Source organism: Delphinapterus leucas, chromosome 7, assembly GCF_059928025.1.
Source record: "Delphinapterus leucas isolate spDelLeu-1000000601 "Yukka" chromosome 7, BTC_Dleu_Yukka2, whole genome shotgun sequence".
Lineage (NCBI taxonomy): Eukaryota > Metazoa > Chordata > Mammalia > Artiodactyla > Monodontidae > Delphinapterus > Delphinapterus leucas.
The window spans coordinates 116425390-116569568 of record NC_143135.1 but is presented as its reverse complement, the minus strand read 5'-3'; positions in this window follow the sequence as shown (position 1 = coordinate 116569568).

Below are 144179 nucleotides of genomic sequence, written 5' to 3'. Positions count from 1 at the left end.
CCCCGTCCCCTAACCATAACCCTAACCCTAACCCTAACCCTTACCCGAAGCCTTACCCTCACCCGTCCCCTAATCCTAACCCGTACGTGAACACTAACCCGTACCCTAACACGTACGCTCACCCTAAACCGTTGTCGTACCCTAACCTGTACCCTAAACCGTCCCCGTCCCCGTCCCCTATCCCTAAACCTAACCCTAACCCTAACCCTAACCCTTACCCGAAGCCTTACCCTCACCCGTCCCCTAATCCTAACCCGTACACTAACACTAAACCGTACCCTAACACGTACGCTCACCCTAAACCGTTGTCGTACCCTAACCTGTACCCTAAACCGTCCCCGTCCCCTAACCCTAATCCTAACCCTAACCCTAACCCTAACCCTTACCCGAAGCCTTACACTCACCCGTCCCCTAATCCTAACCCGTACGCTAACACTAACCCATACCCTAACACGTACGCTCACTCTAAACCGTTGTCGTACCCTAACCTGTACCCTAAACCGTCCTCGTCCCCTAACCCTATCCCTAACCCTAACCCTTACCCGAAGTCTTACCCTCACCCGTCCCCTAAACCTAACCCGTACGCTAACACTAACCCGTACACTAACACGTACGCTCACCCTAAACCGTTGTCGTACCCTAACCTGTACCCTAAACCGTCCCCGTCCCCGTCCCTTCACCCTAACCCTAACCCTAACCCTAACCCTTACCCGAAGCCTTACCCTCACCCGTCCCCTAATCCTAACCCGTACGCTAACACTAACCCGTACCCTAACACGTAGGCTCACCCTAAACCGTTGTCGTACACTAACATGTACCCTAAACCGTCCCCGTCCCCTAACCCTAACACTAACCCTAACCCTAACCCTAACCCTTACCCGAAGCCTTACCCTCACCCGTCCCCTAATCCTAACCCGTACGCTAACACTAACCCGTACCCTAACACGTACGCTCACCCTAAACTGTTGTCGTACACTAATCTGTACCCTAAAGCGTTCCCGTCCCCTAACCCTCACCCTAACCCTAACCCTAACCCTAACCCTTACCCGAAGCCATACCCTCACCCGTCCCCTAATCCTAACCCGTACGCTAACACTAACACGTACCCTAACACGTACGTTCACCCTAAACCGTTGTCGTACCCTAACCTGTACCCTAAAGCGTCCTCGTCCCCTAACCCTAACCCTAACCCTAACCCTAACCCTTACCCGAAGCCATACCCTCAACCGTCCCCTAATCCTAACCCGTACGCTAACACTAAAACGTACCCTAACACGTACGCTCACCCTAAACCGTTGTCGTACCCTAACCTGTACCCTAAACCGTCCCCGTACCCTAACCCTAACCCTAACCCTAACCCTAACCCTTACCCGAAGCCTTACCCTCACCCGTCCCCTAATCCTAACCCGTACGCTAACACTAACCCATACCCTAACACGTACGCTCACCATAAACCGTTGTCGTACCCTAACCTGTACCCTAAACTGCCCCCGTCCCCTAACCCTAACCCTAACCCTAACCCTAACCCTAACCCTTACCCGAAGACTTACCCTCACCCGTTCCCTAATCCTAACCCGTACGCTAACACTAACACGTAACCTAACACGTACGCTCACCCTAAATCGTTGTCGTACCCTAACCTGAACCCTAAACCGTCCCCGTCCCCTAACCCTAACCCTAACCCTAACCCTAACCCTTACCTGTAGCCTTACCCTCACCCGTCCCCTATTCCTAACCCGTACGCTAACACTAACCCGTACCCTAAAACGTACGCTCACCCTAAACCGTTGTCGTACCCTAACCTGTACCGTAAACCGTCCCCGTCCCCTAACCCTAACCCTAACCCTAACCCTAACCCTAACCCTTACCCGAAGCCTTACACTCACCCGTCCCCTAATCCTAACCCGTACGCTAACACTAATCCGTACCCTAACAGTTACGCTCACTCTAAACCGTTGTCGTACCCTTACCTGTACCCTAAGCCGTCCCCGTCCCCTAACCCTAACCCTAACCATAACCCTAACCCTAACCCTTACCCGAAGCCTTACCCTCAATCGTCCCCTAATCCTAACCCGTACGCTAACACTAACCCGTACCCTAACACGTACCCTCACACTAAACCGTTGTCGTACACTAACCTGTACCCTAAACCGTCCCCGTGCCCGTCCCCTAACCCTAAACCTAACCCTAACCCTAACCCTTTCCCGAAGCCTTACCCTCACCCGTCCCCTAATCCTAAACCGTACACTAACACTAAACCGTACCCTAACACGTACGCTCACCCTAAACCGTTGTCGTACCCTAACGTGTACCCTAAACCGTCCCCATCCCCTAACCCTAACCCTAACCCTAACCCTAACCCTTACCCGAAGCCTTACCCTCACCCGTCCCCTAATCCTAACCCGTACGCTAACACTAACCCGCACCCTAACACGTACGCTCACCCTAAACCGTTGTCGTACCCTAACCTGTACCCTAAACCGTCCCCGTCCCCTAACCCTATCCCTAACACTAACCCTTACCCGAAATCTTACCCTCACCCATCCCCTAAGCCTAACCCGTACGCTAACACTAACCCCTACCCTAACACGTACGCTCAACCTAAGCCGTTGTCATACCCTAACCTGTACCCTAAACCGTCCCCGTCCCCGTCCCTTAACCCTAACCCTAACCCTAACCCTAACCCTTACCCGAAGCCTTACCCTCACCCGTCCCCTAATCCTAACCCGTACGCTAACACTAACCCATACCCTAACACGTACGCTCACCCTAAACCGTTGTCGTACCCTAACATGTACCCTAAACCGTCCCCATCCCCTAACCCTAACACTAACCCTAACCCTGACCCTAACCCTTACCCGAAGCCTTACCCTCACCCGTCCCCTAATCCTAACCCGTACGCTAACACTAACCCGTACCCTAACACGTACGCTCACCCTAAACCGTTGTCGTACCCTAACCTGTACCTTAAACCATCCCCGTCCCCTAACCCTAACCCTAATCCTAACACTAACCCTAACCCTAACCCTTACCCGAAGCCTTACCCTCACCCGTCCCCTAATCCTAATCCGTACACTAACACTAAACCGTACCCTAACACGTACGCTCACCCTAAACCATTGTCATACCCTAACCTGTACCCTAAACCGTCCCCGTCCCCTAACCCTATCCCTAACCCTAACCCTTACCCGAAGTCTTACCCTCACCCGTCCCCTAATCCTAACCCGTACGCTAACACTAACCCGTACCCTAACACGTACGCTCACCCTAAACCGTTGTCGTACCCTAACCTGTACTCTAAACCGTCCCCGTACCCGTCCCTTAACCCTAACCCTAACCCTAACCCTAACCCTTACCCGAAGCCTTACCCTCACCCGTCCCCTAATCCTAACCCGTACGCTAACACTAACCCGTACCCTAACACGTACGCTCACCCTAAACCGTTGTCGTACCCTAACATGTACCCTAAATCGTCCCCGTCCCCTAACCCTAACACTAACCCTAACCCTAACCCTAACCCTTACCCGAAGCCTTACCCTCACCCGACCCCTAATCCTAACCCGTACGCTAACACTAACCCGTACCCTAACACGTACGCTCACCCTAAACCATTGTCATACCCTAACCTGTACCCTAAACCGTCCCCGTCCCCGTCCCCTAACCCTAAACCTAACCCTAACCCTAACCCTAACCCTTACCCGAAGCCTTACCCTCACCCGTCCCCTAATCCTAACCCGTACACTAACATTAAACCGTACCCTACCACGTACGCTCACCCTAAACCGTTGTCGTACCCTAACATGTACCGTAAACCGTCCCCGTCCCCTAACCCTAACCCTAACCCTAACCCTAACCCTTACCCGAAGTCTTACCCTCACCCGTCCCCTAATCCTAACCCGTACGCTAACACTAACCCGTACCCTAACACGTACGCTCACCCTAAACCTTTGTCGTACCCTAACCTGTACCCTAAACCGTCCCCGTCCCCGTCCCTTAACCCTAACCCTAACCCTAACCCTAACCCTAACAATTACCCGAAGCCTTACCCTCACCCGTCACCTAATCCTAACCCGTAAGATAACACTAATCCGTACCCTAACACCTACGCTCACCCTAAATCGTTGTCGTACCCTAACATGTACCCTAAACCGTCTCAGTCCCCTAACCCTAACCCTAACCCTAACCCTAACCCTTACCCGAAGCCTTACCCTCACCCGTCCCCTAATCCTAACCTGTACGCTAACACTAACACGTACCCTAACACGTACGCTCACCCTAAACCGTTGTCGTACCCTAACCTGTAGCCTAAACCGTCCCCGTCCCCATCGCCTAACCCTAACCCTAAACCTAACCCTAACCCTTACCCGAAGCCTTAACCTCACCCGTCCCCTAATCCTAAACCGTACGCTAACACTAACCCGTACCCAAATCATAAGCTCACCGTAAACCGTTGTCGTACACTAACCTGTACCCTAAACCGTCCCCGCCCCCTAACCCTAACCCTAACCCTTACCCGAAGACTTACCCTCACCCGTCCCCTAATCCTAACACTTACGCTAACACTAACCCGTACCCTAACACGTACGGTCACCCTAAACCGTTGTCGTACCCTAAACTGTACCCTAAACCGTCCCCATCCCCTAACCCTAACCCTAACCCTAACCCTAACCCTAACACTTACCCGAAGCCTTACCCTCACCCGTCCCCTAATCCTAACCCCTACGCTAACACTAACCCGTGCCCTAACACGTACGCTCACACTAAACCGTTGTTGTAACCTAACCTCTATCGTAAACCATCTCCGTCCCTTAACCCTAACCCTAACCCTAACCCTAACCCTTACCCGAATCCTTACCCTCACCCGTCCCCTAATCCTAACCCGTACGCTAACGCTAACCCGTACCCTAACACGTACGCTCACCCTAAACCGTTCTCGTACCCTAAACTGTACCCTAAATCGTCCCCGTCCCCGTCACCTAACCCTAACCCTAACCCTAACCCTTACCCGAAGCCTTACCCTCACCCGTCCCCTAATCCTAACCCGTACGCTAACACTAACCCGTACCCTAACACGTACGCTCACCCTAAACCGTTGTCGTACCCTAACCTGTACCCTAAACCGTCCCCGTCCCCTAACCCTAACCCTAACCCTAACCTTAACCCTTACCCGAAGCCTTATCCTCACCCGTCCCCTAATCCTAACCTGTACGCTAACACTAACCCGTACCCTAACACGTACGCTAACCCTAAACCGTTGTCGTACCCTAACCTGTACCCTAAACTGTCCCCGTCCCCTAACCCTAACCCTAACCCTAACCCTAACCATTACCCGAAGCCTTACCCTCACCCGTTCCCTAATCCTAACCCGTACGCTAACACTAACCCGTACCCGAACACGTACGCTCACCCTAAATCGTTGTCGTACCCTAACCTGTACCCTAAACCGTCCCCGTCCCCTAACCCTAACCCTAACCCTAACCCTAACCCTAAACCTTACCTGTAGCCTTACCCTCACCCGTCCCCTAATCCTAACCCGTACGCAAACACTAACCCGTACCCTAACACGTACGCTCACCCTAAACCGTTGTCGTACCCTAACCTGTACCCTAAACCGTCCCCGTCCCCTAACCCTAAGCCGAACCCTAACCCTAACCCTTACCCGAAGCCTTACACTCACCCGTCCCCTAATCCTAACTCGTATGCTAACACTAATCCGTACCCTAACACTTACGCTCACTCTAAACTGTTGTCGTACCCTAACCTGTACCCTAAGCCGTCCCCGGCCCCTAACCCTAACCTTAACCCTAACCCTAACCCTTACCCTTACCCGAAGCCTTACCGTCACCCGTCCCCTAATCCTAACCCGTACGCTAACACTAACCCGTACCCTAACACGTACCCTCACCCTAAACCGTTGTCGTACCATAACCTGTACCCTAGACCGTCCCCGTGCCCGTCCCCTAACCCTAAACCTAACCCTAACCCTAACCCTTTCCCGAAGCCTTACCCTAACCCGTCCCCTAATCCTAAACCGTACGCTAACACTAACCCGTACCCTAACACGTACGCTCACCCTAAACCGTTGTCGTACCCTAACCTGTATCCTAAACCGTCCCCGTCCCCTAACCCTAACCCTAACCCTAACCCTAACCCTAACCCTTACCCGAAGCCTTACCCTCACCCGTCCCCTAATCCTAAACCGTACGCTAACACTAACCCGTACTCTAACACGTACGCTCACCCTAATCCATTGTCGTACCCTAACCTTTACCCTAAACCATCCCTGTCCCCTAACCCTAACCCTAACCCTAACCCTAACCCTTACCCGAAGCCTTACCCTCACCCGTCCCCTAATCCTAACCCGTACGCTAACACTAACCCGTACCCTAACACGTACGCTCACCCTAAACCGTTGTCGTACCCTAACCTGTACCCTAAACCGTCCCCGTCCCCAAACCCTAACCATAACCCTAACCCTAACCATTATCCGAAGCCTTTCCCTCACTCGTCCCCTAATCCTAACCCGTACGCTAACACTAACCCGTACCCTAACACGTACGCTCACCCTAAACAGTTGTCGTACCCTAAACTGTACGCTAAACCGTCCCCGTCCCCTAACCCTAACCCTAACACTAACCCTAACCCTAATCCTTACCCGAAGCCTTACACTCACCCGTCCCCTAATCCTAACCCGTACGCTAACACTAACCCGTACCCTAACACGTACGCTCACCCTAAACCGTTTTTGTACCGTAACCTGTACCCTAAACCGTCCCCGTCCCCGTCCCCTAACCCTAAACCTAACCCTAACCCTTACCCGAAGCCTTACCCTCACCCGTCCCCTAATCCTAACACGTACGCTAACACTAAACCGTACCCTAACACGTACGCTCACCCTAAACCGTTGTCGTACACTAACCTGTACCCTAAACCGTCCCCGTGCCCGTCCCCTAACCTTAACCCTAACCCTAACCCTAACACTAACCCTTACCCGAAGCCTTACCCTCACCCTTCCCGTAATCCTAACCCGTACGCTAACACTAACCCGTACCCTAACACGTACGCTCACCCTAAACCGTTGCCGTACCCTAACCTGTACCCTAAACCGTCCCCGTCCCGTAACCCTAACCCTAACTCTAACCCTAACACTAACCCTTACCCGAAGCCTTACCTTCACCCGTCCCCTAATCCTTACCCGTACGCTAACACTAAACCGTACCCTAACACTTACGCTCATCCTAAACCGTTGTCGTACCCTAACCTGTACCCTAAACCGTCCCCGTCCCCTAACCCTAACCCTAACCCTAAGCCTAAGCCTAACCCTTACCCGAAGCCTTACCCTAACCCGTCCCCTAATCCTAACTCGTACGCTAACACTAACCCGTACCCTAACACGTACCCTCACCCTAAACCGGTGTCGTACCCTAACCTGTACCCTAAACCGTCCCCGTGCCCGTCCCCTAACCCTAACTCTAACCCTAACCCTAACCCTTTCCCGAAGCCTTACACTCACCCGTCCCCTAATCCTAACCCGTACGCTAACACTAACCCGTACCGTAACACGTACGCTCACCCTAAACATTTGTCGTACCCTAACCTGTACCCTAAACCGTCCCCGTCCCCTAACCCTAACCCTAACCCTAACCCTAACCCTAACCCTTACCCGAAGCCTTACACTCACCCGTCCCCTAATCCTCACCCGTATGCTAACACTCACCCGTACCCTAACACGTACCCTCACCCTAAACCGTTGTCGTACCCTAACCTGTACCCGAAACCGTCCCCGTCCCCGTCCCCTAACCCTAACCCTAACCCTAACCCTTACCCGAAGCCTTACCCCACCCGTCCCCTAATCCTAACCCGTACGCTAACAATAACCCGTACCCTAACACGTACGCTCACCCTAAACCGTTGTCGTACCCTAACATGTACCCTAAACCGTCCCCGTCCCCTAACCCTAACCCTAACCCTAACCTTAACCCTAAACCTGACCCGAAGCCTTACCCTCACCCGTCCCCTATTCCTAACCCGTACGCGAACACTAACCCGTACCCGAACATGTAAGCTCACCCTAAACCGTTGTCGTACCCTAACCTGTACCCTAAACCGTCCCCGTCCCCTAACCCTAACCCTAACCCTAACCGTAAACCTAACCCTTACCAGAAGCCTTACCCTCACCCGTCCCCTAAACCTAACCCGTACGCTAACACTAAACCGTACCCTAACACGTACGCTCACCCTAAACCATTGTCGTACCCTAACCTGTACCCTAAACCGTCCCCGTCCCCTAACCCTAACCCTAACCCTAACCCTAACCCTTACCCGAAGCCTTACCCTCACCCGTCCCCTAATCCTTACCCGTACGCTAACACTAACCCGTACCCTAACACGTACGCTCACCCTAAACCGTTGTCGTACCCTAACCTGTACCCAAACCGTCCCCGTCCCCATCCCCTAACCCTAACCCTAACCCTAACCCTAACCCTTACCCGAAGCCTTAACCTCACCCGTCCCCTAATTCTAAACCGTACGCTAACACTAACCCGTACCCAAAACGTACGCTCACCCTAAACCGTTGTCGTACCCTAACCTGTATCCTAAACCGTCTCCGTCCCTTAAGCCTAACCCTAAGCCTAACTCTAACCCTTACCCGAATCCTTACCCTCACCCGTCCCCTAATCCTAACCCGTACGCTAACAATAACCCATACCCTAACACTAACCCATACCCTAACACGTACGCTCACCCTAAACCGTTGTCGTACCCTAAACTGTACCCTAATTCGTCCCCGTCCCCGTCACCTAACCCTAACCCTAACCCTAACCCTAACCCTAACCCTTACCCGAAGGCTTACCCTCACCCGTCCCCTATTCCTAACCCGTATGCTAACACTAACCCGTACCCTAACACGTACGCTCACCCTAAACCGTTGTCGTACCCTAACATGTACCCTAAACCGTACCCGTCCCCGTCCCCTAACCCTAAACCTTACCCTAACCCTAACCCTAACCCTTACCCGAAGCCTTACCCTCACCCGTCCCCTAATCCTAACCCGTACGCTAACACTAACCCGTACCCTAACAAGTACGCTCACCCTAAACCGTTGTCGTACTCTAACGTGTACCCTAAACCGTCCCCGTCCCCTAACCCTATCGCTAACCCTTACCCTTACCCGAAGTCTTATCCTCACCCGTCCCCTAATCCTAACCCGTACGCTAACACTAACCCGTACCCTAACACGTACGCTCACCCTAAACCGTTGTCATACCCTAACCTGTACCCTAAACCGTCCCCGTCCCCGTCCCTTAACCCTAACCCTAACCCTAACCCTAACCCTTACCCGAAGCCTTACCCTCACCCGTCCCCTATTACTAACCCGTACGCTAACACTAACTCGTACCCTAACACGTACGCTCACCCTAAACCGTTGTCGTACCCTAACCTGTACCCTAAACCGTCCCCGTCCCCTAACCCTAACCCTAACCCTAACCGTAAACCTAACCCTTACCAGAAGCCTTACCCTCACCCGTCCCCTAAACCTAACCCGTACGCTAACACTAAACCGTACCCTAACACGTACGCTCACCCTAAACAATTGTCGTACCATAACATGTACCCTAAACCGTCCCCGTCCCCTAACCCTAACCCTAAACCTAACTCTAACCCAAACCCTAACCCTTACCTGAAGCCTTAACCTCACCCGTCCCCTAATCCTATCCCGTACGCTAACACTAACCCATACCCTAACACGTACGCTCACCCTAAACCGTTGTCGTACCCTAACCTGTACCCTAAACCGTCCCCGTCCCCGTCCCCTAACCCTAACCCTAACCCTAACCCTTACCCTTACCCGAAGCCTTACCCTCACCCGTACCCTAATCCTAACCCATACGCTAACACTAACCCGTACCCTAACACGTACGCTCACCCTAAAACGTTGACGTACACTAACCTGTACCCTAAACCGTCCCCGTCCCCTAAGCCTAACCCTAACCCTAACCCTCACCCTAACCCTTACTCGAAGCCTTACCTTCACCCGTCCCCTAATCCTAACCCGTACGCTAACACTAACCCGTACCCTAACACGTACGCTCACCCTAAACCGTTGTCGTACCCTAACATGTACCCTAAGCCGTCCCCGTCCCCTAACCCTAACACTAACACTAACCCTTACCCGAAGCCTTACCGTCACCCGTCCCCTAATCCTAACCCGTACGCTAACACTAACACGTACCCTAAAACGTACGCTCACCCTAAACCGTTGTCGTAGCCTAACCTGTACCCTAAACTGTCCCCGTCCCCTAACCCTTACCCTAACCCTAACCGTAACCCTTACCCGAAGCCTTACCCTCACCCGTTCCCTAATCCTAACCCGTACGCTAACACTAACCCGTAACCTATCACGTACGCTCACCCTAAATCTATGTAGTACCCTAACCTGTACCCTAAACCGTCCCCGTCCCCTAACCCTAACCCTAACCCTAACCCTAACCCTAACCCTAACCCTTACCTGTAGCCTTACCCTCACCCGTCCCCTAATCCTAACCCGTACGCTAACACTAACCCGTACCCTAACACGTACGCTCACCCTAAACCGTTTTTGTACCGTAACCTGTACCCTAAACCGTCCCCGTCCCCGTCCCCTAACCCTAAACCTAACCCTAACCCTTACCCGAAGCCTTACCCTAACCCGTCCCCTAATCCTAACTCGTACGCTAACACTAACCCGTACCCTAACACGTACCCTCACCCTAAACCGGTGTCGTACCCTAACCTCTACCCTAAACCGTCCCCGTGCCCATCCCCTAACCCTAACCCTAACCCTAACCCTAACCCTTTCCCGAAGCCTTACCCTCACCCGTCCCCTAATCCTAACCCGTACGATAACACTAACCCGTACCCTAACCCGTACGCTCACCCTAAACAGTTGTCGTACTCTAAACTGTACCCTAAACCGTCCCCGTCCCCTAACCCTAACCCTAATCCTAACCCTAACCCTTACCCGAAGCCTTACACTCACCCGTCCCCTAATCCTCACCCGTATGCTAACACTCACCCGTACCCTAACACGTACGCTCACCCTAAACCGTTGTCGTATCCTAACATGTACCCTAAACCGTCCCCGTCCCCTAACCCTAACCCTAACCCTAACCTTAACCCTAACCCTGACCCGAAGCCTTACCCTCACCCGTCCCCTAATCCTAACCCGAACGCTAACACTAACCCGTAACCTAACATGTAAGCTCACCCTAAACCGTTGTCGTACCCTAAACTGTACCCTAAACCGTCCCCGTCCCCTAACCCTAACCCTAACCCTAACCGTAAACCTAACCCTTACCAGAAGCCTTACCCTCACCCGTCCCCTAAACCTAACCCGTACGCTAACACTAAACCGTACCCTAACACGTACGCTCACCCTAAACCATTGTCGTACCCTAACCTGTACCCTAAACCGTCCCCGTCCCCTAACCCTAACCCTAACCCTAACCCTAACCCTTACCCGAAGCCTTACCCTCCCCCGTCCCCTAATCCTTACCCGTACGCTAACACTAACCCGTACCCTAACACGTACGCTCACCCTAAACCGTTGTCGTACCCTAACCTGTACCCTAAACCGTCCCCGTCCCCATCCCCTAACCCTAACCCTAACCCTAACCCTAACCCTTACCCGAAGCCTTAACCTCACTCGTCCCCTAATCCTAAACCGTACGCTAACACTAACCCGTACCCAAAACGTACGCTCACCCTAAACCGTTGTCGTACCCTAACCTGTACCCTAAACCGTCCCCGCCCCCTAACCCTAACCCTAATCCTAACCCTAACCCTTGCCCGAAGCCTTACCCTCACCCGTCCCTTAATCCTAACCCGTACGCTAACACTAACCCGTACCCTAACACGTACGCTCACCCTAAACCGTTGTCGTACCCTAACCTGTACCCTAAACCGTCCCCATCCCCTAACCCTAACCCTAACCCTAACCCTAACCCTAACACTTACCCGAAGCCTTACCCTAACCCGTCCCCTAATCCTAACCCGTACTCTAACACTAACCCGTGCCCTAACACGTACGCTCACCCTAAACCATTGTCGTACCCTAACCTGTATCCTAAACCGTCTCTGTCCCTTAAGCCTAACCCTAAGCCTAACCCTAACCCTTACCCGAATCCTTACCCTCACGCGTCCCCTAATCCTAACCCGTACGCTAACAATAACCCATACCCTAACACTAACACATACCCTAACACGTACGCTCACCCTAAACCGTTGTCGTACCCTAAACTGTACCCTAAATCGTCCCCGTCCCCGTCAACTAACCCTAACCCTAACCCTAACCCTAACCCTAACCCTTACCCGAAGGCTTACCCTCACCCGTCCCCTATTCCTAACCCGTACGCTAACACTAACCCGTACCCTAACACGTACGCTCACCCTAAACCGTTGTCGTACCCTAACATGTACCCTAAACCGTCCCCGTCCCCGTCCCCTAACCCTAAACCTAACCCTAACCCTAACCCTAACCCTTACCCGAAGCCTTACCCTCACCCGTCCCCTAATCCTAACCCGTACGCTAACACTAACCCGTACCCTAACAAGTACGCTCACCCTAAACCGTTGTCGTACTCTAACGTGTACCGTAAACCGTCCCCGTCCCCTAACCCTATCGCTAACCCTAACCCTTACCCGAAGTCTTACCCTCACCCGTCCCCTAATCCTAACCCGTACGCTAACACTAACCCGTACCCTAACACGTACGCTCACCCTAAACCGTTGTCGTACCCTAACCTGTACCCTAAACCGTCCCCGTCCCCGTCCCTTAACCCTAACCCTAACCCTAACCCTAACCCTTACCCGAAGCCTTACCCTCACCCGTCCCCTAACCCTAACCCGTACGCTAACACTAACCCGTACCCTAACACGTACGCTCACCCTAAACTGTTTTCGTACCCTAACATGTACCCTAAACCGTCCCCGTCCCCGTCCCCTAACCCTAACCCTAACCCTAACCCTAAACCTTACCCGAAGCCTTACCCTCACCCGTCCCCTAATCCTAACCCGTACGCTAACACTAACCCGTACCCTAACACGTACGCTAACCCTAAACCGTTGTCGTACCCTAACCTGTACCCTAAACCGTCCCCGTCCCCGTCCCCTAACCCTAACCCTAACCCTAACCCTAACCCTAACCCTTACCCGAAGCCTTACCCTCACCCGTCCCCTATTCCTAACCCGTATGCAAACACTAACCCACACCATAACACGTACGCTCACCCTAAACCGTTGTCGTACCCTAACCTGTACCCTAAAGCGTCCCCGTCCCCGTCCCCTAACCCTAACCTTAAGCCTAACCCTTACTCGAAGCCTTACCCTCACCCGTCCCCTATTCCTAACCCGTAGGCTAACACTAACACGTACCCTAACTCGTACGCTCACCCTAAACCATTGTCGTACCCTAACCTGTACCCTAAACCGTCCCCATCCCCTAACCCTAACCCTAACCCTAACCCTAACCCTAACCCTTACCTGAAGCCTTACCCTCACCCGTCCCCTAATCCTAACCCGTACGCTAACACTAACACGTACCCTAAAACGTACGCTCACCCTAAACCATTGTCGTACCCTAACCTGTACCCTAAACCGTCCCCGTCCCCTAACCCTAACCCTAAACCTAACTCTAACCCAAACCCTAACCCTTACCCGAAGCCTTAACCTCACCCGTCCCCTAATCCTAACCCGTAGGCTAACACTAACCCATACCCTAACACGTACGCTCACCCTAAACCGTTGTCGTACCCTAACCTGTACCCTAAACCGTCCCTGTCCCCTAACCCTAACCCTAACCCTAACCCTAACCCTAATCCTAACCCTTACCCGAAGCCTTACCCTCACCCGTCCCCTAAACCTAACCCGTACGCTAACAGTAAACCGTACCCTAACACGTACGCTCACCCTAAATAATTGTCGTACACTAACATGTACCCTAAACCGTCCCCGTCCCCTAACCCTAACCCTAACCCTAACCCTAACCCTTACCCGAAGCCTTACCCTCACCCGTCCCCTAATCCTAACCCGTACGCTAACAATAACCCGTACCCTAACACGTACGCTCACCCTAAACCGTTGTCGTACCCTAACCTGTACACTAAACCGTCCCCGTCCCCATCCCCTAACCCTAACCCTAACCCTTACCCGAAGCCTTAACCTCACCCGTCCCCTAATCCTAAACCGTACGCTAACACTAACCCGTACCCAAAACGTACGCTCACCCTAAACCGTTGTCGTACCCTAACCTGTACCCTAAACCGTCCCCGCCCCCTAACCCTAACCCTAACCCTAACCCTTACCCGAAGCCTTACCCTCACCCGTCCCCTAATCCTAACCCGTACGCTAACACTAACCTGTACCCTAACACGTACGCTCACCCTAAACCGTTGTCGTACCCTAACCTGTACCCTAAACCGTCCCCATCCCCTAACACTAACCCTAACCCTAACCCTAACCCTAACACTTACCCGAAGCCTTACCCTCACCCGTCCCCTAATCCTAACCCGTACGCTCACACTAACCGATGCCCTAATACGTACGCTCACACTAAACCATTGTCGTACCCTAACCTGTATCCGAAACCGTTTCTGTCCCTCAACCCTAACCCTAAGGCTAACCCTAACCCTTACCCGAATCCTTACCCTCACCCGTCCCCTAATCCTAACCCGTACGCTAACACTACCCCGTACCCTAACACGTACGCTCACCCTAAACCGTTGTCGTACCCTAAACTGTACCCTAAATCGTCCCCGTCCCCGTCTCCTAACCCTAACCGTAACCCTAACCCTAACCCTTACCCGAAACCTTACCCTCACCCGTCCCCTAATCCTAACCCGTACGCTAACACTAACCCGTAACCTAACATGTACGCTCACCCTAAACCGTTGTCGTACACTAACATGTACCCTAAACCGTCCCCGTCCCCTAACCCTAACCCTAACCCTAACCCTAACCCTAAACCTTACCCGAAGCCTTACCCTCACCCGTCCCCTAATCCTAACCCGTACGCTAACACTAACCCGTACCCTAACACGTACGCTCACCCTAAACCGTTGTCGTACCCTAACCTGTACCCTAAACCGTCCCCGTCCCCATCCCCGTCCCCTAACCCTAACCCTAACCCTAACCCTAACCCTTACCCGAAGCCTTACTCTCACCCGTCCCCTAATCCTAACCCGTACGCTAACACTAACCCGTACCCTAACACGTACGCTCACCCTAAACCGTTGTCGTACCCTAAACTGTACCCTAAACCGTCCCCGTCCCCGTCCCCGTCCCCTAACCCTAACCCTAACCCTAACCCTTACCCGAAGCCTTACCCTCACCCGTCCCCTAATCCTAACCCGTACGCTAACACAAACCCGTACCCTAACACGTATGCTCACCCTAAACCGTTGTCGTAACCTAACCTGTACCGTAAAGCGTCCCCGTCCCCTATCCCTAACCCTAACCCTAACCCTAACACTTACCCGAAGCCTTACCCTCACCCGTCCTCTAATCCTAACCCGTACGCTAACACTAACGCATACCCTAACATGTACGCTCACCCTAAACCGTTGTCGTACCCTAACCTGTACCCTAAAGCGTCCCCGTCCCCTAAACCTAACCGTAACCCTAACCCTAACCCTAACCCTTACCCGAAGCCTTACCCTCACCCGTCCCCTAATCCTAACCCGTACGCTAACACTAACCCGTACCCTAACACGTACGCTCACCCTAAACCGTTGACGTACCCTAACCTGTACCCTAAACCGTCCCCGTCCCCTAACCCTAACCCTAACCTTAACCCTAACACTTACCCGAAGCCTTACCCTCACCCGTCCCCTAATCCTAACCCGTACGCTAACACTAACACGTACCCTAACACGTATGCTCACCCTAAACCATTGTCGTACCCTAACCTGTACCCTAAACCGTCCCCGTCCCCTAACCCTAACCCTAACCCGAACCCTTACCCGAAGCCTTACCCTCAAACGTCCCCTAATCCTAACCCGTACGCTAACACTAACCCGTACCCTAACACGTACGCTCACACTAAACAGTGGTCGTACCCTAACCTGTACCCTAAATCATAACTGTCCGCGGCCCCTAACACTAACCCTAACCCTAACCCTAACCCTAAACCTTACCCGAAGTCTTACCCTCTCCCGTCCCCTAATCCTAACCCGTACGCTAACACTAACCCGTACCCTAACACGTACGCTCACCCTAAACCGTTGTCGTACCCTAACCTGTACCCTAAACCGTCCCCGTCCCCTAACCCTAACCCTAAACCTAACTCTAACCCAAACCCTAACCCTTACCCGAAGCCTTAACCTCACCCGTCCCCTAATCCTATCCCGTACGCTAACACTAACCCATACCCTAACACGTACGCTCACCCTAAACCGTTGTCGTACCCTAACCTGTACCCTAAACCGTCCCCGTCCCCTAACCCTAACCCTAACCGTAACCCTAACCCTAACCCTAACCCTTACCCGAAGCCTTACCCTCACCCGTCCCCTAATCCTAACCCGTACGCTAACTCTAACCCATACCCTAACACGTACGCTCACCCTAAACCGTTGTCGTACCCTAACTTGTACCCTAAACCGTCCCCGTCCCCTAACTCTAACCCTAACCCTAACCCTTACCCGAAGCCTTACCCTCACCCGTCACCTAATCCTAAACCGTACGCTAACACTAACCCGTACCCTAACACGTACGCTCACCCTAAACCGTTGTCGTACCCTAACCTGTACCCTAAACCGTCCCCGTCCCCTAACCCTAACCCTAACCTTAACCCTAACCCTTACCCGAAGTCTTACCCTCACCCGTCCCCTAATCCTAACCCGTACGCTAACACTAACACGTACCCGAACACGTATGCTCACCCTAAACCATTGTCGTACCTTAACCTGTACCCTAAACCGTCCCCGTCCCCTAACCCTAACCCTAACCCTAACCCTAACCCTTGCCCGAAGCCTTACCCTCAACCGTCCCCTAATCCTAACCCGTACGAAAACACTAACCCATACCCTAACAAGTACGCTCACTCTATACAGTGGTCGTACCCTAACCTGTACCCTAAATCATAACTGTCCCCGGCCCCTAACCCTAACCCTAACCCTAACCCTAACCCTAACCCTTACCCTTACCCGAAGCCTTACCCTCACCCGTACCCTAATCCTAACCCATACGCTAACACTAACCCGTACCATAACACGTACGCTCACCCTAAACCGTTGTCGTACACTAACCTGTACCCTAAACCGTCCCCGTCCCCTAAGCCTAACCCTAACCCTAACCCTAACCCTAACCCTTACTCGAAGCCTTACCTTCACCCGTCCCCTAATCCTAACCCGTACGCTAACACTAACCCGTACCCTAACACGTACGCTCACCCTAAACTGTTGTCGTACCCTAACCTGTACCCTAAACCGTCCCCGTCCCCTAACCCTAACACTAACCCTAACCCTTACCCGAAGCCTTACCCTCACCCGTCCCCTAAACCTAACCCGTACGCTAACACTAACCCGTACCCTAACACGTACGCTCACCCTAAACCGTTGTCGTAGCCTAACCTGTACCCTAAACTGTCCCCGTCCCCTAACCCTTACCCTAACCCTAACCGTAACCCTTACCCGAAGCCTTACCCTCACCCGTTCCCTAATCCTAACCCGTACGCTAACACTAACCCGTAACCTATCACGTACGCTCACCCTAAATCGTTGTAGTACCCTAACCTGTACCCTAAACCGTCCCCGTCCCCTAACCCTAACCCTAACCCTAACCCTAACCCTAACCCTAACCCTTACCTGTAGCCTTACCCTCACCCGTCCCCTAATCCTAACCCGTACGCTAACACTAACCCGTACCCTAACACGTACGCTCACCCTAAACCGTTGTCGTACCCTAAACTGTACCCTAAACCGTCCCCGTCCCCTAACCCTAACCCTAACCCTAACCCTAACCCTTACCCGAAGCCTTACACTCACCCGTCCCCTAATCCTAACCCGTACGCTAACACTAATCCGTACCCTAACACTTACGCTCACTCTAAACCGTTGTCGTACCCTAACCTGTACCCTAAGCCGTCCCCGTCCCCTAACCCTAACCCTAACCCTAACCCTAACCCTAACCCTTACCCGAGCCTTACCCTCACCCGTCCTCTAATCCTAACCCGTACGCTAATACTAACCCGTACCCTAACACGTACCCTCACCATAAACCGTTGTCGTACCCTAACCTGTACCCTAAACCGTCCCCGTGCCCGTCCCCTAACCCTAAACCTAACCCTAACCCTAACCCTTTCCCGAAGCCTTACCCTCACCCGTCCCCTAATCCTAACCCGTACGCTAACACTAACCCGTAACCTAACACGTACGCTCACCCTAAACCGTTGTCGTACCCTAACCTGTACCCTAAACCGTCCCCGTCCCCTAACCCTAACCCTAACCCTAATCCTAACCGTAACCCTTACCCGAAGCCTTACCCTCACCCGTCCCCTAATCCTCACCCGTACGCTAACACTAACCCGTACCCTAACACGTATGCTCACCCTAAACCATTGTCGTACCCTAACCTGTACCCTAAACCGTTCCCGTCCCCTAACCCTAACCCTAACCCTAACCCTAACCCTAACCCTTACCCGAAGCCTTACCCTCACCCGTCCGCTAATCCTAACCCCTACACTAACACTAACCCGTACCCTAACATGTACGCTCACCCTAAACCGTTGACGTACACTAACCTGTACCCTAAAACGTCCCTGTCCCCTAACCCTACCCCTAACCCTAACCCTAACACTAACCCTTACCCGAAGCCTTACCCTCACCCGTCCCCTAATCCTAACCCGTACGCTAACACTGACCCGTACCCTAACACGTACGCTCACCCTAAACCGTTGTCGTACCGTAACCTGTACCCTAAACCGTCCCCGTCCACTAACCCTAACCCTAACCCTAACCCTAACCCTAACCCTTACCCGAAGCCTTACACTCACCTGTCCCCTAATCCTCACCCGTACGCTAACACTAACCCATACCCTAACACGTACGCTCACCCTAAACCGTTGTCGTACCCTAACCTGTACCCTAAAGCGTCCCCGACCCTAACCCTAACCCTAACCCTAACCCTAACCCTTACCCGAAGCCTTACCCTCACCCGTCCCCTAATCCTAACCTGTACGCTAACACTAACCCGTACCCTAACACATACGCTCACCCTAAATCATTGTCGTACACTAACCTGTACCCTAAACCGTCCCCGTACCCTAACCCTAACCCTAATCCTAACCCTAACCCTAACACTTACCCGAAGCCTTACCCTCACCCGTCCCCTAATCCTAACCCATACGCTGACACTAACCCGTACCCTAACACGTACGCTCACCCTAAACCGTTGTCGTACCCTAACCTGTACCCTAAACCGTCCCCGTCCCCTAACCCTAACCTTAACCCTAACCCTAACCCTTACCCGAAGCCTTACCCTCACCCGGCCCCTTATCCTAACCCGTGCGCTAACACTAACCCGTACCCTAACTCGTACGCTCACCCTAAACCGTTGTCGTACCCTACCCTGTACCCTAAACCGTCCCCGTCCCCTAACCCTAACCCTAACCCTTACCCGAAGCCTTACCCTCACCCGTCCCATGATCCTCACCCGTACGCTAACACTAACCCGTACCCTAACACGTACGCTCACCCTAAAACATTGTCGTACCCTAACCTGTACCCTAAACCGTCCCCGTCCACTAACTCTAACCCTAACCCTAACCCTAACCCTAACGCTTACCCGAAGCCTTACCCTCACCCGTCCCCTAATCCTAACCCATACGCTAACACTAACCCGTACCATAACACGTACGCTCACCCTAAACCTTTGTCGTACACTAACCTGTACCCTAAACCGTCGCCGTCCCCGTCCCCGTCCCCTAACCCTAACCCTAACCCTAACCCTTACCCGAAGCCTTACCCTCACCCGTCCCCTAATCCTAACCCATACGCTAACACTAACCCGTACCCTAACACTTACGCTCACCCTAAACTGTTGTCGTACCCTAACCTCTACCCTAAACCGTCCCTGTCCCCGTCCCGTAACCCTAACCCTAACCCTAACACTAACCCTAACCCTTACCCGAAGCCTTACCCTCACCCGTCCCCTAATCCGAACCCGTACACTAACACTAACCCGAACCCTAACACGTACGCTCACCCTAAACCGTTGTCGTACCCTAACCTGTACCCTAAAGCGTCCCCGTCCCCTAACCCTAACCCTAACCCTAACCCTAACCCTAAACCTTACCCGAAGACTTACCCTCACCCGTCCCCTAATCCTAACACTTACGCTAACACTAACCCGTACCATAACACGTAAGCTCACCCTAAACCGTTGTCGTACACTAACCTGTACCCTAAACCGTCCCCGTCCCCGTCCCCTAACCCTAACCCTAACCCTAAACCTTACCCGAAGCCTTACCCTCACCCGTCCCCTAATCCTAACGCGTACGCCAACACTAACACGTACCATAACACGTACGCTCACCCAAAACCGTTGTCGTACACTAACCTGTACCCTAAACCGTCCCCATCCCCTACCCGTAACCCTAACCCTAACCCTAACCCTTACCCGAAGCCTTACCCTCACCCGTCCCCGAATCCTAAACCGTACGCTAACACTAACCCGTACCCTAACACGTACGCTCACCCTAAACCGTTGTCGTACCCTAACCTGTACCCTAAACCGTCCCCGTTCCCGTCCCCTAACCCTAACCCTAACCCTAACACTAACCCTTACCCGAAGCCTTACCCTCACCCGTCCCCTAATCCTAATCTGTACGCTAACACTAACCCGTACCCTAAAAGGTACGCTCACCCTAAACCGCTGTCATACCCTAACCTGTACCCTAAACCGTCCCCGTCCCCTAACCCTAACCCTAACCCTAACCCTAACCCTTACCCGAAGCCTTACCCTCACCCGTCCCCTAATCCTAACCTGTACGCTAACACTAACCCATACCCTAACACGTACGCTCACCCTAAATCGTTGTCGTACACTAACCTGTACCCTAAACCGTCCCCGTACCCTAACCCTAACCCTAATCCTAACCCTAACCCTAACACTTACCCGAAGCCTTACCCTCACCCGTCCCCTAATCCTAAACCATACGCTGACACTAACCCGTACCCTAACACGTACGCTCACCCTAAACCGTTGTCGTACCCTAACCTGTACCCTAAACCGTCCCCGTCCCCTAACCCTAACCTTAACCCTAACCCTAACCCTTACCCGAAGCCTTACCCTCACCCGTCCCCTTATCCTAACCCGTGCGCTAACACTAACCCGTACCCTAACTCGTACGCTCACCCTAAACCGTTGTCGTACCCTACCCTGTACCCTAAACCGTCCCCGTCCCCTAACCCTAACCCTTACCCGAAGCCTTACCCTCACCCGTCCCATGATCCTCACCCGTACGCTAACACTAACCCGTACCCTAACACGTACGCTCATCCTAAAACATTGTCGTACCCTAACCTGTACCCTAAACCGTCCCCGTCCCCTAACCCTAACCCTAACCCTAACCCTAACCCTAAACCTTACCCGAAGCGTTACGCTCACCCGTCCCCTAATCCTAACCCGTACGCTAACACTAACCCGTACCCTAACACGTACGCTCACCCTAAACCGTTGTCGTACCATAACGTGTACCCTAAACCGTCCCCGTCCCCTAACCATAAACCTAACCCTAGTCCTAACCCTAACCCTTACCCAAAACCTTACCCTCACCCGTCCCCTAATCCTCACCCGTACGCTAACACTAACCCGTACACTAACACGTACGCTCACCCTAAACCGTTGTCGTACCCTAACCTGTACCCTAATCCATCCCCGTCCCCTAACCCTAACCCTAACCCTAACCCTAACCCTAACCCTAACCCTTACCCGAAGCCTTACCCTCACCCGTCACCTAATCCTAAAGCGTACGCTAACACTAATCCGTACCCTAACACGTACGCTCAACCTAAAACGTTGTCGTACCCTAACCTGTACCCTAAACCGTCCCCGTCCCCTAACCCTAACCGTAACCCTAACCCTAACCCTTACCCGAAGCCTTACCCTCACCTGTCCCCTAATCCTAACCCGTACGCTAACACTAACCCGTACCCTAACACGTACGCTCACCCTAAACCGTTGTCGTAAACTAACCTGTACCCTAAACCGACTTCGTCCCCTAACCCTAACCCTAACCCTAACCCTTACCCGAAGCCTTACCCTCACCCGTCCCCTAATCCTAACCCGTACGCTAACACGAAAACATACCCTAACACGTACGCTCACCCTAAACCGTTGTGGTACCCTAACCTGTACCCTAAACCGTCCCCGTCTACTAACTCTAACCCTAATCCTAACCCTAACCCTAACGCTTACCCGAAGCCTTACCCTCACCCGTCCCCTAATCCTAACCCGTACGCTAACACTAACCCGTACCCTAACACGTACGCTCACCCTAAACCGTTGTCGTACACTAACCTGTACCCTAAACCGTCGCCGTCCCCGTCCCCGTCCCCTAACCCTAACCCTAACCCTAACCCTTACCCGAAGCCTTACCCTCACCCGTCCCCTAATCCTAACCCGTACGCTAACACTAACCCGTACCCTAACACGTACGCTCACCCTAAACCGTTGTCGTACACTAACCTGTACCCTAAACCGTCGCCGTCCCCGTCCCCGTCCCCTAACCCTAACCCTAACCCTAACCCTTACCCGAAGCCTTACCCTCACCCGTCCCCTAATCCTAACCCGTACGCTAACACTAACACGTACCCTAACACGTACGCTCACCCTAAACCGTTGTCGTACCCTAACCTGTACCCTAAAGCGTCCCCGTCCCCTAACCCTAACCCTAACCCTAACCCTAACCCTAACCCTTACCCGAAGACTTACCCTCACCCGTCCCCTAATCCTAACCCTTACGCTAACACTAACCCGTACCCTAACACGTAAGCTCAACCTAAACCGTTGTCGTACCCTAACCTGTACCCTAACCCGTCCCCGTCCCCGTCCCCTAACCCTAACACTAACCCTAACCCTTACCCGAAGCCTTACCCTCACCCGTCCCCTAATCCTAACCCGTAATCCAACACTAACCCGTACCCTAACACGTACGCTCACCCTAAACCGTTGTCGTACACTAACCTGTACCCTAAACCGTCCCCATCCCCTAACCGTAACCCTAACCCTAACCCTAACCCTTACCCGAAGCCTTACCCTCAGCCGTCCCCGAATCCTAAACCGTACGCTAACACTAACCCGTACCCTAACACGTACGCTCACCCTAAACCGTTGTCGTACCCTAACCTGTACCCTAAACCGTCCCCGTTCCCGTCCCCTAACCCTAACCCTAACCCTAACACTAACCCTTACCCGAAGCCTTACCCTCACCCGTCCCCTAATCCTAATCCGTACGCTAACACTAACCCGTACCCTAACACGTACGCTCACCCTAAACCGTTGTCATACCCTAACCTGTACCCTAAAACGTCCCCGTCCCCTAACCCTAACCCTAACCCTAACCCTTACCCGAAGCCTTACCCTCACCCGTCCCATAATCCTAACCTGTACGCTAACACTAACCCGTACCCTAACACGTACGCTCACCCTAAATCGTTGTCGTACCCTAACCTGTACCCTAAACCGTCCCCGTACCCTAACCCTAACCCTAATCCTAACCCTAACACTAACACTTATCCGAAGCCTTACCCTCACCCGTCCCCTAATCCTAACCCATACGCTAACACTAACCCGTACCCTAACACGTACGCTCACCCTAAACCGTTGTCGTAACCTAACCTGTACCCTAAACCGTCCCCGTCCCCTAACCCTAACCCTAACCCTAACCCTAAACCTTACCCGAAGCCTTACCCTCACCCGTCCCCTTATCCTAACCCGTGCGCCTACACTAACCAGTACCCTAACTCGTACGCTCACCCTAAACCGTTGTCGTACCCTACCCTGTACCCTAAACCGTCCCCGTCCCCTAACCCTAACCCTAACCCTTACCCGAAGCCTTACCCTCACCCGTCCCCTGATCCTCACCCGTACGCTAACACTAACCCGTACCCTAACACGTACGCTCACCCTAAAACATTGTCGTACCCTAAACTGTACCCTAAACCGTCCCCGTCCCCTAACCCTAACCCTAAACCTAACCCTAACCCTTACCCTTACCCGAAGCCTTACGCTCACCCGTCCCCTAATCCTAACCCGTACGCTAACACTAACCCGTACCCTAACACGCACGCTCACCCTAAACCGTTGTCGTACCCTAACCTGTACCCTAAACCGTCCCCGTCCCCTAACCCTAAACCTAACCCTAGTCCTAACCCTAACCCTTACCCGAAGCCTTACCCTCACCCGTCCCCTAATCCTCACCCGTACGCTAACACTAACCCGTACCCTAACACGTACGCTCACCCTAAACCGTTGTCGTACCCTAACCTGTACCCTAAACCATCCCTGTCCCCTAACCCTAACCCTAACCCTAACCCTAACCCTAACCCTAACCCTTACCCGAAGCCTTACCCTCACCCGTCACCTAATCCTAAACCGTACGCTAACACTAACCCGTACCCTAACACGTACGCTCACCCTAAACCGTTTTCGTACCCTAACCTGTACCCTAAACCGTCCCCGTCCCCTAACCCTAACCGTAACCCTAACCCTAACCCTTACCCGAAGCCTTACCCTCAACCGTCCCCTAATCCTAACCCGTACGTTAACACTAATCCGTACCCTAACACGTACGCTCACCCTAAACCGTTGTCGTACCCTAACCTGTACCCTAAACCGTCACCGTCCCCTAACCCTAACCCTAACCCTAACCCTTACCCGAAGCCTTACCCTCACCCGTCCCCTAATCCTAACCCGTACGCTAACACGAAACCATACCCTAACACGTACGCTCACCCTAAACCGTTGTCGTACCCTACCCTGTACCCTAAACCGTCCCCGTCCACTAACTCTAACCCTAACCCTAACCCTAACCCTAACGCTTGCCCGAAGCCTTACCCTCACCCGTCCCCTAATCCTAACCCGTACGCTAACACTAACCCGTACCCTAACACGTACGCTCACCCTAAACCTTTGTCGTACACTAACCTGTACCCTAAACCGTCGCCGTCCCCGTCCCCGTCCCCTAACCCTAACCCTAACCCTAACCCTTACCGGAAGCCTTACCCTCACCCGTCCCCTAATCCTAACCCGTACGCTAACACTAACCCGTACCCTAACACGTACGCTCACCCTAAACCGTTGTCGTACCCTAACCTGTACCCTAAAGCGTCCCCGTCCCCTAACGCTAACCCTAACCCTAACCCTAACCCTAACCCTTACCCGAAGACTTACCCTCACCCGTCGCCTAATCCTAACCCTTACGCTAACACTAACCCGTACCCTAACACGTACGCTCACCCTAAACCGTTGTCGTACCCTAACCTGTACCCTAAACCGTCCCCGTCCCCGTCCCCTAACCCTAACCCTAACCCTAACACTAACCCTTACCCGAAGCCTTACCCTCACCCGTCCCCTAATCCTAATCCGTACGCTAACACTAACCCATACCCTAACACGTACGCTCACCCTAAACCGTTGTCATACCCTAAACTGTACCCTAAACCGTCCCCGTCCACTAACCCTAACCCTAACCCTAATCCTAACCGTAACCCTTACCCGAAGCCTTACACCCACCCGTCCCCTAATCCTCACCCGTACGCTAACACTAACCCGTACCCTAACACGTACGCTCACCCTAAACCGTCGTCGTACCCTAACCTGTACCCTAAACCGTCCCCGTCCCCGTCCCCTAACCCTAACCCTAACCCTAACCCTAACCCTTACCCGAAGCCTTACACTCACCCGTCCCCTAATCCTCACCCGTACGCTAACACTAACCCGTACCCTAACACGTACGCTCACCCTAAACCGTTGTCGTACCCTAACCTGTACCCTAAACCGTCCCCGTCCCCTAACCCTAACCCTAACCCTAACCCTTACCCGAAGCCTTACCCTCACCCGTCCCCTAATCCTAACCCGTACGCTAACACGAAACCATACCCTAACACGTACGCTCACCCTATACCGTTGTCGTACCCTAACCTGTACCCTAAACCGTCCCCGTCCACTAACTCTAACCCTAACCCTAACCCTAACCCTAACGCTTACCCGAAGCCGTACCCTCACCCGTCCCCTAATCCTAACCCGTACGCTAACACTAACCCTTACCCTAACACGTACGCTCACCCTAAACCGTTGTCGTACACTAACCTGTACCCTAAACCGTCGCCGTCCCCGTCCCCGTCCCCTAACCCTAACCCTAACCCTAACCCTTACCCGAAGCCTTACCCTCACCCGTCCTCTTATACTAACCCGTACGCTAACACTAACCCGTACCCTAACACGTACGCTCACCCTAAACTGTTGTCGTACCCTAACCTCTACCCTAAACCGTCCCTGTCCCCGTCCCGTAACCCTAACCCTAACCCTAACACTAACCCTAACCCTTACCCGAAGCCTTACCCTCACCCGTCCCCTAATCCTAACCCGTACGCTAACACAAACCCGTACCCTAACACGTACGCTCACCCTAAACCGTTGTCGTAGCCTAACCTGTATCCTAAAGCGTCCCCGTACCCTAACGCTAACCCTAACCCTAACCCTAACCCTAACCCTTACCCGAAGACTAAACTCACCCTTCCCCTAATCCTAACCCTTACGCTAACACTAACCCGTACTCTAACACGTAAGCTCACACTAAACCGTTGTCGTACCCTAACCTTTACCCTAAACCGTCCCCGTCCCCGTCCCCTAACCCTAACCCTAACCCTAACCCTTACCCGAAGCCTTACCCTCACCCGTCCCCTAATCCTAACCCGTACGCCAACACTAACCTGTACCCTAACACGTACGCTCACCCTAAACCGTTGTCGTACACTAACCTGTACCCTAGACCGTCCCCATCCCCTAACCGTAACCCTAACCCTAACCCTAACCCTTACCCGAAGCCTTACCCTCACCCGTCCCCGAATCCTAAACCGTACGCTAACACTAACCCGTACCCTAACACGTACGCTCACCCTAAACGGTTGTCGTACCCTAACCTGTACCCTAAACCGTCCCCGTCCCCGTCCCCTAACCCTAACCCTAACCCTAACACTAACCCTTACCCGAAGCCTTACCCTCACCCGTCCCCTAATCCTAATCCGTACGCTAACACTAACCCGTACCCTAACACGTACGCTCACCCTAAACCGTTGTCGTACCCTAACCTGTACCCTAAACCGTCCCCGTCCCCTAACCCTAACCCTAACCCTAACCCTAACCCTAACCCTAACCCTTACCGGAAGCCTTAACCTCACCCGTCCCCTAATCCTAACCCGTATGCTAACACTGACACGTACCCTAACACGTACCCTCACCCTAAACCGTTGTCGTACCCTAACCTGTACCCTAAACTGTCCCCGTCCCCGTCCCCTAACCCTAACCCTAACCCTAACCCTAACCCTTACCCGAAGCCTTACCCCACCCGTCCCCTAATCCTAACCCTTACGCTAACAATAACCCGTACCCTAACACGTACGCTCACCCTAAACCGTTGTCGTACCCTAACATGTACCCTAAACCGTCCCCGTCCCATAACCCTAACCCTAACACTAACCCTAACCCTAACCCTTACCCGAAGCCTTACCCTCACCCGTCCCCTAATCCTAACCCGTACGCGAACACTAACCCGTACCCTAACACGTACGCTCACCCTAAACTGTTGTCGTACCCTAACCTGTACCCTAAACCGTCCCCGTCCCCTAACCCTAACCCTAACCCTAACCGTAAACCTAACCCTTACCAGAAGCCTTACACTCACCCGTCCCCTAAACCTAACCCGTACGCTAACACTAAACCGTACCCTAACACGTACGCTCACCCTAAACAATTGTCGTACACTAACATGTACCCTAAACCGTCCCCGTCCCCTAACCCTAACCCTAACCCTAACCCTAACCCTTACCCGAAGCCTTACCTTCACCCGTCCCCTAATCCTAACCCGTACGCTAACAATAAACCGTACCCTAACACGTACGCTCACCCTAAACCGTTGTCGTACCCTAACCTGTACCCTAAACCGTCCCCGTCCCCATCCCCTAACCCTAACCCTAACCCTTACCCGAAGCCTTAACCTCACCCGTCCCCTAATCCTAAACCGTACGCTAACACTAACCCGTACCCAAAACGTACGCTCACCCTAAACCGTTGTCGTACCCTAACCTGTACTCTAAACCGTCACCGCCCCCTAACCCTAACCCTAACCCTAACCCTTACCCGAAGCCTTACCCTCACCCGTCCCCTAATCCTAACCCGTACGCTAACACTAACCTGTACCCTAACACGTACGCTCACCCTAAACCGTTGTCGTACCCTAACCTGTACCCTAAACCGTCCCCATCCCCTAACACTAACCCTAACCCTAACCCTAACCCTAACACTTACCCGAAGCCTTACCCTCACCCGTCCCCTAATCCTAACCCTTACGCTCACACTAACCGATGCCCTAACACGTACGCTCACACTAAACCATTGTCGTACCCTAACCTGTATCCGAAACCGTTTCCGTCCCTCAACCCTAACCCTAAGGCTAACCCTAACCCTTACCCGAATCCTTACCCTCACCCGTCCCCTAATCCTAACCCGTACGCTAACACTACCCCGTACCCTAACACGTACGCTCACCCTAAACCGTTGTCGTACCCTAAACTGTACCCTAAATCGTCCCCGTCCCCGTCACCTAACCCTAACCGTAACCCTAACCCTAACCCTTACCCGAAGCCTTACCCTCACCCGTCCCCTAATCCTAACCCGTACGCTAACACTAACCCGTAACCTAACATGTACGCTCACCCTAAACCGTTGTCGTACCCTAACATGTACCCTAAACCGTCCCCGTCCCCTAACCCTAACCCTAACCCTAACCCTAACCCTAAACCTTACCCGAAGCCTTACCCTCACCCGTCCCCTAATCCTAACCCGTACGCTAACACTAACCCGTACCCTAACACGTACGCTCACCCTAAACCGTTGTCGTACACTAACCTGTACCCTAAACCGTCGCCGTCCCCGTCCCCGTCCCCTAACCCTAACCCTAACCCTAACCCTTACCCGAAGCCTTACCCTCACCCGTCCCCTAATCCTAACCCGTACGCTAACACTAACCCGTACCCTAACACGTACGCTCACCCTAAACCGTTGTCGTACACTAACCTGTACCCTAAACCGTCGCCGTCCCCGTCCCCGTCCCCTAACCCTAACCCTAACCCTAACCCTTACCCGAAGCCTTACCCTCACCCGTCCCCTAATCCTAACCCGTACGCTAACACTAACACGTACCCTAACACGTACGCTCACCCTAAACCGTTGTCGTACCCTAACCTGTACCCTAAAGCGTCCCCGTCCCCTAACCCTAACCCTAACCCTAACCCTAACCCTAACCCTTACCCGAAGACTTACCCTCACCCGTCCCCTAATCCTAACCCTTACGCTAACACTAACCCGTACCCTAACACGTAAGCTCAACCTAAACCGTTGTCGTACCCTAACCTGTACCCTAACCCGTCCCCGTCCCCGTCCCCTAACCCTAACCCTAACCCTAACCCTTACCCGAAGCCTTACCCTCACCCGTCCCCTAATCCTAACCCGTAATCCAACACTAACCCGTACCCTAACACGTACGCTCACCCTAAACCGTTGTCGTACACTAACCTGTACCCTAAACCGTCCCCATCCCCTAACCGTAACCCTAACCCTAACCCTAACCCTTACCCGAAGCCTTACCCTCAGCCGTCCCCGAATCCTAAACCGTACGCTAACACTAACCCGTACCCTAACACGTACGCTCACCCTAAACCGTTGTCGTACCCTAACCTGTACCCTAAACCGTCCCCGTTCCCGTCCCCTAACCCTAACCCTAACCCTAACACTAACCCTTACCCGAAGCCTTACCCTCACCCGTCCCCTAATCCTAATCCGTACGCTAACACTAACCCGTACCCTAACACGTACGCTCACCCTAAACCGTTGTCATACCCTAACCTGTACCCTAAAACGTCCCCGTCCCCTAACCCTAACCCTAACCCTAACCCTTACCCGAAGCCTTACCCTCACCCGTCCCCTAATCCTAACCTGTACGCTAACACTAACCCGTACCCTAACACGTACGCTCACCCTAAATCGTTGTCGTACCCTAACCTGTACCCTAAACCGTCCCCGTACCCTAACCCTAACCCTAATCCTAACCCTAACACTAACACTTATCCGAAGCCTTACCCTCACCCGTCCCCTAATCCTAACCCATACGCTAACACTAACCCGTACCCTAACACGTACGCTCACCCTAAACCGTTGTCGTAACCTATCCTGTACCCTAAACCGTCCCCGTCCCCTAACCCTAACCCTAACCCTAACCCTAAACCTTACCCGAAGCCTTACCCTCACCCGTCCCCTTATCCTAACCCGTGCGCCTACACTAACCAGTACCCTAACTCGTACGCTCACCCTAAACCGTTGTCGTACCCTACCCTGTACCCTAAACCGTCCCCGTCCCCTAACCCTAACCCTAACCCTTACCCGAAGCCTTACCCTCACCCGTCCCCTGATCCTCACCCGTACGCTAACACTAACCCGTACCCTAACACGTACGCTCACCCTAAAACATTGTCGTACCCTAAACTGTACCCTAAACCGTCCCCGTCCCCTAACCCTAACCCTAAACCTAACCCTAACCCTTACCCTTACCCGAAGCCTTACGCTCACCCGTCCCCTAATCCTAACCCGTACGCTAACACTAACCCGTACCCTAACACGCACGCTCACCCTAAACCGTTGTCGTACCCTAACCTGTACCCTAAACCGTCCCCGTCCCCTAACCCTAAACCTAACCCTAGTCCTAACCCTAACCCTTACCCGAAGCCTTACCCTCACCCGTCCCCTAATCCTCACCCGTACGCTAACACTAACCCGTACCCTAACACGTACGCTCACCCTAAACCGTTGTCGTACCCTAACCTGTACCCTAAACCATCCCTGTCCCCTAACCCTAACCCTAACCCTAACCCTAACCCTAACCCTAACCCTTACCCGAAGCCTTACCCTCACCCGTCACCTAATCCTAAACCGTACGCTAACACTAACCCGTACCCTAACACGTACGCTCACCCTAAACCGTTTTCGTACCCTAACCTGTACCCTAAACCGTCCCCGTCCCCTAACCCTAACCGTAACCCTAACCCTAACCCTTACCCGAAGCCTTACCCTCAACCGTCCCCTAATCCTAACCCGTACGTTAACACTAATCCGTACCCTAACACGTACGCTCACCCTAAACCGTTGTCGTACCCTAACCTGTACCCTAAACCGTCACCATCCCCTAACCCTAACCCTAACCCTAACCCTTACCCGAAGCCTTACCCTCACCCGTCCCCTAATCCTAACCCGTACGCTAACACGAAACCATACCCTAACACGTACGCTCACCCTAAACCGTTGTCGTACCCTACCCTGTACCCTAAACCGTCCCCGTCCACTAACTCTAACCCTAACCCTAACCCTAACCCTAACGCTTACCCGAAGCCTTACCCTCACCCGTCCCCTAATCCTAACCCGTACGCTAACACTAACCCGTACCCTAACACGTACGCTCACCCTAAACCTTTGTCGTACACTAACCTGTACCCTAAACCGTCGCCGTCCCCGTCCCCGTCCCCTAACCCTAACCCTAACCCTAACCCTTACCGGAAGCCTTACCCTCACCCGTCCCCTAATCCTAACCCGTACGCTAACACTAACCCGTACCCTAACACGTACGCTCACCCTAAACCGTTGTCGTACCCTAACCTGTACCCTAAAGCGTCCCCGTCCCCTAACGCTAACCCTAACCCTAACCCTAACCCTAACCCTTACCCGAAGACTTACCCTCACCCGTCGCCTAATCCTAACCCTTACGCTAACACTAACCCGTACCCTAACACGTACGCTCACCCTAAACCGTTGTCGTACCCTAACCTGTACCCTAAACCGTCCCCGTCCCCGTCCCCTAACCCTAACCCTAACCCTAACACTAACCCTTACCCGAAGCCTTACCCTCACCCGTCCCCTAATCCTAATCCGTACGCTAACACTAACCCATACCCTAACACGTACGCTCACCCTAAACCGTTGTCATACCCTAAACTGTACCCTAAACCGTCCCCGTCCACTAACCCTAACCCTAACCCTAATCCTAACCGTAACCCTTACCCGAAGCCTTACACCCACCCGTCCCCTAATCCTCACCCGTACGCTAACACTAACCCGTACCCTAACACGTACGCTCACCCTAAACCGTCGTCGTACCCTAACCTGTACCCTAAACCGTCCCCGTCCCCGTCCCCTAACCCTAACCCTAACCCTAACCCTAACCCTTACCCGAAGCCTTACACTCACCCGTCCCCTAATCCTCACCCGTACGCTAACACTAACCCGTACCCTAACACATACGCTCACCCTAAACCGTTGTTGTACCCTAACCTGTACCCTAAACTGTCCCCGTCCCCTAACCCTAACCCTAACCCTAACCCTTACCCGAAGCCTAACACTCACCCGTCCCCTAATCCTAACCCGTACGCTAACACTAACCCATACCCTAACACGAACGCTCACCCTAAACCGTTGTCGTACCCTAACTTGTACCCTAAACCGTCCCCGTCCCCTAACCCTAACCCTAACCCTAACCCTTACCCGAAGCCTTACCCTCACCCGTCACCTAATCCTAAACCGTACGCTAACACTAACCCGTACCCTAACACGTACGCTCACCCTAAACCGTTGTCGTACCCTAACCTGTACCCTAAACCGTCCCCGTCCCCTAACCCTAACCGTAACCCTAACCCTAACCCTTACCCGAAGCCTTACCCTCACCCGTCCCCTAATCCTAACCCGTACGCTAACACTAACCCGTACCCTAACACGTACGCTCACCCTAAACCGTTGTCGTACCCTAACCTGTACCCTAAACCGTCCCCGTCCCCTAACCCTAACCCTAACCCTAACCCTTACCCGAAGCCTTACCCTCACCCGTCCCCTAATCCTAACCCGTACGCTAACACGAAACCATACCCTAACACGTACGCTCACCCTATACCGTTGTCGTACCCTAACCTGTACCCTAAACCGTCCCCGTCCACTAACTCTAACCCTAACCCTAACCCTAACCCTAACGCTTACCCGAAGCCGTACCCTCACCCGTCCCCTAATCCTAACCCGTACGCTAACACTAACCCTTACCCTAACACGTACGCTCACCCTAAACCGTTGTCGTACACTAACCTGTACCCTAAACCGTCGCCGTCCCCGTCCCCGTCCCCTAACCCTAACCCTAACCCTAACCCTTACCCGAAGCCTTACCCTCACCCGTCCTCTTATACTAACCCGTACGCTAACACTAACCCGTACCCTAACACGTACGCTCACCCTAAACTGTTGTCGTACCCTAACCTCTACCCTAAACCGTCCCTGTCCCCGTCCCGTAACCCTAACCCTAACCCTAACACTAACCCTAACCCTTACCCGAAGCCTTACCCTCACCCGTCCCCTAATCATAACCCGTACGCTAACACAAACCCGTACCCTAACACGTACGCTCACCCTAAACCGTTGTCGTAGCCTAACCTGTATCCTAATGCGTCCCCGTCCCCTAACGCTAACCCTAACCCTAACCCTAACCCTAACCCTTACCCGAAGACTAAACTCACCCTTCCCCTAATCCTAACCCTTACGCTAACACTAACCCGTACTCTAACACGTAAGCTCACACTAAACCGTTGTCGTACCCTAACCTTTACCCTAAACCGTCCCCGTCCCCGTCCCCTAACCCTAACCCTAACCCTAACCCTTACCCGAAGCCTTACCCTCACCCGTCCCCTAATCCTAACCCGTACGCCAACACTAACCTGTACCCTAACACGTACGCTCACCCTAAACCGTTGTCGTACACTAACCTGTACCCTAGACCGTCCCCATCCCCTAACCGTAACCCTAACCCTAACCCTAACCCTTACCCGAAGCCTTACCCTCACCCGTCCCCGAATCCTAAACCGTACGCTAACACTAACCCGTACCCTAACACGTACGCTCACCCTAAACGGTTGTCGTACCCTAACCTGTACCCTAAACCGTCCCCGTCCCCGTCCCCTAACCCTAACCCTAACCCTAACACTAACCCTTACCCGAAGCCTTACCCTCACCCGTCCCCTAATCCTAATCCGTACGCTAACACTAACCCGTACCCTAACACGTACGCTCACCCTAAACCGTTGTCGTACCCTAACCTGTACCCTAAACCGTCCCCGTCCCCTAACCCTAACCCTAACCCTAACCCTAACCCTAACCCTAACCCTTACCGGAAGCCTTAACCTCACCCGTCCCCTAATCCTAACCCGTATGCTAACACTGACACGTACCCTAACACGTACCCTCACCCTAAACCGTTGTCGTACCCTAACCTGTACCCTAAACTGTCCCCGTCCCCGTCCCCTAACCCTAACCCTAACCCTAACCCTAACCCTTACCCGAAGCCTTACCCCACCCGTCCCCTAATCCTAACCCTTACGCTAACAATAACCCGTACCCTAACACGTACGCTCACCCTAAACCGTTGTCGTACCCTAACATGTACCCTAAACCGTCCCCGTCCCATAACCCTAACCCTAACACTAACCCTAACCCTAACCCTTACCCGAAGCCTTACCCTCACCCGTCCCCTAATCCTAACCCGTACGCGAACACTAACCCGTACCCTAACACGTACGCTCACCCTAAACTGTTGTCGTACCCTAACCTGTACCCTAAACCGTCCCCGTCCCCTAACCCTAACCCTAACCCTAACCGTAAACCTAACCCTTACCAGAAGCCTTACCCTCACCCGTCCCCTAAACCTAACCCGTACGCTAACACTAAACCGTACCCTAACACGTACGCTCACCCTAAACAATTGTCGTACACTAACATGTACCCTAAACCGTCCCCGTCCCCTAACCCTAACCCTAACCCTAACCCTAACCCTTACCCGAAGCCTTACCTTCACCCGTCCCCTAATCCTAACCCGTACGCTAACAATAAACCGTACCCTAACACGTACGCTCACCCTAAACCGTTGTCGTACCCTAACCTGTACCCTAAACCGTCCCCGTCCCCATCCCCTAACCCTAACCCTAACCCTTACCCGAAGCCTTAACCTCACCCGTCCCCTAATCCTAAACCGTACGCTAACACTAACCCGTTACCAAAACGTACGCTCACCCTAAACCGTTGTCGTACCCTAACCTGTACTCTAAACCGTCACCGCCCCCTAACCCTAACCCTAACCCTAACCCTTACCCGAAGCCTTACCCTCACCCGTCCCCTAATCCTAACCCGTACGCTAACACTAACCTGTACCCTAACACGTACGCTCACCCTAAACCGTTGTCGTACCCTAACCTGTACCCTAAACCGTCCCCATCCCCTAACACTAACCCTAACCCTAACCCTAACCCTAACACTTACCCGAAGCCTTACCCTCACCCGTCCCCTAATCCTAACCCTTACGCTCACACTAACCGATGCCCTAACACGTACGCTCACACTAAACCATTGTCGTACCCTAACCTGTATCCGAAACCGTTTCCGTCCCTCAACCCTAACCCTAAGGCTAACCCTAACCCTTACCCGAATCCTTACCCTCACCCGTCCCCTAATCCTAACCCGTACGCTAACACTACCCCGTACCCTAACACGTACGCTCACCCTAAACCGTTGTCGTACCCTAAACTGTACCCTAAATCGTCCCCGTCCCCGTCACCTAACCCTAACCGTAACCCTAACCCTAACCCTTACCCGAAGCCTTACCCTCACCCGTCCCCTAATCCTAACCCGTACGCTAACACTAACCCGTAACCTAACATGTACGCTCACCCTAAACCGTTGTCGTACCCTAACATGTACCCTAAACCGTCCCCGTCCCCTAACCCTAACCCTAACCCTAACCCTAACCCTAAACCTTACCCGAAGCCTTACCCTCACCCGTCCCCTAATCCTAACCCGTACGCTAACACTAACCCGTACCCTAACACGTACGCTCACCCTAAACCGTTGTCGTACCCTAACCTGTACCCTAAACCGTCCCCGTCCCCATCCCCGTCCCCTAACCCTAACCCTAACCCTAACCCTAACCCTTACCCGAAGCCTTACTCTCACCCGTCCCCTAATCCTAACCCATACGCTAACACTAACCCGTACCCTAACACGTACGCTCACCCTAAACCGTTGTCGTACCCGAAACTGTACCCTAAACCTTCCCCGTCCCCGTCCCCTAACCCTAACCCTAACCCTAACCCTAACCCTTACCCGAAGCCTTACCCTCACCCGTCCCCTAATAGTAACCCGTACGCTAACACAAACCCGTACCCTAACACGTATGCTCACCCTAAACCGTTGTCGTAACCTAACCTGTACCGTAAAGCGTCCCCGTCCCCTAACCCTAACCCTAACCCTAACCCTAACACTTACCCGAAGCCTTACCCTCACCCGTCCTCTAATCCTAACCCGTACGCTAACACTAACCCATACCCTAACATGTACGCTCACCCTAAACCGTTGTCGTACCCTAACATGTACCCTAAACCGTCCCTGTCCCCGTCCCCTAACCCTAACCCTAACCCGAACCCTAACCCTTACACGAAGCCTTACCCTCACCCGTCCCCTAATCCTAACCCGTACGCTAACACTAACCCGTACCCTAACACGTACGCTCACCCTAAACCGTTGTCGTACCCTAACCTGTACCCTAAAGCGTCCCCGTCCCCTAACCCTAACCGTAACCCTAACCCTAACCCTAACCCTTACCCGAAGCCTTACCCTCACCCGTCCCCTAATCCTAACACGTACGCTAACACTAACCCGTACCCTAACACGTACGCTCACCCTAAACCGTTGACGTACCCTAACCTGTACCCTAAACCATCCCCGTCCCCTAACCCTAACCCTAACCTTAACCCTAACTCTTACCCGAAGCCTTACCCTCACCCGTCCCCTAATCCTAACCCGTACGCTAACACTAACACGTACCCTAACACGTATGCTCACCCTAAACCATTGTCGTACCCTAACCTGTACCCTAAACCGTCCCCGTCCCCTAAACCTAACCCTAACCCGAACCCTTACCCGAAGCCTTACCCTCAAACGTCCCCTAATCCTAACCCGTACGCTAACACTAACCCGTACCCTAACACGTACGCTCACCCTAAACAGTGGTCGTACCCTAACCTGTACCCTAAATCATAACTGTCCGCGGCCCCTAACACTAACCCTAACCCTAACCCTAACCCTAAACCTTACCCGAAGTCTTACCCTCACCCGTCCCCTAATCCTAACCCGTACGCTAACACTAACCCGTACCCTAACACGTACGCTCACCCTAAACCGTTGTCGTACCCTAACCTGTACCCTAAACCGTCCCCATCCCCTAACCCTAACCCTAAACCTAACTCTAACCCAAACCCTAACCCTTACCCGAAGCCTTAACCTCACCCGTCCCCTAATCCTATCCCGTACGCTAACACTAACCCATACCCTAACACGTACGCTCACCCTAAACCGTTGTCGTACCCTAACCTGAACCCTAAACCGTCCCCGTCCCCTAACCCTAACCCTAACCGTAACCCTAACCCTAACCCTAACCCTTACCCGAAGCCTTACCCTCACCCGTCCCCTAATCCTAACCCGTACGCTAACACTAACCCGTACCCTAACACGTACGCTCACCCTAAACCGTTGTCGTAAACTAACCTGTACCCTAAACCGACTTCGTCCCCTAACCCTAACCCTAACCCTAACCCTTACCCGAAGCCTTACCCTCACCCGTCCCCTAATCCTAACCCGTACGCTAACACGAAAACATACCCTAACACGTACGCTCACCCTAAACCGTTGTGGTACCCTAACCTGTACCCTAAACCGTCCCCGTCTACTAACTCTAACCCTAATCCTAACCCTAACCCTAACGCTTACCCGAAGCCTTACCCTCACCCGTCCCCTAATCCTAACCCGTACGCTAACACTAACCCGTACCCTAACACGTACGCTCACCCTAAACCGTTGTCGTACACTAACCTGTACCCTAAACCGTCGCCGTCCCCGTCCCCGTCCCCTAACCCTAACCCTAACCCTAACCCTTACCCGAAGCCTTACCCTCACCCGTCCCCTAATCCTAACCCGTACGCTAACACTAACCCGTACCCTAACACGTACGCTCACCCTAAACCGTTGTCGTACACTAACCTGTACCCTAAACCGTCGCCGTCCCCGTCCCCGTCCCCTAACCCTAACCCTAACCCTAACCCTTACCCGAAGCCTTACCCTCACCCGTCCCCTAATCCTAACCCGTACGCTAACACTAACCCGTACCCTAACACGTACGCTCACCCTAAACCGTTGTCGTACCCTAACCTGTACCCTAAAGCGTCCCCGTCCCCTAACCCTAACCCTAACCCTAACCCTAACCCTAACCCTTACCCGAAGACTTACCCTCACCCGTCCCCTAATCCTAACCCTTACGCTAACACTAACCCGTACCCTAACACGTAAGCTCAACCTAAACCGTTGTCGTACCCTAACCTGTACCCTAACCCGTCCCCGTCCCCGTCCCCTAACCCTAACCCTAACCCTAACCCTTACCCGAAGCCTTACCCTCACCCGTCCCCTAATCCTAACCCGTAATCCAACACTAACCCGTACCCTAACACGTACGCTCACCCTAAACCGTTGTCGTACACTAACCTGTTCCCTAAACCGTCCCCATCCCCTAACCGTAACCCTAACCCTAACCCTAACCCTTACCCGAAGCCTTACCCTCAGCCGTCCCCGAATCCTAAACCGTACGCTAACACTAACCCGTACCCTAACACGTACGCTCACCCTAAACCGTTGTCGTACCCTAACCTGTACCCTAAACCGTCCCCGTTCCCGTCCCCTAACCCTAACCCTAACCCTAACACTAACCCTTACCCGAAGCCTTACCCTCACCCGTCCCCTAATCCTAATCCGTACGCTAACACTAACCCGTACCCTAACACGTACGCTCACCCTAAACCGTTGTCATACCCTAACCTGTACCCTAAAACGTCCCCGTCCCCTAACCCTAACCCTAACCCTAACCCTTACCCGAAGCCTTACCCTCACCCGTCCCCTAATCCTAACCTGTACGCTAACACTAACCCGTTCCCTAACACGTACGCTCACCCTAAATCGTTGTCGTACCCTAACCTGTACCCTAAACCGTCCCCGTACCCTAACCCTAACCCTAATCCTAACCCTAACACTAACACTTATCCGAAGCCTTACCCTCACCCGTCCCTAATCCTAACCCATACGCTAACACTAACCCGTACCCTAACACGTACGCTCACCCTAAACCGTTGTCGTAACCTAACCTGTACCCTAAACCGTCCCCGTCCCCTAACCCTAACCCTAACCCTAACCCTAAACCTTACCCGAAGCCTTACCCTCACCCGTCCCCTTATCCTAACCCGTGCGCCTACACTAACCAGTACCCTAACTCGTACGCTCACCCTAAACCGTTGTCGTACCCTACCCTGTACCCTAAACCGTCCCCGTCCCCTAACCCTAACCCTAACCCTTACCCGAAGCCTTACCCTCACCCGTCCCCTGATCCTCACCCGTACGCTAACACTAACCCGTACCCTAACACGTACGCTCACCCTAAAACATTGTCGTACCCTAAACTGTACCCTAAACCGTCCCCGTCCCCTAACCCTAACCCTAAACCTAACCCTAACCCTTACCCTTACCCGAAGCCTTACGCTCACCCGTCCCCTAATCCTAACCCGTACGCTAACACTAACCCGTACCCTAACACGCACGCTCACCCTAAACCGTTGTCGTACCCTAACCTGTACCCTAAACCGTCCCCGTCCCCTAACCCTAAACCTAACCCTAGTCCTAACCCTAACCCTTACCCGAAGCCTTACCCTCACCCGTCCCCTAATCCTCACCCGTACGCTAACACTAACCCGTACCCTAACACGTACGCTCACCCTAAACCGTTGTCGTACCCTAACCTGTACCCTAAACCATCCCTGTCCCCTAACCCTAACCCTAACCCTAACCCTAACCCTAACCCTAACCCTTACCCGAAGCCTTACCCTCACCCGTCACCTAATCCTAAACCGTACGCTAACACTAACCCGTACCCTAACACGTACGCTCACCCTAAACCGTTTTCGTACCCTAACCTGTACCCTAAACCGTCCCCGTCCCCTAACCCTAACCGTAACCCTAACCCTAACCCTTACCCGAAGCCTTACCCTCAACCGTCCCCTAATCCTAACCCGTACGTTAACACTAATCCGTACCCTAACACGTACGCTCACCCTAAACCGTTGTCGTACCCTAACCTGTACCCTAAACCGTCACCGTCCCCTAACCCTAACCCTAACCCTAACCCTTACCCGAAGCCTTACCCTCACCCGTCCCCTAATCCTAACCCGTACGCTAACACGAAACCATACCCTAACACGTACGCTTACCCTAAACCGTTGTCGTACCCTACCATGTACCCTAAACCGTCCCCGTCCACTAACTCTAACCCTAACCCTAACCCTAACCCTAACGCTTACCCGAAGCCTTACCCTCACCCGTCCCCTAATCCTAACCCGTACGCTAACACTAACCCGTACCCTAACACGTACGCTCACCCTAAACCTTTGTCGTACACTAACCTGTACCCTAAACCGTCGCCGTCCCCGTCCCCGTCCCCTAACCCTAACCCTAACCCTAACCCTTACCGGAAGCCTTACCCTCACCCGTCCCCTAATCCTAACCCGTACGCTAACACTAACCCGTACCCTAACACGTACGCTCACCCTAAACCGTTGTCGTACCCTAACCTGTACCCTAAAGCGTCCCCGTCCCCTAACGCTAACCCTAACCCTAACCCTAACCCTAACCCTTACCCGAAGACTTACCCTCACCCGTCGCCTAATCCTAACCCTTACGCTAACACTAACCCGTACCCTAACACGTACGCTCACCCTAAACCGTTGTCGTACCCTAACCTGTACCCTAAACCGTCCCCGTCCCCGTCCCCTAACCCTAACCCTAACCCTAACACTAACCCTTACCCGAAGCCTTACCCTCACCCGTCCCCTAATCCTAATCCGTACGCTAACACTAACCCATACCCTAACACGTACGCTCACCCTAAACCGTTGTCATACCCTAACCTGTACCCTAAACCGTCCCCGTCCACTAACCCTAACCCTAACCCTAATCCTAACCGTAACCCTTACCCGAAGCCTTACACCCACCCGTCCCCTAATCCTCACCCGTACGCTAACACTAACCCGTACCCTAACACGTACGCTCACCCTAAACCGTCGTCGTACCCTAACCTGTACCCTAAACCGTCCCCGTCCCCGTCCCCTAACCCTAACCCTAACCCTAACCCTAACCCTTACCCGAAGCCTTACACTCACCCGTCCCCTAATCCTCACCCGTACGCTAACACTAACCCGTACCCTAACACATACGCTCACCCTAAACCGTTGTTGTACCCTAACCTGTACCCTAAACTGTCCCCGTCCCCTAACCCTAACCCTAACCCTAACCCTTACCCGAAGCCTAACACTCACCCGTCCCCTAATCCTAACCCGTACGCTAACACTAACCCATACCCTAACACGAACGCTCACCCTAAACCGTTGTCGTACCCTAACTTGTACCCTAAACCGTCCCCGTCCCCTAACCCTAACCCTAACCCTAACCCTTACCCGAAGCCTTACCCTCACCCGTCACCTAATCCTAAACCGTACGCTAACACTAACCCGTACCCTAACACGTACGCTCACCCTAAACCGTTGTCGTACCCTAACCTGTACCCTAAACCGTCCCCGTCCCCTAACCCTAACCGTAACCCTAACCCTAACCCTTACCCGAAGCCTTACCCTCACCCGTCCCCTAATCCTAACCCGTACGCTAACACTAACCCGTACCCTAACACGTACGCTCACCCTAAACCGTTGTCGTACCCTAACCTGTACCCTAAACCGTCCCCGTCCCCTAACCCTAACCCTAACACTAACCCTTACCCGAAGCCTTACCCTCACCCGTCCCCTAATCCTAACCCGTACGCTAACACGAAACCATACCCTAACACGTACGCTCACCCTATACCGTTGTCGTACCCTAACCTGTACCCTAAACCGTCCCCGTCCACTAACTCTAACCCTAACCCTAACCCTAACCCTAACGCTTACCCGAAGCCGTACCCTCACCCGTCCCCTAATCCTAACCCGTACGCTAACACTAACCCTTACCCTAACACGTACGCTCACCCTAAACCGTTGTCGTACACTAACCTGTACCCTAAACCGTCGCCGTCCCCGTCCCCGTCCCCTAACCCTAACCCTAACCCTAACCCTTACCCGAAGCCTTACCCTCACCCGTCCTCTTATACTAACCCGTACGCTAACTCTAACCCGTACCCTAACACGTACGCTCACCCTAAACTGTTGTCGTACCCTAACCTCTACCCTAAACCGTCCCTGTCCCCGTCCCGTAACCCTAACCCTAACCCTAACACTAACCCTAACCCTTACCCGAAGCCTTACCCTCACCCGTCCCCTAATCCTAACCCGTACGCTAACACAAACCCGTACCCTAACACGTACGCTCACCCTAAACCGTTGTCGTAGCCTAACCTGTATCCTAAAGCGTCCCCGTCCCCTAACGCTAACCCTAACCCTAACCCTAACCCTAACCCTTACCCGAAGACTAAACTCACCCTTCCCCTAATCCTAACCCTTACGCTAACACTAACCCGTACTCTAACACGTAAGCTCACACTAAACCGTTGTCGTACCCTAAACTGTACCCTAAACCGTCCCCGTCCCCTAACCCTAACCCTAACCCTAACCCTAACCCTTACCCGAAGCCTTACACTCACCCGTCCCCTAATCCTAACCCGTACGCTAACACTAATCCGTACCCTAACACTTACGCTCACTCTAAACCGTTGTCGTACCCTAACCTGTACCCTAAGCCGTCCCCGTCCCCTAACCCTAACCCTAACCCTAACCCTAACCCTAACCCTTACCCGAGCCTTACCCTCACCCGTCCTCTAATCCTAACCCGTACGCTAATACTAACCCGTACCCTAACACGTACCCTCACCATAAACCGTTGTCGTATCCTAACCTGTACCCTAAACCGTCCCCGTGCCCGTCCCCTAACCCTAAACCTAACCCTAACACTAACCCTTTCCCGAAGCCTTACCCTCACCCGTCCCCTAATCCTAACCCGTACGCTAACACTAACCCGTAACCTAACACGTACGCTCACCCTAAACCGTTGTCGTACCCTAACCTGTACCCTAAACCGTCCCCGTCCCCTAACCCTAACCCTAACCCTAATCCTAACCGTAACCCTTACCCGAAGCCTTACCCTCACCCGTCCCCTAATCCTCACCCGTACGCTAACACTAACCCGTACCCTAACACATATGCTCACCCTAAACCATTGTCGTACCCTAACCTGTACCCTAAACCGTTCCCGTCCCCTAACCCTAACCCTAACCCTAACCCTAACCCTAACCCTTACCCGAAGCCTTACCCTCACCCGTCCGCTAATCCTAACCCCTACACTAACACTAACCCGTACCCTAACATGTACGCTCACCCTAAACCGTTGACGTACACTAACCTGTACCCTAAACCGTCCCTGTCCCCTAACCCTACACCTAACCCTAACCCTAACACTAACCCTTACCCGAAGCCTTACCCTCACCCGTCCCCTAATCCTAACCCGTACGCTAACACTAACCCGTACCCTAACACGTACGCTCACCATAAACCGTTGTCGTACACTAACCTGTACCCTAAACCGTCCCCGTCCCCGTCCCCTAACCCTAACCCTAACCCTAACCCTTACCCGAAGCCTTACCATCACCCGTCCCCTAATCCTATCCCGTACGCTAACACTAATCCGTACCCTAACACCTACGCTCACCCGAAATCGTTGTCGTACCCTAACATGTACCCTAAACCGTCCCATCCCCTAACCCTAACCCTAACACTTACCCGAAGCCTTACCCTCACCCGTCTCCTAATCCTAACCCGTACGCTAACACTAACCCGTACCCTAACACGTACGCTCACCCTAAACCGTTGTCGTACGCTACACTGTACCCTACACCGTCTCCGTCCCCTAACCCTAACCCTAACCCTAACCCTAATCCTAACCCTTACCTGAAGCCTTACCCTCACCAGTCCTCTAATCCTAACCCGTACGCTAACAGTAACACATACCATAACACGTACGCTCACCCTAAACCGTTGTCGTACCCTAACCTGTACCCTAAACCGTCCCCGTCCCCTAACCCTAACCCTAACCCTAACCCTAACCCTAACCCTTACCGGAAGCCTTAACCTCACCCGTCCCCTAATCCTAACCCATACGCTAACACTGACCCGTACCCTAACACGTACGCTCACCCTAAACCATTGTCGTACCCTAACCTGTACCCTAAACCGTCCCCGTCCACTAACCCTAACCCTAACCCTAACACTAACCCTAACCCTTACCCGAAGCCTTACCCTCACCCGTCCCCTAATCCTAACCCGTACGCTAACACTAACCCATACCCTAACACGTACGCTCACCCTAAACCGTTGTCGTACCCTAACCTGTACCCTAAACCGTCCCCGTCCCCTAACCCTAACCCTAACCCTAACCCTTACCCGAAGCCTTACCCTCACCCGTCCCCTAATCCTAACCCGTACGCTAACACTAACCCATACCCTAACACGTACGCTCACCCTAAACCGTTGTCGTACCCTAACCTGTACCCTAAACCGTCCCCGTCCCCTAACCCTAACCCTAACCCTAACCCTTACCCGAAGCCTTACCCTCACCCGTCCCCTAATCCTAACCCGTACGCTAACACTAACCCGTACCCTAACACGTACGCTCACCCTAAACCGTTGTCGTACCCTAACCTGTACCCTAAACCGTCCCCGTCCCCTAACCCTAACCCTAACCCTAACCCTAACCCTTACCCGAAGCCTTACCCTCACCCGTCCCCTAATCCTAACCCGTACGCTAACACTAACCCGTACCCTAACACGTACGCTCACCCTAAACCGTTGTCGTACCCTAACCTGTACCCTAAACCGTCCCCGTCCCCTAACCCTAACCCTAACCCTAACCCTTACCCGAAGCCTTACCCTCACCCGTCCCCTAATCCTAACCCGTACGCTAACACTAACCCGTACCCTAACACGTACGCTCACCCTAAACCATTGTCGTACCCTAACCTGTACCCTAAACCGTCCCCGTCCCCTAACCCTAACCCTAACCCTAACCCTAACCCTAACCCTTACCCGAAGCCTTACCCTCACCCGTCCCCTAATCCTAACCCATACGCTAACACTAACCCGTACCCTAACACGTACGCTCACCCTAAACCGTTGTCGTACCCTAACCTGTACCCTAAACCGTCGCCGTCCCCGTCCCCGTCCCCTAACCCTAACCCTAACCCTAACCCTTACCCGAAGCCTTACCCTCACCCGTCCCCTAATCCTAACCCGTACGCTAACACTAACCCGTACCCTAACACGTACGCTCACCCTAAACCGTTGTCGTACCCTAAACTGTACCCTAAACCGTCCCCGTCCCCGTCCCCTAACCCTAACCCTAACCCTAACACTAACCCTAACCCTTACCCGAAGCCTTACCCTCACCCGTCCCCTAATCCTAATCCGTACGCTAACACTAACCCGTACCCTAACACGTACGCTCACCCTAAACCGTTGTCATACCCTAACCTGTACCCTAAACCGTCCCCGTCCCCTAACCCTAAACCTAACCCTAACCCTAACCCTTACCCGAAGCCTTACCCTCACCCGTCCCCTAATCTTAACCTGTACGCTAACACTAACCCGTACCCTAACACGTATGCTCACCCTAAATCGTTGTCGTACCCTAACCTGTACCCTAAACCGTCCCCGTACCCTAACCCTAACCCTAATCCTAACCCTAACCCTAACACTTACCCGAAGCCTTACCCTCACCCGTCCCCTAATCCTAACCCATACGCTAACTCTAACCCGTACCCTAACACGTACGCTCACCCTAAACCGTTGTCGTACCCTAACCTGTACCCTAAACCGTCCCCGTCCCTTAACCCTAACCCTAACCCTAACCCTAACCCTTACCCGAAGCCTTACCCTCACCCGTCCCATTATCCTAACCCGTGCGCTAACACTAACCCGTACCCTAACTCGTACGCTCACCCTAAACCGTTGTCGTACCCTACCCTGTACCCTAAACCGTCCCCGTCCCCTAACCCTAACCCTTACCCGAAGCCTTACCCTCACCCGTCCCATGATCCTCACCCGTACGCTAACACTAACCCGTACCCTAACACGTACGCTCACCATAAAACATTGTCGTACCCTAACCTGTACCCTAAACCGTCCCCGTCCCCTAACCCTAACCCTAACCCTAACCCTAACCCTAACCCTTACCCGAAGCCTTACGCTCACACGTCCCCTAATCCTAACCCGTACGCTAACACTAACCCGTACCCTAACACGTACGCTCACCCTAAACCGTTGTCGTACCCTAACCTGTACCCTAAAACGTCCCCGTCCCCTAAACCTAAACCTAACCCTAGTCCTAATCCTAACCCTTACCCGAAGCCTTACCCTCACCCGTCCCCTAATCCTCACCCGTAGGCTAACACTAACCCGTACACTAACACGTACGCTCACCCTAAACCGTTGTCGTACCCTAACCTGTACCCTAAACCATCCCCGTCCCCTAACCCTAACCCTAACCCTAACCCTAACCCTAACCCTAACCCTTACCCGAAGCCTTACCCTCACCCGTCACCTAATCCTAAACCGTACGCTAACACTAACCCGTACCCTAACACTTACGCTCACCCTAAACCGTTGTCGTACCCTAACCTGTACCTTAAACCATCCCCGTCCCCTAACCCTAACCGTAACCCTAACCCTAACCCTTACCCGAAGCCTTACCCTCACCCGTCCCCTAATCCTAACCCGTACGCTAACACTAACCCGTACCCTAACACGTACGCTCACCCTAAACCGTTGTCGTACCCTAACCTGTACCCTAAACCGTCCCCGTCCCCTAACCCTAACCCTAACCCTAACCCTTACCCGAAGCCTTACCCTCACCCGTCCCCTAATCCTAACCCGTACGCTAACACGAAACCATACCCTAACACGTACGCTCACCCTAAACCGTTGTCGTACCCTAACCTGTACCCTAAACCGTCCCCGTCTACTAACTCTAACCCTAACCCTAACCCTAACCCTAACGCTAACCCGAAGCCTTACCCTCACCCGTCCCCTAATCCTAACCTGTACGCTAACACTAACCCGTACCCTAACACGTACGCTCACCCTAAACCGTTGTCGTACACTAACCTGTACCCTAAACCGTCGCCGTCCCCGTCCCCGTCCCCAAACCCTAACCCTAACCCTAACCCTTACCCGAAGCCTTACCCTCACCCGTCCCCTAATCCTAACCCGTACGCTAACACTAACCCGTACCCTAACACGTACGCTCACCCTAAACTGTTGTCGTACCCTAACCTCTACCCTAAACCGTCCCTGTCCCCGTCCCGTAACCCTAACCCTAACCCTAACACTAACCCTAACCCTTACCCGAAGCCTTACCCTCACCCGTCCCCTAATCCTAACCTGTACGCTAACACTAACCCGTACCCTAACCCGTACGCTCACCCTAAACCGTTGTCGTACCCTAACCTGTACCCTAAAGCGTCCCCGTCCCCTAACGCTAACCCTAACCCTAACCCTAACCCTAACCCTTACCCGAAGACTTACCCTCACCCGTCCCCTAATCCTAACCCTTACGCTAACACTAACCCGTACCCTAATATGTAAGCTCACACTAAACCGTTGTCGTACCCTAACCTGTACCCTAAACCGTCCCCGTCCCCGTCCCCTAACCCTAACCCTAACCCTAACCCTTACCCGAAGCCTTACCCTCACCCGTCCCCTAATCCTAACACGTACGCCAACACTAACCTGTACCCTAACACGTACGCTCACCCTAAACCGTTGTCGTACACTAACCTGTACCCTAGACCGTCCCCATCCCCTAACCGTAACCCTAACCCTAACCCTAACCCTTACCCGAAGCCTTACCCTCACCCGTCCCCGAATCCTAAACCGTACGCTAACACTAACCCGTACCCTAACACGTACGCTCACGCAAAACCGTCGTCGTACCCTAACCTGTACCCTAAACCTTCCCCGTCCCCGTCCCCTAACCCTAACCCTAACCCTAACACTAACCCTTACCCGAAGCCTTACCCTCACCCGTCCCCTAATCCTAATCCGTACGCTAACACTAACCCGTACCCTAACACGTACGCTCACCCTAAACCGTTGTCGTACCCTAACCTGTACCCTAAACCGTCCCCGTCCCCTAACCCTAACCCTAACCCTAACCCTAAACCTAACCCTTACCGGAAGCCTTAACCTCACCCGTCCCCTAATCCTAACCCGTACGCTAACACTGACCCGTACCCTAACACGTACGCTCACCCTAAACCGTTGTCGTACCGTAACCTGTACCCTAAACCGTCCCCGTCCCCTAACCCTAACCCTAACCCTAACCCTAACCCTAAACCTTACCCGAAGCCTTACACTCACCCGTCCCCTAATCCTCACCCGTACGCTAACACTAACCCGTACCCTAACACGTACGCTCACCCTAAACCGTTGTCGTACCCTAACCTGTACCCTAAACTGTCCCCGTCCCCTAACCCTAACCCTAACCCTTACCCGAAGCCTAACACTCACCCGTCCCCTAATCCTAACCCGTACGCTAACACTAACCCATACCCTAACACGAACGCTCACCCTAAACCGTTGTCGTACCCTAACTTGTACCCTAAACCGTCCCCGTCCCGTAACCCTAACCCTAACCCTAACCCTTACCCGAAGCCTTACCCTCACCCGTCACCTAATCCTAAACCGTACGCTAACACTAACCCGTACCCTAACACGTACGCTCACCCTAAACCGTTGTCGTACCCTAACCTGTACCCTAAACCGTCCCCGTCCCCTAACCCTAACCGTAACCCTAACCCTAACCCTTACCCGAAGCCTTACCCTCACCCGTCCCCTAATCCTAACCCGTACGCTAACACTAACCCATACCCTAACACGTACGCTCACCCTAAACCGTTGTCGTACCCTAACCTGTACCCTAAACCGTCCCCGTCCCCTAACCCTAACCGTAACCCTAACCCTAACACTAACCCTTACCCGAAGCCTTACCCTCACCCGTCCCCTAATCCTAACCCGTACGCTAACACTAACCCGTACCCTAACACGTACGCTCACCCTAAACCGTTGTCGTACCCTAACCTGTACCCTAAACCGTCCCCGTCCCCTAACCCTAACCCTAACCCTAACCCTTACCCGAAGCCTTACCCTCACCCGTCCCCTAATCCTAACCCGTACGCTAACACGAACCCATACCCTAACACGTACGCTCACCCTAAACCGTTGTCGTACCCTAACCTGTACCCTAAACCGTCCCCGTCCACTAACTCTAACCCTAACCCTAACCCTAACCCTAACGCTTACCCGAAGCCTTACCCTCACCCGTCCCCTAATCCTAACCCGTACGCTAACACTAACCCGTACCATAACACGTACGCTCACCCTAAACCGTTGTCGTACACTAACCTGTACCCTAAACCGTCGCCGTCCCCGTCCCCGTCCCCTAACCCTAACCCTAACCCTAACCCTTACCCGAAGCCTTACCCTCACCCGTCCCCTAATCCTAACCCGTACGCTAACACTAACCCGTACCCTAACACTTACGCTCACCCTAAACTGTTGTCGTACCCTAACCTCTACCCTAAACCGTCCCTGTCCCCGTCCCGTAACCCTAACCCTAACCCTAACACTAACCCTAACCCTTACCCGAAGCCTTACCCTCACCCGTCCCCTAATCCTAACCCGTACGCTAACACTAACCCGTACCCTAACACCTACGCTCACCCTAAACAGTTGTCGTACGCTAACCTGTACCCTAAAGCGTCCCCGTCCCCTAACCCTAACCCTAACCCTAACCGTAACCCTAACCCTTACCCGAAGACTTACCCTAACCCGTCCCCTAATCCTAACCCTTACGCTAACACTAACCCATACCCTAACACGTAAGCTCACCCTAAACCGTTGTCGTACCCTAACCTGTACCCTAAACCGTCCCCGTCCCCGTCCCCTAACCCTAACCCTAACCCTAACCCTTACCCGAAGCCTTACCCTCACCCGTCCCCTAATCCTAAACCGTACGCCAACACTAACCCGTACCCTAACACGTACGCTCACCCTAAACCGTTGTCGTACACTAACCTGTACCCTAAACCGTACCCATCCCCTAACCGTAACCCTAACCCTAACCCTAACCCTTACCCGAAGCCTTACCCTCACCCGTCCCCGAATCCTAAACCGTACGCTAACACTAACCCGTACCCTAACACGTACGCTCACCCTAAACCGTTGTCGTACCCTAACCTGTACCCTAAACCGTCCCCGTTCCCGTCCCCTAACCCTAACCCTAATCCTAACACTAACACTTACCCGAAGCCTTACCCTCACCTGTCCCCTAATCCTAATCCGTACGCTAACACTAACCCGTACCCTAACACGTACGCTCACCCTAAACCGTTGTCATACCCTAACCTGTACCCTAAACCGTCCCTCGTCCCCTAACCCTAACGCTAACCCTAACCCTTACCCGAAGCCTTACCCTCACCCGTCCCCTAATCCTAACCTGTACGCTAACACTAACCCGTACCCTAACACGTACGCTCACCCTAAATCGTTGTCGTACCCTAACCTGTACCCTAAACCGTCCCCGTACCCTAACCCTAACCCTAATCCTAACCCTAACCCTAACACTTACCCGAAGCCTTACCCTCACCCGTCCCCTAATCCTAACCCATACGCTAACACTAACCCGTACCCTAACACGTACGCTCACCCTAAACCGTTGTCGTACCCTAACCTGTACCCTAAACCGTCCCCGTCCCCGTCCCCTAACCCTAACCCTAACCCTAAACCTTACCCTAAGCCTTACCCTCACCCGTCCCCTTATCCTAACCCGTGCGCTAACACTAACCCGTACCCTAACTCGTACGCTCACCCTAAACCGTTGTCGTACCCTACCCTGTACCCTAAACCGTCCCCGTCCCCTAACCCTAACCCTAACACTTACCCGAAGCCTTACCCTCACCCGTCCCCTAATCCTAACCCGTACGCTAACACTAACCCGTACCCTAACACGTACGCTCACCCTAAACCGTTGTCGTACCCTAACCTGTACCCTAAACCGTCCCCGTCCCCTAACCCTAAACCTAACCCTAACCCTAACCCTAACCCTTACCCGAAGCCTTACCCTCACCCGTCCCCTAATCCTAACCCGTACGCTAACACTAACCCGTACCCTAACACGTACGCTCACCCTAAACCGTTGTCGTACCCTAACCTGTACCCTAAACCGTCCCCGTCCCCGTCCCCCGTACCCTAACCCTAACCCTAACCCTAACCCTTACCCGAAGCCTTACCCTCACCCGTCCCCTAATCCTAACCCGTACGCTAACACTAACCCGTACCCTAACACGTACGCTCACCCTAAACCGTTGTCGTACCCTAACCTGTACCCTAAACCGTCCCCGTCCCCGTCCTTAACCCTAACCCTAACCCTAACCTAACCCTAACCCTTACCCGAAGCCTTACCCTCACCCGTCCCCTAATCCTAACCCGTACGCTAACACTAACCCGTACCCTAACACGTACGCTCACCCTAAACCGTTGTCGTACCCTAACCTGTACCCTAAACCGTCCCCGTCCCCTAACCCTAACCCTAACCCTAACCCTTACCCGAAGCCTTACCCTCACCCGTCCCCTAATCCTAACCCGTACGCTAACACGAACCCATACCCTAACACGTACGCTCACCCTAAACCGTTGTCGTACCCTAACCTGTACCCTAAACCGTCCCCGTCCACTAACTCTAACCCTAACCCTAACCCTAACCCTAACGCTTACCCGAAGCCTTACCCTCACCCGTCCCCTAATCCTAACCCGTACGCTAACACTAACCCGTACCATAACACGTACGCTCACCCTAAACCGTTGTCGTACACTAACCTGTACCCTAAACCGTCGCCGTCCCCGTCCCCGTCCCCTAACCCTAACCCTAACCCTAACCCTTACCCGAAGCCTTACCCTCACCCGTCCCCTAATCCTAACCCGTACGCTAACACTAACCCGTACCCTAACACGTACGCTCACCCTAAACCTTTGTCGTACCCTAACCTGTACCCTAAACCGTCCCCGTCCCCTAACCCTAACCCTAACCCTAACCCTAACCCTAACCCTTACCCGAAGCCTTACCCTCACCCGTCCCCTAATCCTAACCCGTACGCTAACACTAACCCGTACCCTAACACGTACGCTCACCCTAAACCGTTGTCGTACCCTAACCTGTACCCTAACCCGTCCCCGTCCCCGTCCCCTAACCCTAACCCTAACCCTAACCCTTACCCGAAGCCTTACCCTCACCCGTCCCCTAATCCTAACCCGTACGCTAACACTTACCCGTACCCTAACACGTACGCTCACCCTAAACCGTTGTCGTACACTAACCTGTACCCTAAACCGTCCCCATCCCCTAACCGTAACCCTAACCCTAACCCTAACCCTTACCCGAAGCCTTACCCTCACCCGTCCCCTAATCCTAAACCGTACGCTAACACTAACCCGTACCCTAACACGTACGCTCACCCTAAACCGTTGTCGTACCCTAACCTGTACCCTAAACCGTCCCCGTTCCCGTCCCCTAACCCTAACCCTAACCCTAACACTAACCCTTACCCGAAGCCTTACCCTCACCCGTCCCCTAATCCTAATCCGTACGCTAACACTAACCCGTACACTAACACGTACGCTCACCCTAAACCGTTGTCATACCCTAACCTGTACCCTAAACCGTCCCCGTCCCCTAACCCTAACCCTAACCCTAACCCTTACCCGAAGCCTTACCCTCACCCGTCCCCTAATCCTAACCTGTACGCTAACACTAACCCGTACCCTAACACGTACGCTCACCCTAAATCGTTGTCGTACCCTAACCTGTACCCTAAACCGTCCCCGTACCCTAACCCTAACCCTAATCCTAACCCTAACACTAACACTTACCCGAAGCCTTACCCTCACCCGTCCCCTAATCCTAACCCATACGCTAACACTAACCCGTACCCTAACACGTACGCTCACCCTAAACCGTTGTCGTACCCTAACCTGTACCCTAAACCGTCCCCGTCCCCTAACCCTAACCCTAACCCTAACCCTAAACCTTACCCGAAGCCTTACCCTCACCCGTCCCCTTATCCTAACCCGTGCGCCTACACTAACCAGTACCCTAACTCGTACGCTCACCCTAAACCGTTGTCGTACCCTACCCTGTACCCTAAACCGTCCCCGTCCCCTAACCCTAAACCTAACCCTTACCCGAAGCCTTACCCTCACCCGTCCCCTGATCCTCACCCGTACGCTAACACTAACCCGTACCCTAACACGTACGCTCACCCTAAAACATTGTCGTACCCTAACCTGTACCCTAAACCGTCCCCGTCCCCTAACCCTAACCCTAACCCTAACCCTAACCCTTACCCGAAGCCTTACGCTCACCCGTCCCCTAATCCTAACCCGTACGCTAACACTAACCCGTACCCTAACACGTACGCTCACCCTAAACCGTTGTCGTACCCTAACCTGTACCCTAAACCGTCCCCGTCCCCTAACCCTAAACCTAACCCTAGTCCTAACCCTAACCCTTACCCGAAGCCTTACCCTCACCCGTCCCCTAATCCTCACCCGTATGCTAACACTAACCCGTACCCTAACACGTACGCTCACCCTAAACCGTTGTCGTACCCTAACCTGTACCCTAAACCATCCCCGTCCCCTAACCCTAACCCTAACCCTAACCCTAACCCTAACCCTAACCCTTATCCGAAGCCTTACCCTCACCCGTCACCTAATCCTAAACCGTACGCTAACACTAACCCGTACCCTAACACGTACGCTCACCCTAAACCGTTGTCGTACCCTAACCTGTACCCTAAACCGTCCCCGTCCCCTAACCCTAACCGTAACCCTAACCCTAACCCTTACCCGAAGCCTTACCCTCACCCGTCCCCTAATCCTAACCCGTACGCTAACACTAATCCGTACCCTAACACGTACGCTCACCCTAAACCGTTGTCGTACCCTAACCTGTACCCTAAACCGTCCCCGTCCACTAATTCTAACCCTAACCCTAACCCTAACCCTAACGCTTACCCGAAGCCTTACCCTCACCCGTCCCCTAATCCTAACCCGTACGCTAACACTAACCCGTACCCTAACACGTACGCTCACCCTAAACCGTTGTCGTACACTAACCTGTACCCTAAACCGTCGCCGTCCCCGTCCCTGTCCCCTAACCCTAACCCTAACCCTAACCCTTACCGGAAGCCTTACCCTCACCCGTCCCCTAATCCTAACCCTTACGCTAACACTAACCCGTACCCTAACACGTACGCTCACCCTAAACCGTTGTCGTACCCTAACCTGTACCCTAAACCGTCCCCGTCCCCGTCCCCTAACCCTAACCCTAACCCTAACACTAACCCTTTCCCGAAGCCTTACCCTCACCCGTCCCCTAATCCTAATCCGTACGCTAACACTAACCCATACCCTAACACGTACGCTCACCCTAAACCGTTGTCATACCCTAACCTGTACCCTAAACCATCCCCGTCCCCTAACCCTAACCCTAACCCTAACCCTTACCCGAAGCCTTACCCTCACCCGTCCCCGAATCCTAAACCGTAGGCTAACACTAACCCGTACCCTAACACGTACGCTCACCCTAAACCGTTGTCGTACCCTAACCTGTACCCTAAACCGTCCCCGTCCCCGTCCCCTAACCCTAACCCTAACCCTAACACTAACCCTTACCCGAAGCCTTACCCTCACCCGTCCCCTAATCCTAATCCGTACGCTAACACTAACCCGTACCCTAACACGTACGCTCACCCTAAACCGTTGTCGTACCCTAACCTGTACCCTAAACCGTCCCCGTCCCCTAACCCTAACCCTAACCCTAACCCTAACCCTAACCCTTACTGGAAGCCTTATCCTCACCCGTCCCCTAATCCTAACCCGTACGCTAACACTGACCCGTACCCTAACACGTACGCTCACCCTAAACCGTTGTCGGACCGTAACCTGTACCCTAAACCGTCCCCGTCCCCTAAACCTAACCCTAACCCTAACCCTAACCCTAACCCTTACCCGAAGCCTTACACTTACCCGTCCCCTAATCCTCACCCGTACGCTAACACTAACCCGTACCCTAACACATACGCTCACCCTAAACCGTTGTCGAACCCTAACCTGTACCCTAAACTGTCCCCGTCCCCTAACCCTAACCCTAACCCTTACCCGAAGCCTAACACTCACCCGTCCCCTAAACCTAACCCGTACGCTAACACTAACCCATACCCTAACACGAACGCTCACCCTAAACCGTTGTCGTACCCTAACTTGTACCCTAAACCGTCCCCGTCCCCTAACCCTAACCCTAACCCTAACCCTTACCCGAAGCCTTACCCTCACCCGTCACCTAATCCTAAACCGTACGCTAACACTAACCCGTACCCTAACACGTACGCTCACCCTAAACCGTTGTCGTACCCTAACCTGTACCCTAAACCGTCCCCGTCCCCTAACCCTAACCGTAACCCTAACCCTAACCCTTACCCGAAGCCTTACCCTCACCCGTCCCCTAATCCTAACCCGTACGCTAACACTAACCCGTACCCTAACACGTACGCTCACCCTAAACCGTTGTCGTACCCTAACCTGTACCCTAAACCGTCCCCGTCCCCTAACCCTAACCGTAACCCTAACCCTAACCCTTACCCGAAGCCTTACCCTCACCCGTCCCCTAATCCTAACCCGTACGCTAACACTAACCCGTACCCTAACACGTACGCTCACCCTAAACCGTTGTCGTACCCTAACCTGTACCCTAAACCGTCCCCGTCCCCTAACCCTAACCCTAACCCTAACCCTTACCCGAAGCCTTACCCTCACCCGTCCCCTAATCCTAACCCGTACGCTAACACGAAACCATACCCTAACACGTACGCTCACCCTATACCGTTGTCGTACCCTAACCTGTACCCTAAACCGTCCCCGTCCACTAACTCTAACCCTAACCCTAACCCTAACCCTAACGCTTACCCGAAGCCTTACCCTCACCCGTCCCCTAATCCTAACCCGTACGCTAACACTAACCCTTACCCTAACACGTACGCTCACCCTAAACCGTTGTCGTACACTAACCTGTACCCTAAACCGTCGCCGTCGCCGTCCCCGTCCCCTAACCCTAACCTTAACCCTAACCCTTACCCGAAGCCTTACCCTCACCCGTCCCCTTATACTAACCCGTACGCTAACACTAACCCGTACCCTAACACGTACGCTCACCCTAAACTGTTGTCGTACCCTAACCTCTACCCTAAACCGTCCCTGTCCCCATCCCGTAACCCTAACCCTAACCCTAAAACTAACCCTAACCCTTACCCGAAGCCTTACCCTCACCCGTCCCCTAATCCTAACCCGTACGCTAACACTAACCCGTACCCTAACACGTACGCTCACCCTAAACCGTTGTCGTAGCCTAACCTGTATCCTAAAGCGTCCCCGTCCCCTAACGCTAACCCTAACCCTAACCCTAACCCTAACCCTTACCCGAAGACTTACCCTCACCCGTCCCCTAATCCTAACCCTTACGCTAACACTAACCCGTACCCTAACACGTAAGCTCACACTAAACCGTTGTCGTACCCTAACCTTTACCCTAAACCGTCCCCGTCCCCGTCCCCTAACCCTAACCCTAACCCTAACCCTTACCCGAAGCCTTACCCTCACCCGTCCCCTAATCCTAACCCGTACGCCAACACTAACCTGTACCCTAACACGTACGCTCACCCTAAACCGTTGTCGTACACTAACCTGTACCCTAGACCGTCCCCATCCCCTAACCGTAACCCTAACCCTAACCCTAACCCTTACCCGAAGCCTTACCCTCACCCGTCCCCGAATCCTAAACCGTACGCTAACACTAACCCGTACCCTAACACGTACGCTCACCCTAAACCGTTGTCGTACCCTAACCTGTACCCTAAACCCTCCCCGTCCCCGTCCCCTAACCCTAACCCTAACCCTAACACTAACCCTTACCCGAAGCCTAACCCTCACCCGTCCCCTAATCCTAATCCGTACGCTAACACTAACCCGTACCCTAACACGTACGCTCACCCTAAACCGTTGTCGTACCCTAACCTGTACCCTAAACCGTCCCCGTCCCCTAACCCTAACCCTAACCCTAACCCTTACCCGAAGCCTTACCCTCACCCGTCCCCTAATCCTAACCCATACGCTAACACTAACCCGTACCCTAACACGTACGCTCACCCTAAACCGTTGTCGTACCCTAACCTGTACCCTAAACCGTCCCCGTCCCCTAACCCTAACCCTAACCCTAAACCTTACCCTAAGCCTCACCCTCACCCGTCCCCTTATCCTAACCCGTGCGCTAACACTAACCCATACCCTAACTCGTACGCTCACCCTAAACCGTTGTCGTACCCTACCCTGTACCCTAAAACGTCCCCGTCCCCTAACCCTAACCCTAACACTTACCCGAAGCCTTACCCTCACCCGTCCCCTGATCCTCACCCGTACGCTAACACTAACCCGTACCCTAACACGTACGCTCACCCTAAAACATTGTCGTACCCTAACCTGTACCCTAAACCGTCCCCGTCCCCGTCCCCTAACCCTAACCGTAACCCTAACCCTAACCCTTACGCGAAGCCTTACCCTCACCCGTCCCCTAATCCTAACCCGTACGCTAACACTAACCCGTACCCTAACACGTACGCTCACCCTAAACCGTTGTCGTACCCTAACCTGTACCCTAAACCGTCCCCGTCCCCTAACCCTAACCCTAACCCTAACCCTTACCCGAAGCCTTACCCTCACCCGTCCCCTAATCCTAACCCGTACGCTAACACGAAACCATACCCTAACACGTACGCTCACCCTAAACCGTTGTCGTACCCTAACCTGTACCCTAAACCGTCCCCGTCCACTAACTCTAACCCTAACCCTAACCCTAACCCTAACGCTTACCCGAAGCCTTACCCTCACCCGTCCCCTAATCCTAACCCGTACGCTAACACTAACCCGTACCCTAACACGTACGCTCACCCTGAACCGTTGTCGTACACTAACCTGTACCCTAAACCGTCGCCGTCCCCGTCCCCGTCCCCTATCCCGAACCCTAACCCTAACCCTTACCCGAAGCCTTACCCTCACCCGTCCCCTAATCCTAACCCGTACGCTAACACTAACCCGTACCCTAACACGTACGCTCACCCTAAACTGTTGTCGTACCCTAACCTCTACCCTAAACCGTCCCGGTCCCCGTCCTGTAACCCTAACCCTAACCCTAACACTAACCCTAACCCTTACCCGAAGCCTTACCCTCACCCGTCCCCTAATCCTAACCCGTACGCTAACACTAACCCATACCCTAACACGTACGCTCACCCTAAACCGTTGTCGTACCCTAACCTGTACCCTAAACCTTCCCCGTCCCCTAACCCTAACCCTAACCCTAACCCTTACCCGAAGCCTTACCCTCACCCGTCCCCTAATCCTAACCCGTACGCTAACACGAACCCATACCCTAACACGTACGCTCACCCTAAACCATTGTCGTACCCTAACCTGTACCCTAAACCGTCCCCGTCCACTAACTCTAACCCTAACCCTAACCCTAACCCTAACGCTTACCCGAAGCCTTACCCTCACCCGTCCCCTAATCCTAACCAGTACGCTAACACTAACCCGTACCATAACACGTACGCTCACCCTAAACCGTTGTCGTACACTAACCTGTACCCTAAACCGTCGCCGTCCCCGTCCCCGTCCCCTAACCCTAACCCTAACCCTAACCCTTACCCGAAGCCTTACCCTCACCCGTCCCCTAATCCTATCCCGTACGCTAACACTAACCCGTACCCTAACACGTACGCTCACCGTAAACCGTTGTCGTACCCTAACCTGTACCCTAAAGCGTCCCCGTCCCCTAACCCTAACCCTAACCCTAACCCTAACCCTAACCCTTACCCGAAGACTTACCCTCACCCGTCCCCTAATCCTAACCCTTACGCTAACACTAACCCGTACCCTAACACGTAAGCTCACCCTAAACCGTTGTTGTACCCTAACCTGTACCCTAACCCGTCCCCGTCCCCGTCCCCTAACCCTAAACCTAACCCTAACCCTTACCCGAAGCCTTACCCTCACCCGTTCCCTAATCCTAACCCGTACGCCAACACCTACCCGTACCCTAACACGTACGCTCACCCTAAACCGTTGTCGTACACTAACCTGTACCCTAAACCGTCCCCATCCCCTAACCGTAACCATAACCCTAACCCTAACACTTACCCGAAGCCTTACCCTCACCCGTCCCCGAATCCTAAACCGTACGCTAACACTAACCCGTACCCTAACACGTACGCTCACCCTAAACCGTTGTCGTACCCTAACCTGTACCCTAAACCGTCCCCGTTCCCGTCCCCTAACCCTAACCCTAACCCTAACACTAACCCTTACCCGAAGCCTTACCCTCACCCGTCCCCTAATCCTAATCCGTACGCTAACACTAACCCGTACCCTAACACGTACGCTCACCCTAAACCGTTGTCATACCCTAACCTGTACCCTAAAACGTCCCCGTCCCCTAACCCTAACCCTAACCCTAACCCTTACCCGAAGCCTTACCCTCACCCGTCCCCTAATCCTAACCTGTACGCTAACACTAACCTGTACCCTAACACGTACGCCTACCCTAAATCGTTGTCGTACCCTAACCTGTACCCTAAACCGTCCCCGTACCCTAACCCTAACCCTAATCCTAACCCTAACACTAACACTTACCCGAAGCCTTACCCTCACCCGTCCCCTAATCCTAACCCATACGCTAACACTAACCCGTACCCTAACACGTACGCTCACCCTAAACCGTTGTCGTACCCTAACCTGTACCCTAAACCGTCCCCGTCCCCTAACCCTAACCCTAACCCTAACCCTAAACCTTACCCGAAGCCTTACCCTCACCCGTCCCCTTATCCTAACCCGTGCGCCTACACTAACCAGTACCCTAACTCGTACGCTCACCCTAAACCGTTGTCGTACCCTACCCTGTACCCTAAACCGTCCCCGTCCCCTAACCCTAAACCTAACCCTTACCCGAAGCCTTACCCTCACCCGTCCCCTGATCCTCACCCGTACGCTAACACTAACCCGTACCCTAACACGTACGCTCACCCTAAAACATTGTCGTACCCTAAACTGTACCCTAAACCGTCCCCGTCCCCTAACCCTAACCCTAACCCTAACCCTAACCCTTACCCGAAGCCTTACGCTCACCCGTCCCCTAATCCTAACCCGTACGCTAACACTAACCCGTACCCTAACACGCACGCTCACCCTAAACCGTTGTCGTACCCTAACCTGTACCCTAAACCGTCCCCGTCCCCTAACCCTAAACCTAACCCTAGTCCTAACCCTAACCCTTACCCGAAGCCTTACCCTCACCCGTCCCCTAATCCTCACCCGTACGCTAACACTAACCCGTACCCTAACACGTACGCTCACCCTAAACCGTTGTCGTACCCTAACCTGTACCCTAAACCATCCCTGTCCCCTAACCCTAACCCTAACCCTAACCCTAACCCTAACCCTAACCCTTACCCGAAGCCTTACCCTCACCCGTCACCTAATCCTAAACCGTACGCTAACACTAACCCGTACCCTAACACGTACGCTCACCCTAAACCGTTGTCGTACCCTAACCTGTACCCTAAACCGTCCCCGTCCCCTAACCCTAACCGTAACCCTAACCCTAACCCTTACCCGAAGCCTTACACTCACCCGTCCCCTAATCCTAACCCGTACGCTAACACTAATCCGTACCCTAACACGTACGCTCACCCTAAACCGTTGTCGTACCCTAACCTGTACCCTAAACCGTCCCCGTCCACTAATTCTAACCCTAACCCTAACCCTAACCCTAACGCTTACCCGAAGCCTTACCCTCACCCGTCCCCTAATCCTAACCCGTACGCTAACACTAACCCGTACCCTAACACGTACGCTCACCCTAAACCGTTGTCGTACACTAACCTGTACCCTAAACCGTCGCCGTCCCCGTCCCTGTCCCCTAACCCTAACCCTAACCCTAACCCTTACCGGAAGCCTTACCCTCACCCGTCGCCTAATCCTAACCCTTACGCTAACACTAACCCGTACCCTAACACGTACGCTCACCCTAAACCGTTGTCGTACCCTAACCTGTACCCTAAACCGTCCCCGTCCCCGTCCCCTAACCCTAACCCTAACCCTAACACTAACCCTTTCCCGAAGCCTTACCCTCACCCGTCCCCTAATCCTAATCCGTACGCTAACACTAACCCATACCCTAACACGTACGCTCACCCTAAACCGTTGTCATACCCTAACCTGTACCCTAAACCATCCCCGTCCCCTAACCCTAACCCTAACCCTAACCCTTACCCGAAGCCTTACCCTCACCTGTCCCCTAATCCTAACCTGTACGCTAACACTAACCCGAACCCTAACACGTACGCTCACCCTAAATCGTTGTCGTACCCTAACCTGTACCCTAAACCGTCCCCGTACCCTAACCCTAATCCTAACCCTAACCCTAACCCTAACACTTCCCTGAAGCCTTACCCTCACCCGTCCCCTAATCCTAACCCATACGCTAACACTAACCCGTACCCTAACACGTACGCTCACCCTAAACCGTTGTCGTACCCTAACCTGTACCCTAAACCGTCCCCATCCCCTAACCCTAACCCTAACCCTAACCCTAACCCTTACCCGAAGCCCTACCCTCACCCGTCCCCTTATCCTAACCCGTGCGCTAACACTAACCCGTACCCTAACTCGTACGCTCACCCTAAACGGTTGTCGTACCCTAACCTGTACCCTAAACCGTCCCCGTCCCCTAACCCTAACCCTAACCCTAACCCTAACCCTTACCCGAAGCCTTACCCTCACACGTCCCCTAATCCTCACCGGTACGCTAACACTAACCCGTACCCTAACACATACGCTCACCCTAAACCGTTGTCGTACCCTAACCTGTACCCTAAACTGTCCCCGTCCCCTAACCCTAACCCTAACCCTAAACCTTACCCGAAGCCTAACACTCACCCGTCCCCTAATCCTAACCCGTACGCTAACACTAACCCATACCCTAACACGAACGCTCACCCTAAACCGTTGTCGTACCCTAACTTGTACCCTAAACCGTCCCCGTCCCCTAACCCTAACCCTAACCCTAAACCTTACCCGAAGCCTTACCCTCACCCGTCACCTAATCCTAAACCGTACGCTAACACTAAACCGTACCCTAACACGTACGCTCGCCCTAAACCGTTGTCGTACCCTAACCTGTACCCTAAACCGCCCCCGTCCCCTAACCCTAACCGTAACCCTAACCCTAACCCTTACCCGAAGCCTTACCCTCACCCGTCCCCTAATCCTAACCCGTACGCTAACACTAACCCGTACCCTAACACGTACGCTCACCCTAAACCGTTGTCGTACCCTAACCTGTACCCTACACCGTCCCCGTCCCCTAACCCTAACCGTAACCCTAACCCTAACCCTTACCCGAAGCCTTACCCTCACCCGTCCCCTAATCCTAACCCGTACGCTAACACTAACCCGTACCCTAACACGTACGCTCACCCTAAACCGTTGTCATACCCTAACCTGTACCCTAAACCGTCCCCATCCCTTAACCCTAACCCTAACCCTAACCCTTACCCGAAGCCTTACCCTCACCCGTCCCCTAATCCTAACCCGTACGCTAACACGAAACCATACCCTAACACGTACGCTCACCCTATACCGATGTCGTACCCTAACCTGTACCCTAAACCGTCCCCGTCCACTAACTCTAACCCTAACCCTAACCCTAACCCTAACGCTTACCCGAAGCCGTACCCTCACCCGTCCCCTAATCCTAACCCGTACGCTAACACTAACCCTTACCCTAACACGTACGCTCACCCTAAACCGTTGTCGTACACTAACCTGTACCCTAAACCGTCGCCGTCCCCGTCCCCGTCCCCTAACCCTAACCCTAACCCTAACCCTTACCCGAAGCCTTACCCTCACCCGTCCCCTTATACTAACCCGTACGCTAACACTAACCCGTACCCTAACACGTACGCTCACCCTAAACTGTTGTCGTACCCTAACCTCTACCCTAAACCGTCCCTGTCCCCGTCCCGTAAACCTAACCCTAACCCTAACACTAACCCTAACCCTTACCCGAAGCCTTACCCTCACCCGTCCCCTAATCCTAACCCGTACGCTAACACAAACCCGTACCCTAACACGTACGCTCACCCTAAACCGTTGTCGTAGCCTAACCTGTATCCTAAAGCGTCCCCGTCCCCTAACGCTAACCCTAACCCTAACCCTAACCCTAACCCTTACCCGAAGACTTACCCTCACCCGTCCCCTAATCCTAACCCTTACGCTAACACTAACCCGTACCCTAACACGTAAGCTCACACTAAACCGTTGTCGTACCCTAACCTTTACCCTAAACCGTCCCCGTCCCCGTCCCCTAACCCTAACCCTAACCCTAACCCTTACCCGAAGCCTTACCCTCACCCGTCCCCTAATCCTAACCCGTACGCCAACACTAACCTGTACCCTAACACGTACGCTCACCCTAAATCGTTTTCGTACACTAACCTGTACCCTAGACCGTCCCCATCCCCTAACCGTAACCCTAACCCTAACCCTAACCCTTACCCGAAGCCTTACCCTCACCCGTCCCCGAATCCTAAACCGTACGCTAACACTAAACCGCACCCTAACACGTACGCTCACCCTAAACCGTTGTCGTACCCTAACCTGTAACCTAAACCGTCCCCGTCCCCGTCCCCTAACCCTAACCCTAACCCTAACACTAACCCTTACCCGAAGCCTTACCCTCACCCGTCCCCTAATCCTAATCCGTACGCTAACACTAACCCGTACCCTAACACGTACGCTCACCCTAAACCGTTGTCGTACCCTAAACTGTACCCTAAACCGTCCCCGTCCCCTAACCCTAACCCTAACCCTAACCCTAACCCTAACCCTAACCCTTACCGGAAGCCTTAACCTCACCCGTCCCCTAATCCTAACCCGTACGCTAACACTGACCCGTACCCTAACACGTACGCTCACCCTAAACCGTTGTCGTACCGTAACCTGTACCCTAAACCGTCCCCGTCCCCTAACCCTAACCCTAACCCTAACCCTAACCCTAACCCTTACCCGAAGCCTTACACTCACCCGTCCCCTAATCCTCACCCGTACGCTAACACTAACCCGTACCCTAACACGTACGCTCACCCTAAACCGTTGTCGTACCCTAACCTGTACCCTAAACCGTCCCCGTCCCCTAACCCTAACCCTAACCCTAACCCTTACCCGAAGCCTTACCCTCACCCGTCCCCTAATCCTAACCTGTACGCTAACACTAACCCGTACCCTAACACGTACGCTCACCCTAAATCGTTGTCGTACCCTAACCTGTACCCTAAACCGTCCCCGTACCCTAACCCTAACCCTAATCCTAACCCTAACCCTAACACTTACCCGAAGCCTTACCCTCACCCGTCCCCTAATCCTAACCCATACGCTAACACTAACCCGTACCCTAACACGGACGCTCACCCTAAACCGTTGTCGTACCCTAACCTGTACCCTAAACCGTCCCCGTCCCCGTCCCCTAACCCTAACCCTAACCCTAACCCTTACCCTAAGCCTTAGCCTCACCCGTCCCCTTATCCTAACCCGTGCGCTAACACTAACCCGTACCCTAACTCGTACGCTCACCCTAAACCGTTGTCGTACCCTACCCTGTACCCTAAACCGTCCCCGTCCCCTAACCCTAACCCTAACACTTACCCGAAGCCTTACCCTCACCCGTCCCCTGATCCTCACCCGTACGCTAACACTAACCCGTACCCTAACAGGTACGCTCACCCTAAAACATTGTCGTACCCTAACCTGTACCCTAAACCGTCCCCGTCCCCGTCCCCTAACCCTAACCGTAACCCTAACCCTAACCCTTACCCGAAGCCTTACCCTCACCCGTCCCCTAATCCTAACCCGTACGCTAACACTAACCCGTACCCTAACACGTACGCTCACCCTAAACCGTTGTCGTACCCTAACCTGTACCCTAAACCGTCCCCGTCCCCTAACCCTAACCCTAACCCTAACCCTTACCCGAAGCCTTACCCTCACCCGTCCCCTAATCCTAACCCGTACGCTAACACGAAACCATACCCTAACACGTACGCTCACCCTAAACCGTTGTCGTACCCTAAGCTGTACCCTAAACCGTCCCCGTCCACTAACCCTAACCCTAACCCTAAACCTAACCGTAACCCTTACCCGAAGCCTTACACCCACCCGTCCCCTAATCCTCACCCGTACGCTAACACTAACCCGTACCCTAACACGTACGCTCACCCTAAACCGTTGTCGTACCCTAACCTGTACCCTAAACCGTCCCCGTCCCCTAACCCTAACCCTAACCCTAACCCTAACCCTAACCCTTACCCGAAGCCTTACACTCACCCGTCCCCTAATCCTCACCCGTACGCTAACACTAACCCGTACCCTAACACATACGCTCACCCTAAACCGTTGTCGTACCCTAACCTGTACCCTAAACTGTCCCTGTCCCCTAACCCTAACCCTAACCCTAACCCTTACCCGAAGCCTAACACTCACCCGTCCCCTAATCCTAACCCGTACGCTAACACTAACCCATACCCTAACACGAACGCTCACCCTAAACCGTTGTCGTACCCTAACTTGTACCCTAAACCGTCCCCGTCCCCTAACCCTAACCCTAACCCTAACCCTTACCCGAAGCCTTACCCTCACCCGTCACCTAATCCTAAACCGTACGCTAACACTAACCCGTACCCTAACACGTACGCTCACCCTAAACCGTTGTCGTACCCTAACCTGTACCCTAAACCGTCCCCGTCCCCTAACCCTAACCGTAACCCTAACCCTAACCCTTACCCGAAGCCTTACCCTCACCCGTCCCCTAATCCTAACCCGTACGCTAACACTAACCCGTACCCTAACACGTACGCTCACCCTAAACCGTTGTCGTACCCTAACCTGTACCCTAAACCGTCCCCGTCCCCTAACCCTAACCGTAACCCTAACCCTTACCCGAAGCCTTACCCTCACCCGTCCCCTAATCCTAACCCGTACGCTAACACTAACCCGTACCCTAACACGTACGCTCACCCTAAACCGTTGTCGTACCCTAACCTGTACCCTAAACCGTCCCCGTCCCCTAACCCTAACCCTAACCCTAACCCTTACCCGAAGCCTTACCCTCACCCGTCCCCTAATCCTAACCCGTACGCTAACACGAAACCATACCCTAACACGTACGCTAACCCTATACCGTTGTCGTACCCTAACCTGTACCCTAAACCGTCCCCGTCCACTAACTCTAACCCTAACCCTAACCCTAACCCTAACGCTTACCCGAAGCCTTACCCTCACCCGTCCCCTAATCCTAACCCGTAAGCTAACACGAACCCATACCCTAACACGTACGCTCACCCTAAACCATTGTCGTACACTAACCTGTACCCTAAACCGTCGCCGTCCCCGTCCCCGTCCCCTAACCCTAACCCTAACCCTAACCCTTACCCGAAGCCTTACCCTCACCCGTCCCCTTATACTAACCCGTACGCTAACACTAACCCGTACCCTAACACGTACGCTCACCCTAAACTGTTGTCGTACCCTAACCTCTACCCTAAACCGTCCCTGTCCCCGTCCCGTAACCCTAACCCTAACCCTAACACTAACCCTAACCCTTACCCGAAGCCTTACCCTCACCCGTCCCCTAATCCTAACCCGTACGCTAACACTAACCCGTACCCTAACACGTACGCTCACCCTAAACCGTTGTCGTAGCCTAACCTGTATCCTAAAGCGTCCCCGTCCCCTAACGCTAACCCTAACCCTAACCCTAACCCTAACCCTTACCCGAAGACTTACCCTCATCCGTCCCCTAATCCTAACCCTTACGCTAACACTAACCCGTACCCTAACACGTAAGCTCACACTAAACCGTTGTCGTACCCTAACCTTTACCCTAAACCGTCCCCTCCCCGTCCCCTAACCCTAACCCTAAACCTAACCCTTACCCAAAGCCTTACGCTCACCCGTCCCCTAATCCTAACCCGTACGCCAACACTAACCTGTACCCTAACACGTACGCTCACCCTAAACCGTTGTCGTACACTAACCTGTACCCTAGACCGTCCCCATCACCTAACCGTAACCCTAACCCTAACCCTAACCCTTACCCGAAGCCTTACCCTCACCCGTCCCCGAATCCTAAACCGTACGCTAACACTAACACGTACCCTAACACGTACGCTCACCCTAAACCGTTGTCGTACCCTAACCTGTACCCTAAACCGTCCCCGTCCCCGTCCCCTAACCCTAACCCTAACCCTAACACTAACCCTTACCCGAAGCCTTACCCTCACCCGTCCCCTAATCCTAATCCGTACGCTAACACTAACCCGTACCCTAACACGTACGCTCACCCTAAACCGTTGTCGTACCCTAACCTGTACCCTAAACCGTCCCCGTCCCCTAACCCTAACCCTAACCATAACCTTAACCCTAACCCTAACCCTTACCGGAAGCCTTAACCTCACCCGTCCCCTAATCCTAACCCGTACGCTAACACTGACCCGTACCCTAACACGTACGCTCACCCTAAACCGTTGTCGTACCGTAACCTGTACCCTAAACCGTCCCCGTCCCCTAACCCTAACCCTAACCCTAACCCTAACCCTAACCCTTACCCGAAGCCTTACACTCACCCGTCCCCTAATCCTCACCCGTACGCTAACACTAACCCGTACCCTAACACGTACGCTCACACTAAACCGTTGTCGTACCCTAACCTGTACCCTAAACCGTCCCCGTCCCCTAACCCTAACCCTAACCCTAACCCTTACCCGAAGCCTTACCCTCACCCGTTCCCTAATCCTAATCCGTACGCTAAAACGAAACCATACCCTAACACGTACGCTCACCCTAAACCGTTGTCGTACCCTAAGCTGTACCCTAAACCGTCCCCGTCCACTAACTCTAACCCTAACCCTAACCCTAACCCTAACGCTTACCCGAAGCCTTACCCTCACCCGTCCCCTAATCCTAACCCGTACGCTAACACTAACCCGTACCCTAACACGTACGCTCACCCTGAACCGTTGTCGTACACTAACCTGTACCCTAAACCGTCGCCGTCCCCGTCCCCGTCCCCTAACCCTAACCCTAACCCTAACCCTTACCCGAAGCCTTACCCTCACCCGTCCCCTAATCCTAACCCGTACGCTAACACTAACCCGTACCCTAACACGTACGCTCACCCTAAACTGTTGTCGTACCCTAACCTCTACCCTAAACCGTCCCTGTCCCCGTCCCGTAACCCTAACCCTAACCCTAACAGTAACCCTAACCCTTACCCGAAGCCTTACCCTCACCCGTCCCCTAATCCTAACCCGTACGCTAACACTAACCCGTACCCTAACACGTACGCTCACCCTAAACCGTTGTCGTAACCTAACCTGTTCCCTAAACCGTCCCCGTCCCCTAACCCTAACCCTAACCCTAACCCTTACCCGAAGCCTTACTCTCACCCGTCCCCTAATCCTAACCCGTACGCTAACACGAACCCATACCCTAACACGTACGCTCACCCTAAACCGTTGTCGTACCCTAACCTGTACCCTAAACCGTCCCCGTCCACTAACTCTAACCCTAACCCTAACCCTAACCCTAACGGTTACCCGAAGCCTTACCCTCACCCGTCCCCTAATCCTAACCAGTACGCTAACACTAACCCGTACCATAACACGTACGCTCACCCTAAACCGTTGTCGTACACTAACCTGTACCCTAAACCGTCGCCGTCCCCGTCCCCTAACCCTAACCCTAACCCTAACCTTTACCCGAAGCCTTACCCTCACCCGTCCCCTAATCCTAACCCGTACGCTAACACTAACCCGTACCCTAACACGTAAGCTTACCCTAAACCGTTGTCGTACCCTAACCTGTACCCTAAACCGTCCCCGTCCCCGTCCCCTAACCCTAACCCTAACCCTAACCCTTACCCGAAGCCTTACCCTCACCCGTCCCCTAATTCTAACCCGTTCGCCAACACTAACCCGTACCCTAACACGTACGCTCACCCTAAACCGTTGTCGTACACTAACCTGTACCCTAAACCGTCCCCATCCCCTAACCGTAACCCTAACCCTAACCCTAACCCTTACCCGAAGCCTTACCCTCAGCCGTCCCCGAAACCTAAACCGTACGCTAACACTAACCCGTACCCTAACACGTACGCTCACCCTAAACCGTTGTCGTACCCTAACCTGTACCCTAAACCGTCCCCGTTCCCGTCCCCTAACCCTAACCCTAACCCTAACACTAACCCTTACCCGAAGCCTTACCCTCACCCGTCCCCTAATCCTAATCCGTACGCTAACACTAACCCGTATCCTAACACGTACGCTCACCCTAAACCGTTGTCATACCCTAACCTGTACCCTAAACCGTCCCCGTCCCCTAACCCTAACCCTAACCCTAACCCTAACCCTTACCCGAAGCCTTACCCTCACCCGTCCCCTAATCCTAACCTGTACGCTAACACTAACCCGTACCCTAACACGTACGCTCACCCTAAATCGTTGTCGTACCCTAACCTGTACCCTAAACCGTCCCCGTACCCTAACCCTAACCCTAATCCTAACCCTAACCTTAACACTTACCCGAAGCCTTACCCTCACCCGTCCCCTAATCCTAACCCATACGCTAACACTAACCCGTACCCTAACACGTACGCTCACCCTAAACCGTTGTCGTAACCTAACCTGTACCCTAAACCGTCCCCGTCCCCTAACCCTAACCCTAACCCTAACCCTAAACCTTACCCGAAGCCTTACCCTCACCCGTCCCCTTATCCTAACCCGTGCGCCTACACTAACCAGTACCCTAACTCGTACGCTCACCCTAAACCGTTGTCGTTCCCTACCCTGTACCCTAAACCGTCCCCGTCCCATAACCCTAACCCTAACCCTTACCCGAAGCCTTACCCTCACCCGTCCCCTGATCCTCAACCGTACGCTAACACTAACCCGTACCCTAACACGTACGCTCACCCTAAAACATTGTCGTACCCTAAACTGTACCCTAAACCGTCCCCGTCCCCTAACCCTAACCCTAACCCTAACCCTAACCCTTACCCGAAGCCTTACGCTCACCCGTCCCCTAATCCTAACCCGTACGCTAACACTAACCCGTACCCTAACACGCACGCTCACCCTAAACCGTTGTCGTACCCTAACCTGTACCCTAAACCGTCCCTGTCCCCTATCCCTAAACCTAACCCTAGTCCTAACCCTAACCCTTACCCGAAGCCTTACCCTCACCCGTCCCCTAATCCTCACCCGTACGCTAACACTAACCCGTACCCTAACACGTACGCTCACCCTAAACCGTTGTCGTACCCTAACCTGTACCCTAAACCATCCCTGTCCCCTAACCCTAACCCTAACCCTAACCCTAACCCTAACCCTAACCTTTACCCGAAGCCTTACCCTCACCCGTCACCTAATCCTAAACCGTACGCTAACACTAACCCGTACCCTAACACGTACGCTCAACCTAAACCGTTGTCGTACCCTAAGCTGTACCCTAAACCGTCCCCGTCCCCTAACCCTAACCGTAACCCTAACCCTAACCCTTACCCGAAGCCTTACCCTCACCCGTCCCCTAATCCTAACCCGTACGCTAACACTAACCCGTACCCTAACACGTACGCTCACCCTAAACCGTTGTCGTACCCTAACCTGTACCCTAAACCGTCACCGTCCCCTAACCCTAACCCGAACCCTAACCCTTACCCGAAGCCTTACCCTCACCCGTCCCCTAATCCTAACCCGTATGCTAACACGAAACCATACCCTAACACGTACGCTCACCCTAAACCGTTGTCGTACCCTAACCTGTACCCTAAACCGTCCCCGTCCACTAACTCTAACCCTAACCCTAACCCTAACCCTAACGCTTACCCGAAGCCTTACCCTCACCCGTCCCCTAATCCTAACCCGTAGGCTAACACTAAGCCGTACCCTAACACGTACGCTCACCCTAAACCGTTATCGTACACTAACCTGTACCCTAAACCGTCGCCGTCCACGTCCCCGTCCCCTAACCCTAACCCTAACCCTAACTCTTACCGGAAGCCTTACCCTCACCCGTCCCCTAATCCTAAACCGTACGCTAACACTAACCCGTACCCTAACACGTACGCTCACCCTAAACCGTTGTCGTACCCTAACCTGTACCCTAAAGCGTCCCCGTCCCCTAACGCTAACCCTAACCCTAACCATAACCCTAACCCTTACCCGAAGACTTACCCTCACCCGTCGCCTAATTCTAACCCTTACGCTAACACTAACCCGTACCCTAACACGTACGCTCACCCTAAACCGTTGTCGTACCCTAACCTGTACCCTAAACCGTCCCCGTTCCCGTCCCCTAACCCTAACCCTAACCCTAACACTAACCCTTACCCGAAGCCTTACCCTCACCCGTCCCCTAATCCTAATCCGTACGCTAACACTAACCCGTACCCTAACACGTACGCTCACCCTAAACCGTTGTCATACCCTAACCTGTACCCTAAACCGTCCCCGTCCCCTAACCCTAACCCTAACCCTAACCCTTACCCGAAGCCTTACCCTCACCCGTCCCCTAATCCTAACCTGTACGCTAACACTAACCCGAACCCTAACACGTACGCTCACCCTAAATCGTTGTCGTACCCTAAGCTGTACCCTAAACCGTCCCCGTACCCTAACCCTAATCCTAACCCTAACCCTAACCCTAACACTTACCCGAAGCCTTACCCTCACCCGTCCCCTAATCCTAACCCATACGCTAACACTAACCCGTACCCTAACACGTACGCTCACCCTAAACCGTTGTCGTACCCTAACCTGTACCCTAAACCGTCCCCGTCCCCTAACCCTAACCCTAACCCTAACCCTAACACTTACCCGAAGCCCTACCCTCACCCGTCCCCTTATCCTAACCCGTGCGCTAACACTAACCCGTACCCTAACTCGTACGCTCACCCTAAACGGTTGTCGTACCCTAACCTGTACCCTAAACCGTCCCCGTCCCCTAACCCTAACCCTAACCCTAACCCTAACCCTTACCCGAAGCCTTACCCTCACACGTCCCCTAATCCTAACCCGTACGCTAACACTAACCCATACCCTAACACGTACGCTCAGCCTAAACCGTTGTCGTACGCTAACTTGTACCCTAAACCGTCCCCGTCCCCTAACCCTAACCCTAACCCTAACCCTTACCCGAAGCCTTACCCTCACCCGTCCCCTAATCCTAACCCGTACGCTAACACTAACCCGTACCCTAACACGTACCCTCACCCTAAACCGTTGTCGTACCCTAACCTGTACCCTAAACCGTCCCCATGCCCATCCCCTTACCCTATACCTAACCCTAACCCTAACCCTTTCCCGAAGCCTTACCCTCACCCGTCCCCTAATCCTAACCCGTACGCTAACACTAACCCGTACCCTAACACGTACGCTCACCATAAACCGTTGTCGTACCCTAACCTGTACCCTAAACCGTCCCCGTGCACTAACCCTAACCCTAACCCTAATCCTAACCGTAACCCTTACCCGAAGCCTTACACCCACCCGTCCCCTAATCCTCACCCGTACGCTAACACTAACCCGTACCCTAACACGTACGCTCACCCTAAACCGTCGTCGTACCCTAACCTGTACCCTAAACCGTCCCTGTCCCCGTCCCCTAACCCTAACCCTAACCCTAACCATAACCCTTACCCGAAGCCTTACCCTCACCCGTCCCCTAATTCTAAACCGTACGCTAACACTAACCCGTACCCTAACACGTACGCTCACCGTAAACCGTTGTCGTACACTAACCTGTACCCTAAACCGTCCCCGTCCCCTAACCCTAAACCTAACCCTAACCCTAACCCTTACCCGAAGCCTTACCCTCACCCGTCCCCTAATCCTAACCCGTACGCTAACTCTAACCCATACCCTAACACGTACGCTCACCCTAAACAGTTGTCGTACCCTAACTTGTACCCTAAACCGTCCCCGTCCCCTAACTCTAACCCTAACCCTAACCCTTACCCGAAGCCTTACCCTCACCCGTCACCTAATCCTTAACCGTACGCTAACAGTAACCCGTACCCTAACACGTACGCTCACCCTAAACAGTTGTCGTACCCTAACTTGTACCCTAAACCGTCCCCATCCCCTAACTCTAACCCTAACCCTAACCCTTGCCCGAAGCCTTAACCTCAACCGTCGCCTAATCCTAACCCGTACGCTAACACTAACCCATACCCTAACACGTACGCTCACCCTATACAGTGGTCGTACCCTAAACTGTACCCTAAATCATAACTGTCCCGGGCCCCTAACCCTAACCCTAACCCTAACCCTAACACTTACCCGAAGCCTTACCCTCACCCGTACCCTAATCCTAACCCGTTCGCTAACACTAACCCGTACCCTAACACGTACGCTCACCCTAAACGGTTGTCGGACCCTAACCTGTACCCTAAACCGTCCACGTCCCCTAACCTTAACCCTAACCCTAACCCTAACCCTTACCCGAAGCCTTACCCTAACCCTTCCCCTAATCCTAAACCGTACGTTAACACTAACCCGTACCATAACACGTACCCTCACCCTAAACCGTTGTCGTACCCTAACTTGTACACTAAACCGTCCCCGTCCCCTAACCCTAACCCTAACCCTAACCCTAACCCTAACCCTTACCCGAAGCCTTACCCTCACCCGTCCCCTAATCCTAACCCGTACACTAACACTAACCCATACCCTAACACGTACGCTCACCCTAAACCGTTGACGTACCCTAACCTGTACCCTATACCGTCCCCGTCCCCTAACCCTAACCTTAACCCTAACCCTAACCCTAACCCTTACCCGAAGCCTTACACTCACCCGTCCCCTAATCCTAACCCGTACGCTAACACTAACCCGTACCCTAACACGTACGCTCACCCTAAATCGTTGTCGTACCCTAACCTGTACCCTAAACCGTCCCCGTCCCCGTCCCCTAACCCTAACCCTAACCCTAACCCTAACTTTTATCCGAAGCCTTACCCTCAGCCGTCCTCTAATCCTAACCCGTACGCTAACACTAACCCATACCCTAACACGTACGCTCACCCTAAATCTTTGTCGTACCCTAATCTGTACCCTAAACCGTAGCCGTCCCCGTCCCCGGCCCCGTACCCTAACCCTAATCCTAACTCTTACCCGAAGCCTTACCCTCACCCGTCCCCTAATCCTAACCCATACGCTAACACTAACCCATACCCTAACATGTACGCTCAACCTAAACCGTTGTCGTACCCTAACCTGTACCCTAAACCGTCCCTGTCCCCGTCCCCTAACCCTAACCCTAGCCCTAACCCTAACCCTAACCCTTACCCGAAGCCTTACCCTCACCCGTCCGCTAATCCTAACCCGTACGCTAACACTAACCCGTACCCTAACACGTACGCTCACCCTAAACCTATGTCGCAGCCGAAACTGTACCCTAAACCGTCCCCGTCTCCTAACCCTAACCCTAACCCTAAACCTTACCCGAAGCCTTACCCTCACCCGTCCCCTAATCCTAACCCGTACGCTAACACTAACCCGTACCTTAACACGTACGCTCACCCTAAACCTTTGTCGTACCCTAACCTGTACCCTAAACCGTCCGCGTCCCCTAACCCTAACCCTAACCTTAACCCTAACCCTAACCCTTACCCGAAGCCTTACACTCACCCGTCACCTAATCCTCACCCGTACGCTAACACTAACCCGTACCCTAACACGTACGCTCACCCTAAACCGTTGTCGTACTCTAACCTGTACCCTAAACCGTCCCCGTCCCCTAACCCTAACCCTAACCCTTACCCGAAGCCTTACCCTCACCCGTTCCCTAATCCTAACCAGTACGCTAACACTAACCAGTACCCTATCACGTGCACTAACCCTAAACCGTTATCGTACCCTAACTTGTACCCTAAACCGTCCCCGTCCCCTATCCCTAACCCTAAACCTAACCTTTACCCGAAGCCTTACCCTCACCCGTCCCCTAATCCTAACCCGTACGCTAACACTAACCCGTAACCTAAAACGTACGCTCACCCTAAACTGTTGTCGTACCCTAAACTGTACCCTAAACCGTCCCTGACCCCGCCCCGTAACCCTAACCCTAACCCTAACACTAACCCTAACCCTTACCCGAAGCCTTACGCTCACCCGTCCCCTAATCCTAACCCGTACGCTAACACTAACCCGTACCCTAACACGTACGCTCACCCTAAACCGCTGTCGTACCCTAACCTGTACCCTAAACTGTCCCCGTCACCTAACCCTTACCCTAACCCTAACCCTAACCCTAACCCTTACCTGAAGACTTACCCTCACCCGTCCCCTAATCCTAAACCTTACGCTAACACTAACCCATACCCTAACACGTAAGCTTACCCTAAACCGTTTTCGTACCCTAACCTGTACCCTAAACCGTCCCCGTCCCCGTCCCCTAACCCTAACCCTAACCCTAACCCTTACCCGAAGCCTTACCCTCACCCGTCCCCTAATCCTAACCCGTACGCCAACACTAACCCGTACCCTAACACGTACGCTCACCCTAAACCGTTGTCGTACACTAACCTGTACCCTAAACCGTCCCCATCCCCTAACCCTAACCCTAACCCTAACCGTAACCCTTACCCGAAGCCTTACCCTCACCCGTCCCCTAATCCTAATCCGTACGCTAACACTAACCCGTACCCTAACACGTACGCTCACCCTAAACGGTTGTCGTACCCTAACCTGTACCCTAAACCGTCCACGTCCCCTAACCCTAACCCTAACCCTAACCGTAACCCTTACCCGAAACCTTACCCTAACCCGTCCCCTAATCCTAAACCGTACGTTAACACTAACCCGTACCCTAACACGTACCCTCACCCTAAACCGTTGTCGTACCCTAACTTGTACCCTAAACCGTCCCTGTGCCCGTCCCCTAACCCTAACCCTAACCCTAACCCTAACCCTTTCCCGAAGCCTTACCCTCACCCGTCCCCTAATCCTAACCCGTACGCTAACACTAACCCATACCCTAACACGTACGCTCACCCTAAACCGTTGTCGTACCCTAACCTGTACCCTAAACCATCCCCGTCCCCGTCCCCTAACCCTAACCCTAACCCGAACCCTACCCTTACCCGAAGCCTTACACTCACCCCGTCCCCTAATCCTCACCCGTAGGCTAACACTAACCCGTACCCTAACACATACGCTCACCCTAAACCTTTGTCGTACACTAACCTGTACCCTAAACCGTCCCCGTCCCCTAACCCTAACCCTAACCCTAACCCTAACCCTAAACCTTACCCGAAGCCTTACACTCACCCTTCCCCTAATCCTAACCCGTACGCTAACACTAACCCATACCCTAACACGTACGCTCACCCTAAACCGTTGTCGTACCCTAACTTGTACCCTAAACCGTCCCCGTCCCCTAACCCTAACCCTAACCCTAACCCTAACCCTAACCCTTACCCGAAGCCTTACCCTCACCCGTCCCCTAATCCTAACCCTTACACTAACACTAACACGTACCCTAACACGTACGCTCACCCTAAACCGTTGACGTACCCTAAACTGTACCCTAAACCGTCCCCGTCCCCTAACCCTAAACCTAACCGTAACCCTATCCCTAACACTTACCCGAAGCCTTACACTCACCCGTCCCCTAATCCTAACCCGTAAGCTAACACTAACCCATACCCTAACACGTACGCTCACCCTAAACCGTTGTCGTACCCTAACCTGTACCCTAAACCGTCCCCGTCCCCGTCCCCTAACCCTAACCCTAACCCTTACCCGAAGCCTTACACTCACACGTCCCCTAATCCTAACCCGTACGCTAACACTAACACATACCCTAACATGTACGCTCACCCTAAACCGTTGTCGTACCCTAACCTGTACCCTAAACCGTCCCTGTCCCCGTCCCCTAACCCTAACCCTAGCCCTAACCCTAAACGTAACCCTTACCCGAAGCCTTACCCTCACCCGTCCGCTAATCCTAACCCGTACGCTAACACTAACCCGTACCCTAACACGTACGCTCACCCTAAACCATTGTCGCAGCCGAACCTGTACCCTAAACCGTTCCCGTCCCCTAACCCTAACCCTAACCCTAACCCTAACCCTTACCCGAAGGCTTACCCTCACCCGTCCCCTAATCCTAACCCGTACGCTAACACTAACCTGTACCTTAACACGTACGCTCACCCTAAACCTTTGTCGTACCCTAACCTGTACCCTAAACCGTCCGCGTCCCCTAACCCTAACCCTAACCCTATCCCGAAGCCTTACACACACCCGTCACCTAATCCTCACCCGTACGCTAACACTAACCCGTACCCTAACACGTACGCTCACCCTAAACCGTTGTCGTACCCAAACCTGTACCCTAAACCGTCCCCTAACCCTAACCCTAAACCTAACCCTAACCCTAATCCTAACCCTTACCCGAAGCCTTACCCTCACCCGTCCTCTAATCCTAACCCGTACGCTAACACTAACCCGTACCCTAACACGTACGCTCACCCTAAACCGTAGTCGTACCCTAACCTGTACCCTAAACAGTCCCCGTCCCCTAACCCTAACCCAAACCCTAACCCTAACCCTAACCCTTACGCGAAGCCTTACCCTCACCCGTCCCCTAATCCTAACCCGTACGCTAACACTAACGCGTACCCTAACACGTACGCTCAACCTAAACCGTTGTCGTACCCTAACCTGTACCCTAAACCGTCCCCGTCCCCTAACCCTAACCCTAACCCTTACCCGAAGCCTTAACCTCACCAGTTCCCTAATCCTAACCCGTACGCTAACACTAACCAGTACCCTAACACGTACGCTCACCCTAAACCGTTGTCGTACCCTAACTTGTACCCTAAACCGTCCCCGTCCCCTAACCCTAACCCTAACCCTAACACTTACCCGAAGCCTTACCCTCACCCGTCCCCTAATCCTAAACCGTACGCTAACACTAACCCGCACCCTAAAACGTACGCTCACCCTAAACCGTTGTCGTACCCTAACCTGTACCCTAAACAGTCCCCGTCCCCTAACCCTAACCCTAACCCTAACCCTAACCCTAACGCTTACCCGAAGCCTTACCCTCACCCGTCCCCTAATCCTAACCAGTACGCTAACACTAACCCGTACCCTAACACGTACGCTCCCCCTAAACCGTTGTCGTACACTAACCTGTACCCTAAACCGTCGCCGTCCCTGTCCCCGTCCCCTAACCCTAACCCTAACCCTAACCCTTACCCGAAGCCTTACCCTCACCCGTCCCCTAATCCTAACCCGTACGCTAACACTAACCCGTACCCTAACACGTACGCTCATCCTAAACTGTTGTCGTATACTAACCTGTACCCTAAACTGTCCCTGTCCCCGTCCCGTAACCCTAACCCTAACCCTAACACTAACCCTAACCCTTACCCGAAGCCTTACACTCACCCGTCCCCTAATCCTAACCCGTACGCTAACACTAACCCGTACCCTAACACGTACGCTCACCCTAAACCGTTGTCGTACCCTAACCTGTACCCTAAACTGTCCCCGTTCCCTAACCCTAACCCTAACCCTAACCCTAACCCTAACCCTTACCCGAAGACTTACCCTCACCCGTCCCCTAATCCTAACCCTTACGCTAACACTAACCCATACCCTAACACGTAAGCTCACCCTAAACCGTTTTCGTACCCTACCCTGTACCCTAAACCGTCCCCGTCCCCGTCCCCTAACCCTAACCCTAACCCTAACCTTTACCCGAAGTCTTACGCTCACCCGTCCCCTAATCCTAACCCGTACGCCAACACTAACCCGTACCGTAACACGTACGCTCACCCTAAACCGTTGTCGTACACTAACCTGTACCCTAAACCGTCCCCATCCCCTAACCCTAACCCTAACCCTAACCCTAACCCTTACCCGAAGCCTTACCGTCACCCGTCCCCTAATCCTAACCCGTACGCTAACACTAACCCGTACCCTAACACGTACGCTCACCCTAAACCGTTGTCATACCTTAACCTGTACCCTAAACCGTCCCCGTCCCCTAACCCTAACCCTAACACTTACCCGAAGCCTTACCCTCACCCGTCCCCTAATCCTCACCCGTACGCTAACACTAACCCGTACCCTAACACGTACGCTCACCCTAAACCGTTGTCGTACCCTAACCTGTACCCTAAACCGTCCCGGTCCCCTAATCCTAACCCTAACCCTAACCCTAACCCTAACCCTTACCCGAAGCCTTACACTCACCCGTCCCCTAATCCTAACCCGTACGCTAACACTAACCCGTACCCTAACACGTACACTCACCCTAAAAGGTTGTCGTACCCTAACCTGTACCCTAAACCGTCCACGTCCCCTAACCCTAACCCTAACCCTAACCCTTACCCGAAGCTTTACCCTAACCCGTCCCCTAATCCTAACCCGTACGTTAACACTAACCCGTACCCTAACACGTACCCTCACCCTAAACCGTTGTCGTACCCTAACTTGTACCCTAAACCGTCCCTGTGCCCGTCCCCTAACCCTAACCCTAACCCTAACCCTAACCCTTTCCCGAAGCCTTACCCTCACCCGTCCCCTAATCCTAACCCGTACGCTAACACTAACCCATACCCTAACACGTACGCTCACCCTAAACCGTTGTCGTACCCTAACCTGTACCCTAAACCGTCCCCGTCCCCGTCCCCTAACCCTAACCCTAACCCTAACCCTTACCCGAAGCCTTACACTCACCCGTCCCCTCATCCTCACCCGTACGCTAACACTAACCCGTACCCTAACACGTACGCTCACCCTAAACATTTGTCGTACACTAACCTGTACCCTAAACCGTCCCCGTCCCCTAACCCTAACCCTAACCCTAACCCTAACCCTAACCCTAACCCTTACCCGAAGCCTTACCCTCACCAGTCCCCTAATCATAACCCGTACGCTAACACTAACCCATACCCTTACACGTACGCTCACCCTAAAACGTTGTCGTACCCTAACTTGTACCCTAAAACGTCCCCGTCCCCTAACCCTAACCCTAACCCTAACCCTAAACCTAACCCTTACCCGAAGCCTTACCCTCACCCGTCCCCTAATCCTAACCCGTACACTAACACTAACCCGTACCCTAACACATACGCTCACCCTAAACCGCTGACGTACCCTAACCTGTACCCTAACCGTCCCCGTCCCCTAACCCTAAACCTAACTCTAACCCTATCCCTAACCCTTACCCGAAGCCTTACTCTCACCCGTCCCCTAATCCTAACCCGTACGCTAACACTAACCCGTACCCTAACACGTACGCTAACCCTAAACCGTTGTCGTACCCTAACCTGTACCCTAAACCGTCCCCGTCCCCGTCCCCTAACCCTAACCCTATCCCTAACCCTAACCTTTACCCGAAGCCTTACCCTCAGGCGTCCTCTAATCCTAACCCGTACGCTAACACTAACCCGTTCCCTAACACGTATGCTCACCCTAAATCGTTGTCGTACCCTAACCTGTACCCTAAACCGTCCCCGTCCCGGTCCCCGTCCCCTAACCCTAACCCTAACCCTTACCCGAAGCCTTACCCTCACCCGTCCCCTAATCCTAACCCGTACGCTAACACTAACCCATACCCTAACATGTACGCTCACCCTAAACCGTTGTCGTACCCTAACCTGTACCCTAAACCGTCCCTGTCCCCGTCCCCTAACCCTAACCCTAGCCCTAACCCTAATCCTAACACTTACCCGAAGCCTTACCCTCACCCGTCCGCTAATCCTAACCCGTACGCTAACACTAACCCGTACCCTAAAACGTACGCTCACCCTAGACCGTTGTCGCAGCCGAACCTGTACCCTAAACCGTCCCCGTCCCCTAACCCTAACCCTAACCCTAACCCTAACCCTTACCCGAAGCCTTACCCTCACCCGTCCCCTAATCCTAACCCGTACGCTAATACTAACCCGTACCCTAACACGTACGCTCACCCTAAACCTTTGTCGTACCCTAACCTGTACCCTAAACCGTCCGCGTCCCCTAACCCTAACCCTAACCCTAACCCTAACCCTTACCCGAAGCCTTACACTCACCCGTCACCTAATCCTCACCCGTACGCTAACACTAACCCGTACCCTAACACATACGCTCACCCTAAACCGTTGTCGTACACTAACCTGTACCCTAAACCGTCCCCTAACCCTAACCCTAAACCTAACCTAACCCTAACCCTAACCCTTACCCGAAGCCTTACCCTCACCCGTCCCCTAATCCTAACCCGTACGCTAACACTAACCCGTACCCTAACACGTACGCTCACCCTAAACCGTTGTCGTACCCTAACCTGTACCCTAAACCGTGCCCGTCCCCTAACCCTAACCCTAACCCTAACCCTAACCCTTACCCGAAGCCTTACCCTCACCCGTCCCCTAATCCTAACCCGTACGGTAACACTAACCCGTACCCTAACACGTACGCTCACCCTAAACCGTTGTCGTACCCTAACCTGTACCCTAAACCGTCCCTGTCCCCTAACGCTAACCCTAACACTTACCCGAGGCCTTACCCTCACCCGTTCCCTAATCCTAACCCGTACGCTAACACTAACCAGTACCCTAACACGTACGCTCACTCTTAACCGTTGTCGTACCCTAACTTGTACCCTAAACCGTCCCCGTCCCCTAACCCTAACACTAACCCTAACCCTTACCCGAAGCCTTACCCTCACCCGTCCCCTAATCCTAACCCGTACGCTAACACTAACCCGTACCCTAAACGTACGCTCACCCTAAACCGTTGTCGTACCCTAACCTGTACCCTAAACCGTCCACGTCCCCTAACCCTAACCCTAACCCTAACCCTAACCCTAATGCTTACCCGAAGCCTTACCCTCACCCGTCCCCTAATCCTAACCCGTACGCTAACACTAAACCGTACCCTAACACGTACGCTCACCCTAAACCGTTGTCGTACACTAACCTGTACCCTAAACCGTCGCCGTCCCCGTCCCCGTCCCCTAACCCTAACCCTAACCCTAACCCTTACCCGAAGCCTTACCCTCACCCGTCCCCTAATCCTAACACGTACGCTAACACTAACCCGTACCCTAACACGTACGCTCACCCTAAACCGTTGTCATACCCTAACCTGTACCCTAAACCGTCCCCGTCCCCGTCCCCTAACCCTAACCCTAACCCTATCCCTTACCCGAAGCCTTACCCTCACCCGTCCCCTAATCCTAACCCGTACGCTAACACTAACCCGTACCCTAACACGTACGCTCACCCTAAACCGTTGTCGTACCCTAACCTCTACCCTAAACTGTCCCCGTCCCCTAACCCTAACCCTAAACCTTACCCGAAGCCTTACCCTCACCCGCCCCCTAATCCTCACCCGTACGCTAACACTAACCCGTACACTAACACGTACGCACACCCTAAAACGTTGTCATACACTAACCTGTACCCTAAACCGTCCCCGTCCCCTAACCCTAAACCTAACCCTAACCCTAACCCTTACCCGAAACCTTACCCTCACTCGTCCCCTAATCTTAACCCGTACGCTAACACTAACCCGTACCCTAACACGTACGCTCACCCTAAACCGTTGTCGTACCCTAACCTGTACCCTAAACCGTGCCCGTCCCCTAACCCTAAACCTAACCCTAACCCTAACCCTTACCCGAAGCCTTACACTCACCCGTCCCCTAATCCTCACCCGTACGCTAACACTAACCCGTACCCTAACACGTACGCTCACCCTAAACCATTGTCGTACACTAACCTGTACCCTAAACCATCCCCGTACCCGTCCCCGTCCCCTAACCCTAAACCTAAACCTTACCCGAAGCCTTACCCTCACCCGTCCCCTAATCCTAACCCGTAGGCTAACACTAACCCATACCCTAACATGTACGCTCACCCTAAACAGTTGTCGTACCCTAACCTGTACCCTAAACCGTCCCTGTCCCCGTCCCCTAACCCTAACCCTAGCCCTAACCCTAACCCTAGCCCTTACCCGAAGGCTTACCCTCACCCGTCCCCTAATCCTAACCCGTACGCTAACACTAACCCGTACCCTAACACGTACGCTCACCCTAAACCGTTGTCGCATCCTAACCTGTACCCTAAACCGTCCCCGTCCCCGTCCCCTAACCCTAACCCTAACCCTAACCCTAACCCTTATCCGAAGCCTTACCCTCACCCGTCCCCTAATCCTAACTCGTACGCTAACACTAACCCGTACCCTAACACGTACGCTCACCCTAAATCGTTGTCGTACCCTAACCTGTACCCTAAACCGTCCCCGAACACTAACCCTTACCCTAACCCTAACCCTAACCCTAACACTTACCCGAAGCCTTACACTCACCCGTCCCCTAATCCTAACCCGTACGCTAGCACTAACCCGTACCCTAACACGTACGCTCACCCTAAACCGTTGTCATACCCTAACCTCTACCCTAAACAGTCCCCGTCCCCTAACCCTAACCCTAACCCTAACCCTAACCCTTACCCGAAGCCTTACCCTCACCCGTCCCCTAATCCTAACCCGTACGCTAACACTAACCCGTAACCTAACACGTACGCTCACCCTAAACCGTTGTCGTAGCCTAACCTGTACCCTAAACCATCCGCGTCCCCTAACCCTATCCCTAACCCTAACCCTAAACCTTACCCGAAGCCTTACACTCACCCGTCAGCTAATCCTCACCTGTACGCTAACACTAACCCGTACCCTAACACGTACGCTCACACTAAACCGTTGTCGTACCCTAACCTGTACCCTAAACCGTCCCCTAACCCTAACCTTAACCCTAACCCTTACCCGTAGCCTTACGCTTACCCGTCCCCTAATCCTAACCCGTACGCTAACACTAACCCGTACCCTAACACGTACGCTCACCCTAAACCGTTGTCGTACCCTAACCTGTACCCTAAACCGTCCCCGTCCCCTAACCCTAACCCTAACCCTAATCCTAATCCTAACCCTTACCCGAAGCCTTACCCTCACCCGTCCCCTAATCCTAAACCGTACGCTAACACTAACCCGTACCCTAACACGTACGCTCACCCTAAACCGTTGTCGTACCCTAACCTGTACCCTAAACCGTCCCCATCCCCTAACCCTAACCCTAAACCTTACCCGAAGCCTTACCCTCACCCGTTCCCTAATCCTAACCGTACGCTAACACTAACCCGTACCCTAACACGTACGCTCACCCTAAACCGTTGTCTTACCATAACTTGTACCCTAAACCATCCCAATCCCCTAACCCTAACTCTAACCCTAACCCTTACCCGAAGCCGTACCCTCACCCGTCCCCTAATCCTAACCCGTACGCTAACACTAACCCGTACCCTAACACGTACGCTCACCCTAAACCGTTGTCGTACCCTAACCTGTACCCTAAACGGTCCCCGTCCCCTAACCCTAACCCTAAACCTTACCCGAAGCCTTACCCTCACCCGTCCCCTAATCCTCACCCGTACGCTAACACTAACCCGTACCCTAACACGTACGCTCACCCTAAAACGTTGTCGTACACTAACCTGTACCCTAAACCGTCCCCGTCCCCTAACCCTAACCCTAACCCTAACCCTTACCCGAAGCCTTACCCTCACCCGTCCCCTAATCCTAACCCGTACGCTAACACTAACCCGTACCCTAACACGTACGCTCACCCTAAACCTTTGTCGTACCCTAACCTGTACCCTAAACCGTCCCCGTCCCCTAACCCTAAGCCTAACCCTAACCCTAACCCTTACCCGAAGCCTTACACTCACCCGTCCCCTAATCCTAACTCGTACGCTAACACTAATCCGTACCCTAACACTTACGCTCACTCGAAACCGTTGTCGTACCCTAACCTGTACCCTAAGCCGTCCCCGTCCCCTAACCCTAACCCTAACCCTAAACCTAACCCTTACCCTTACCCGAAGCCTTACCCTCACCCGTCCCCTAATCCTAACCCATACGCTAACACTAACCCGTACCCTAACACGTACCCTCACCCTAAACCGTTGTCGTACCATAACCTGTACCCTAAACCGTCCCCGTGCCCGTCCCCTAACCCTAAACCTAACCCTAACCCTAACACTTTCCCGAAGCCTTACCCTCACCCGTCCCCTAATCCTAACCCGTACGCTAACACTAACCTTTACCCTAACACGTACGCTCACCCTAAACCGTTGTCGTACCCTAACCTGTACCCTAAACCGTCCCCGTCCCCTAACCCTAACCCTAACCCTAACCCTAACCCTTACCCGAAGCCTTACCCTCACCCGTCCCCTAATCCTAACCCGTACGCTAACACTAACCCGTACCCTAACACGTACGCTCAACCTAAACCTTTGTCGTACCCTAACCTGTACCCTAAACCGTCCCCGTCCCCTAACCCTAAGCCTAACCCTAACCCTAAACCTTACCCGAAGCCTTACACTCACCCGTCCCCTAATCCTAACTCGTACACTAACACTAATCCGTACCCTAACACTTACGCTCACTCGAAACCGTTGTCGTACCCTAACCTGTACCCTAAGCCGTCCCCGTCCCCTAACCCTAACCCTAACCCTAAACCTAACCCTTACCCTTACCCGAAGCCTTACCCTCACCCGTCCCCTAATCCTAACCCATACGCTAACACTAACCCGTACCCTAACACGTACCCTCACCCTAAACCGTTGTCGTACCATAACCTGTACCCTAAACCGTCCCCGTGCCCGTCCCCTAACCCTAAACCTAACCCTAACCCTAACACTTTCCCGAAGCCTTACCCTCACCCGTCCCCTAATCCTAACCCGTACGCTAACACTAACCTGTACCCTAACACGTACGCTCACCCTAAACCGTTGTCGTACCCTAACCTGTACCCTAAACCGTCCCCGTCCCCTAACCCTAACCCTAACCCTAACCCTAACCCTAACCCTTACCCGAAGCCTTACCCTCACCCGTCCCCTAATCCTAACCCGTACACTAACACTAACCCGTACCCTAAGACGTACGCTCACCCTAAACCGTTGTCGTACCCTAACCTGAACCCTAAACCGTCCCCGTCCCCTAACCCTAACCATAACCCTAAGCCTAACCCTTACCCGAAGCCTTACCCTCACCCGTTCCCTAATCCTAACCCGTACGCTAACACTAACCCGTACCCTAACACGTACGCTCACCCTAAACCGTTGTCGTACCCTAACCTGTACGCTAAACCGTCCCCGTCCCCTAACCCTAACCCTAACCCTAAACCTAACCCTTACCCTTACCCGAAGCCTTACCCTCACCCGTCCCCTAATCCTAACCCATACGCTAACACTAACCCGTACCCTAACACGTACCCTCACCCTAAACCGTTGTCGTACCATAACCTGTACCCTAAACCGTCCCCGTGCCCGTCCCCTAACCCTAAACCTAACCCTAACCCTAACACTTTCCCGAAGCCTTACCCTCACCCGTCCCCTAATCCTAACCCGTACGCTAACACTAACCCGTACCCTAACACGTACGCTCACCCTAAACCGTTGTCGTACCCTAACCTGTACCCTAAACCGTCCCCGTCCCCTAACCCTAACCCTAACCCTAACCCTTATCCGAAGCCTTACCCTCACCCGTCCCCTAATCCTAACTCGTACGCTAACACTAACCCGTACCCTAACACGTACGCTTACCCTAAATCGTTGTCGTACCGTAACCTGTACCCTAAACCGTCCCCGAACACTAACCCTTACCCTAACCCTAACCCTAACCCTAACCCTTACCCGAAGCCTTACCCTCACCCCTCCCCTAATCCTAACCCGTACGCTAACACTAACCCGTACCCTAACACGTACGCTCACCCTAAACCGTTGTCGTACCCTAACCTGTACCCTAAACCGTCCCCGTCCCCTAACCCTAACCCTAACCCTAAACCTTACCCGAAGCCTTACCCTCACCCGTCCCCTAATCCTAACCCGTACGCTAACACTAACCCGTAACCTAACACGTACGCTCACCCTAAACCGTTGTCGTAGCCTAACCTGTACCCTAAACCATCCGCGTCCCCTAACCCAAACCCTAACCCTAACCCTTACCCGAAGCCTTACACTCACCCGTCACCTAATCCTCACCTGTACGCTAACACTAACCCGTACCCTAACACGTACGCTCACACTAAACCGTTGTCGTACCCTAACCTGTACCCTAAACCGTCCCCTAACCCTAACCCTAACCCTAACCCTAACCCTAAGCCTAACCCTTACCCGTAGCCTTACACTAACCCGTCCCCTAATCCTAACCCGTACGCTAACACTAACGCGTACCCTAACACGTACGCTCACCCTAAACCGTTGTCATACCCTAACCTGTCCCCTAAACTCTCCCCGTCCCCTAACCCTAACCCTAACCCTAACCCTAACCCTAACCCTTACCCGAAGCCTTACCCTCACCCGTCCCCTAATCCTAACCCGTACGCTAACACTAACCCGTACCCTAACACGTACGCTCACCCTAAACCGTTGTCGTACCCTAAACTGTACCCTAAACCGTCCCCGTCCCCTAACCCTAACCCTAACCCTTACCCGAAGCCTTACCCTCAACCGTTCCCTAATCCTAACCGTACGCTAACACTAACCCGTACCCTAACACGTACGCTCACCCTAAACCGTTGTCGTACCATAACTTGTACCCTAAACCATCCCCGTCCCCTAACCCTAACTCTAACCCTAACCCTTACCCGAAGCCGTACCCTCACCCGTCCCCTAATCCTAACCCGTATGCTAACACTAACCCGTACCCTAACACGTACGCTCACCCTAAACCGTTGTCATACCCTAACCTGTACCCTAAACCGTCCCCGTCCCCGTCCCCTAAACCTAACCCTAACCCTATCCCTTACCCGAAGCCTTACCCTCACCCGTCACCTAATCCTAACCCGTACGCTAACACTAACCCGTACCCTAACACGTACGCTCACCCTAAACCGTTGTCGTACCCTAACCTGTACCCTAAACGGTCCCCGTCCCTTAACCCTAACCCTAAACCTTACCCGAAGCCTTACCCTCACCCGTCCCCTAATCCTCACTCGTACGCTAACACTAACCCGTACCCTAACACGTACGCTCACGCTAAAACGTTGTCGTACACTAACCTGTACCCTAAACCGTCCCCGTCCCCTAACCCTAACCCTAACCCTAACCCTAACCCTTACCCGAAGCCTTACCCTCACCCGTCCCCTAATCCTAACCCGTACGCTAACACTAACCCGTACCCTAACACGTACGCTCACCCTAAACCGTTGTCGTACCCTAACCTGTACCCTAAAGCGTCCCCGTCCCCGTCCCCTAACCCTAACCCTAACCCTAACCCTAACCCTTACCCGAAGCCATACCCTCAACCGTCCCCTAATCCTAACCCGTACGCTAACACTAACACGTTCCGTAACACGTACGCTCACCCTAAACCGTTGTCGTACCCTAACCTGTACCCTAAAGCGTCCCCGTTCCCTAACCCTAACCCTAACCCTAACCCTAAACCTTACCCGAAGCCATACCCTCAACCGTCCCCTAATCCTAACCCGTACGCTAACACTAAAACGTACCCTAACACGTACGCTCACCCTAAACCATTGTCATACCCTATCCTGTACCCTAAACCGTCCCCGTCCCCTAACCCTAACCCTAACCCTAACCCTAACCCTTACCCGAAGCCTTACCCTAACCCGTCCCCTAATCCTAACCCGTACGCTAACACTAACCCATACCCTAACACGTACGCTCACCCTAAACCACTGTCGTACCCTAACCTGTACCCTAAACTGCCCCGTCCCCTAACCCTAACCCTAACCCTAACCCTAACCCTAACCCTAACACTTACCCGAATCCTTACCCTCACCCGTCCCCTAATCCTAACCCGTACGCTAACACTAACCCGTACTCTAACACGTACGCTCACCCTAAACCGTTGTCGTACCCTAACCTTTACCCTAAACCGTCCCCGTCCCCTAACCCTAACCCTAAACCTAACCCTAACCCTAACACTTTCCCGAAGCCTTACCCTCACCCGTCCCCTAATCCTAACCCGTACGCTAACACTAACCCGTACCCTAACACGTACGCTCACCCTAAACCGTTGTCGTACCCTAACCTGTACCCTAAACCGTCCCCGTCCCCTAACCCTAACCCTAACCCTAACCCTAACCCTAACCCTTATCCGAAGCCTTACCCTCACCCGTCCCCTAATCCTAACTCGTACGCTAACACTAACCCGTACCCTAACACGTACTCTTACCCTAAATCGTTGTCGTACCGTAACCTGTACCCTAAACCGTCCCCGAACACTAACCCTTACCCTAACCCTAACCCTAACCCTAACCCTTACCCGAAGCCTTACCCTCACCCGTCCCCTAATCCTAACCCGTACGCTAACACTAATCCGTACCCTAACACGTACGCTCACCCTAAACCGTTGTCGTACCCTAACCTGTACCCTAAACCGTCCCCGTCCCCTAACCCTAACCCTAACCCTAACGCTAACCCTTACCCGAAGCCTTACCCTCACCCGTCCCCTAATCCTAACCCGTACGCTAACACTAACCCGTAACCTAACACGTACGCTCACCCTAAACCGTTGTCGTAGCCTAACCTGTACCCTAAACCATCCGCGTCCCCTAACCCAAACCCTAACCCTAACCCTTACCCGAAGCCTTACACTCACCCGTCACCTAATCCTCACCTGTACGCTAACACTAACCCGTACCCTAACACGTACGCTCACACTAAACCGTTGTCGTACCCTAACCTGTACCCTAAACCGTCCCCTAACCCTAACCCTAACCCTAACCCTAACCCTAAGCCTAACCCTTACCCGTAGCCTTACCCTAACCCGTCCCCTAATCCTAACCCGTACGCTAACACTAACGCGTACCCTAACACGTACGCTCACCCTAAACCGTTGACGTACCCTAACCTGTCCCCTAAACCGTCCCCGTCCCCTAACCCTAACCCTAACCCTAACCCTAACCCTAACCCTTACCCGAAGCCTTACCCTCACCCGTCCCCTAATCCTAACCCGTACGCTAACACTAACCCGTACCCTAACACGTACGCTCACCCTAAACCGTTGTCGTACCCTAACCTGTACCCTAAACCGTCCCCGTCCCCTAACCCTAACCCTAACCCTTACCCGAAGCCTTACCCTCACCCGTTCCCTAATCCTAACCGTACGCTAACACTAACCCGTACCCTAACACGTACGCTCACCCTAAACCGTTGTCGTACCATAACTTGTACCCTAAACCATCCCCGTCCCCTAACCCTAACTCTAACCCTAACCCTTACCCGAAGCCGTACCCTCACCCGTCCCCTAATCCTAACCCGTATGCTAACACTAACCCGTACCCTAACACGTACGCTCACCCTAAACCGTTGTCATACCCTAAACTGTACCCTAAACCGTCCCCGTCCCCGTCCCCTAAACCTAACCCTAACCCTATCCCTTACCCGAAGCCTTACCCTCACCCGTCCCCTAATCCTAACCCGTACGCTAACACTAACCCGTACCCTAACACGTACGCTCACCCTAAACCGTTGTCGTACCCTAACCTGTACCCTAAACGGTCCCCGTCCCTTAACCCTAACCCTAAACCTTACCCGAAGCCTTACCCTCACCCGTCCCCTAATCCTCACCCGTACGCTAACACTAACCCGTACCCTAACACGTACGCTCACCCTAAAACGTTGTCGTACACTAACCTGTACCCTAAACCGTCCCCGTCCCCTAACCCTAACCCTAACCCTAACCCTAACCCTTACCCGAAGCCTTACCCTCACCCGTCCCCTAATCCTAACCCGTACGCTAACACTAACCCGTACCCTAACACGTACGCTCACCCTAAACCGTTGTCGTACCCTAACCTGTACCCTAAAGCGTCCCCGTCCCCTAACCCTAACCCTAACCCTAACCCTAACCCTAACCCTTACCCGAAGCCATACCCTCAACCGTCCCCTAATCCTAACCCGTACGCTAACACTAACACGTTCCCTAACACGTACGCTCACCCTAAACCGTTGTCGTACCCTAACCTGTACCCTAAACCGTCCCCGTCCCCTAACCCTAACCCTAACCCTAACCCTAACCCTTACCCGAAGCCTTACCCTCACCCGTCTCCTAAACCTAACCCGTACGCTAACACTAACCCGTACCCTAACACGTACGCTCACCCTAAACCGTTGTCGTACCCTAACCTGTACCCTAAAGCGTCCCCGTTCCCTAACCTTAACCCTAACCCTAACCCTAAACCTTACCCGAAGCCATACCCTCAACCGTCCCCTAATCCTAACCCGTACGCTAACACTAAAACGTACCCTAACATGTACGCTCACCCTAAACCGTTGTCATACCCTATCCTGTACCCTAAACCGTCCCCGTCCCCTAACCCTAACCCTAACCCTAACCCTAACCCTTACCCGAAGCCTTACCCTCACCCGTCCCCTAATCCTAACCCGTACGCTAACACTAACCCATACCCTAACACGTACGCTCACCCTAAACCACTGTCGTACCCTAACCTGTACCCTAAACTGCCCCGTCCCCTAACCCTAACCCTAACCCTAACCCTAACCCTTACCTGTAGCCTTACCCTCACCCGTCCCCTATTCCTAACCCGTACGCTAACACTAACCCGTACCCTAACACGTACGCTCACCCTAAACCGTTGTCGTACCCTAACCTGTACCCTAAACCGTCCCCGTCCCCTAACCCTAACCCTAAACCTAACCCTTACCCGAAGCCTTACACTCACCCGTCCCCTAATCCTCACCTGTACGCTAACACTAATCCGTTCCCTAACACTTACGCTCACTCTAAACCGTTGTCGTAACCTAACCTGTACCCTAAGCCGTCCCCGTCCCCTAACCCTAACCCTAAGACTAACCCTAACCCTAACACTTACCCGAAGCCTTACCCTCACCCGTCCCCTAATCCTAACCCGTACGCTAACACTAACCCGTACCCTAACACGTACGCTCATCCTAAACCGTTGTCGTACCCTAACCTGTACCCTAAACCGTCCCCGTCCCCGTCCCCGTCCCCTAACCCTAACCCTAACCCTTACCCGAAGCCGTATCCTCACCCGTCCCCTAATCCTAACCCGTACGCCAGCACTAACCCGTAACCTAACACGTACGCTCACCCTAAACCGTTGTCGTACACTAACCTGTACCCTAAACCGTCCCCGTCCCCTAACCCTAGCCCTAACCCTAACCCTAACCCTTACCCGAAGCCTTACACTCACCCGTCCCCTAATCCTAAACCGTACGCTAACACTAACCCGTACCCTAACACGTACGCTCACCCTAAACCGTTGTCGTACCCTAACCTGTATCCTAAACCGTCCCCGTCCCCTAACCCTAACCCTAACCCTAACCCTAACCCTAACCCTAACACTTACCCGAATCCTTACCCTCACCCGTCCCCTAATCCTAACCCGTACGCTAACACTAACCCGTACTCTAACACGTACGCTCACCCTAAACCGTTGTCGTACCCTAACCTTTACCCTAAACCATCCCCGTCCCCTAACCCTAACCATAACCCTAACCCTAACCCTTACCCGAAGCCTTACACTCACCCGTCCCCTAATCCTAACCCGTACGCTAACACTAACCCGTACCCTAACACGTACGCTCACCCTAAACCGTTGTCGTACCCTAACCTGTACCCTAAACCGTCCCCGTCCCCTAACCCTAACCATAACCCTAACCCTAAACATTATCCGAAGCCTTACCCTCACCCGTCCCCTAATCCTAACCCGTACGCTAACACTAACCCGTACCCTAACACGTACGCTCAACCTAAACCACTGTCGTACCCTAAACTGTACGCTAAACCGTCCCCGTCCCCTAACCCTAACCCTAACACTAACCCTAACCCTAATCCTTACCCGAAGCCTTACACTCACCCGTCCCCTAATCCTAACCCGTACGCTAACACTAACCCGTACCCTAAGACGTACGCTCACCCTAAACCGTTTTTGTACCCTAACCTGTACCCTATACCGTCCCCGTCCCCGTCCCCTAACCCTAAACCTAACCCTAACCCTTACCCGAAGCCTTACCCTCAACCGTCCCCTAATCCTAAACCGTACGCTAACACTAACCCGTACCCTAACACGTACGCTCACCCTAAACCGTTGTCGTACCCTAACCTGTATCCTAATCCGTCCCCGTCCCCTAACCCTAACTCTAACCCTAACCCTAACCCTAACCCTTACCTGAAGCCTTAACCTCACCCGTCCCCTAATCCTAACCCGTACGCTAACACTAATCCATACCCTAAAACCTACGCTCACCCTAAATCGTTGTCGTACCCTAACATGTACCATAAACCATCCCCGTCTCCTAACCCTAACCCTAACCCTAACACTTACCCGAAGCCTTACCCTCACCCGTCCCCTAATCCTAACCCGTACGCTAACACTAACCCGTACCCTAACACGTACGCTCACCCTAAACCGTTGTCGTACCCTAACCTGTACCCTAAACCGTCCCCGTCCCCGTCCCCTAACCCTAACCCTCACCCTAACCCTTACCCGAAGCCGTATCCTCACCCGTCCATAATCCTAACCCGTACGCCAAAACTAACCCGTAACCTAACACGTACGCTCACCCTAAACCGTTGTCGTACCCTAACCTTTACCCTAAACCATCCCCGTCCCCTAACCCTAACCCTAACCCTAACCCTAACCCTAACCCTTACCCGAAGCCTTACCCTCACCCGTCCCCTAATCCTAACCCGTACGCTAAAACTAACCCGTACCCTAACACGTACGCTCACTCTAAACCGTTGTCGTACCCTAACCTGAACCCTAAACCGTCCCCGTCCCCTAACCCTAACCATAACCCTAACCCTAACCCTTACCCGAAGCCTTACCCTCACCCGTCCCCTAATCCTAACCCGTACGCTAACACTAACCCGTACCCTAACACGTACGCTCACCCTAAACCGTTGTCGTACCCTAACCTGTACGCTAAACCGTCCCCGTCCCCTAACCCTAACCCTAACCCTAAACCTAACCCTTACCCTTACCCGAAGCCTTACCCTCACCCGTCCCCTAATCCTAACCCATACGCTAACACTAACCCGTACCCTAACACGTACCCTCACCCTAAACCGTTGTCGTACCATAACCTGTACCCTAAACCGTCCCCGTGCCCGTCCCCTAACCCTAAACCTAACCCTAACCCTAACACTTTCCCGAAGCCTTACCCTCACCCGTCCCCTAATCCTAACCCGTACGCTAACACTAACCCGTACCCTAACACGTACGCTCACCCTAAACCGTTGTCGTACCCTAACCTGTACCCTAAACCGTCCCCGTCCCCTAACCCTAACCCTAACCCTAACCCTAACCCTAACCCTTATCCGAAGCCTTACCCTCACCCGTCCCCTAATCCTAACTCGTACGCTAACACTAACCCGTACCCTAACACGTACTCTTACCCTAAATCGTTGTCGTACCGTAACCTGTACCCTAAACCGTCCCCGAACACTAACCCTTACCCTAACCCTAACAATAACCCTAACCCTTACCCGAAGCCTTACCCTCACCCGTCCCCTAATCCTAACCCGTACGCTAACACTAATCCGTACCCTAACACGTACGCTCACCCTAAACCGTTGTCGTACCCTAACCTGTACCCTAAACCGTCCCCGTCCCCTAACCCTAACCCTAACCCTAACCCTAACCCTTACCCGAAGCCTTACCCTCACCCGTCCCCTAATCCTAACCCGTACGCTAACACTAACCCGTAACCTAACACGTACGCTCACCCTAAACCGTTGTCGTAGCCTAACCTGTACCCTAAACTATCCGCGTCCCCTAACCCAAACCCTAACCCTAACCCTTACCCGAAGCCTTACACTCACCCGTCACCTAATCCTCACCTGTACGCTAACACTAACCCGTACCCTAACACGTACGCTCACACTAAACCGTTGTCGTACCCTAACCTGTACCCTAAACCGTCCCCTAACCCTAACCCTAACCCTAACCCTAACCCTAAGCCTAACCCTTACCCGTAGCCTTACCCTAACCCGTCCCCTAATCCTAACCCGTACGCTAACACTAACGCGTACCCTAACACGTACGCTCACCCTAAACCGTTGTCGTACGCTAACCTGTCCCCTAAACCGTCCCCGTCCCCTAACCCTAACCCTAACCCTAACCCTAACCCTAACCCTTACCCGAAGCCTTACCCTCACCCGTCCCTTAATCCTAACCCTTACGCTAACACTAACCCGTACTCTAACACGTACGCTCACCCTAAACCGTTGTCGTACCCTAACCTGTACCCTAAACCGTCCCCGTCCCCTAACCCTAACCCTAACCCTTACCCGAAGCCTTACCCTCACCCGTTCCCTAATCCTAACCGTACGCTAACACTAACCCGTACCCTAACACGTACGCTCACCCTAAACCGTTGTCGTACCATAACTTGTACCCTAAACCATCCCCGTCCCCTAACCCTAACTCTAACCCTAACCCTTACCCGAAGCCGTACCCTCACCCGTCCCCTAATCCTAACCCGTATGCTAACACTAACCCGTACCCTAACACGTACGCTCACCCTAAACCGTTGTCATACCCTAACCTGTACCCTAAACCGTCCCCGTCCCCGTCCCCTAAACCTAACCCTAACCCTATCCCTTACCCGAAGCCTTACCCTCACCCGTCCCCTAATCCTAACCCGTACGCTAACACTAACTCGTACCCTAACACGTACGCTCACCCTAAACCGTTGTCGTACCCTAACCTGTACCCTAAACGGTCCCCGTCCCTTAACCCTAACCCTAAACCTTACCCGAAGCCTTACCCTCACCCGTCCCCTAATCCTCACCCGTACGCTAACACTAACCCGTACCCTAACACGTACGCTCACCCTAAAACGTTGTCGTACACTAACCTGTACCCTAAACCGTCCCCGTCCCCTAACCCTAACCCTAACCCTAACCCTAACCCTTACCCGAAGCCTTACCCTCACCCGTCCCCTAATCCTAACCCGTACGCTAACACTAACCCGTACCCTAACACGTACGCTCACCCTAAACCGTTGTCGTACCCTAACCTGTACCCTAAAGCGTCCCCGTCCCCTAACCCTAACCCTAACCCTAACCCTTACCCGAAGCCATACCCTCAACCGTCCCCTAATCCTAACCCGTACGCTAACACTAACACGTTCCCTAACACGTACGCTCACCCTAAACCGTTGTCGTACCCTAACCTGTACCCTAAACCGTCCCCGTCCCCTAACCCTAACCCTAACCCTAACCCTAACCCTTACCCGAAGCCTTACCCTCACCCGTCTCCTAATCCTAACCCGTACGCTAACACTAACCCGTACCCTAACACGTACGCTCACCCTAAACCGTTGTCGTACCCTAACCTGTACCCTAAAGCGTCCCCGTTCCCTAACCCTAACCCTAACCCTAACCCTAAACCTTACCCGAAGCCATACCCTCAACCGTCCCCTAATCCTAACCCGTACGCTAACACTAAAACGTACCCTAACACGTACGCTCACCCTAAACCGTTGTCATACCCTATCCTGTACCCTAAACCGTCCCCGTCCCCTAACCCTAACCCTAACCCTAACCCTTACCTGAAGCCTTACCCTCACCCGTCCCCTAATCCTAACCCGTACGCTAACACTAACCCATACCCTAACACGTACGCTCACCCTAAACCACTGTCGTACCCTAACCTGTACCCTAAACTGCCCCGTCCCCTAACCCTAACCCTAACCCTAACCCTAACCCTTACCCGAAGACTTACCCTCACCCGTTCCCTAATCCTAACCCGTACGCTAACACTAACCCGTAACCTAACACGTACGCTCACCCTAAATCGTTGTCGTACCCTAACCTGTACCCTAAACCGTCCCCGTCCCCTAACCCTAACCCTAACCCTAACCCTAACCCTTACCTGTAGCCTTACCCTCACCCGTCCCCTATTCCTAACCCGTACGCTAACACTAACCCGTACCCTAACACGTACGCTCACCCTAAACCGTTGTCGTACCCTAACCTGTACCCTAAACCGTCCCCGTCCCCGTCCCCTAACCCTAAACCTAACCCTTACCCGAAGCCTTACACTCACCCGTCCCCTAATCCTCACCTGTACGCTAACACTAATCCGTTCCCTAACACTTACGCTCACTCTAAACCGTTGTCGTAACCTAACCTGTACCCTAAGCCGTCCCCGTCCCCTAACCCTAACCCTAACCCTAACCCTAACCCTAACACTTACCCGAAGCCTTACCCTCACCCGTCCCCTAATCCTAACCCGTACGCTAACACTAACCCGTACCCTAACACGTACGCTCATCCTAAACCGTTGTCGTACCCTAACCTGTACCCTAAACCGTCCCCGTCCCCGTCCCCGTCCCCTAACCCTAACCCTAACCCTTACCCGAAGCCGTATCCTCACCCGTCCCCTAATCCTAACACGTACGCCAGCACTAACCCGTAACCTAACACGTACGCTCACCCTAAACCGTTGTCGTACACTAACCTGTACCCTAAACCGTCCCCGTCCCCTAACCCTAGCCCTAACCCTAACCCTAACCCTTACCCGAAGCCTTACACTCACCCGTCCCCTAATCCTAAACCGTACGCTAACACTAACCCGTACCCTAACACGTACGCTCACCCTAAACCGTTGTCGTACCCTAACCTGTATCCTAAACCGTCCCCGTCCCCTAACCCTAACCCTAACCCTAACCCTAACCCTAACCCTAACACTTACCCGAATCCTTACCCTCACCCGTCCCCTAATCCTAACCCGTACGCTAACACTAACCCGTACTCTAACACGTACGCTCACCCTAAACCGTTGTCGTACCCTAACCTGTACCCTAAACCGTCCCCGTCCCCTAACCCTAACCATAACCCTAACCCTAAACATTATCCGAAGCCTTACCCTCACCCGTCCCCTAATCCTAACCCGTACGCTAACACTAACCCGTACCCTAACACGTACGCTCAACCTAAACCACTGTCGTACCCTAACCTGTACGCTAAACCGTCCCCGTCCCCTAACCCTAACCCTAACACTAACCCTAACCCTAATCCTTACCCGAAGCCTTACACTCACCCGTCCCCTAATCCTAACCCGTACGCTAACACTAACCCGTACCCTAAGACGTACGCTCACCCTAAACCGTTTTTGTACGCTAACCTGTACCCTATACCGTCCCCGTCCCCGTCCCCTAACCCTAAACCTAACCCTAACCCTTACCCGAAGCCTTACCCTCACCCGTCCCCTAATCCTAACACGTACGCTAACACTAACCCGTACCCTAACACGTACGCTCACCCTAAACCGTTGCCGTACCCTAACCTGTACCCTAAACCGTCCCCGTCCCGTAACCCTAACCCTAACTCTAACCCTAACACTAACCCTTACCCGAAGCCTTACCCTCACCCGTCCCCTAATCCTTACCCGTACGCTAACACTAAACCGTACCCTAACACTTACGCTCATCCTAAACCGTTGTCGTACCCTAACCTGTACCCTAAACCGTCCCCGTCCCCTAACCCTAACCCTAACCCTAAGCCTAAGCCTAAACCTTACCCGAAGCCTTTCCCTCACCCGTCCCCTAATCCTAACCCGTACGCTAACACTAACCCGTAACCTAACACGTACGCTCACCCTAAACCGTTGTCATACCCTAACCTGTACCCTAAACCGTCCCCGTCCCCTAACCCTAACCCTAACCCTAACCCTAACCCTTACCCGAAGCCTTACCCTAACCCGTCCCCTAATCCTAACTCGTACGCTAACACTAACCCGTACCCTAACACATACGCTCACCCTAAACCGTTGTCGTACCCTAACCTGTACCCTAAACCGTCCCCGTCCCCATCCCCTAACCCTAACCCTAACCCGAACCCTAACCCTTACCCGAAGCCTTAACCTCACCCGTCCCCTAATCGTAAACCGTACGCTAACACTAACACGTACCCAAAACGTACGCTCACCCTAAACAGTTGTCGTACCCTAACCTGTACCCGAAACCGTCCCCGCCCCCTAACCCTAACCCTAACCCTAACCCTAACCCTTAACCGAAGCCTTACCCTCACCCGTCCCCTACTCCTAACCCGTACGCTAACACTAACCCGTACCCTAACACGTACGCTCACCCTAAACCGTTGTCCTACCCTAACCTGTACCCTAAACCGTCCCCATCCCCTAACCCTAACCCTAACCCTAACCCTAACCCTAACCCTTACCCGAAGCCTTACCCTAACCCGTCCCATAATCCTAACCCGTACGCTAACACTAACCCATACCCTAACACGTACGCTCACCCTAAACCACTGTCGTACCCTAACCTGTACCCTAAACTGCCCCGTCCCCTAACCCTAACCCTAACCCTAACCCTAACCCTAACCCTAACACTTACCCGAATCCTTACCCTCACCCGTCCCCTAATCCTAACCCGTACGCTAACACTAACCCGTACTCTAACACGTACGCTCACCCTAAACCGTTGTCGTACCCTAACCTTTACCCTAAACCGTCCCCGTCCCCTAACCCTAACCCTAAACCTAACCCTAACCCTAACACTTTCCCGAAGCCTTACCCTCACCCGTCCCCTAATCCTAACCCGTACGCTAACACTAACCCGTACCCTAACACGTACGCTCACCCTAAACCGTTGTCGTACCCTAACCTGTACCCTAAACCGTCCCCGTCCCCTAACCCTAACCCTAACCCTAACCCTAACCCTAACCCTTATCCGAAGCCTTACCCTCACCCGTCCCCTAATCCTAACTCGTACGCTAACACTAACCCGTACCCTAACACGTACTCTTACCCTAAATCGTTGTCGTACCGTAACCTGTACCCTAAACCGTCCCCGAACACTAACCCTTACCCTAACCCTAACCCTAACCCTAACCCTTACCCGAAGCCTTACCCTCACCCGTCCCCTAATCCTAACCCGTACGCTAACACTAATCCGTACCCTAACACGTACGCTCACCCTAAACCGTTGTCGTACCCTAACCTGTACCCTAAACCGTCCCCGTCCCCTAACCCTAACCCTAACCCTAACGCTAACCCTTACCCGAAGCCTTACCCTCACCCGTCCCCTAATCCTAACCCGTACGCTAACACTAACCCGTAACCTAACACGTACGCTCACCCTAAACCGTTGTCGTAGCCTAACCTGTACCCTAAACCATCCGCGTCCCCTAACCCAAACCCTAACCCTAACCCTTACCCGAAGCCTTACACTCACCCGTCACCTAATCCTCACCTGTACGCTAACACTAACCCGTACCCTAACACGTACGCTCACACTAAACCGTTGTCGTACCCTAACCTGTACCCTAAACCGTCCCCTAACCCTAACCCTAACCCTAACCCTAACCCTAAGCCTAACCCTTACCCGTAGCCTTACCCTAACCCGTCCCCTAATCCTAACCCGTACGCTAACACTAACGCGTACCCTAACACGTACGCTCACCCTAAACCGTTGACGTACCCTAACCTGTCCCCTAAACCGTCCCCGTCCCCTAACCCTAACCCTAACCCTAACCCTAACCCTAACCCTTACCCGAAGCCTTACCCTCACCCGTCCCCTAATCCTAACCCGTACGCTAACACTAACCCGTACCCTAACACGTACGCTCACCCTAAACCGTTGTCGTACCCTAACCTGTACCCTAAACCGTCCCCGTCCCCTAACCCTAACCCTAACCCTTACCCGAGGCCTTACCCTCACCCGTTCCCTAATCCTAACCGTACGCTAACACTAACCCGTACCCTAACACGTACGCTCACCCTAAACCGTTGTCGTACCATAACTTGTACCCTAAACCATCCCCGTCCCCTAACCCTAACTCTAACCCTAACCCTTACCCGAAGCCGTACCCTCACCCGTCCCCTAATCCTAACCCGTATGCTAACACTAACCCGTACCCTAACACGTACGCTCACCCTAAACCGTTGTCATACCCTAAACTGTACCCTAAACCGTCCCCGTCCCCGTCCCCTAAACCTAACCCTAACCCTATCCCTTACCCGAAGCCTTACCCTCACCCGTCCCCTAATCCTAACCCGTACGCTAACACTAACCCGTACCCTAACACGTACGCTCACCCTAAACCGTTGTCGTACCCTAACCTGTACCCTAAACGGTCCCCGTCCCTTAACCCTAACCCTAAACCTTACCCGAAGCCTTACCCTCACCCGTCCCCTAATCCTCACCCGTACGCTAACACTAACCCGTACCCTAACACGTACGCTCACCCTAAAACGTTGTCGTACACTAACCTGTACCCTAAACCGTCCCCGTCCCCTAACCCTAACCCTAACCCTAACCCTAACCCTTACCCGAAGCCTTACCCTCACCCGTCCCCTAATCCTAACCCGTACGCTAACACTAACCCGTACCCTAACACGTACGCTCACCCTAAACCGTTGTCGTACCCTAACCTGTACCCTAAAGCGTCCCCGTCCCCTAACCCTAACCCTAACCCTAACCCTAACCCTAACCCTTACCCGAAGCCATACCCTCAACCGTCCCCTAATCCTAACCCGTACGCTAACACTAACACGTTCCCTAACACGTACGCTCACCCTAAACCGTTGTCGTACCCTAACCTGTACCCTAAACCGTCCCCGTCCCCTAACCCTAACCCTAACCCTAACCCTAACCCTTACCCGAAGCCTTACCCTCACCCGTCTCCTAAACCTAACCCGTACGCTAACACTAACCCGTACCCTAACACGTACGCTCACCCTAAACCGTTGTCGTACCCTAACCTGTACCCTAAAGCGTCCCCGTTCCCTAACCTTAACCCTAACCCTAACCCTAAACCTTACCCGAAGCCATACCCTCAACCGTCCCCTAATCCTAACCCGTACGCTAACACTAAAACGTACCCTAACATGTACGCTCACCCTAAACCGTTGTCATACCCTATCCTGTACCCTAAACCGTCCCCGTCCCCTAACCCTAACCCTAACCCTAACCCTAACCCTTACCCGAAGCCTTACCCTCACCCGTCCCCTAATCCTAACCCGTACGCTAACACTAACCCATACCCTAACACGTACGCTCACCCTAAACCACTGTCGTACCCTAACCTGTACCCTAAACTGCCCCGTCCCCTAACCCTAACCCTAACCCTAACCCTAACCCTTACCTGTAGCCTTACCCTCACCCGTCCCCTATTCCTAACCCGTACGCTAACACTAAACCGTACCCTAACACGTACGCTCACCCTAAACCGTTGTCGTACCCTAACCTGTACCCTAAACCGTCCCCGTCCCCTAACCCTAACCCTAAACCTAACCCTTACCCGAAGCCTTACACTCACCCGTCCCCTAATCCTCACCTGTACGCTAACACTAATCCGTTCCCTAACACTTACGCTCACTCTAAACCGTTGTCGTAACCTAACCTGTACCCTAAGCCGTCCCCGTCCCCTAACCCTAACCCTAAGACTAACCCTAACCCTAACACTTAATCGAAGCCTTACCCTCACCCGTCCCCTAATCCTAACCCGTACGCTAACACTAACCCGTACCCTAACACGTACGCTCATCCTAAACCGTTGTCGTACCCTAACCTGTACCCTAAACCGTCCCCGTCCCCGTCCCCGTCCCCTAACCCTAACCCTAACCCTTACACGAAGCCGTATCCTCACCCGTCCCCTAATCCTAACCCGTACGCCAGCACTAACCCGTAACCTAACACGTACGCTCACCCTAAACCGTTGTCGTACACTAACCTGTACCCTAAACCGTCCCCGTCCCCTAACCCTAGCCCTAACCCTAACCCTAACCCTTACCCGAAGCCTTACACTCACCCGTCCCCTAATCCTAAACCGTACGCTAACACTAACCCGTACCCTAACACGTACGCTCACCCTAAACCGTTGTCGTACCCTAACCTGTATCCTAAACCGTCCCCGTCCCCTAACCCTAACCCTAACCCTAACCCTAACCCTAACCCTAACACTTACCCGAATCCTTACCCTCACCCGTCCCCTAATCCTAACCCGTACGCTAACACTAACCCGTACTCTAACACGTACGCTCACCCTAAACCGTTGTCGTACCCTAACCTTTACCCTAAACCATCCCCGTCCCCTAACCCTAACCATAACCCTAACCCTAACCCTTACCCGAAGCCTTACACTCACCCGTCCCCTAATCCTAACCCGTACGCTAACACTAACCCGTACCCTAACACGTACGCTCACCCTAAACCGTTGTCGTACCCTAACCTGTACCCTAAACCGTCCCCGTCCCCTAACCCTAACCATAACCCTAACCCTAAACATTATCCGAAGCCTTACCCTCACCCGTCCCCTAATCCTAACCCGTACGCTAACACTAACCCGTACCCTAACACGTACGCTCAACCTAAACCACTGTCGTACCCTAAACTGTACGCTAAACCGTCCCCGTCCCCTAACCCTAACCCTAACACTAACCCTAACCCTAATCCTTACCCGAAGCCTTACACTCACCCGTCCCCTAATCCTAACCCGTACGCTAACACTAACCCGTACCCTAAGACGTACGCTCACCCTAAACCGTTTTTGTACCCTAACCTGTACCCTATACCGTCCCCGTCCCCGTCCCCTAACCCTAAACCTAACCCTAACCCTTACCCGAAGCCTTACCCTCAACCGTCCCCTAATCCTAAACCGTACGCTAACACTAACCCGTACCCTAACACGTACGCTCACCCTAAACCGTTGTCGTACCCTAACCTGTATCCTAATCCGTCCCCGTCCCCTAACCCTAACTCTAACCCTAACCCTAACCCTAACCCTTACCTGAAGCCTTAACCTCACCCGTCCCCTAATCCTAACCCGTACGCTAACACTAATCCATACCCTAAAACCTACGCTCACCCTAAATCGTTGTCGTACCCTAACATGTACCATAAACCATCCCCGTCTCCTAACCCTAACCCTAAACCTAACACTTACCCGAAGCCTTACCCTCACCCGTCCCCTAATCCTAACCCGTACGCTAACACTAACCCGTACCCTAACACGTACGCTCACCCTAAACCGTTGTCGTACCCTAACCTGTACCCTAAACCGTCCCCGTCCCCGTCCCCTAACCCTAACCCTCACCCTAACCCTTACCCGAAGCCGTATCCTCACCCGTCCATAATCCTAACCCGTACGCCAAAACTAACCCGTAACCTAACACGTACGCTCACCCTAAACCGTTGTCGTACCCTAACCTTTACCCTAAACCATCCCCGTCCCCTAACCCTAACCCTAACCCTAACCCTAACCCTAACCCTTACCCGAAGCCTTACCCTCACCCGTCCCCTAATCCTAACCCGTACGCTAAAACTAACCCGTACCCTAACACGTACGCTCACTCTAAACCGTTGTCGTACCCTAACCTGAACCCTAAACCGTCCCCGTCCCCTAACCCTAACCATAACCCTAACCCTAACCCTTACCCGAAGCCTTACCCTCACCCGTCCCCTAATCCTAACCCGTACGCTAACACTAACCCGTACCCTAACACGTACGCTCACCCTAAACCGTTGTCGTACCCTAACCTGTACGCTAAACCGTCCCCGTCCCCTAACCCTAACCCTAACCCTAAACCTAACCCTTACCCTTACCCGAAGCCTTACCCTCACCCGTCCCCTAATCCTAACCCATACGCTAACACTAACCCGTACCCTAACACGTACCCTCACCCTAAACCGTTGTCGTACCATAACCTGTACCCTAAACCGTCCCCGTGCCCGTCCCCTAACCCTAAACCTAACCCTAACCCTAACACTTTCCCGAAGCCTTACCCTCACCCGTCCCCTAATCCTAACCCGTACGCTAACACTAACCCGTACCCTAACACGTACGCTCACCCTAAACCGTTGTCGTACCCTAACCTGTACCCTAAACCGTCCCCGTCCCCTAACCCTAACCCTAACCCTAACCCTAACCCTAACCCTTATCCGAAGCCTTACCCTCACCCGTCCCCTAATCCTAACTCGTACGCTAACACTAACCCGTACCCTAACACGTACTCTTACCCTAAATCGTTGTCGTACCGTAACCTGTACCCTAAACCGTCCCCGAACACTAACCCTTACCCTAACCCTAACAATAACCCTAACCCTTACCCGAAGCCTTACCCTCACCCGTCCCCTAATCCTAACCCGTACGCTAACACTAATCCGTACCCTAACACGTACGCTCACCCTAAACCGTTGTCGTACCCTAACCTGTACCCTAAACCGTCCCCGTCCCCTAACCCTAACCCTAACCCTAACCCTAACCCTTACCCGAAGCCTTACCCTCACCCGTCCCCTAATCCTAACCCGTACGCTAACACTAACCCGTAACCTAACACGTACGCTCACCCTAAACCGTTGTCGTAGCCTAACCTGTACCCTAAACTATCCGCGTCCCCTAACCCAAACCCTAACCCTAACCCTTACCCGAAGCCTTACACTCACCCGTCACCTAATCCTCACCTGTACGCTAACACTAACCCGTACCCTAACACGTACGCTCACACTAAACCGTTGTCGTACCCTAACCTGTACCCTAAACCGTCCCCTAACCCTAACCCTAACCCTAACCCTAACCCTAAGCCTAACCCTTACCCGTAGCCTTACCCTAACCCGTCCCCTAATCCTAACCCGTACGCTAACACTAACGCGTACCCTAACACGTACGCTCACCCTAAACCGTTGTCGTACGCTAACCTGTCCCCTAAACCGTCCCCGTCCCCTAACCCTAACCCTAACCCTAACCCTAACCCTAACCCTTACCCGAAGCCTTACCCTCACCCGTCCCTTAATCCTAACCCTTACGCTAACACTAACCCGTACTCTAACACGTACGCTCACCCTAAACCGTTGTCGTACCCTAACCTGTACCCTAAACCGTCCCCGTCCCCTAACCCTAACCCTAACCCTTACCCGAAGCCTTACCCTCACCCGTTCCCTAATCCTAACCGTACGCTAACACTAACCCGTACCCTAACACGTACGCTCACCCTAAACCGTTGTCGTACCATAACTTGTACCCTAAACCATCCCCGTCCCCTAACCCTAACTCTAACCCTAACCCTTACCCGAAGCCGTACCCTCACCCGTCCCCTAATCCTAACCCGTATGCTAACACTAACCCGTACCCTAACACGTACGCTCACCCTAAACCGTTGTCATACCCTAACCTGTACCCTAAACCGTCCCCGTCCCCGTCCCCTAAACCTAACCCTAACCCTATCCCTTACCCGAAGCCTTACCCTCACCCGTCCCCTAATCCTAACCCGTACGCTAACACTAACTCGTACCCTAACACGTACGCTCACCCTAAACCGTTGTCGTACCCTAACCTGTACCCTAAACGGTCCCCGTCCCTTAACCCTAACCCTAAACCTTACCCGAAGCCTTACCCTCACCCGTCCCCTAATCCTCACCCGTACGCTAACACTAACCCGTACCCTAACACGTACGCTCACCCTAAAACGTTGTCGTACACTAACCTGTACCCTAAACCGTCCCCGTCCCCTAACCCTAACCCTAACCCTAACCCTAACCCTTACCCGAAGCCTTACCCTCACCCGTCCCCTAATCCTAACCCGTACGCTAACACTAACCCGTACCCTAACACGTACGCTCACCCTAAACCGTTGTCGTACCCTAACCTGTACCCTAAAGCGTCCCCGTCCCCTAACCCTAACCCTAACCCTAACCCTTACCCGAAGCCATACCCTCAACCGTCCCCTAATCCTAACCCGTACGCTAACACTAACACGTTCCCTAACACGTACGCTCACCCTAAACCGTTGTCGTACCCTAACCTGTACCCTAAACCGTCCCCGTCCCCTAACCCTAACCCTAACCCTAACCCTAACCCTTACCCGAAGCCTTACCCTCACCCGTCTCCTAATCCTAACCCGTACGCTAACACTAACCCGTACCCTAACACGTACGCTCACCCTAAACCGTTGTCGTACCCTAACCTGTACCCTAAAGCGTCCCCGTTCCCTAACCCTAACCCTAACCCTAACCCTAAACCTTACCCGAAGCCATACCCTCAACCGTCCCCTAATCCTAACCCGTACGCTAACACTAAAACGTACCCTAACACGTACGCTCACCCTAAACCGTTGTCATACCCTATCCTGTACCCTAAACCGTCCCCGTCCCCTAACCCTAACCCTAACCCTAACCCTTACCCGAAGCCTTACCCTCACCCGTCCCCTAATCCTAACCCGTAGGCTAACACTAACACATACCCTAACACGTACGCTCACCCTAAACCACTGTCGTACCCTAACCTGTACCCTAAACTGCCTCCGTCCCCTAACCCTAACCCTAACCCTAAACCTAACCCTTACCCGAAGACTTACCCTCACCCGTTCCCTAATCCTGACCCGTACGCTAACACTAACCCATAACCTAACACGTACGCTCACCCTAAATCGTTGTCGTACCCTAACCTGTACCCTAAACCGTCCCCGTCCCCTAACCCTAACCCTAACCCTAACCCTAACCCTTACCTGTAGCCTTACCCTCACCCGTCCCCTATTCCTAACCCGTACGCTAACACTAACCCGTACCCTAACACGTACGCTCACCCTAAACCGTTGTCGTACCCTAACCTGTACCCTAAACCGTCCCCGTCCCCGTCCCCTAACCCTAAACCTAACCCTTACCCGAAGCCTTACACTCACCCGTCCCCTAATCCTCACCTGTACGCTAACACTAATCCGTTCCCTAACACTTACGCTCACTCTAAACCGTTGTCGTAACCTAACCTGTACCCTAAGCCGTCCCCGTCCCCTAACCCTAACCCTAACCCTAACCCTAACCCTAACACTTACCCGAAGCCTTACCCTCACCCGTCCCCTAATCCTAACCCGTACGCTAACACTAACCCGTACCCTAACACGTACGCTCATCCTAAACCGTTGTCGTACCCTAACCTGTACCCTAAACCGTCCCCGTCCCCGTCCCCGTCCCCTAACCCTAACCCTAACCCTTACCCGAAGCCGTATCCTCACCCGTCCCCTAATCCTAACACGTACGCCAGCACTAACCCGTAACCTAACACGTACGCTCACCCTAAACCGTTGTCGTACACTAACCTGTACCCTAAACCGTCCCCGTCCCCTAACCCTAGCCCTAACCCTAACCCTAACCCTTACCCGAAGCCTTACACTCACCCGTCCCCTAATCCTAAACCGTACGCTAACACTAACCCGTACCCTAACACGTACGCTCACCCTAAACCGTTGTCGTACCCTAACCTGTATCCTAAACCGTCCCCGTCCCCTAACCCTAACCCTAACCCTAACCCTAACCCTAACCCTAACACTTACCCGAATCCTTACCCTCACCCGTCCCCTAATCCTAACCCGTACGCTAACACTAACCCGTACTCTAACACGTACGCTCACCCTAAACCGTTGTCGTACCCTAACCTGTACCCTAAACCGTCCCCGTCCCCTAACCCTAACCATAACCCTAACCCTAAACATTATCCGAAGCCTTACCCTCACCCGTCCCCTAATCCTAACCCGTACGCTAACACTAACCCGTACCCTAACACGTACGCTCAACCTAAACCACTGTCGTACCCTAACCTGTACGCTAAACCGTCCCCGTCCCCTAACCCTAACCCTAACACTAACCCTAACCCTAATCCTTACCCGAAGCCTTACACTCACCCGTCCCCTAATCCTAACCCGTACGCTAACACTAACCCGTACCCTAAGACGTACGCTCACCCTAAACCGTTTTTGTACGCTAACCTGTACCCTATACCGTCCCCGTCCCCGTCCCCTAACCCTAAACCTAACCCTAACCCTTACCCGAAGCCTTACCCTCACACGTCCCCTAATCCTAACACGTACGCTAACACTAACCCGTACCCTAACACGTACGCTCACCCTAAACCGTTGCCGTACCCTAACCTGTACCCTAAACCGTCCCCGTCCCGTAACCCTAACCCTAACTCTAACCCTAACACTAACCCTTACCCGAAGCCTTACCCTCACCCGTCCCCTAATCCTTACCCGTACGCTAACACTAAACCGTACCCTAACACTTACGCTCATCCTAAACCGTTGTCGTACCCTAACCTGTACCCTAAACCGTCCCCGTCCCCTAACCCTAACCCTAACCCTAAGCCTAAGCCTAAACCTTACCAGAAGCCTTTCCCTCACCCGTCCCCTAATCCTAACCCATACGCTAACACTAACCCGTAACCTAACACGTACGCTCACCCTAAACCGTTGTCATACCCTAACCTGTACCCTAAACCGTCCCCGTCCCCTAACCCTAACCCTAACCCTAACCCTAACCCTTACCCGAAGCCTTACCCTAACCCGTCCCCTAATCCTAACTCGTACGCTAACACTAACCCGTACCCTAACACATACGCTCACCCTAAACCGTTGTCGTACCCTAACCTGTACCCTAAACCGTCCCCGTCCCCATCCCCTAACCCTAACCCTAACCCGAACCCTAACCCTTACCCGAAGCCTTAACCTCACCCGTCCCCTAATCGTAAACCGTACGCTAACACTAACACGTACCCAAAACGTACGCTCACCCTAAACAGTTGTCGTACCCTAACCTGTACCCGAAACCGTCCCCGCCCCCTAACCCTAACCCTAACCCTAACCCTAACCCTTAACCGAAGCCTTACCCTCACCCGTCCCCTACTCCTAACCCGTACGCTAACACTAACCCGTACCCTAACACGTACGCTCACCCTAAACCGTTGTCCTACCCTAACCTGTACCCTAAACCGTCCCCATCCCCTAACCCTAACCCTAACCCTAACCCTAACACTTACCCGAAGCCTTACCCTCACCCGTCCCCTAATCCTAACCCGTACTCTAACACTAACCCTTGCCCTAACACGTACGCTCACACTAAACCATTGTCGTACCCTAACTTGTATCCTAAACCGTCTCCGTCCCTTAACCCTAACCCTAAGCCTAACCCTAACCCTTACCCGAATCCTTACCCTCACCCGTCCCCTAATCCTAAGCCGTACGCTAACACTAACCCGTACCCTAACACGTACGCTCACCCTAAACCGTTGTCGTACCCTAAACTGTACCCTAAATCGTCCCCATCCCCGTCACCTAAACCTAACCCTAACCCTAACCCTAACCCTAACCCTTACCCGAAGCCTTACCCTCACCCGTCCCCTATTCCTAACCCGTACGCTAACACTAACCCGTACCCTAACACGTACGCTCACCCTAAACCGTCGTCGTACCCTAACATGTACCCTAAACCGTCCCCGTCCCCGTCCCCTAACCCTTAACCTAACCCTAACCCTAACCCTAACCCTTACCCGAAGCCTTACCCTCACCCGTCCCCTAATCCTAACCCGTACGCTAACACTAACCCGTACCCTAACAAGTACGCTCACCCTAAACCGTTGTCGTACTCTAACGTGTACCCTAAACCGTCCCCGTCCCCTAACCCTATCGCTAACCCTAACCCTTACCCGAAGTCTTACCCTCACCCGTCCCCTAATCCTAACCCGTACGCTAACACTAACCCGTACCCTAACACGTACGCTCACCCTAAACCGTTGTCGTACCCTAACCTATACCCTAAACCGTCCCCGTCCCCGTCCTTTAACCCTATCCCTAACCCTAACCCTAACCCTTACCCGAAGCCTTACCCTCACCCGTCCCCTAATCCTAACCCGTACGCTAACACTAACCCGTACCCTAACACGTACGCGCACCCTAAACCGTTGCCGTACCCTAACATGTACCCTAAACCGTCCCCGTCCCCTAACCCTAACCCTAACCCTAACCCTAACCCTAAACCTTACCCGAAGCCTTACCCTCACCCGTCCCCTAATCCTAACCCTTACGCTAACACTAACCCGTACCCTAACACGTACGCTAACCCTAAACCGTTGTCGTACCCTAACCTGTACCCTAAACCGTCCCCGTCCCCATCCCCTAACCCTAACCCTAACCCTAACCCTAACCCTAACCCTTACCCGAAGCCTTACCCTCACCCGTCCCCTATTCCTAACCCGTACGCAAACACTAACCCACACCATAACACGTACGCTCATGCTAAACCGTTGTCGTACCCTAACCTGTACCCTAAAGCGTCCCCGTCCCCGTCCCCTAACCCTAACCTTAACCCTAACCCTTACTTGAAGCCTTACCCTCACCCGTCCCCTATTCCTAACCCGTACGCTAACACTAACACGTACCCTAACACGTACGCTCACCCTAAACCATTGTCGTACCCTAACCTGTACCCTAAACCGTCCCCATCCCCTAACCCTAACCCTAAACCAACCCTAACCCTAACCCTTACCTGAAGCCTTACCCTCACCTGTCCCCTAATCCTAACCCGTACGCTAACACTAACACGTAACCTAACACGTACGCTCACCCTAAACCATTGTCGTACCCTTACCTGTACCCTAAACCGTCCCCGTCCCCTAAACCTAACCCTAAACCTAACTCTAAACCAAACCCTAACCCTTACCCGAAGCCTTAACCTCACCCGTCCCCTAATCCTAACCCGTACGCTAACACTAACCCATACCCTAACACGTACGCTCACCCTAAACCGTTGTCGTACACTAACCTGTACCCTAAACCGTCGCCGTCCCCTAACCCTAACCCTAACCATAACCCTAACCCTTACCCGAAGCCTTACACTCACCCGTAACCTAATCCTAACCCGTACGCTAACACTAACCCGTACCCTAACATGTACGCTCACCCTAAACCCTTGTCGTACACTAACCTGTACCCTAAACCGTCCCCGTGCCCGTCCCCTAACCCTAACCCTAACCCTAACCCTAACCCTTACCCGAAGCCTTACCCTCACCCTTCCCGTAATCCTAACCCGTACGCTAACACTAACCCGTACCCTAACACTACGCTCACCGTAAACCGTTGTCGTACCCTAACATGTACGCTAAACCGTCCGCGTCCCCTAACCCTAACCCTAACACTAACCCTAACCCTAATCCTTACCCGAAGCCTTACACTCACCCGTCCCCTAATCCTAACCCGTACGCTAACACTAACCCGTACCCTAACACGTACACTCACCCTAAACCGTTTTTGTACCCTAACCTGTACCCTAAACCGTCCCCGTCCCTGTCCCCTAACCCTAAACCTAACCCTAACCCTTACCCGAAGCCTTACCCTCACCCGTCCCCTAATCCTAACCCGTACGCTAACACTAACCCGAACCATAACACGTACGCTCACCCTAAACCGTTGTCATACACTAACCTGTACACTAAACCGTCCCCGTGCCCGTCCCCTAACCCTAACCCTAACCCTAACACTAACCCTTACCCGAAGCCTTACCCTCACCCTTCCCGTAATCCTAACCCGTACGCTAACACTAACCCGTACCCTAACACGTACGCTCACCCTAAACCATTGTCGTACACTAACCAGTACCCTAAACCGTCCCCGTCCCGTAACCCTAACCCTAACCCTAACCCTAACACTAACCCTTACCCGAAGCATTACCCTCACCCGTCCCGTAATCCTAACCCGTACGCTAACACTAAACCGTACCCTAACACTTACGCTCATCCTAGACCGTTTTCGTACCCTAACCTGTACCCTAAACCGTCCCCGTCCCCTAAACTTAACCCTAACCCTAAGCCTAAGCCTAACCCTTACCCGAAGCCTTACCCTCACCCGTCCCCTAATCCTAACCCGTACGCTAACACTAACCCGTACCCTAACACGTACGCTCACCCTAAACCGTTGTCGTACCCTAACCTGTACCCTAAACCGTCCCCGTCCCCTAACCCTAAACCTAACCCTAACCCTAACCCTAACCCTTACCCGAAGCCTTACCCTCACCCGTCCCCTAATCCTAACCCGTACGCTAACACTAACCCGTACCCTAACACGTACGCTCACCCTAAACCGTTGTCGTACCCTAACCTGTACCCTAAACCGTCCCCGTTCCCTAACCCTATCCCTAACCCTAACCCTTACCCGAAGTCTTACCCTCACCCGTCCCCTAATCCTAATCCGTACGCTAACACTAACCCGTACCCTAACACGTACGCTCACCCTAAACCGTTGTCGTACCCTAACCTGTACCCTAAACGGTCCCCGTCCCTTAACCCTAACCCTAAACCTTACCCGAAGCCTTACCCTCACCCGTCCCCTAAACCTCACCCGTACGCTAACACTAACCCGTACCCTAACACGTACGCTCACCCTAAAACGATGTCGTACACTAACCTGTACCCTAAACCGTCCCCGTCCCCTAACCCTAACCCTAACCCTAACCCTAACCCTTACCCGAAGCCTTACCCTCACCCGTCCCCTAATCCTAATCCGTACGCTAACACTAACCCGTACCCTAACACGTACGCTCACCCTAAACCGTTGTCGTACCCTAACCTGTACCCTAAAGCGTCCCCATCCCCTAACCCTAACCCTAACCCTAACCCTAACCCTTACCCGAAGCCATACCCTCAACCGTCCCCTAATCCTAACCCGTACGCTAACACTAACACGTTCCCTAACACGTACGCTCACCCTAAACCGTTGTCGTACCCTAACCTGTACCCTAAACCGTCCCCGTCCCCTAACCCTAACCCTAACCCTAACCCTAACCCTTACCCGAAGCCTTACCCTCACCCGTCTCCTAAACCTAACCCGTACGCTAACACTAACCCGTACCCTAACACGTACGCTCACCCTAAACCGTTGTCGTACCCTAACCTGTACCCTAAAGCGTCCCCGTTCCCTAACCCTAACCCTAACCCTAACCCTAACCCTAACCCTTACCCGAAGCCATACCCTCAACCGTCCCCTAATCCTAACCCGTACGCTAACACTAAAACGTACCCTAACACGTACGCTCACCCTAAACCGTTGTCATACCCTAACCTGTACCCTAAACCGTCCCCGTCCCCTAACCCTAACCCTAACCCTAACCCTTACCCGAAGCCTTACCCTCACCCGTCCCCTAATCCTAACCCGTACGCTAACACTAACACATACCCTAACACGTACGCTCACCCTAAACCACTGTCGTACCCTAACCTGTACCCTAAACTGCCCCCGTCCCCTAACCCTAAACCTAACCCTAAACCTAACCGTTACCCGAAGACTTACCCTCACCCGTTCCCTAAACCTAACCCGTACGCTAACACTAACCCGTAAGCTAACACGTACGCTCACCCTAAATCGTTGTCGTATCCTAACCTGTACCCTAAACCGTCCCCGTCCCCTAACCCTAACCCTAATCCTAACCCTAACCCTAACCCTTACCTGTAGCCTTACCCTCACCCGTCCCCTATTCCTAACCCGTACGCTAACACTAACCCGTACCCTAACACGTACGCTCACCCTAAACCGTTGTCGTACCCTAACCTGTACCCTAAACCGTCCCCGTCCCCTAACCCTAACCCTAACCCTAACCCTAAACCTAACCCTTACCCGAAGCCTTACACTCACCCGTCCCCTAATCCTCACCTGTACGCTAACACTAATCCGTTCCCTAACACTTACGCTCACTCTAAACCGTTGTCGTAACCTAACCTGTACCCTAAGCCGTCCCCATCCCCTAACCCTAACCCTAACCCTAACCCTAACACTTACCCGAAGCCTTACCCTCACCCGTCCCCTAATCCTAACCCGTACGCTAACACTAACCCGTACCCTAACACGTACGCTCATCCTAAACCGTTGTCGTACCCTAACCTGTACCCTAAACCGTCCCCGTCCCCGTCCCCGTCCCCTAACCCTAACCCTAACCCTTACCCGAAGCCGTATCCTCACCCGTCCCCTAATCCTAACCCGTACGCCAGCACTAACCCGTAACCTAACACGTACGCTCACCCTAAACCGTTGTCGTACACTAACCTGTACCCTAAACCGTCCCCGTCCCCTAACCCTAACCCTAACCCTAACCCTAACCCTTACCCGAAGCCTTACACTCACCCGTCCCCTAATCCTAAACCGTACGCTAACACTAACCCGTACCCTAAAACGTACGCTCACCCTAAACCGTTGTCGTACCCTAACCTGTATCCTAAACCGTCCCCGTCCCCTAACCCTAACCCTAACCCTAACCCTAACCCTTACACTTACCCGAATCCTTACCCTCACCCGTCCCCTAATCCTAACCCGTACGCTAACACTAACCCGTACTGTAACACGTACGCTCACCCTAAACCGTTGTCGTACCCTAACCTTTACCCTAAACCATCCCCGTCCCCTAACCCTAACCATAACCCTAACCCTAACCCTTACCCGAAGCCTTACCCTCACCCGTCCCCTAATCCTAACCCGTACGCTAACACTAACCCGTACCCTAACACGTACGCTCACCCTAAACCGTTGTCGTACCCTAACCTGTACCCTAAACCGTCCCCGTCCCCTAACCCTAACCATAACCCTAACCCTAAACATTATCCGAAGCCTTACCCTCACCCGTCCCCTAATCCTAACCCGTACGCTAACACTAACCCGTACCCTAACACGTACGCTCAACCTAAACCACTGTCGTACCCTAACCTGTACGCTAAACCGTCCCCGTCCCCTAACCCTAACCCTGACCCTAACCCTAACCCTTACCCGAAGCCTTACCCTAACCCGTCCCCTAATCCTAACCCGTACGCTAACACTAACCCGTAACCTAACACGTACGCTCACCCTAAACCGTTGTCGTACCCTAACCTGTACCCTAAACCGTCACCGTCCCCATCCCCTAACCCTAACCCTAACCCTAACCCTAACCCTTACCCGAAGCCTTAACCTCACCCGTCCCCTAATCCTACACCGTACGCTAACGCTAACACGTACCCAAAATGTACGCTCACCCTAAACCGTTGTCGTACCCTAACCTGTACCCGAAACCGTCCCCGCCCCCTAACCCTAACCCTAACCCTAACCCTTAACCGAAGCCTTACCCTCACCCGTCCCCTAATCCTAACCCGTACGCTAACACTAACCCGTACCCTAACACGTACGCTCACCCTAAACCGTTGTCCTACCCTAAACCGTCCCCATCCCCTAACCCTAACCCTAACCCTAACCCTAACCCTAACACTTACCAGAAGCCTTACCCTCACCCGTCCCCTAATCCTAACCCGTACTCTAACACTAACCCATGCCCTAACACGTACGCTCACACTAAACCATTGTCGTACCCTAACTTGTATCCTAAACCGTCTCCGTCCCTTAACCCTAACCCTAAGCCTAACCCTAAGCCTTACCCGAATCCTTGCCCTCACCCGTCCCCTAATCCTAACCCGTACGCTAACACTAACCCGTACCCTAACACGTACGCTCACCCTAAACCGTTGTCGTACCCTAAACTGTACCCTAAATCGTCCCCATCCCCGTCACCTAAACCTAACCCTAACCCTAACCCTAACCCTAACCCTTACCCGAAGCCTTACCCTCACCCGTCCCCTATTCCTAACCCGTACGCTAACACTAACCCGTACCCTAACACGTACGCTCACCCTAAACCGTTGTCGTACCCTAACATGTACCCTAAACCGTCGCCGTCCCCGTCCCTTAACCCTTAACCTAACCCTAACCCTAACCCTAACCCTTACCCGAAGCCTTACTCTCACCCGACCCTAATCCTAACCCGTACGCTAACACTAACCCGTACCCTAACAAGTACGCTCACTCTAAACCGTTGTCGTACTCTAACGTGTACCCTAAACCGTCCCCGTCCCCAAACCCTATCGCTAACCCTAACCCTTACCCGAAGTCTTACCCTCACCCGTCCCCTAATCCTAACCCGTACGCTAACACTAACCCGTACCCTAACACGTACGCTCACCCTAAACCGTTGCCGTACCCTAACATGTACCCTAAACCGTCCCCGTCCCCTAACCCTAACCCTAACCCTAACCCTCACCCTAAACCTTACCCGAAGCCTTACCCTCACCCGTCCCCTAATCCTAACCCTTACGCTAACACTAACCCGTACCCTAACACGTACGCTAACCCTAAACCGTTGTCGTACCCTAACCTGTACCCTAAACAGTCCACGTCCCCATCCCCTAACCCTAACCCTAACCCTAACCCTAACCCTAACCCTTACCCGAAGCCTTACCCTCACCCGTCCCCTATTCCTAACCCGTACGCAAACACTAACCCACACCATAAAACGTACGCTCACCCTAAACCGTTGTCGTACCCTAACCTGTACCCTAAAGCGGCCCTGTCCCCGTCCCCTAACCCTAACCTTAACCCTAACCCTTACTTGAAGCCTTACCCTCACCCGTCCCCTATTCCTAACCCGTACGCTAACACTAACACGTACCCTAACACGTACGCTCACCCTAAACCATTGTCGTACCCTAACCTGTACCCTAAACCGTCCCCATCCCCTAACCCTAACCCTAACCCTAACCCTAACCCTTACCTGAAGCCTTACCCGCACCCGTCCCCTAATCCTAACCCGTACGCTAACACTAACACGTAACCTAACACGTACGCTCACCCTAAACCATTGTTGTACCCTAACCTGTACCCTAAACCGTCCCCGTCCCCTAACCCTAACCCTAAACCTAACTCTAAACCAAACCCTAACCCTTACCCGAAGCCTTAACCTCACCCGTCCCCTAATCCTAACCCGTACGCTAACACTAACCCATACCCTAACACGTACGGTCACCCTAAACCATTGTCGTACACTAACCTGTACCCTAAACCGTCCCCGTCCCCTAACCCTAACCCTAACCCTAACCCTAACCCTAACCCTTACCCGAAGCCTTACCCTCACCCGTAACCTAATCCTAACCCGTACGCTAACACTAACCCGTACCCTAACACGTACGCTCACCCTAAACCGTTGTCGTACACTAACCTGTACCCTAAACTGTCCCCGTCCCCTAAGCCTAACCCTAAACCTAACCCTCACCCTAACCCTTACCCGAAGCCTTACCCTCACCCGTCCCCTAATCCTAACCCGTACGCTAACACTAACCCGTACCCTAACACGTACGCTCACCCTAAACCGTTGTCGTACCCTAACCTGTACCCTAAACCGTCCCCGTCCCCTAACCCTAACCCTAACCCTAACCCTAACCCTTACCCGAAGCCTTACCCTCAACCGTCCCCTAATCCTAACCCGTACGCTAACACTAACCCGTACCCTAACACGTACGCTCACCCTAAACCGTTGTCGTACCCTAACCTGTATCCTAAACCGTCCCCGTCCCCTAACCCTAACTCTAACCCTAACCCTAACCCTTACCTGAAGCCTTAACCTCACCCGTCCCCTAATCCTAACCCGTACGCTAACACTAATCCATACCCTAAAACCTACGCTCACCCTAAATCGTTGTCGTACCCTAACATGTACCATAAACCATCCCCGTCTCCTAACCCTAACCCTAACCGTACACTTACCCGAAGCCTTACCCTCACCCGTCCCCTAATCCTAACCCGTACGCTAACACTAACCCGTACCCTAACACGTACGCTCACCCTAAACCGTTGTCGTACCCTAACCTGTACCCTAAACCGTCCCCGTCCCTGTCCCCTAACCCTAACCCTAACCCTAACCCTTAACCGAAGCCGTATCCTCACCCGTCCTTATTCCTAACCCGTACGCCAAAACTAACCCGTAACCTAACACGTACGCTCACCCTAAACCGTTGTCGTACCCTAACCTTTACCCTAAACCATCCCCGTCCCCTAACCCTAACCCTAACCCTAACCCTTACCCGAAGCCTTACCCTCACCCGTCCCCTAATCCTAACCAGTACGCTAACACTAAGCCGTACCCTAACACGTACGCTCACCCTAAACCGTTGTCGTACACTAACCTGTACCCTAAACCGTCCCCGTCCCCGTCCCCTAACCCTAACCCTAACCCTAACCCTAACCCTTACCCGAAGCCTTACCCTCACCCGTCCCCTAATCCTAACCCGTACACTAACACTAACCCGTACCCTAAGACGTACGCTCACCCTAAACCGTTGACGTACCCTAACCTGTACCCTAAACCGTCCCTGTCCCCTAACCCTAACCCTAACCCTAACCCTAACCCTTACCCAAAGCCTTACACTCAACCGTCCCCTAATCCTAACCCGTACGCTAACACTAACCCGTACCCTAACACGTACGCTCACCCTAAACCGTTGTCGTACCCTAACCTGTATCCTAAACCGTCCCCGTCCCCTAACCCTAACTCTAACCCTAACCCTAACCCTAACCCTTAACCGAAGCCGTATCCTCACCCGTCCCTAGTCCTAACCCGTACGCCAAAACTAACCCGTAACCTAACACGTACGCTCACCCTAAACCGTTGTCGTACCCTAACCTTTACCCTAAACCATCCCCGTCCCCTAACCCTAACCCTAACCCTAACCCTAACCCTAACCCTTACCCGAAGCCTTACCCTCACCCGTCCCCTAATCCTAACCCGTACGCTAACACTAACCCGTACCCTAACACGTACGCTCACCCTAAACCTTTGTCGTACCCTAACCTGTACCCTAAACCGTCCCCGTCCCCTAACCCTAACCATAACCCTAACCCTAACCACTACCCGAAGCCTTACCCTCACCCGTCCCCTAATCCTAACCCGTACGCTAACACTAACCCGTACCCTAACACGTACGCTCACCCTAAACCGTTGTCCTACCCTAAACTGTACGCTAAACCGTCCCCGTCCCCTAAACCTAACCCTAACACTAGCCCTAACCGTAATCCTTACCCGAAGCCTTACACTCACCCGTCCCCTAATCCTAACCCGTACGCTAACACTAACCCGTACCCTAACACGTACACTCAACCTAAACCGTTTTTGTACCCTAACCTGTACCTAAACCGTCCCCGTCACCGTCCCCTAACCCTAAACCTAACCCTAACCCTTACCCGAAGCCTTACCCTCACCCGTCCCCTAATCCTAACCCGTACGCTAACACTAACCTGTACCTTAACACGTACGCTCACCCTAAACCGTTGTCGTACACTAACCTGTACCCTAAACCGTCCCCGTGCCCGTCCCCTAACCCTAACCCTAACCCTAACCCTAACCCTTACCCGAAGCCTTACCCTCACCCTTCCCGTAATCCTAACCCGTACGCTAACACTAACCCGTACCCTAACACTACGCTCACCCTAAACCGTTGTCGTACCCTAACCTGTACCCTAAACCGTCCCCGTCCCCTAACCCTAACCATAACCCTAACCCTAACCATTACCCGAAGCCTTACCCTCACCCGTCCCCTAATCCTAACCCGTACGCTTACACTAACCCGTACCCTAACACGTACGCTCACCCTAAACCGTTGTCGTACCCTAACCTGTACGCTAAACCTTCCACGTCCCCTAACCCTAACCCTAACACTAACCCTAACCCTAATCCTTACCCGAAGCCTTACACTCACGCGTCCCCTAATCCTAACCCGTACGCTAACACTAACCCGTACCCTAACACGTACACTCACCCTAAACCGTTTTTGTACCCTAACCTGTACCCTAAACCGTCCCCGTCCCTGTCCCCTAACCCTAAACCTAACCCTAACCCTTACCCGAAACCTTACCCTCACCCGTCCCCTAATCCTAACCCGTACGCTAACACTAACCCGTACCATAACACGTACGCTCACCCTAAACCGTTGTCGTACACTAACCTGTACCCTAAACCGTCCCCATCCCCTAAGCCTAACCCTAACCCTAACCCTAACCCTAACACTTACCCGAAGCCTTACCCTCACCCGTCCCCTAATCCTAACCCGTACTCTAACACTAACCCATGCCCTAACACGTACGCTCACACTAAAACATTGTCGTACCCTAACTTGTATCCTAAACCGTCTCCGTCCCTTAACCCTAACCCTAAGCCTAACCCTAACCCTTACCCGAATCCTTACCCTCACCCGTCCCCTAATCCTAACCCGTACGCTAACACTAACCGGTACCCTAACACGTACGCTCACCCTAAACCGTTGTCGTACCCTAAACTGTACCCTAAATCGTCCCCGTACCCGTCAGCTAACCCTAACCCTAACCATAACCATAACCATAACCCTTACCCGAAGCCTTACCCTCACCCGTCCCCTATTCCTAACCCGTACGCTAACACTAACCCGTACCCTAACACGTACGCTCACCCTAAACCGTTGTCGTACCCTAACCTGTACCCTAAACCGTCCCCGTCCCCGTCCCCGTCCCCTAACCCTAACCCTAACCCTTACCCGAAGCCGTATCCTCACCCGTCCCCTAATCCTAACCCGTACGCCAGCACTAACCCGTAACCTAACATGTACGCTCACCCTAAACCGTTGTCGTACACTAACCTGTACCCTAAACCGTCCCCGTCCCCTAACCCTAACCCTAACCCTAACCCTTACCCGAAGCCTTACACTCACACGTCCCCTAATCCTCACCTGTACGCTAACACTAATCCGTACCCTAACACTTACGCTCACTCTAAACCGTTGTCGTACCCTAACCTGTACCCTAAACCGTCCCCGTCCCCTAAACCTAACCCTAACCCTAACCCTAACCCTTACCCGAAGCCTTACCCTCACCCGTCCCCTAATCCTAACCCGTACGCTAACACTAACCCGTAACCTAACACGTACGCTCACCCTAAATCGTTGTCGTACCCTAACCTGTACCCTAATCCGTCCCCGTCCCCTAACCCTAACCCTAACCCTAACCCTAACCGTAACCCTTACCTGTAGCCTTACCCTCACCCGTCCCCTATTCCTAACCCGTACGCTAACACTAACCCGTACCCTAACACGTACGCTCACCCTAAACCGTTGTCGTACCCTAACCTGTACCCTAAACCGTCCCCGTCCCCTAACCCTAACCCTAACCCTAACCCTAACCCTAACACTTACCCGAAGCCTTACACTCACCCGTCCCCTAATCCTCACCTGTACGCTAACACTAATCCGTACCCTAACACTTACGCTCACTCTAAACCGTTGTCGTACCCTAACCTGTACCCTAAGCCGTCCCCGTCCCCTAACCCTAACCCTAACCCTAACACTAACCCTAACACTTACCCGAAGCCTTACCCTCACCCGTCCCCTAATCCTAACCCGTACGTTAACACTAACCCGTACCCTAACACGTACGCTCACCCTAAACCGTTGTCGTACCCTAACCTGTACCCTAAACCGTCCCCGTCCACGTCCCCGTCCCCTAACCCTAAACCTAACCCTTACCCGAAGCCTTACCCTCACCCGTCCCCTAATCCTAACCCGTACGCTAACACTAACCCGTGCCCTAACACGTACGCTCACCCTAAACCGTTTTTGTACCCTAAGCTGTACCCTATACCGTCCCCGTCCCCGTCCCCTAACCCTAAACCTAACCCTAACCCTTACCCGAAGCCTTACCCTCACCCGTCCCCTAATCCTAACACGTACGCTAACACTAACCCGTACACTAACACGTACGCTCACCCTAAACCGTTGTCGTACACTAACCTGTACCCTAAACCGTCCCCGTGCCCGTCCCCTAACCCTAACCCTAACCCTAACATTAACCCTTACCCGAAGCCTTACCCTCACCCTTCCCGTAATCCTAACCCGTACGCTAACACTAACCCGTACCCTAACACGTACGCTCACCCTAAACAGTTGTCGTACCCTAACCTGTACTTTAAACCGTCCCCGTCCCCTAACCCTAACCCTAACCCTAACCCTAACCCTTACCCGAAGCCTTACACTCACCCGTCCCCTAATCCTCACCCGTATGCTAACACTAACCCGTACCCTAACACGTACCCTCACCCTAAACCGTTGTCGTACCCTAACCTGTACCCGAAACCGTCCCCGTCCCCGTCCCCTAACCCTAACCCTAACCCTAACCCTTACCCGAAGCCTTACCCCACCCGTCCCCTAATCCAACCCGTACGCTAACAATAACCCATACCCTAACACGTACGCTCACCCTAAACCGTTGTCGTACCCTAACATGTACCCTAAACCGTCCCCGTCCCCTAACCCTAACCCTAACCCTAACCTTAACCCTAACCCTGACCCGAAGCCTTACCCTCACCCGTCCCCTAATCCTAACCCGTACGCGAACACTAACCCGTACCTTAACACGTAAGCTCACCCTAAACCATTGTCGTACCCTAACCTGTACCCTAAACCGTCCCCGTCCCCTAACCCTAACCCTAACCCTAACCCTAACCCTTACCCGAAGCCTTACCCTCACCCGTCCCCTAATCCTAACCCGTACGCTAACACTAACCCATACCCTAACACGTACGCTCACCCTAAACCGTTGTCGTACCCTAACCTGTACCCTAAACCGTCCCCGTCCCCATCCCCTAACCCTAACCCTAACCCTAACCCTAACCCTTACCCGAAGCCTTAACCTCACCCGTCCCCTAATCCTAACCCGTACGCTAACACTAAGCAGTACCCTAACACGTACGCTCACCCTAAACCGTTGTCGTACCCTAACCTGTACCCTAAACCGTCCCCATCCCCTAAGCCTAACCCTAACCCTAACCCTAACCCTAACACTTACCCGAAGCCTTACCCTCACCCGTCCCCTAATCCTAACCCGTACTCTAACACTAACCCATGCCCTAACACGTACGCTCACACTAAAACATTGTCGTACCCTAACTTGTATCCTAAACCGTCTCCGTCCCTTAACCCTAACCCTAAGCCTAACCCTAACCCTTACCCGAATCCTTACCCTCACCCGTCCCCTAATCCTAACCCGTACGCTAACACTAACCGGTACCCTAACACGTACGCTCACCCTAAACCGTTGTCGTACCCTAAACTGTACCCTAAATCGTCCCCGTACCCGTCAGCTAACCCTAACCCTAACCCTAACCATAACCATAACCCTTACCCGAAGCCTTACCCTCACCCGTCCCCTATTCCTAACCCGTACGCTAACACTAACCCGTACCCTAACACGTACGCTCACCCTAAACCGTTGTCGTACCCTAACATGTACCCTAAACCGTCCCCGTCCCCGTCCCCTAACCCTAAACCTAACCCTAAACCTAACCCTAACCCTTACCCGAAGCCTTACCCTCACACGTCCCCTAATCCTAACCCGTACGCTAACACTAACCCATACCCTAACAAGTACGCTCACCCTAAACCGTTGTCGTACTCTAACGTGTACCCTAAACCGTCCCCGTCCCCTAACCCTATCGCTAACCCTAACCCTTACCCGAAGTCTTACCCTCACCCGTCCCCTAATCCTAACCCGTACGCTAACACTAACCCGTACCCTAACACGTACGCTCACCCTAAACCGTTGTCGTACCCTAACCTGTACCCTAAACCGTCCCCGTCCCCGTCCTTTAACCCTAACCCTAACCCTAACCCTTACCCTTACCCGAAGCCTTACCCTCACCCGTCACCTAATCCTAACCCGAACGCTAACACTAACCCGTACCCTAACACGTACGCTCACCCTAAACCGTTGTCGTACCCTAACATGTACCCTAAACCGTCCCCGTCCCCTAACCCTAACCCTAACCCTAACCCTAACCCTAAACCTTACCCGTAGCCTTACCCTCACCCGTCCCCTAATCCTAACCCTTACGCTAACACTAACCCGTACCCTAACACGTACGCTAACCCTAAACCGTTGTCGTACCCTAACCTGTACCCTAAACCGTCCCCCTCCCCGTCCCCGTCCCCTAACCCTAACCCTAACCCTAACCCTAACCCTTACCCGAAGCCTTACCCTCACCCGTCCCCTATTCCTAACCCGTACGCAAACACTAACCCACACCATAACACGTACGCTCACCCTAAACCGTTGTCGTACCCTAACCTGTACCCTAAAGCGTCCCCGTCCCCGTCCCCTAACCCTAACCTTAACCCTAACCCTTACTTGAAGCCTTACCCTTACCCGTCCCCTATTCCTAACCCGTACGCTAACACTAACACGTACCCTAACACGTACGCTCACCCTAAACCATTGTCGTACCCTAACCTGTACCCTAAACCGTCCCCATCCTCTAACCCTAACCCTAACCCTAACCCTAACCCTAACCCTTACCCGAAGCCTTACCCTCACCCGTCCCCTAATCCTAACCCGTACGCTAACACTAACACGTAACCTAACACGAACGATCACCCTAAACCATTGTCGTACCCTAACCTGTACCTTAAACCGTCCCCGTCCCCTAACCCTAACCCTAAACCTAACTGTAACCCAAACCCTAACCCTTACCCGAAGCCTTAACCTCACCCGTCCCCTAATCCTAACCCGTACGCTAACACTAACCCATACCCTAACACGTACGCTCACCCTAAACCGTTGTCGTACCCTAACCTGTACCCTAAACCGTCCCCGTCCCCTAACCCTAACCCTAACCCTAACCCTAACCCTTACCCGAAGCCTTACCCTCACCCGTAACCTAATCCTAACCCGTACGCTAACACTAACCGTACCCTAACACGTACGCTCACCCTAAACCGTTGTCGTACACTAACCTGTACCCTAAACTGTCCCCGTCCCCTAAGCCTAACCCTAACCCTAACCCTAACCCTAACCCTTACCCGAAGCCTTACCGTCACCCGTCCCCTAATCCTAACCCGTACGCTAACACTAACCTGTACCCTAACACGTACGCTCACCCTAAACCGTTGTCGTACCCTAACCTGTACCCTAAACCGTCCCCGTCCCCGTCCCCTAACCCTAACCCTAACCCTAACCCTAACCCTTACCTGTAGCCTTACCCTCACCCGTCCCCTAATCCTAACCCGTACGCTAACACTAACCCGTACCCTAACACGTACGCTCACCCTAAACCGTTGTCGTACCCTAACCTGTACCCTAAACCATCCCCGTCCCCTAACCCTAAGCCTAACCCTAACCCTAACCCTTACCCGAAGCCTTACACTCACCCGTCCCCTAATCCTAACTCGTAAGCTAACACTAATCCGTACCCTAACACTTACGCTCACTCGAAACCGTTGTCGTACCCTAACCTGTACCCTAAGCCGTCCCCGTCCCCTAACCCTAACCCTAACCCTAAACCTAACCCTTACCCTTACCCGAAGCCTTACCCTCACCCGTCCCCTAATCCTAACCCATACGCTAACACTAACCCGTACCCTAACACGTACCCTCACCCTAAACCGTTGTCGTACCATAACCTGTACCCTAAACCGTCCCCGTGCCCGTCACCTAACCCTAAACCTAACCCTAACCCTAACACTTTCCCGAAGCCTTACCCTCACTCGTCCCCTAATCCTAACCCGTACGCTAACACTAAGCCGTACCCTAACACGTACGCTCACCCTAAACCGTTGTCGTACACTAACCTGTACCCTAAACCGTCCCCGTCCCCGTCCCCTAACCCTAACCCTAACCCTAACCCTAACCCTTACCCGAAGCCTTACCCTCACCCGTCCCCTAATCCTAACCCGTACACTAACACTAACCCGTACCCTAAGACGTACGCTCACCCTAAACCGTTGACGTACCCTAACCTGTACCCTAAACCGTCCCTGTCCCCTAACCCTAACCCTAACCCTAACCCTAACCCTTACCCAAAGCCTTACACTCAACCGTCCCCTAATCCTAACCCGTACGCTAACACTAACCCGTACCCTAACACGTACGCTCACCCTAAACCGTTGTCGTACCCTAACCTGTATCCTAAACCGTCCCCGTCCCCTAACCCTAACTCTAACCCTAACCCTAACCCTAACCCTTAACCGAAGCCGTATCCTCACCCGTCCCTAGTCCTAACCCGTACGCCAAAACTAACCCGTAACCTAACACGTACGCTCACCCTAAACCGTTGTCGTACCCTAACCTTTACCCTAAACCATCCCCGTCCCCTAACCCTAACCCTAACCCTAACCCTAACCCTAACCCTTACCCGAAGCCTTACCCTCACCCGTCCCCTAATCCTAACCCGTACGCTAACACTAACCCGTACCCTAACACGTACGCTCACCCTAAACCTTTGTCGTACCCTAACCTGTACCCTAAACCGTCCCCGTCCCCTAACCCTAACCATAACCCTAACCCTAACCACTACCCGAAGCCTTACCCTCACCCGTCCCCTAATCCTAACCCGTACGCTAACACTAACCCGTACCCTAACACGTACGCTCACCCTAAACCGTTGTCCTACCCTAACCTGTACGCTAAACCGTCCCCGTCCCCTAAACCTAACCCTAACACTAGCCCTAACCGTAATCCTTACCCGAAGCCTTACACTCACCCGTCCCCTAATCCTAACCCGTACGCTAACACTAACCCGTACCCTAACACGTACACTCAACCTAAACCGTTTTTGTACCCTAACCTGTACCTAAACCGTCCCCGTCACCGTCCCCTAACCCTAAACCTAACCCTAACCCTTACCCGAAGCCTTACCCTCACCCGTCCCCTAATCCTAACCCGTACGCTAACACTAACCTGTACCTTAACACGTACGCTCACCCTAAACCGTTGTCGTACACTAACCTGTACCCTAAACCGTCCCCGTGCCCGTCCCCTAACCCTAACCCTAACCCTAACCCTAACCCTTACCCGAAGCCTTACCCTCACCCTTCCCGTAATCCTAACCCGTACGCTAACACTAACCCGTACCCTAACACTACGCTCACCCTAAACCGTTGTCGTACCCTAACCTGTACCCTAAACCGTCCCCGTCCCCTAACCCTAACCATAACCCTAACCCTAACCATTACCCGAAGCCTTACCCTCACCCGTCCCCTAATCCTAACCCGTACGCTTACACTAACCCGTACCCTAACACGTACGCTCACCCTAAACCGTTGTCGTACCCTAACCTGTACGCTAAACCTTCCGCGTCCCCTAACCCTAACCCTAACACTAACCCTAACCCTAATCCTTACCCGAAGCCTTACACTCACGCGTCCCCTAATCCTAACCCGTACGCTAACACTAACCCGTACCCTAACACGTACACTCACCCTAAACCGTTTTTGTACCCTAACCTGTACCCTAAACCGTCCCCGTCCCTGTCCCCTAACCCTAAACCTAACCCTAACCCTTACCCGAAGCCTTACCCTCACCCGTCCCCTAATCCTAACCCGTACGCTAACACTAACCCGTACCATAACACGTACGCTCACCCTAAACCGTTGTCGTACACTAACCTGTACCCTAAACCGTCCCCATCCCCTAAGCCTAACCCTAACCCTAACCCTAACCCTAACACTTACCCGAAGCCTTACCCTCACCCGTCCCCTAATCCTAACCCGTACTCTAACACTAACCCATGCCCTAACACGTACGCTCACACTAAAACATTGTCGTACCCTAACTTGTATCCTAAACCGTCTCCGTCCCTTAACCCTAACCCTAAGCCTAACCCTAACCCTTACCCGAATCCTTACCCTCACCCGTCCCCTAATCCTAACCCGTACGCTAACACTAACCGGTACCCTAACACGTACGCTCACCCTAAACCGTTGTCGTACCCTAAACTGTACCCTAAATCGTCCCCGTACCCGTCAGCTAACCCTAACCCTAACCATAACCATAACCATAACCCTTACCCGAAGCCTTACCCTCACCCGTCCCCTATTCCTAACCCGTACGCTAACACTAACCCGTACCCTAACACGTACGCTCACCCTAAACCGTTGTCGTACCCTAACATGTACCCTAAACCGTCCCCGTCCCCGTCCCCTAACCCTAAACCTAACCCTAAACCTAACCCTAACCCTTACCCGAAGCCTTGCCCTCACACGTCCCCTAATCCTAACCCGTACGCTAACACTAAACCGTACCCTAACAAGTACGCTCACCCTAAACCGTTGTCGTACTCTAACGTGTACCCTAAACCGTCCCTGTCCCCTAACCCTATCACTAACCCTAACCCTTACCCGAAGTCTTACCCTCACCCGTCCCCTAATCCTAACCCGTACGCTAACACTAACCCGTACCCTAACACGTACGCTCACCCTAAACCGTTGTCGTACCCTAACCTGTACCCTAAACCGTCCCCGTCCCCGTCCTTTAACCCTAACCCTAACCCTAACCCTTACCCTTACCCGAAGCCTTACCCTCACCCGTCACCTAATCCTAACCCGAACGCTAACACTAACCCGTACCCTAACACGTACGCTCACCCTAAACCGTTGTCGTACCCTAACATGTACCCTAAACCGTCCCCGTCCCCTAACCCTAACCCTAACCCTAACCCTAACCCTAAACCTTACCCGTAGCCTTACCCTCACCCGTCCCCTAATCCTAACCCTTACGCTAACACTAACCCGTACCCTAACACGTACGCTAACCCTAAACCGTTGTCGTACCCTAACCTGTACCCTAAACCGTCCCCCTCCCCGTCCCCGTCCCCTAACCCTAACCCTAACCCTAACCCTAACCCTTACCCGAAGCCTTACCCTCACCCGTCCCCTATTCCTAACCCGTACGCAAACACTAACCCACACCATAACACGTACGCTCACCCTAAACCGTTGTCGTACCCTAACCTGTACCCTAAAGCGTCCCCGTCCCCGTCCCCTAACCCTAACCCTAACCCTAACCCTTACCCGAAGCCTTACCCTCACCCGTCCCCTAATCCTAACGCGTACGCTAACACTAACCCGTACCCTAACACGTACGCTCACCCTAAACCGTTGTCGTACCCTAACTTGTACCCTAAACCGTCCCCGTCCCCGTCCCCATCCCCTAACCCTAACCCTAACCCTAACCCTTACCCGAAGCCTTACCCTCACCCGTCCCCTATTCCTAACCCGTACGCAAACACTAACACACACCCTAACACGTACGCTCAACCTAAACCGTTGTCGTACCCTAACCTGTACCCTAAACCGTCCCCGTCCCCGTCCCCTAACCCTAAACCTAACCCTAACCCTAACCCTTACCCGAAGCCTTACCCTCACCCGACCCCTAATCCTAACCTGTACGCTAACACTAAACCTTACCCTAACACGTACGCTAACCCTAAACCGTTGTCGTACCCTAACCTGTACCCTAAACCGTCCCCGTACCCTAAACCTAACCCTAACCCTAACCCTAACCCTAACACTTACCCGAAGCCTTACCCTCACCCGTCCCCTAATCCTAACCCGTACGCTAACACTAACCCGTACCCTAACAGGTACGCTCACCCTAAACCGTTGTCGTACCCTAAACTGTACCCTAAACCGTCCCCGTCCCCTAACCCTAAACCTAACCCTAACCCTAACCCTAACCCTTACCCGAAGCCTTACCCTCACCCGTCCCCTAATCCTAACCCGTACGCTAACACTAACCCGTACCCTAACACGTACGCTCACCCTAAACCGTTGTCGTACCCTAACCTGTACCCTAAAGCGTCCCCGTCCCCTAACCCTAACCCTAACCCTAACCCTAACCCTAACCCTTACCCGAAGCCATACCCTCAACCGTCCCCTAATCCTAACCCGTACGCTAACACTAAAACGTACCCTAACACGTACGCTCACCCTAAACCGTTGTCATACCCTAACCTGTACCCTAAACCATCCCCGTCCCCTAACCCTAACCCTAACCCTAACCCTAACCCTTACCCGAAGCCTTACCCTCACCCGTCCCCTAATCCTAACCCGTACGCTAACACTAACCCATACCCTAACACGTACGCTCACCCTAAACGATTGTCGTACCCTAACCTGTAACCTAAACTGCCCCCGTCCCCTAACCCTAACCCTAACCCTAACCCTAACCCTAACCCTTACCTGTAGCCTTACCCTCACCCGTCCCCTATTCCTAACCCGTACGCTAACACTAACCCGTACCCTAAAACGTACGCTCACCCTAAACCGTTGTCGTACCCTAACCTGTACCCTAAACCGTCCCCGTCCCCTAACCCTAACCCTAACCCTAACCCTAACCCTAACCCTTACCCGAAGCCTTACACTCACCCGTCCCCTAATCCTCACCTGTACGCTAACACTAATCCGTACCCTAACACTTACGCTCACTCTAAACCGTTGTCGTACCCTAACCTGTACCCTAAGCCGTCCCCGTCCCCTAACCCTAACCCTAACCCTAACCCTAACCCTTACCCGAAGCCTTACCCTCACCCGTCCCCTAATCCTAACCCGTACGCTAACACTAACCCGTAACCTAACACGTACGCTCACCCTAAATCGTTGTCGTACCCTAACCTGTACCCAAAACCGTCCCCGTCCCCTAACCCTAACCCTAACCCTAACCCTAACCCTAACCCTTACCTGTAGCCTTACCCTCACCCGTCCCCTATTCCTAACCCGTACGCTAACACTAACCTGTACCCTAACACGTACGCTCACCCTAAACCGTTGTCGTACCCTAACCTGTACCCTAAACCGTCCCCGTCACCTAACCCTAACCCTAACCCTAACCCTAACCCTAACCCTTACCCGAAGCCTTACACTCACCCGTCCCCTAATCCTCACCTGTACGCTAACACTAATCTGTACCCTAACACTTACGCTCACTCTAAACCGTTGTCGTACCCTAACCTGTACCCTAAGCCGTCCCCATCCCCTAACCCTAACCCTAACCCTAACCCTAACCCTAACACTTACCCGAAGCCTTACCCTCACCCGTCCCGTAATCCTAACCCGTACGCTAACACTAACCCGTACCCTAACACGTACGCTCACCCTAAACCGTTGTCGTACCCTAACCTGTACCCTAAACCGTCCCCGTCCCCGTCCCCGTCCCCTAACCCTAACCCTAACCCTTACCCGAAGCCGTATCCTCACCCGTCCCCTAATCCTAACCCGTACGCCAGCACTAACCCGTAACCTAACATGTACGCTCACCCTAAACCGTTGTCGTACACTAACCTGTACCCTAAACCGTCCCCGTCCCCTAACCCTAACCCTAACCCTAACCCTTACCCGAAGCCTTACACTCACACGTCCCCTAATCCTCACCTGTACGCTAACACTAATCCGTACCCTAACACTTACGCTCACTCTAAACCGTTGTCGTACCCTAACCTGTACCCTAAACCGTCCCCGTCCCCTAAACCTAACCCTAACCCTAACCCTAACCCTTACCCGAAGCCTTACCCTCACCCGTCCCCTAATCCTAACCCGTACGCTAACACTAACCCGTAACCTAACACGTACGCTCACCCTAAATCGTTGTCGTACCCTAACCTGTACCCTAATCCGTCCCCGTCCCCTAACCCTAACCCTAACCCTAACCCTAACCGTAACCCTTACCTGTAGCCTTACCCTCACCCGTCCCCTATTCCTAACCCGTACGCTAACACTAACCCGTACCCTAACACGTACGCTCACCCTAAACCGTTGTCGTACCCTAACCTGTACCCTAAACCGTCCCCGTCCCCTAACCCTAACCCTAACCCTAACCCTAACCCTAACACTTACCCGAAGCCTTACACTCACCCGTCCCCTAATCCTCACCTGTACGCTAACACTAATCCGTACCCTAACACTTACGCTCACTCTAAACCGTTGTCGTAACCTAACCTGTACCCTAAGCCGTCCCCGTCCCCTAACCCTAACCCTAACCCTAACACTAACCCTAACACTTACCCGAAGCCTTACCCTCACCCGTCCCCTAATCCTAACCCGTACGTTAACACTAACCCGTACCCTAACACGTACGCTCACCCTAAACCGTTGTCGTACCCTAACCTGTACCCTAAACCGTCCCCGTCCACGTCCCCGTCCCCTAACCCTAAACCTAACCCTTACCCGAAGCCTTACCCTCACCCGTCCCCTAATCCTAACCCGTACGCTAACACTAACCCGTGCCCTAACACGTACGCTCACCCTAAACCGTTTTTGTACCCTAAGCTGTACCCTATACCGTCCCCGTCCCCGTCCCCTAACCCTAAACCTAACCCTAACCCTTACCCGAAGCCTTACCCTCACCCGTCCCCTAATCCTAACACGTACGCTAACACTAACCCGTACCCTAACACGTACGCTCACCCTAAACCGTTGTCGTACACTAACCTGTACCCTAAACCGTCCCCGTGCCCGTCCCCTAACCCTAACCCTAACCCTAACATTAACCCTTACCCGAAGCCTTACCCTCACCCTTCCCGTAATCCTAACCCGTACGCTAACACTAACCCGTACCCTAACACGTACGCTCACCCTAAACAGTTGTCGTACCCTAACCTGTACCTTAAACCGTCCCCGTCCCCTAACCCTAACCCTAACCCTAACCCTAACCCTTACCCGAAGCCTTACACTCACCCGTCCCCTAATCCTCACCCGTATGCTAACACTAACCCGTACCCTAACACGTACCCTCACCCTAAACCGTTGTCGTACCCTAACCTGTACCCGAAACCGTCCCCGTCCCCGTCCCCTAACCCTAACCCTAACCCTAACCCTTACCCGAAGCCTTACCCCACCCGTCCCCTAATCCAACCCGTACGCTAACAATAACCCATACCCTAACACGTACGCTCACCCTAAACCGTTGTCGTACCCTAACATGTACCCTAAACCGTCCCCGTCCCCTAACCCTAACCCTAACCCTAACCTTAACCCTAACCCTGACCCGAAGCCTTACCCTCACCCGTCCCCTAATCCTAACCCGTACGCGAACACTAACCCGTACCTTAACACGTAAGCTCACCCTAAACCATTGTCGTACCCTAACCTGTACCCTAAACCGTCCCCGTCCCCTAACCCTAACCCTAACCCTAACCCTAACCCTTACCCGAAGCCTTACCCTCACCCGTCCCCTAATCCTAACCCGTACGCTAACACTAACCCGTACCCTAACACGTACGCTCACCCTAAACCGTTGTCGTACCCTAACCTGTACCCTAAACCGTCCCCGTCCCCATCCCCTAACCCTAACCCTAACCCTAACCCTTACCCGAAGCCTTAACCTCACCCGTCCCCTAATCCTAACCCGTACGCTAACACTAAGCAGTACCCTAACACGTACGCTCACCCTAAACCGTTGTCGTACCCTAACCTGTACCCTAAACCGTCCCCATCCCCTAAGCCTAACCCTAACCCTAACCCTAACCCTAACACTTACCCGAAGCCTTACCCTCACCCGTCCCCTAATCCTAACCCGTACTCTAACACTAACCCATGCCCTAACACGTACGCTCACACTAAAACATTGTCGTACCCTAACTTGTATCCTAAACCGTCTCCGTCCCTTAACCCTAACCCTAAGCCTAACCCTAACCCTTACCCGAATCCTTACCCTCACCCGTCCCCTAATCCTAACCCGTACGCTAACACTAACCGGTACCCTAACACGTACGCTCACCCTAAACCGTTGTCGTACCCTAAACTGTACCCTAAATCGTCCCCGTACCCGTCAGCTAACCCTAACCCTAACCCTAACCATAACCATAACCCTTACCCGAAGCCTTACCCTCACCCGTCCCCTATTCCTAACCCGTACGCTAACACTAACCCGTACCCTAACACGTACGCTCACCCTAAACCGTTGTCGTACCCTAACATGTACCCTAAACCGTCCCCGTCCCCGTCCCCTAACCCTAAACCTAACCCTAACCCTTACCCGAAGCCTTACCCTCACACGTCCCCTAATCCTAACCCGTACGCTAACACTAACCCATACCCTAACAAGTACGCTCACCCTAAACCGTTGTCGTACTCTAACGTGTACCCTAAACCGTCCCCGTCCCCTAACCCTATCGCTAACCCTAACCCTTACCCGAAGTCTTACCCTCACCCGTCTCCTAATCCTAACCCGTACGCTAACACTAACCCGTACCCTAACACGTACGCTCACCCTAAACCGTTGTCGTACCCTAACCTGTACCCTAAACCGTCCCCGTCCCCGTCCTTTAACCCTAACCCTAACCCTAACCCTTACCCTTACCCGAAGCCTTACCCTCACCCGTCACCTAATCCTAACCCGAACGCTAACACTAACCCGTACCCTAACACGTACGCTCACCCTAAACCGTTGTCGTACCCTAACATGTACCCTAAACCGTCCCCGTCCCCTAACCCTAACCCTAACCCTAACCCTAACCCTAAACCTTACCCGTAGCCTTACCCTCACCCGTCCCCTAATCCTAACCCTTACGCTAACACTAACCCGTACCCTAACACGTACGCTAACCCTAAACCGTTGTCGTACCCTAACCTGTACCCTAAACCGTCCCCCTCCCCGTCCCCGTCCCCTAACCCTAACCCTAACCCTAACCCTAACCCTTACCCGAAGCCTTACCCTCACCCGTCCCCTATTCCTAACCCGTACGCAAACACTAACCCACACCATAACACGTACGCTCACCCTAAACCGTTGTCGTACCCTAACCTGTACCCTAAAGCGTCCCCGTCCCCGTCCCCTAACCCTAACCTTAACCCTAACCCTTACTTGAAGCCTTACCCTTACCCGTCCCCTATTCCTAACCCGTACGCTAACACTAACACGTACCCTAACACGTACGCTCACCCTAAACCATTGTCGTACCCTAACCTGTACCCTAAACCGTCCCCATCCTCTAACCCTAACCCTAACCCTAACCCTAACCCTAACCCTTACCCGAAGCCTTACCCTCACCCGTCCCCTAATCCTAACCCGTACGCTAACACTAACACGTAACCTAACACGTACGATCACCCTAAACCATTGTCGTACCCTAACCTGTACCTTAAACCGTCCCCGTCCCCTAACCCTAACCCTAAACCTAACTGTAACCCAAACCCTAACCCTTACCCGAAGCCTTAACCTCACCCGTCCCCTAATCCTAACCCGTACGCTAACACTAACCCATACCCTAACACGTACGCTCACCCTAAACCGTTGTCGTACCCTAACCTGTACCCTAAACCGTCCCCGTCCCCTAACCCTAACCCTAACCCTAACCCTAACCCTTACCCGAAGCCTTACCCTCACCCGTAACCTAATCCTAACCCGTACGCTAACACTAACCGTACCCTAACACGTACGCTCACCCTAAACCGTTGTCGTACACTAACCTGTACCCTAAACTGTCCCCGTCCCCTAAGCCTAACCCTAACCCTAACCCTAACCCTAACCCTTACCCGAAGCCTTACCGTTACCCGTCCCCTAATCCTAACCCGTACGCTAACACTAACCTGTACCCTAACACGTACGCTCACCCTAAACCGTTGTCGTACCCTAACCTGTACCCTAAACCGTCCCCGTCCCCGTCCCCTAACCCTAACCCTAACCCTAACCCTAACCCTTACCTGTAGCCTTACCCTCACCCGTCCCCTAATCCTAACCCGTACGCTAACACTAACCCGTACCCTAACACGTACGCTCACCCTAAACCGTTGTCGTACCCTAACCTGTACCCTAAACCATCCCCGTCCCCTAACCCTAAGCCTAACCCTAACCCTAACCCTTACCCGAAGCCTTACACTCACCCGTCCCCTAATCCTAACTCGTACGCTAACACTAATCCGTACCCTAACACTTACGCTCACTCGAAACCGTTGTCGTACCCTAACCTGTACCCTAAGCCGTCCCCGTCCCCTAACCCTAACCCTAACCCTAAACGTAACCCTTACCCTTACCCGAAGCCTTACCCTCACCCGTCCCCTAATCCTAACCCATACGCTAACACTAACCCGTACCCTAACACGTACCCTCACCCTAAACCGTTGTCGTACCATAACCTGTACCCTAAACCGTCCCCGTGCCCGTCACCTAACCCTAAACCTAACCCTAACCCTAACACTTTCCCGAAGCCTTACCCTCACTCGTCCCCTAATCCTAACCCGTACGCTAACACTAAGCCGTACCCTAACACGTACGCTCACCCTAAACCGTTGTCGTACACTAACCTGTACCCTAAACCGTCCCCGTCCCCGTCCCCTAACCCTAACCCTAACCCTAACCCTAACCCTTACCCGAAGCCTTACCCTCACCCGTCCCCTAATCCTAACCCGTACACTAACACTAACCCGTACCCTAAGACGTACGCTCACCCTAAACCGTTGACGTACCCTAACCTGTACCCTAAACCGTCCCTGTCCCCTAACCCTAACCCTAACCCTAACCCTAACCCTTACCCAAAGCCTTACACTCAACCGTCCCCTAATCCTAACCCGTACGCTAACACTAACCCGTACCCTAACACGTACGCTCACCCTAAACCGTTGTCGTACCCTAACCTGTATCCTAAACCGTCCCCGTCCCCTAACCCTAACTCTAACCCTAACCCTAACCCTAACCCTTAACCGAAGCCGTATCCTCACCCGTCCCTAGTCCTAACCCGTACGCCAAAACTAACCCGTAACCTAACACGTACGCTCACCCTAAACCGTTGTCGTACCCTAACCTTTACCCTAAACCATCCCCGTCCCCTAACCCTAACCCTAACCCTAACCCTAACCCTAACCCTTACCCGAAGCCTTACCCTCACCCGTCCCCTAATCCTAACCCGTACGCTAACACTAACCCGTACCCTAACACGTACGCTCACCCTAAACCTTTGTCGTACCCTAACCTGTACCCTAAACCGTCCCCGTCCCCTAACCCTAACCATAACCCTAACCCTAACCACTACCCGAAGCCTTACCCTCACCCGTCCCCTAATCCTAACCCGTACGCTAACACTAACCCGTACCCTAACACGTACGCTCACCCTAAACCGTTGTCCTACCCTAACCTGTACGCTAAACCGTCCCCGTCCCCTAAACCTAACCCTAACACTAGCCCTAACCGTAATCCTTACCCGAAGCCTTACACTCACCCGTCCCCTAATCCTAACCCGTACGCTAACACTAACCCGTACCCTAACACGTACACTCAACCTAAACCGTTTTTGTACCCTAACCTGTACCTAAACCGTCCCCGTCACCGTCCCCTAACCCTAAACCTAACCCTAACCCTTACCCGAAGCCTTACCCTCACCCGTCCCCTAATCCTAACCCGTACGCTAACACTAACCTGTACCTTAACACGTACGCTCACCCTAAACCGTTGTCGTACACTAACCTGTACCCTAAACCGTCCCCGTGCCCGTCCCCTAACCCTAACCCTAACCCTAACCCTAACCCTTACCCGAAGCCTTACCCTCACCCTTCCCGTAATCCTAACCCGTACGCTAACACTAACCCGTACCCTAACACTACGCTCACCCTAAACCGTTGTCGTACCCTAACCTGTACCCTAAACCGTCCCCGTCCCCTAACCCTAACCATAACCCTAACCCTAACCATTACCCGAAGCCTTACCCTCACCCGTCCCCTAATCCTAACCCGTACGCTTACACTAACCCGTACCCTAACACGTACGCTCACCCTAAACCGTTGTCGTACCCTAACCTGTACGCTAAACCTTCCGCGTCCCCTAACCCTAACCCTAACACTAACCCTAACCCTAATCCTTACCCGAAGCCTTACACTCACCCGTCCCCTAATCCTAACCCGTACGCTAACACTAACCCGTACCCTAACACGTACACTCACCCTAAACCGTTTTTGTACCCTAACCTGTACCCTAAACCGTCCCCGTCCCTGTCCCCTAACCCTAAACCTAACCCTAACCCTTACCCGAAGCCTTACCCTCACCCGTCCCCTAATCCTAACCCGTACGCTAACACTAACCCGTACCATAACACGTACGCTCACCCTAAACCGTTGTCGTACACTAACCTGTACCCTAAACCGTCCCCATCCCCTAAGCCTAACCCTAACCCTAACCCTAACCCTAACACTTACCCGAAGCCTTACCCTCACCCGTCCCCTAATCCTAACCCGTACTCTAACACTAACCCATGCCCTAACACGTACGCTCACACTAAAACATTGTCGTACCCTAACTTGTATCCTAAACCGTCTCCGTCCCTTAACCCTAACCCTAAGCCTAACCCTAACCCTTACCCGAATCCTTACCCTCACCCGTCCCCTAATCCTAACCCGTACGCTAACACTAACCGGTACCCTAACACGTACGCTCACCCTAAACCGTTGTCGTACCCTAAACTGTACCCTAAATCGTCCCCGTTCCCGTCAGCTAACCCTAACCCTAACCATAACCATAACCATAACCCTTACCCGAAGCCTTACCCTCACCCGTCCCCTATTCCTAACCCGTACGCTAACACTAACCCGTACCCTAACACGTACGCTCACCCTAAACCGTTGTCGTACCCTAACATGTACCCTAAACCGTCCCCGTCCCCGTCCCCTAACCCTAAACCTAACCCTAAACCTAACCCTAACCCTTACCCGAAGCCTTACCCTCACACGTCCCCTAATCCTAACCCGTACGCTAACACTAACCCGTACCCTAACAAGTACGCTCACCCTAAACCGTTGTCGTACTCTAACGTGTACCCTAAACCGTCCCCGTCCCCTAACCCTATCGCTAACCCTAACCCTTACCCGAAGTCTTACCCTCACCCGTCCCCTAATCCTAACCCGTACGCTAACACTAACCCGTACCCTAACACGTACGCTCACCCTAAACCGTTGTCGTACCCTAACCTGTACCCTAAACCGTCCCCGTCCCCGTCCTTTAACCCTAACCCTAACCCTAACCCTTACCCTTACCCGAAGCCTTACCCTCACCCGTCACCTAATCCTAACCCGAACGCTAACACTAACCCGTACCCTAACACGTACGCTCACCCTAAACCGTTGTCGTACCCTAACATGTACCCTAAACCGTCCCCGTCCCCTAACCCTAACCCTAACCCTAACCCTAACCCTAAACCTTACCCGTAGCCTTACCCTCACCCGTGCCCTAATCCTAACCCTTACGCTAACACTAACCCGTACCCTAACACGTACGCTAACCCTAAACCGTTGTCGTACCCTAACCTGTACCCTAAACCGTCCCCCTCCCCGTCCCCGTCCCCTAACCCTAACCCTAACCCTAACCCTAACCCTTACCCGAAGCCTTACCCTCACCCGTCCCCTATTCCTAACCCGTACGCAAACACTAACCCACACCATAACACGTACGCTCACCCTAAACCGTTGTCGTACCCTAACCTGTACCCTAAAGCGTCCCCGTCCCCGTCCCCTAACCCTAACCTTAACCCTAACCCTTACTTGAAGCCTTACCCTTACCCGTCCCCTATTCCTAACCCGTATGCTAACACTAACACGTACCCTAACACGTACGCTCACCCTAAACCATTGTCGTACCCTAACCTGTACCCTAAACCGTCCCCATCCCCTAACCCTAACCCTAACTCTAACACTAACCCTTACCCGAAGCCTTACCCTCACCCGTCCCCTAATCCTAACCCGTACGCTAACACTAACACGTAACCTAACACGTACGATCACCCTAAACCATTGTCGTACCCTAACCTGTACCTTAAACCGTCCCCGTCCCCTAACCCTAACCCTAAACCTAACTGTAACCCAAACCCTAACCCTTACCCGAAGCCTTAACCTCACCCGTCCCCTAATCCTAACCCGTACGCTAACACTAACCCATACCCTAACACGTACGCTCACCCTAAACCGTTGTCGTACCCTAACCTGTACCCTAAACCGTCCCCGTCCCCTAACCCTAACCCTAACCCTAACCCTTACCCGAAGCCTTACCCTCACCCGTAACCTAATCCTAACCCGTACGCTAACACTAACCGTACCCTAACACGTACGCTCACCCTAAACCGTTGTCGTACACTAACCTGTACCCTAAACTGTCCCCGTCCCCTAAGCCTAACCCTAACCCTAACCCTAACCCTAACCCTTACCCGAAGCCTTACCGTCACCCGTCCCCTAATCCTAACCCGTACGCTAACACTAACCTGTACCCTAACACGTACGCTCACCCTAAACCGTTGTCGTACCCTAACCTGTACCCTAAACCGTCCCCGTCCCCGTCCCCTAACCCTAACCCTAACCCTAACCCTTACCTGTAGCCTTACCCTCACCCGTCCCCTAATCCTAACCCGTACGCTAACACTAACCCGTACCCTAATACGTACGCTCACCCTAAACCGTTGTCGTACCCTAACCTGTACCCTAAACCATCCCCGTCCCCTAACCCAAAGCCTAACCCTAACCCTAACCCTTACCCGAAGCCTTACACTCACCCGTCCCCTAATCCTAACTCGTACGCTAACACTAATCCGTACCCTAACACTTACGCTCACTCGAAACCGTTGTCGTACCCTAACCTGTACCCTAAGCCGTCCCCGTCCCCTAACCCTAACCCTAACCCTAAACCTAACCCTTACCCTTACCCGAAGCCTTACCCTCACCCGTCCCCTAATCCTAACCCATACGCTAACACTAACCCGTACCCTAACACGTACCCTCACCCTAAACCGTTGTCGTACCATAACCTGTACCCTAAACCGTCCCCGTGCCCGTCACCTAACTCTAAACCTAACCCTAACCCTAACACTTTCCCGAAGCCTTACCCTCACTCGTCCCCTAATCCTAACCCGTACGCTAACACTAAGCCGTACCCTAACACGTATGCTCACCCTAAACCGTTGTCGTACCCTAACCTGTACCCTAAACCGTCCCCGTCCCCGTCCCCTAACCCTAACCCTAACCCTAACCCTAACCCTTACCCGAAGCCTTACCCTCACCCGTCCCCTAATCCTAACCCGTACACTAACACTAACCCGTACCCTAAGACGTACGCTCACCCTAAACCGTTGACGTACCCTAACCTGTACCCTAAACCGTCCCTGTCCCCTAACCCTAACCCTAACCCTAACCCTAACCCTTACCCAAAGCCTTACACTCAACCGTCCCCTAATCCTAACCCGTACGCTAACACTAACCCGTACCCTAACACGTACGCTCACCCTAAACCGTTGTCGTACCCTAACCTGTATCCTAAACCGTCCCCGTCCCCTAACCCTAACTCTAACCCTAACCCTAACCCTAACCCTTACCTGAAGCCTTAACCTCACCCGTCCCCTAATCCTAACCCGTACGCTAACACTAATCCATACCCTAAAACCTACGCTCACCCTAAATCGTTGTCGTACCCTAACATGTACCATAAACCATCCCCGTCTCCTAACCCTAACCCTAACCCTAACACTTACCCGAAGCCTTACCCTCACCCGTCCCCTAATCCTAACCCGTACGCTAACACTAACCCGTACCCTAACACGTACGCTCACCCTAAACCGTTGTCGTACCCTAACCTGTACCCTAAACCGTCCCCGTCCCTGTCCCCTAACCCTAACCCTAACCCTAACCCTTAACCGAAGCCGTATCCTCACCCGTCCCTAGTCCTAACCCGTACGCCAAAACTAACCCGTAACCTAACACGTACGCTCACCCTAAACCGTTGTCGTACCCTAACCTTTACCCTAAACCATCCCCGTCCCCTAACCCTAACCCTAACCCTAACCCTAACCCTAACCCTTACCCGAAGCCTTACCCTCACCCGTCCCCTAATCCTAACCCGTACGCTAACACTAACCCGTACCCTAACACGTACGCTCACCCTAAACCTTTGTCGTACCCTAACCTGTACCCTAAACCGTCCCCGTCCCCTAACCCTAACCATAACCCTAACCCTAACCACTACCCGAAGCCTTACCCTCACCCGTCCCCTAATCCTAACCCGTACGCTAACACTAACCCGTACCCTAACACGTACGCTCACCCTAAACCGTTGTCCTACCCTAACCTGTACGCTAAACCGTCCCCGTCCCCTAAACCTAACCCTAACACTAACCCTAACCGTAATCCTTACCCGAAGCCTTACACTCACCCGTCCCCTAATCCTAACCCGTACGCTAACACTAACCCGTACCCTAACACGTACACTCACCCTAAACCGTTTTTGTACCCTAACCTGTACCTAAACCGTCCCCGTCACCGTCCCCTAACCCTAAACCTAACCCTAACCCTTACCCGAAGCCTTACCCTCACCCGTCCCCTAATCCTAACCCGTACGCTAACACTAACCTGTACCTTAACACGTACGCTCACCCTAAACCGTTGTCGTACACTAACCTGTACCCTAAACCGTCCCCGTGCCTGTCCCCTACCCCTAACCCTAACCCTAACCCTAACCCTTACCCGAAGCCTTACCCTCACCCTTCCCGTAATCCTAACCCGTACGCTAACACTAACCCGTACCCTAACACTACGCTCACCCTAAACCGTTGTCGTACCCTAACCTGTACCCTAAACCGTCCCCGTCCCCTAACCCTAACCATAACCCTAACCCTAACCATTACCCGAAGCCTTACCCTCACCCGTCCCCTAATCCTAACCCGTACGCTTACACTAACCCGTACCCTAACACGTACGCTCACCCTAAACCGTTGCCGTACCCTAACCTGTACGCTAAACCTTCCGCGTCCCCTAACCCTAACCCTAACACTAACCCTAACCCTAATCATTACCCGAAGCCTTACACTCACCCGTCCCCTAATCCTAACCCGTACGCTAACACTAACCCGTACCCTAACACGTACACTCACCCTAAACCGTTTTTGTACCCTAACCTGTACCCTAAACCGTCCCCGTCCCTGTCCCCTAACCCTAAACCTAACCCTAACCCTTACCCGAAGCCTTACCCTCACCCGTCCCCTAATCCTAACCCGTACGCTAACACTAACCCGTA